The sequence below is a fragment of the Lagopus leucura genome, unplaced genomic scaffold (assembly GCF_019238085.1).
Source record: "Lagopus leucura isolate 7727_CA_CO unplaced genomic scaffold, USGS_WTPT01 Super-Scaffold_760, whole genome shotgun sequence".
NCBI lineage: Eukaryota > Metazoa > Chordata > Aves > Galliformes > Phasianidae > Lagopus > Lagopus leucura.
In genome coordinates this window covers 1-143,368 of record NW_024962257.1, presented here as the reverse complement: position 1 = coordinate 143,368, position 143,368 = coordinate 1, and the positions used below count along the sequence as shown (strand labels likewise).

At 38.3% G+C, this 143,368-nt stretch overlaps 7 protein-coding genes across 13 annotated transcripts in view; 5 read left to right on the top strand and 2 right to left on the bottom strand.

Annotated features, from left to right (window-relative positions):
- SNX29 (sorting nexin 29) overlaps nt 1–30,121 on the bottom strand; it is a 79,321-nt gene extending 49,200 nt beyond the window's left edge. For 2 of the 3 annotated variants that reach the window (XM_042864369.1, XM_042864371.1), the window contains exons 1-14: nt 30,055–30,121; nt 23,993–24,057; nt 23,175–23,227; nt 21,152–21,276; nt 16,990–17,170; nt 15,069–15,139; nt 13,983–14,231; nt 12,340–12,709; nt 11,382–11,494; nt 9,125–9,206; nt 8,625–8,707; nt 5,560–5,623; nt 4,313–4,441; nt 2,764–2,846 (exon numbers count right to left, since the gene is read on the bottom strand). In XM_042864369.1, coding sequence (XP_042720303.1) covers nt 2,764–2,846; nt 4,313–4,441; nt 5,560–5,623; nt 8,625–8,707; nt 9,125–9,206; nt 11,382–11,494; nt 12,340–12,709; nt 13,983–14,231; nt 15,069–15,139; nt 16,990–17,170; nt 21,152–21,276; nt 23,175–23,227; nt 23,993–24,057; nt 30,055–30,061 — 1,675 coding nt within the window. In that variant the 5' untranslated portion in view covers nt 30,062–30,121. Of the gene's footprint in view, nt 1–2,763; nt 2,847–4,312; nt 4,442–5,559; nt 5,624–8,624; nt 8,708–9,124; nt 9,207–11,381; nt 11,495–12,339; nt 12,710–13,982; nt 14,232–15,068; nt 15,140–16,989; nt 17,171–21,151; nt 21,277–23,174; nt 23,228–23,992; nt 24,058–30,054 lie in introns of those variants that run through there. The other variant, XM_042864370.1, reaches the window with a different exon arrangement.
- An 8,602-nt stretch (nt 30,122–38,723) lies between these two features.
- Nucleotides 38,724–64,289, top strand: GSPT1 (G1 to S phase transition 1). Its single transcript, XM_042864530.1, has 15 exons — nt 38,724–39,157; nt 49,376–49,423; nt 49,772–49,813; nt 50,550–50,777; nt 51,807–51,840; nt 53,342–53,419; nt 55,567–55,747; nt 56,093–56,247; nt 57,161–57,301; nt 58,047–58,140; nt 58,436–58,516; nt 60,915–61,088; nt 61,475–61,564; nt 61,777–61,945; nt 62,572–64,289. Exons 1-15 carry the CDS (start codon nt 38,863–38,865, stop codon nt 62,622–62,624), a joined length of 1,863 nt encoding a protein of 620 aa, XP_042720464.1. The 5' UTR covers nt 38,724–38,862; the 3' UTR covers nt 62,625–64,289.
- A 5,050-nt stretch (nt 64,290–69,339) lies between these two features.
- Nucleotides 69,340–76,252, top strand: RSL1D1 (ribosomal L1 domain containing 1). The gene is made up of 9 exons (XM_042864791.1): nt 69,340–69,424; nt 69,521–69,660; nt 69,877–70,015; nt 70,605–70,753; nt 70,893–70,994; nt 71,567–71,660; nt 71,749–71,877; nt 72,635–72,838; nt 74,561–76,252. The coding sequence occupies exons 1-9, from the start codon at nt 69,389–69,391 to the stop codon at nt 74,891–74,893; spliced, it is 1,326 nt and encodes a 441-aa protein (XP_042720725.1). The 5' UTR covers nt 69,340–69,388; the 3' UTR covers nt 74,894–76,252.
- Nucleotides 76,253–77,994: 1,742 nt separating this feature from the next.
- Nucleotides 77,995–81,437, top strand: LOC122176165 (transmembrane protein 238-like). Its single transcript, XM_042864478.1, has 2 exons — nt 77,995–78,392; nt 80,686–81,437. Exons 1-2 carry the CDS (start codon nt 77,995–77,997, stop codon nt 80,693–80,695), a joined length of 408 nt encoding a protein of 135 aa, XP_042720412.1. The 3' UTR covers nt 80,696–81,437.
- A 2,605-nt stretch (nt 81,438–84,042) lies between these two features.
- RRN3 (RRN3 homolog, RNA polymerase I transcription factor) lies at nt 84,043–97,151 on the top strand. Its single transcript, XM_042864774.1, has 17 exons — nt 84,043–84,288; nt 84,697–84,753; nt 85,794–85,883; nt 85,969–86,098; nt 86,565–86,624; nt 87,964–88,027; nt 88,493–88,562; nt 89,237–89,335; nt 89,743–89,838; nt 90,686–90,821; nt 91,760–91,890; nt 92,869–92,999; nt 93,578–93,762; nt 94,310–94,418; nt 94,867–95,019; nt 95,449–95,536; nt 96,812–97,151. Exons 1-17 carry the CDS (start codon nt 84,196–84,198, stop codon nt 96,968–96,970), a joined length of 1,851 nt encoding a protein of 616 aa, XP_042720708.1. The 5' UTR covers nt 84,043–84,195; the 3' UTR covers nt 96,971–97,151.
- Nucleotides 97,152–100,387: 3,236 nt separating this feature from the next.
- Nucleotides 100,388–107,751, top strand: NTAN1 (N-terminal asparagine amidase). 2 transcript variants are annotated; one of them, XM_042864686.1, is made up of 10 exons: nt 100,388–100,535; nt 101,836–101,938; nt 102,020–102,085; nt 102,702–102,810; nt 103,971–104,044; nt 105,336–105,389; nt 106,157–106,210; nt 106,500–106,597; nt 107,170–107,283; nt 107,441–107,751. In XM_042864686.1, the coding sequence occupies exons 1-10, from the start codon at nt 100,455–100,457 to the stop codon at nt 107,618–107,620; spliced, it is 933 nt and encodes a 310-aa protein (XP_042720620.1). In that variant the 5' UTR covers nt 100,388–100,454; the 3' UTR covers nt 107,621–107,751. The 2 variants fall into 2 exon arrangements, with proteins under 2 accessions (XP_042720620.1, XP_042720619.1); XM_042864685.1 differs by having other exon boundaries at nt 106,497–106,597.
- A 249-nt stretch (nt 107,752–108,000) lies between these two features.
- Nucleotides 108,001–138,241, bottom strand: PDXDC1 (pyridoxal dependent decarboxylase domain containing 1). 4 transcript variants are annotated; one of them, XM_042864682.1, is made up of 23 exons: nt 138,205–138,241; nt 130,079–130,152; nt 129,362–129,424; nt 128,649–128,732; nt 127,630–127,776; nt 125,656–125,845; nt 123,096–123,164; nt 122,568–122,646; nt 121,743–121,827; nt 120,852–120,900; nt 120,646–120,747; nt 120,373–120,498; nt 118,755–118,805; nt 117,436–117,499; nt 116,178–116,266; nt 115,397–115,502; nt 114,113–114,284; nt 113,373–113,485; nt 112,731–112,852; nt 111,960–112,052; nt 111,785–111,881; nt 110,805–110,909; nt 108,001–109,898 (listed from the first exon to the last, which is right to left on the bottom strand). In XM_042864682.1, exons 2-23 carry the CDS (start codon nt 130,150–130,152, stop codon nt 109,639–109,641), a joined length of 2,340 nt encoding a protein of 779 aa, XP_042720616.1. In that variant the 5' UTR covers nt 138,205–138,241; the 3' UTR covers nt 108,001–109,638. The 4 variants fall into 4 exon arrangements, with proteins under 4 accessions (XP_042720616.1, XP_042720615.1, XP_042720617.1 ...); XM_042864681.1 differs by lacking the exon at nt 138,205–138,241 and adding an exon at nt 138,067–138,194; XM_042864683.1 differs by lacking the exon at nt 138,205–138,241 and adding an exon at nt 132,000–132,018.
- Between the last annotated feature and the right edge of the window lie 5,127 nt (nt 138,242–143,368).

Here is a 143,368-nt window from a genome sequence, read left to right as displayed (position 1 = left end):
ATTAAGTTACACATTGATGTATGTATTGGAAAGTATAAATAGCACTTTCTAGTAATGCAAACATTCTTAATTATCAAAGGAAATAGCTGACGAATTAATGCAAGAGATACTGCAAGGTAAGCATGTTGGATAAAACAGTTACTATACATCATTCTTGAAGGAGAGTATAACAAATCTGCTTTCACAAATAAAAATCCTACTATCTAGCTATTTTTAGATGGCAGTTTTTTAATCCATCTCACTTTAAGACAACGTAAATTGTTTCATTTTTGTTATTAGTTGGCAGCATTTTTTTTTTTTTACATAAATATTCACAGCCTAATCAACAAGCCCTGTTAATCAACTTCTTCATTAAGTGACAAGGGTCCACTGAAGAGTGATTAAAGCAGAAGAAAACAACTAAAAGATGCCTTCTGTTGTCCAGCAATAATCTGAGTACAGCATAAGGCCTAAGAGTTCAAGAAATCCACTGAACCTTAAAAAAATAAAATGGGACAGAAAGATTGCCAAAAGAGAGAGGACTTATGCATTGTTCCAAGCTGAAGTGAGAGATTCTCAAACTATATATAAGATCAAAGCAGTGTGTGCAGTTTCAAGATGGCTGACTGTCTCTGAGAAACAGTAATTATAAGATACATACTTTACATAAGTACTTCCTCCATTAAGCTTCAGAGTTACCATTTTACTGAGTTTCTAGATGCAATTCTGGTGCTGTAAAAATGTTTCCATATATTCAAATAAAATCTTGTTTTCTGCTGCCACAATTAAACGTTTGAACATTTATCACATCGGATGGCAAACAACAAAAACTTCTGGAAGTCTTCAAACTGTGAATGCCAAAAGACAAATATTTTGAAGAGGAAGCTGCAGATTAGACAGTAAGTTTTACCTGACCCAGAAGATGCTTTCCAGCCTGGATCCAATTTGCCAACTGTGTGTAAGTTTTTTTCAATATAACCAATTTTTAAAGATACAAAGATGATTCAGTAGTCCTGTGATCATGATCACTGAATAAAACATAACACACTAAATTTCTAACTAGTCTAATGATTTTTGTTCATATTTGTGTTTTGTTCAGACTATTATTTATTCAGATGATTGACTTAATACAGGATCTCTGGTCACAAAAACAAAAAAAACTTGTTTCTTACAGTAGTTTCTTAACACTTTTGTATCTCCACACTATTAAATGCACACTGTTTGCTACTTCTCACAAAGCAGAACTTGTGTTGACTATATTGTACTTCAACTATTAATATTTGTGTTTTTTTCTCGAAATATGTTAGTACTCAAGCATTATTTACATGTGCAAGTACTCTTCTGAGTTAGAAGCCCCAATACTACTAAAAAGTTCACATAAATCACCAGTGGCAGAAAAAAAATACTCAGTTACACAAAAAACAAATGTATGAAATTTAGAATGTAAGACAAATTATAATAAACAATGCACAAGTGACGTAGCTCAAATTTATTTTGGTCACTATTGATAAGTATTACAGGCAATTACTGTGGGTGGATTAAATATCCTTTGAGCATAAAGCATACATATATTCAGTCTTAGAAATGCTGGTAGTGTTCCACCTCCCTTCTTCAAGAAAAGCTGACCAACCTACTCAGTTTCTATTCTTATCATTCACTAATTTGCACAGTTTAAACAAGGCAGAGTATAGTTAGCCAAGGAATTTTAATCTTTTTTTTTCCTAGACTCATCATGCAAATTGTCAGTATTTAATGAAGGATAATTTCTGCTCTTATAAGAAGCTTAAGAGATGTTCTTTGTGAATAATTATTAACATAAACCACTACATTACAGCATTACAGCAGCATCAGAAGTAAAAATTCATTCTTACAAACAACAATCCTTTTAAAGATTAATGGAATTTTTCAAGTACAACTGTGGTTACAAGCCCTTAGGAACACAATTTATGTAGTATTCATTCATATAGTCAGTCATCTGTATGACCATCACACTGACAGGAAAAAAAAAAACCTGCCAGTTTCTGAAGAGCCACCTACTTCCTCTCTCAAAACATCTGTAGACGGCAGTCCTACCAGAAGATTACTCAGAATTACTACTGCAAGTCACTTTATCAGGGACTCTTCTGTTCCCAGTGATCACAAAAGAAGAAAGTAACACTGTCAATTACTTGACTCGTTACCTTTCATATAAAATACTTGCTTATTAGAGTCAATGCACCTTACAAAAAAAAAAAAAGTGAAGTATTTGGTCTATACAATCATAGAATTGTTTGGGTTGAAAGGGATCTTCAAGATCATCTAGGTCCTCCCCCTTCCCACCCTGCTGTAGACAGGGACACCTCCCTCTAGACCACATTGCTCAAAGTCCCATCCAACACGACCTGGAATGCTTCCAGGGAGGGACATTCACAACCTCACTGGACAACCTGTCCTTACCCTCTTCAAGTTTAAAGCCATTTACCCTTGTCCTGCCACTATTTGCCCTTATAAAAAGTCCCTCCACAGCTTTCCTGTAGGCCCCCTTACCTGCTGCTTATCGATCTGGACTCACACAGTACTGGGCAGCCCATTATGCACTGAGGTTCATTTCAAGATCAATCAGAAAAAAAATGCAGATGCATATAAAGAATACCTGTGGCTATTCACTGCCTATTCTTCCATTGCAGTTCTTTATACAAGTCCAGGAGCAACTTCCACCATTTGGTTATTAATTACGTCTCCCATAAATTCTGTCTCAATGGCAGAATTGTGGGCATAGATTTTTTTTTTTTTTTTAATCCTTACCTTCCACTGCTTGACCTTCTCTTCTGAGCATCTGGACAGCTCCTACATACTTCTTAAGTTGCACTTTTAGCACTTCATTTTCTCTGTTGATAAAAAGAACAGCATAAGAAAAGATAAGTGTTTTCTCAAAATAGAAAACCATTTCAGAGGAAACAAATATACCAGCTGTGATAATGAGCTTCACTTAGCTTGTCATCAGGATTAAAAAAAAAAAACCAAAACATTTACACATTAAATAATATGTCAACAGATAGAGTACCAGGCAAATTTGTTTTCTAGTATACCTGTAAGTAACTACAAAATTCTAGATAGATAACACACAGACTACAGAAAACTGAGAACAGTTTACACACAAAGGTGTACTTTTATTTATGGGAATTTAGTTAAGAAAGAGAGCTCTATTTGCACATGCAAATATGTTTGCTGGACCTTGTTATACATGTTGGCCCAATATATATGCTTAAGTTGCTGTTGTGTGCAGTATAATTAAGATTTGCAATCCAAAATTAAATTAAATATCACATTGCTTTCCAGATTATGCCATTGTTAGCAATTTCCAAAAACAAAAGAATAATCAACTTAACTGCCTTGATGCTTATATATTATTAACCATAATTAGGCAGCTGTCGGAAGTTCCATGAATGCATGCGGAAGAACTTCTTCAAGGTAAGGGCAATGGAACACTGGAACAGGTTGCCCAGAGAGGTTGAAAAACATTAATATTTATTCATAGCAGTGCTCTCAAGCCAATATAACAAACCCCAAAGACAATTAGCATATATTAGATTGCAGTAAGCAATCAACATAAACACAGGACAACAGAAATTCTTTTTTTTACCCCAATTCTGAAAAGGTAAATAATTGATTTATAATAGCACTATATATTGTATGTATGTATGTATGTATGTATGTATGTATACACACGTATAATTTTTAAGAAATTACACTATAATGTTGAAAAACGTCATAGAAAGTCATGCTTTTTGCCATAAATAATTAAAAACAATTATGACATTTTCACGCCTGATTTCAAAATTAAGCATCAAGGAAAACAGTAAATTATGGAAGATAACAAAAAGATTAATCTGCCTACCTGTATGACATCAATTTGCTAATAGGACAAAAATAAGAGAAAAAGATACTGGTTTTGTTTTAATAATGAGGACTGTTGGTTGCTGGTTTATTTTGTTAATGCTGGAAAACAAGGGATTGTACTAAATTGTATATGTCTTTGGAGGTTTTTTTTTTTTTCTGTATTATTACTTTTTTTTCAGTATTTCTTAAATTACACCCAGTGTACAAATTACTTGGAATATAAAAATTCTAAGGAGTACTTACATACTTCTTGCCTTGCAATTAAACAGCACAGATACTTCATCCTCTGTTGCCTTCTGAGATCCCTTAGCAGCACTGGCTAGACTCATTACTGAACCACTCAACCCAGCCACTATTTTTGCAGCTCTTATTTCTTACTATTAGTCTAATTGCTATTTTAGGATTACTTTCAAATTGTTGCTATTACTTTTATGACTGTTCTAATGTTTCTCACCGTGCCAAGGCTTGGACTTTCGTGGCATGTCGCTCTTCCTGTTCTGCTATCTTCCTTCTCCAATTGTCCATTTCCTGCCTCAGTGCTGCAGAATGCTCCATCTCACCATCAAGCAGATTTCTAAGGGACCTGGAATGGCAGCAGCATCTGTTAGGAAACTGGACAGTTACTAATTAGAGGATAATGTACTAACCACAGAGTAGATTGTTTGAATGATACCATTAATGTCATGTCACCCTAAAATTTCCTTATTCAGTGTAAAAAATTCATCCAGATTGATTACATAAAGATACGAAAAGCTGCAAGGAAAGAGTATCCAATCAAAACAAGTTATAAATGCTTATTATTAAATTTGTATTAATCCCATAAACATGCACAATTTATTACCATATCTACTGTACTACCACACACACAAAAATTCACTATAATAGAAAATGACTTAAACCTGGTTTCTGCGCTCCAGTGAAAGCTCCTACTTCCCAGAAATAATCTAAAATAAGTTTGTTTCTTAGCCACAGAAGGAGACAGGCAGGACACTGTCATGCACCTCTGTGTGAAAACCTTGATGAGCAAAGAAGGATCAACATTATGTGAAACCCAAAGCATATTGGTACTTCATACAAAACACCTAAAGTTGAATGGAGCAGAAGTTTGCAATTATGGTATAGAGTAATAAAGGACATCTCCAATATATTTTTATTTTCATTTATTTAACCACGTTTCAATATATTATTAAGTAAATTAGGTTTGTGAGTATGTTGAATGAACAACATACTATTTTTACATTTACACAATCATTTTGCCCCAACAGAACATACAGACATTCATGCATGAAAGTCATTTCCAATGCAACATTGTTAGTGGTCCTATATCATTTCTGCACTGCAAGGGGAAAAAAACCAACAACTTTGAATATTTGCATAAATATAAACTTTAACTCATTCAGAATGTCTTATAAGATCATAAGACTCTTTTGCCTATAAATTTTGATTTCAGAAACCTACAACTGGCAAAACCTCCCAAAGATACCTATATGTGATTTGAATTCAAAGGAAAAAAAAACTGCGAACAGTTGAATATTGATTCCACAGTTGAATGGTGAAGTACTAAGCTTAACTTTCAAATACAATTTACATCATAAAGATGACAGATTACATACAGCTTTATATAACAGACATCCTACATTAAAGAAACTGAATGACAACAAGTTTTTGAAATTATATAGCACTTCTTGACTGGAAAATTACCTATTCTGTTCTTCCAGTTCATCTTTTCTATTCACCATGGCCAGAATAGCTTGACGAAGTTCATCTAAAAACAAAAATGGGGAAAAGGGGAAGGGGAATGGGAATGAATTTTTGCACATTTAAGATCTAACAGTCATTTATGCAGAGGTGCTATTTCAGCAGCACACTTAGGATGATGTCAAAATCACTTGCTACTCAACAAAGCACCTAACAATTCTCTTGATCTCATCAACCATTTGAAAACTGTATTATTTAACATAGTTCCAGAAGTATCAATCAAATCAATCTCTATTTAGTTTTAATATAAACATAAGTTTGTCTGTAGTAGAGGCTGTTTTAATCACAGCCAAATGAGGCATCTTAAGATATAATGCATCACCTTTTCACTGTATTAATGAAATACATTATTACTTGCTAATCTTCTTGAAATTGCTTACTTTCTTTGCTACAAAACCTGACACAGTCATCTAAGTACTATGAGACCATAGTAGAGATGACATCATCGCTTTCTCATGGCATTTCTTCTCAAGTTCAGTCTACTGTTTTAAAGATGATAGAATTTCTGATTCTATTTCCTATTAGAGAAACCTTACTTCATATAAATAACTTCAAAAATAATTTAATTTCAATATCAAGACAAAAAAATTAAGACAATTTCTTTGAACTTGTAAGAAATATCTTCAGCTGCACTACCATTTCAAGGGAGATCTTCTGTTTCAGTGTGGGGATAACTTAAGAATCAACTTTCTGTACACAAGTCAGTATTTCACTTGCATTCTTCTGAGTTATGTTTAATGTTGTTACCAGAGTACCTTTTCTGAACTGTAAAGAAAAGTGTCAGCTCAAAGCCATGCACTTGGAATCCTGCTGTTATCATAAAGGTTTTGCAATCTAACTGCACAGCTGTACTACTACTAATTCCTATAAATCTACAGAAAGAAATATTATGGCTTAATCATCTAACCTAAAAGAGATTTTGACTTTCAGATCTTGTACAAATCCACAAAATAGAGCAGCCCTTCAAAGATTTGAATGGCTTCTAGCAAACACCTGAATACATACACAGTTTCTCATAACTGTGTTTTGTTGCATTGTTGTTTTTCTGTCCTGCATATCAAAAGGAGTGATAAAAAGGCCAGTTCTATTCAAGTATATCTGAAAGGAAACTGGAAAAGAAGAAGAAAAAAAAGCAACTTATTTCAAGCTTTGTTTTCAAAATTAAGAAGTACAAAAACCCATAGTCACTGGAGACCTCCCAGCTTTGTTCATTGCACTACTGCAGTCAATTTTTCTTTATTGTTGTGTTAGAATTAGTTTCTATGCAACCAAGCTATACGCTTCACCATTTAATAAGGCTTCCACTAATTGAAATACAGAAAAAGAACCTCAGTGTCTGGGTTTGTAATAGCATGGAGTTGTTCCTGTATGGTAGATCCACATCCAGTAGCAACAAACTTGAAAAAAGTATTGTGTTCAACATATTTGGAAACAGCTCTTACAAAAGTATTAACTTGTAAGAACAAGCAGTTGAATTTTTATTATAATGATAATTATTTACAAATAATTCCACTGGCTTCGTAGATTGACATCCTTCTCCTGTTTGTTCCCTCAAAACCTTGTCTAGAATAAAAATTTAATGTTCCATCTATGTTTCTTCTGATACTATGGTTCATTTCATTTAGAAATTGCTAAATATCAAGAATTGAAAATCTCAAAGTCTACTGTGCATTTCATGGTTGTCTCAATTACACGTATGTACTGTCTAAGCAACTGAAGAGACCAACTGTGGCCTCTGCTGGTATCTATGAAGCAATAAAAGCAATGAAGTGCAATAAAAGCAGGAAGTTTCCCATTAAAACTCTATTACTGAGAGAAAAAAAATAAAAAAATAAAAAAAGCCAGCTAAAACAAATTAGAAAAGAAGGATTAGACTGTAAAAGTAACAAACATAAGTATACATTGACCAAAGCATCACAGTAACTATCAACAGTGATTCCACCTATATATACATCTTCCACTACGTGACTTCAAAGCCCCAAACTAGATTCCCACTTCAAAAAGCACATTGCAAGAAAGGATTTTTTGGCTTTCTAAATCTCACTAAAGCAGATCTATACTAAAGCACGAAACAAAATCCAATAAAAATGCATGGCCCACCTGCTTTAGCATATCAACATTAGATTGGAATGCGGCATTAAAATATCGTAGTGTTCATTCATTTTGATTAAATCAATTTCACACATGAATGTTGCCTGTGTCACTTCTGTATTCCTAAATGTTATCATTTAAAATTTGGACACAGTTTTAAAAAAAAAAACAAACATACACACAGCCCAGAGCTTCAGGAACAAAGCTATATCCACCAGTTCAGTCACAAAACTTTCTGTACAGAGAGAAAAAATAAAACTATTCTTGTGCATGTCTTTAGACAGTAGGACAGTTTAAGAACTATTCTTCATTCTGCAAGTTTATGTGAAGGTTTAAAGGTTTAAAGATGGGGTAAATAGACAGCCAATGCTTCTCCAAGTCTCTTTCTTACAGCAAAGGCTACTTTATCCCATCAAGCACAATTCTTAACACTACTGAAAATAAGTCCTCAATCATAAATAAAATTTCCATTTATTAAATACATATTTCATGAATACATGTTTGGAACAGATTTTCCATATTAAAACCATGTACTGAGTATAAAAGGAGTTCAGGATTTGTTTTTTTTTGCCCTATTAGGCCTTACAAAAAACACGCCAAACAAGATCGTATCAGAAAGAACCATTAGCACTTGTGCAACTTGCAGAAAATTTAAGGATACTGATCAAATCATTACCATTCTTTTAACAATCCATAGCTAGGGTACTTATAGCAGTTCTGTGGAAAGAGAGGCTAATGTATGCATCTGCAATGGACCTTGTATTGCCAAATAAACTATTTTAGAGCAGCTGTTGTGGCCAGCATATAAGAAATGAATCCTCTATAAACAGATGTTACTGAAATGAAAATAGAAATCAAGAATTACAGGACTTGAAATATTAATTCCTTTAATCTAGATCCATCAAGGAAGTACTTACTAATTGTCATCGATTCGGGCATAGTGGCTGAAGGCAACATATTGCTTAAAGTATTCACTTGAGCTGGAGGACTGACTTCCACTCTAGTTAAAGAAGTACAATGTCATCAATAAATGTAAACAAAATCCGGAATCCAAAACTTAAGAAAAAAGAAACTGGAATTCTCATCAACTATTCAAAACATAATCATGCACATAAAACAACACATATTCAACTACTTTGTGTTCAATTCTTGTTTAAGATATGTTTCATCTGATTTAAGAGCAGAAGCAAAAAACGCTCAATCAACAAGTCACAAAAAGCTTGGCTAAGATACTCGAACAACATAAAACCTACTTTGTCCTTCCAAACATTTCCAAGATTAGCCTAACAGTTTGTTTTCCAGTGCTGAATGCTATCTGTTAGACAACCATAGTAAGCTGGCAGCTATCTATAAGCTGCAAGTGGCTTTTTCGTGGGTCTTTCTTTTCCTAACAAGACATATTTGTCCTGTCACATACCTGTAGGAAAGATCAGATCTTCTTGGAAACAGTTCTACTGCATCAAGAACATCTTCGTGCCCCCCTCCATTCTCCAATTTATCTAAAGCAGAATGCATATATAAGCTTTCTTGAGTTCACAGTATTTTAAAAATAAAAACAAAACCAAAAAGAAAATAATCGCATTTTCACCCAGATAAAACTTAACTTTACTAAAGAATTTTAACTGCTTAAAAACCTTCTCCAAATGTGCCTTCTGCACATTCACCCCTCACACAGGTAGGATTGTAACACAATCATCTGCTTGGAAAATTTTTCCTATAGCAAAACTACTTATTATAGTATAGATGTTGATATTTAACATCGATAACAACGCAGTAAAGTTATGAAGAAATTTTTTATTGAACTTATTTTTACAAGTCCCAGGAATTCAATTAACATTTGACATCTGATACTCATTACAAATCTGCTTTGTGACTAGCAGGAATGGAATTTGTAGTTAGTCCCCAGTATCTCAAATCCTGAAAAGGTGCCATTCCTTCATATGTTCCCAACAGAGTATCATGGCTTTTCGTCAACTTTTTTCTCTTTTTTTTTTTTTTTTTTTTTTTTTTTTTTTTGACATTTGGTACACACACCCTATAAACCAAATATCAGAAATAAGGTATTTCTCAGAAAAGCATGGAAAATACACATCTGTCCACAGATCCACAACTTTCAGTATCAAAACATATACATCATTGGGCCTGCCACGATGGTAGGGTCACTTGAAAGGAAACAAACAACACCATCCTCCTCCTAGGAATGTATTAAGAAAAACATAAATAAATAAATAAACAAATACATGTATGTATGTTTTTGCACCTCAGTGTGTAAGGTTTACAAAGATACCGTAAAACAATCCTGAAATCACAAGCTAAAAAAATAAGCATAGAATATAAAAATCAGGAAGTACGAAATAATAATAATAATAATAATAAAAATGACGGGAAATTGTTGTTGTTGTTTTGTTTTGTTTTTTAAGTTCCTAACTATATATTCCATTTTCCTTCCAGGAAACTGATTTTTGACTCTGGCTCTCTCATTTCTATGTATGTGGAAATACCATATGTCCTGACACATCCCTGAGGCATAACAGCAGACTCTGAAAACTCATTTGAGCAAATAACACTCTGTGTTATATATTTGAAATATATATATACATATATTACGGGAAAACTGGAAAAAAATGAAACACTTTCTATTTTTTTTTTCTGAGCCTCTGGCACCTTTTAAGAGGTACAAATACTAGAACACAGCAGAGGGCAGTAGAGCATTATTTTATGAGTCATGTTATTTTTATCTCTTAACATACAGAAGAAAACCATGCTTTTTCACAGCTGTTTATTTAACGGTCTCTTTAAACTCTCAGAACAAATGATGGATATCCAAAAAGCGTTCAATATTTTACCGTTAAAATAGATTATCTGAATGCCACTGGGAAGTGATAATTGGTTTCTGAAATACTCAAAGGCAATGTTTTATAAACAGCTAGCAAATATCAACTCCATACATTTCTGAGGAAGTTTTTTGACACTAGAACAGATACTGAAAACGTAGTGAGCGCTGTTATCCATACCTCTACCCGTTCTCATTGCTTTCTTCAAGGTATGGACCACACCATTCTTTAAGTACAGTACCCAAAAGTGTAGAGGCCACCAGTGCATAAACTTACAAGTGACTCTTTCATTTAAGCATCTCAGTGTGAAACGTGCTTTCAGTGTAGAAGCACAATACTGCTAATTCATTATGGACTTGTAACCCCGTATAACTCCCATAACTTTTTCCAACTATTTCCTAGCCAATCACTCCTCATCCTGTTTATACAGAGATAACAACTTCTATTGAATTACATTCAATAGTTAGTAGTTTCTCTGATCTCCAAGGTCAAATTAAACTACCAAACAACCTTTTAGCTTCTTCCAGCTCACTGGCATCTACCAATTGGATAAGGACACTTCTTATTCAACCATTCAAATAATTAGCAAAACACCACGCATACAAGACTACAGCTTAATGACAATAGATCTCTAGTCTATTTTCACATGGATAAATCCTCTTCAACTAACCAGCTTAGAAATGAGCTATAAGACTACTACAAAGAACTTTGTTACTGTCTAGAAAAAAAAAATTCGAACATCTTGTTCAGTCTGTACAATGCCATGCTTGCTCACCACTGCTGCACGTTAGAAATTTCATTACAAAGCTTGTTGGTATTACATACAATTAAAATATTTACCAGTTTGGGAGTCAACAGCACTGACAGGAAACAGGACATCTGAGTCATAATTCAAAACTTGCAGAGGAGTCCAGCTGCATATCTGAGAATTGCATGTGACAATTTCATGAGGCCTATACAGAAAAACAAAAGCAAATATTACATAGTCAAAGATTTCCACAATGCTCATAATTCTTTCAGAGATATGACTGCATGAAAAGCCTTTATTTCAATCTCCCTGCCAATTTCTTAGTTCAGATGTACATAAAGTCACAGAAGACACACACAAATTTCTTTTAGCAGCCTTCCAGAACTTAAAAGGGGCTTACAGAAAAGATGAGGGATTCTTCATCAGGGAGTAGCAACAGAACAAAGGGTAACAGTTTTTAAACTAAAAGAGGATAGTTTTAGATTAGACATTAGGAAGAAATTCTTTTCCATTATGATGATGAGACACTGCAACAGGTGGTCCAGTGGAAGGTGCTCCTGTCCAAGGCAGGAGGCAGAGCTCAATGATTTTAAGGTCAATTAAACTATTCTATAACTCCATGATTCGAAGATCAGATTATTTCAAACTATCAGTTTTATGATTCTGTCTTGGTAAACATTACTCTGATACTAGCAGGCTCTGCTTAAAATACATGGGTTTTCTGTGAAGCCAAACTAAAGCCGGTATCACACTAAGAATAAGTAAATGTCAAAGAAGTCAGAACTGCAGCTTTGCAAAAATTTTGGAAACTGAGAATGTCATGGAGAATAAATCTGAAATCTCAAGATTCTGATTTTAGGTGAAACATAAATGCAAAATATCCCAAAACTAGTCCAAATAGTTTAAACAGAGAACTAACCAAAAAAAAAAAAAAAAAAAAAAAAACTCTACCAGGATTTTTGTGAGTTAGGCAAATTTGCCAGTGACCATGAAAGTAGAAGGAAAAAAAGAGAAAAATTTACCACTGGTTTCTTCAATAAAGTTACTTACTTTTCAGAAGGTTCAGTTTCTGCTTCTGTGCCTTTATTTCCTGATGTTTTTCCACATAGTTCATCTTCATCTGCATCTTCATCATCAATACTTTTCACATCTAGTTTCTGGTATTCATACTCTCCATTCATAAAAACAGAATTACTTTTCCACGAGTGGTTACTTTCATTCTCATTAGAATTTTTTCCATGATTGGTTTCAGATGAGGGTAATATAAAAACTGAAGATCTATCTAAACTCTCCTCTGAACTTTGTCCCATAATAGGGGTCTTTGTGGCTTCTCCCACATTTAGTTCATCATTTTCTTCATCAAATGATATTATATTTGTCACCCTCTTCTTCTTTTTTCGATCTTTCTTATATTTCAATTCTATTAGCAACATAAAAGTTTACATATTTTAAAAAAGAAAAAAAGGATGTATTACATTAACAGAACTCATGTACTGAATGAGTTTATAAAAGAAGAAAGAATCCATTTAATTAGGCATTTCATTATCTTTCCATACACATCGAAGTAACTCAAATTTCAAGAATTATTTTTGAGGTGCATATATAATAGTATTTAATTGGAAGTGGAAAAAAATATTTCAACAAACAACAAAATGAAATCCAAGAGAAAAAGCCTCTCAGGCACCTACTTTTATAAGTGTGTATTTCAGAGCATATCTAACAAAAGGAAAAAAACCATGAAATATTCCTGGGAAATAATGACGATAAAGATAATAAAATACACCTTCGTTACTTTTGAAACTGACAATTATAGAGTCCTTAGAGTTTTAAGAGACTTTTAGAGGTCATCTTAGTCCAACTCCCCTGGAATGAACAGGGACATGCACAGCTAGATCAGGCTTGCCTTTCAAGTCTCCAGAGATGGAACATCAGCCACAAAACTATGCAACCTGTTCCAGTGCCTCACCACCCTCACAGTAAAAGACTTTTTCCTTATACCTAACCTAAATCTGTCCTCTTTGAAGTTCAAGCCATTTCCTGTTCCATCACCACAGACCCTGCAAAAGAGTCTACAGACTCTGCTTAAGACTCTAATGTATAATAAATATCACATTTTAATTGATTAATTTTAAATTACAAGGCACTAAAATATCAGGCCCTTGTCAGTGATGGTGCCCTGCAAAGTGGTTACACCACTAACATATTTAAAGTCCAAGAAAAGCAATGACTAATTTTTTATTTGTGGTAATTACCTGTTTCATATAGGAGTTTAGACTATAAATTTAGTTGCTGTTTGAAGACTACAGGCTTAATTTTTTTTTTTTATCTGGTATATAACAACAGTTTAGATGGCTAATGAAATGCCAAAAGTAAACATACTAAAAGTGAAAAATCATTACATCAGACACTTCAAAGCATAATTTTATGAGTAAGAAGTTGAAATTCAGGTCACAATTACAGCACCAACACGACAGTCTAGCTTCCCTCTTGCACTGATAAAAGGAAGCCAAAATAACTATTAGCTTCCCATTATCCACACCTGTAGTTTTGAAAACAAAATTAAAGAAGAATGAACCACACCTAACATTTCACATTCAACTGTTTTGTACGCACAGCACATGCATTTTTTAGATTTTTTTTTCTATGACAGTACATAAGTTTTTGAATGACATCAGTACAGCAAAAATGCTTACCAGCATTTACATTCTTTGAGAGAACAGGAAGCGGATCAGTGTCTTGATCAGGTTTTATGAGAATGGAGACAGCAGAGGATGCAGTTATCTCTCTAAGAAGACTACTAACACCCTGAGTGGATTCTTTCAATAATGAAGTTACATTTTGTGTTGATTCTTTTAACAGATCAGACACTGTGGGTGTGCATTTGCTTTGTCCATTTAAATCTCTATTATCAATGTTGATTGCAAACAGAATGGAGTTCAGACCTTCAGATAAAAGAAGGGAAAAAAGTAAGACCAAAACCCCACTTTACAAAAAAGTTACAGAAATAGAACCTAGGTATATAACAACGCTGACAGGTAAAACATTTTTCCCCCAGATTTTCCTGCCATTCTCTATGCATGAATTCTTTCTTTTCTACATATCATTCACTCTTTCTAAAATACTACTCAAGTGTTTTCAAGTTCTGAATTTATCTTTACTTATGCAGTTCACAGTACTTTTTGAGTATGTAATGTGCAGCTGAACTGGTTTATTTACAGTCTTTTAAATCTTCACTGCAGCTTTAAAATTTGTTGCATCCCATACTTCATGAATAAAAACCTGTGAATTCTATCTTGCATAGAGAAGCATGTGATAGTGTACCTCAGAAAAACGATGTATACAATAACAATACGCAGCTTCTGAGACTTCATTCCAGAAAATTAAGCTATATGTAGCCAGGTCTTACACTTTCTTCCAGTACATTTATCTGCATTCTGGGTCTGACTAAAAAAATCCTACCTCTATTATTCTTTTCAGGTCAAGAGCAACCCATTTTTTCTTCAAATCAAGATAGTTTTAGAGGAAGAAAAGAATTATCCTTAGTAGCAAAGGGTCAGAAAATCTATCTGAAACACTTTGGAACCTATAGAAAAGCTAGACTCAGGATTTAGAAAATTCATAACGTAAACTGGCATAAGACCTTTACCGTTTACCCGAATGTGTATCTGATGCATATTCTCCGCAGAAGCTAACAGAGAAAATCCTTACAAGTGAAACAGAAATGACATCTCAAAATGAAGCAGTTTTCCCAAAATAGTAGTATATAAGAGAGGTGTTACCAGCTGCCATTGTAGGAATCATACTAGAACGTTCTTCATCCATCATAAAAGACCAGTCTTCATATAAGACACTATGATGTGAAAAGAAAAAGAAAATAATATTGAGTTGAACATTTACAATACATTCCACTTTCAAAACTCTGAAAAATAAGTACGACTACATCAACAGATCAAACGTACATCACAGTAACTCGATGAACATCTGAAATATTTAGACTGTCTAAACAATCACAATAAATAAACATGCATTTCCTTAGCTGAAAACTATGAGATTCATTGAAATTGTATTTTATCTGTGGTTGTAGCTCCACATCTTTTTTACCAGGTAAGAAAAAAACACTTAGGACAAGGATGTTCATGCTACAATAGTAATCACAATTGTTTGTCAATGTCTATTGCTGCTATTCAACATACATAAGTTTTAAAATAATTACAGTTGACTTTATGGTCACCGGACATTTACAAAGCATGCATACAAATGCATGAACACAACCTAAATATCTTACTAACTTTGACAGGCTGTTTCAACACCCGAAACCACATCAATTACCCTAAATTGTTAGGGTCAACTAGGAATTTGATGCAAGGAAAAGAAACTTCACAGTGAACAAAATGTTAGTTGTTCTAAATCCAGTCCTTTTTAGTAGCAGGATGCTGTGTTTCAACTGTCAGCTTTCAGATTTAAAAGAAAACATAAAAACAGACAGCAAAAAAGACCTCAATCTACATTAAACAGAATAGAATATAGAATAGAACAGAATCTACATAACATAATAGATTCATTTAAGTTTTCAAAACTGATAAGAGTCAAGAACGTAAACTGATTCTGGAAATTCCACTTAAATTTAAATAACATATCTTAAGTATTCTACAACAAGCATTTTTGGAAACAAGAGTTCACTTACAGTGCTCAGAGTGCTGACAGTCTTGCTACAGCACATACACCATTACAGGCATCAGAGTACTAAACCAAGTAATCTAAACCACAAATCTCTCCGACAATAAAAATCTGAAAACTGTTGTAAATCTTGCTTTGTCTCTATTTGACTTCATTTAAAATCTATCTTGCAAGAAAGCTACAGAGGGCTGGAACAGACTGAAAGTTACTAAAGAGATCAGTTCTGAAAGTATATTCATTAGTTGATGCAAATGGAAATAGAGCTTTTCTGCTGAATTCACTAAGTAGCTCAAGCTCAACAATTAGAATAATAAATGCCACAGATTAAAAAGAAAACAAAAAAAGGATTGTAATATGTGTAACAGAAAAGGTAAGACTCAGGCAAGAATGAACATTTTTGTGTATTTTGCACATCCAAAGTATATTTTGTATTGTGAAAACCTAAGAAATCATTCATGTGGTAATTCTGTAAAAGGAAGTTCATAAAATATTTCCAAGTAACCTACAGAAGTAGCTACCCACTGCTTGACTGGCAGAGCTTGTAAACTACAGGGTAAGCACCTGCAAGCGGGCTACAGGCAACTACTACTCTGAAATAACAAAATCAAGGCTGAAATACTATGTGATTTCATTAGAGAGAGGGAGGCACTCAAAGTCTCTTTCATAACAGTATTAAGGTATCAGAGAGAACAACTGCTCAAAGAGCAGGAAAGAGGGTCAGGAAAGAGGATGGAAATAAATATAGAAGCGTATATTCTCACATGCAAAAATGAAGCCAGCTTCAGGTCACACACAAATTTGGGCACAAGCCACTATCTCAGTGACTGAAAATTTCAAAAATGAACAAAATAAACACATGTGAGGTCAAAGTAGGAAAACTAGACTAGAAATAACACTATACATTATTACAGTTGTATTTCTTGGGGAGTTTTTCTGTTGGTATTTTGATGACTTTTCAGTCTCAATATTTCATTTCTCACTACATGCACAATTCCTGCATTACAGTGACATCAAATACAGTACCTAAGCCGATTCTTGTCTGCAAGTAGCATATGAACATATCTTTCTAGGGAATGTTCATTCAATGCACAGCGCAACCAAGCCCGACCTCTGCCGATATCTGTAGTAATTGTCTTCAGAGAGTAAAAGCGCTGTAGTTCATGTTTATTCAGAAATTCTTTCACATAGTACCAAAACACTGGCTCTGCAGAAAAACAAAACAAAAGCATCACAGTAAGCTCTTGCTTTATCTACATTGGTAGCTTGGAAAGTAATGCCTCCTATCTGTCTCAGTGAAAACTACAACAGATTCAAAGAGCAAATAACACTGTTTGGTAAAGCAAATTCTCAAAACAGTGTTTTTCAACAGTCACCACCGTTATCTGATTCACACAGATGAGGAAATTGAGATGCTTTTAATTTCATGCTGTGGCAGCTGTACATGGCTGTCTGGAACATTGCTTTCCTTTCATGCCGCCGTTACCACTGCTGAAATGCAACACCTACAGCCACTATGCTCACATTCATTGTATGGTGAACAGAAACATTCACACACACCCATGAATGTCAATGTGTGCAATTTTTCCCCATATGTAGAACGGAATTCTACACTCTCCCTTCATATACACCTCCATGTCAGACACCAGTTTGTCAGACTGCCCCTCTGCTACCATCTGTTGCACAGCAACAAGACATAGTGGGAAGGTTCAGCCTCTGCTGCCATCCCACCAACATCCATCTCTAATGCCTTGAGCCAGTATCATACAACAAGAGGCATTACTTTATGAGCAACCCACATATTTTACTTTCTCCTATCAAAGCAAGTTTCATTACATATTATTTCAAAACAAGGACTGATTCACACAGTAAATTATCTCCAATATTCCCAATTGAATAAATCCCAACAAAATAAATTTACCATGCAATTTTATATATTGTTCCCTGACTGTTTTATAACTTGAAAAAAAGTGAACGATTTACTATCTACATATAACTCTCCAGTTAACTCTCACATTATTTCTACAGAATTTTGGCCACTTAAGCACTTAGAACTTGTCACTTTACTGAAGACACCAAACACATTGAAGGATTTGTGCCTACATTCTAAAATAATCATATTCAAGTTGCAGAGTGTATTTAAACTAGTATTTCACTCAAGAAACAGATTCACATCTGGGAATATGCTATGCAAAGAAAGAAATGCGTCTAGAACACTTTTTTACTGTTCTCTGCGAAATGATAAAATCGAAATGATAGAATTTAAGTAAAAAGGAATGGGTTGATCCATAATTTGCAGACATGCAAAGGATAAAGTCAAGTGTTAAATATAAAAGGCAACACCTGTTCCCACAACAATACTTCCCTTGCACTGCCCAAACACTGATAAAACTTTTTTTTTTACATTCACATAAGTATTTGAAAGCTGAAAATTTATATTGTCAGTAATGTACTAAGAAACTGAATTTAGGGTAGACAGGCCTTTAAGAAAAAAAAATATATATATAGATATATATAGATATAGATATGAAAGAGAAAATGGACAGATTCTGTCACTCCTTATCACATTTCTAAATCATTTTAATGTAGTTGCAGTACCAGGAAGAGGTCATCCATGATGTTCCCCTTTTTCTCTGCTAAATAAACAGCACACAGTCAGGTTTCAAAGAGGTTTTTACTACAGGTTGTGATTTCTGGTGAAATGCACTCATTTGGGGGTACAATTTTATTTATTAATCTCTACTGAAAGCCATTAGATTAGTAAAGCTGTCAACAGTGCCATAGTTTTTGAAAACTGAACAAATAGGTTAGACTCATTTACTAGAAGTTTTGCTAATAAGATTTGATATCTGTGCAAGAATAACTCAGAATTGTTCTAAGTGAGACAATGTGAACAATGAAATACAGGAAAGATGGAACTGCCAATCACAAAAACACTGAATTTGGAAGAGGCCTCTGGACGTCACCTGGCCCAAAACCCTGCTCAAGCAGAGTCACCTACAGCAGGTTGCCCAGGACTACATGGCATGCAAACTATGGGCATACTTGGCTAAACTAGAACTTAATAGACAGATTAACACATAAAACAGTAAGTCCACAGCATATATCAGAGTGTTAAAACATCCTATGCCATATCCCTTTGACTACAGCTTATTTGATCTGCATTAAAAGTCAAATACATATATATCCCAAAAAAGAAAGTAGACCATACAATGTTGGATTTGTATCAAGTGAACAATGATTTAATGATTTTATTTTTTCATATTAACAACAGAATTTTTCTGTCTTGCTAAAAGTCAGAACAATGCAAAAGAAGGAAGTGAAATTATTGCAGGAACAGAAAAAAATAAGCAGGTTTCCTCTTGTGCCAAGAGCAAAACTTAGTGTTTCTTGGTATCCTATTTATTTACAGATACCAAGGATTCTGACAATCAGTTTTTAATCAAAATCTATTCAGTGGAAATTAAGTAGAGGCATGTACCCAAAGTCTTCCCATGACATCCTTGAAAAAAGATGATGCAAGTGGCATTTTCAAATGAACACATTCTTTTCAAAAGTAAAATTAAACGAAAATTCATGTCCTAACAGCTGATGCTAAATTTCATAGCAAGCAATTGTATACATACTATTTAGATGCAAGATTTTAATTTCCGTAAAAAACAATTTGTATAATTTTACTATAGGCTACGTAGTTTTTCTTCTATCACAGTTGCAATAGCTATGACATTGCACAATGAATCATTAATCAGCACCAATGAGCAACAATGTCCAAAATTTAGAGCACAGAAATCAGTTTGAAGCCAAGCTCATCAACTTCTTAGACAAAGAAAAGAAAAAAATTCACATCATTCAGCAATTGTGCATTTCAATTTCAATCAATTAAAGAATGGTTTCTTATTTGAGCGCATCAAGTTAGAAGATGATTTGAGATTATTTACACAATTGGAAATACTAGTTTCCTGATGGATAACACTCCAAACAATCTCACTTAACTTCATAGATGTTTACTGGACTGCAGACCTCCTGAGGACAATTCCAACCTTAATTAGCCTATGAACCTCTGAATCTGTGCAGTAAAAAAATGCTAAAAAAGTATCACTGGCAGAAAGGTTTCAGTAAGTCCAGTATCTTTAATAAGGCAGAGGCAATGGAAAAGTTGAGCTATTTAGAATCTTTTAGCAATACTGCCCTAATATGTTTTAAAGTGAATTCTCCAGGGAATGCAACCACGTTTTGATATCAGCTACAGCATTCATTCTCACATAAACTTAACCTATGAAGACAAACAAAGAGTATAAAAAGAGAATAAACAGTTAAATGAAGAGATACACAAGAGAATAAAAGCATACAGAATAAATGAGAAAATCTGTAAAGATTCTATAAACCTCTGAATTGTTTTACTTGTTACCTAGAATCTGCCCATTATTAAGTAAAAGAAATGCAGATTTCTCTAAAAGCATAACTACTTTAGTTCCTCAGAAAGCTAAGCCTGTAGGCTCTAACTTATTAGAAAAAAGGTCAGCACACAAACACCCATCAGTTCACCCTATCATCAACAGGAGATGCTGTCAGAGAAAATTAAGGCAACACTGTAACACCTTATGCATAAAGCATTAAGGTAACACCTATTAAAAGCAATTGCATAGTGCAATGGGAAGTTACATTTGGAGACTAAAGCATATAGTTACATAGAGTATTGAATACAAACAAAAAAAAAAACCACCATGTGTTACATATTTCAAATTCAAAAAATAAACACTTTATCATAAGATGTGGATACTGGTTAAGAAATTATAGAAGATTAATTGTAAGTCAAATTTCACTACAAAATTAGTGATGAGGAATATCTGTATATACTTTTGATAAAAAAGCAAGGTAAGCCTCAAAATGAAGGCACAAAAATAAAGGAAGCTTTTTTTTTTTTTAAAGTAATAAAAAACAACTGCCCTGGCTGACTGCCCAATAAAAGCAACAAAAGTTTTGCAGTTCTGAAACTCCTACAGAAACTTAGTATGAAAGTTAAATACTAGATTAAGAAAGCAATAACCACTTTCACCCCTTAATGAGATTCCAATTACTCTGCAGTCTGCAGCTTGGTTCACCACCCAAAACGTTTATTTGAAATCATTCTGCTTCCTTGCACTTTTTTTTTTTTTTTTTAATAGAATAGTTATGATTAATGAGTTACCTGTTTCAGTTTTACTAGAGAAACCTGCTGCCTGTTTGATTGCTGCTGCTGTTAATGCTAATCCTCGGCTCCTCCTCAGGCCGTGCTGTAACACAGCTTCAAACTGAGCGCACAAGCAAGTGACTCTGCAACAAAATTTTTATGCAAATCACGTGAAAAGAACAGTCAACTACATTTCTCTAGAGCAGGTTTTCTCCAAATCTCTAAGCAGAGTATGTACAGGAGAACCTTTATTTTACATACAATGAAAGATTCTCTGGATGAATCAATTTTATTATTCACAAAACAGTACAAGATAGCTGAACCCACAGTCTCATCATGGCTATTAAAGCTAAAATACAAATTACACTCAGTAGAACTAGCGATATGAAGTTACCTGCAACTGCTATAGTGTTTTTTTAGCCACGGTAATTCAGCTTTGGATTACCTAATTTCCATGCAAAGCAACTATATATTCATACATACACTACACATGCAATAAATTTTCTGAAAATATACTAAATTGTCCTATACAATTAGTTGACAATTTTGATGCTTGCATTAGTGCATTATAATTCAAGTTCAGGAAAACAAATTAACATTGTAATGCCCCCCAGAAACTTCAGGCATTGGAAAATAAGCACAATATTCCAGCGATGTTGTTCTTTATGATAATATTTTTAAAAATAATCCATTTAATCAGTTTTCATACAAGTAGTAACACTAACAAGAGTAGTTTTAAAGCTCAGTCTGCCAAAACAAGGATTACTACTGTAACCTACAGAATACAGTAAGGCCTAAGATATAAAGGAAATTAGATCTCCAACAGAGTTTGCACTGATTTTCTCCAAGTTTTATTTTTGCCAGTGAATAAACAATACTTAAAACCTAAGTTTTAAGAAAGATGTCACCTGGCTGCAAAAACTGCTTTCAAAAAGGAAGGAAAGATACTTGAACTAAAATTAAGCGATTAAATAAGAATAGCTAATGAGGTGGCTCAGAACTCTGAACATTCTAAAACAACGGAGTTTCATTCAAGGATACAAAAAAGCAGTGGATCTTAGGAAGGGCACTAAAAGAGAACAGAAGTCACATATCTACCTTAATCAGCAGAGCAGTAGAGCTTTTAAACCTGTACTGCTTCACAGTACACATGTTATGAAAACTTTACGTTGCAATATTAATAAAGCAGAATAAGATTTAAACAATTCTCAAGAAGAATTTTGGGTAGGTACGACTGATTTTTGCTAAACATAAATAGTGCTGTTGAAAATAGAAATGCTAGCAGACACATAATCAAAAAAAAAAAAAACAACAAAGTCTACTTGACTTTCCAATTCTGAAAAAGCAGAACAGAAATGAGACTCTGGGAAAGAGTTCATATTATTGAAAATTGACATGCACTGAGAACAAAAGCAAGAAAACCATGCAGCACTTTTTAAATTTAAGAATTTAGCCGCTAGTGGAATGGAGTAAAAAAAAAAAAAAAAAAAAGTCAAGTATTCTGCAATGCCCAATATACATGTACATAAATCTCACACATCTAGAGTATTTACTACGTAGTGGGATACAGGTGTGTTAAATAAATACAGAAAAACATGGAGAAGTCCTAGATTTCTAGACAAAGAACTCTAAGAAATTGTAACTTCAAAGATGAAAAAAGGCTATGAGAACAAAATGCTGAGAACTGTGGATTTTACTGGATTTTGATCTAAATTCTCATACTATCTTCATTTCCAAAATTTTCTCACAAATAATATATTACAGTAATAACCCAAACACGTTACAGACACACCTATCTATCAATGCAATTTGCTCTTCCTTTTAATTGTGAAACAGAACACCTGTACTACATCGTGGTAGAGGGCAGGTGTTTATTTGGAAGTTGGTTTGGCTTTTTTTAGTAGCTTATTATTTTGCTGTTTTTGTTTTTCTGTTTGTTTTGGGGAGTGGAGTTTGAGTGTATGAAGTATATTGAGCCCTATATTTTAGGTAATTATGATGCATAATTTAAGTACATTAAGAATTTCTCGGAATACTTTACCTGCTATCAGAATCTGAAGCTATTTCTTTTCTTCCTCCAAACCGTATTTGACACTGCAATAAAGAGACTTTAAAAATGCTTTGTTACAGCAAGACACACAATACACTGAAATCTTTTCATTTAAGAAATAAAAGCTCATGACAAAAAGAAAACAGCACAAGATGGACTATTGGAAAATACACTCTGCAACCAAAATTGCTTTTTAGCATCATATTCCACTAACAGACTACCCTAGCAGTTCTTGCTAGACACAACATCATACCTGCATTATCTGAAGAAAAAAAATAAGTAAAAATTATTACTTTTGAGTTTTAAATGTATACCCATAGAAACAAAAAAATGCTCCCTCTCAGCTCAGTGCTACATTTATAGAACTATTTTCTATAAAACATACGATTATCTCACTTTCAAGGCATTCTTTTACCTTCCACGCTCTTTTAAGTTGAATCAAATCTATTATAATCTATATGCTGAACTTCCTGTACCCTCAGTCCCATTTTTACCCCTCACTGAAACCCCAGCGTGAAGAAATAAAGTTGATACTGTATGATGCTATCCAATTTAGCCCTCACAGAAAACAATTTATCTCAGACATATAAGCACTACAAATATAACTTGTCTATACAACAAATTTAAATAAGATCTGCAGAACACTCATCTGCTAGCAGACACAAAAATTCAGCAGTACTATACAAAAGACAAGGTTTCTTCTTTGTCTGGTAAAAATAAAAACAAAATAAAGGCAATAACATATCCGGTCAGTATTGAAGACACAGAATATTGTACAATACTGTAGAAACATTGATTGGATTTCTCACCTGCTTAACTGCATCCAGTAACCGTTCTAGAAGAAACTGCCTTTTCACGTCATTGTTTTGTGAACCTGAAAATCCAACGAAGTTCTATTATTTGAAAATAAATAAAATTTTAAGAGAAGTATATTGTGGTCAACACTGGTGCCCTGAAAAACATTCTTCATATGCCAGTTATTCCATTAAATTTATGGATTAATTTTCTCCAAGTAAAATGATGTAGTATAAGTCTGTATTTTGATGTTTCAGATAACCTTTCACTGATATACAGGAGTACTGTTTGAAAAATAATCTAAATTCTTATTAAAATAAGAGTGGTTTCATGATACAGGGTATACTGCAGCTGCACCAAGTATAATGTAACAGTGTACAGGCAGTAAAACCAGCTCCTGGTGTCTTAGCACAGCTACCTGTGGGGCCATACTGAAAGGCTTGAAATAAATTAAAGATTTTGCCATTGTTGTTGAATTACATGTACGATGCAGTCAAAACTGCAATCCCATAAATTCTCATATGGGGACAACTACCAGTACAGCATATCACTAGAGCACAAGAAAAGAGAAAACAGGAAAGAGAGGAATTACTACTGAACAGTTGTTAAAAAAAATCCCTTAACACTTAACTGCCAGCGTAGTCTTCTTCCTGATTAATACCTATAAAATTCAGTTTGTTACTATACCAGAAAATCTTTAACTTTTCCACCATTTCAACAACAAGTAGCATTGTACTTTGCTTGTCTAAACATGCTTTATAAGCTCACATGAATATATACAAAATTTGTGGTTTAATTAATCTACATCACCTCCAATATTTCTTCATTCAGAGCTTAGGCTCAAAAAACATCTCTGACCTGCCAGTAGTTAATTCTTTTCTCCTTTTTCTCCCAAAGAACATTTAACTAATGTATGCATAGACTGAAAGCCAATTATTAAAATTCTGCATGAGTGAGCTTCTCCAGTTACCACATACTAAGCCACAGAATCACAAGGTTGGAAACGACCTGCAAGATCATCTAGTCCAACCACCCTCCCATTCCTATCAGTGCCACAAGCTACTAAACCATCTCTCATAGCTCCTCATCCAGGCGCCTCTTGAACACTGCCAGGGATGGCGACTCCACCACCTCCCTGGGCAGGCCATTCCAGTGCCTGACCACCCTTTGAGAGAAAAAGTTTCTCCTAATATCCAACCTAAACCTCCTCTGGTATAACTTCTGGCCATTTCCTTGGGTCCTACTATTTACCTGGGAGAAGAGGCCAGACCCTTTTGCACCACAACCTCCCTTCAGGAAGCCCTCCAGTAAAGAGGAATATCAAAGACACTGGACCCTTCCTCTTGCTGTCCAGCATTGCAAGGTGCCAACCCCAGAATTTCCTATTTTCAGAACAATATTAAAAGCAGTTCACTCCTTCCCCAGCAGGAGGAAGCATCTTAAATGTGGGAGATTGGGAGTAGGGATGAAAAAAGCTGTGTCTGTGATGCACATGATGCCAAAATTTAAAAAAGTAATAGGAAAAACATGTAAATCTAGCTCCTAAGCTTCAGAATGCTTACAGATATTTTTAAGAAATCACACTTAAGATTCTGAATTGCTTCCCACTGTGTAGACATATGACGTCTGAGGTTTGGTTCTGTTAGTCAAATAACATACACAAACTCAGCTGAAGATGTAAATAACTCTCAACCCTAGCAGATGACACTAGAGACAGGCCTGGCACCAAGTGTGTTCTAACTTCCAAACAATTATACCATTACAAAGATAAAGCTTAATTCATATAAACCTTACTACTTTACACTGTGCTACAACAGAGATTAGTTTCACAAACTTGTACTTGATATATCAAGCATCTAATGACAAAAACAGCAACACATGTCTACTTATCTAATGGCTTATAATCAATCTGACAACTGTAAAACAAGGGAAACAATTAAACCTCAAGCTTTACTACAAGATTCCATAAACAGCAATGCCAAACATAAGCAAAACGGAAGATACACTGTACTGCTTCAAGCTCATGTCCTCTACAGCCTTATGCTTTCGATGGGAGAGCAGACATAACGAGACATTTTTCTTGGTATTGAGTTTTAAATTGCATTACAACAAATGCATGCAATTAATAATTTCCCAACATAAAAACACTTTTCAAATGAAATAGTAAGTATGTGGGTTAAGTTTGTCTTACAACTGCAATCCATGTTAGTTTTTAAACTGATGCTTCTTCTGACACTTCTTTTATCTATTTGATAACATGGAAATGGTTTGCAACTAGATACCAGAATCTGAACACAGAATACAGAAAACCTACACGAAATGATCAGCATGCTAATTAATGTTCCAAAAGACTCAAACAGCCTTAAGTTTACACAGATTCAGAGCATTGTAATGTCTATTTTGTCCTTACTGAACTTAAATTTGTACTAACAACAATTATGACAGCACATCATTATGACCAGCGATTTCCATACTAGCTCAGGTCACCTTTACTATTAACAAGGCTAGTACCCTACATAACATAACATCCATACTGAGGACAGCTGGGGTTTCTGATAAGTGCAAGTCTGCAGAACTCAACTATTGCCATGTTTAACATTCCAAGTTCATTCTAGACAAAAATAATTTTTACAGTCTGATTTTTTTTTAGAAATTGAGAAATGTGCCTTTTTTTTTTTTTTCAAGCAAAGCATAGATTCTTATTCTTTGTAATAAGCCTAGAAAATGTAGTACGCCAACAATTTTTTGAAGATTTTAGAAATTAATTCTGACTCAAGGTAGATGGAAGGTAAAAACGAGTCTCTACCAACTCTATTAAAGATTCTGTTCTTTTGCAGTCTTAATGACTTTCTAAATAAAGCCTTTAAGCAGACACGCATACATTCAGAAAAAAAAACCAAGTGTGATCAGTTCTATACTGTTTAAATAACAAGTGCATTACAAAGTGACCAAAATACCCTTCTATAGATTAAGGAGAGCAAAAATCCAACTCCAGTAAAACACATACAAAAAAAAAAGTGAATACATAAGTATAAAGAGCAAAAACAAAGTCTTCTCTCATCTCCAACTACTCAGTAAGAAAGTTCAAAATATCCTCAGGTCTCCCTCAGGTCAGAGGAAGGTACTGCACCTCCCTCTTAACAGAAATATCTGCACACAACGCAGACGTTCATTACGCAAGTAAGGAAAACAGGCTTTCCAGCAAATTATTTGCAAGTACGGCTGTCTTCATTTATAAAACACAGATTAAAAACAAAAATTCAGAATTCTCTTACATACCTCTTGAAGTCCTGTACATAAAATCTCAGGCTGAAATTGCTCTTGCTTGCTCTAGTACCAGTTCAGAGGCCAACCCAGACCTGATCTGCATGCTACCCTGTAGTACTACACTACAACCCTACTGCCTCATCCTCAACAAGCCTTATTTTCACGTGCTTTGAAACTATCATAAAACTGACATAAAACATGCCTAATTTTTGACAAGTACATAAATCTAGGATCCTTATGTTATTTCCCTTTAAAGTTCAGTTTTTTCAACGCTGCCAATGAAACAATAGTAAGTAATTAGCAAGTAGAATTAGCAGTATTAAGTAATGCTAAAATCTACAGGAAGTTGCCTTCACATCCACTAGAAATACACTACAGCTAAAAATACATGTTATATATAGAGGTAGCCATCAGGAAAGGAGGTCAAACATCAAGGAGCAGCTCTTTTAAGTTTAAGGGCTAAAATTGGGTAGGGAGATAAGTATAGACCATGGTGTTATTCCCTCCCTATGTAACAATTCCCTCCATAAATCTTATGCTATGTTACTGTCAGATAAAGGAAACAAAGACCTTAACTCTTCTACTTATGTTATTCTGGAAAAAAGGAAAAAAAAAAAAAAACCCACAACCACCACCACCACCACAAAAACCTGCATAGTATTTCATAACTTTGATGTTTCACAAAGAGCAAAATTAGTATTATTTTTTTTAGCTTGACATCTAATCAAAATGGAAAACTCATAGGTCATGAGCTACACAGGTAGATTAGCCAAGCAATTGGATTAGTAGCTTTAATGTCACATCAAGCATTATTACTTTTAAGCAATTAATACTTTTTTGTTCTTTAATTCTGAATCCATTATTAAATGTATATATATATTAATAAAATAAGGCTTTTAGTAACAACATTACAAGGCTTTACACCACAAGAGATACCACCTTGTCTTTGAGTCAAAGAACATAATTCAAATGGAGCTCCCAAAGATGCATCTCTTAGAAAGACTTTGCTCTGATTTATACTAAGACTGACTTGCAGAAGGCTACTTGAAGCCTGAACTGAAGGGCTGAGGCTTTCCATGAGAAAACAGGCTCCTAACGACTTCAGAATTAGGTTTTAGTCGATACAGTGTCAAGCTCTGAAACATTTGAGGAATTCTTTTTTCCCCACAGTTTGAAAGGTTTAACAGTTGCTTGCATTTTTCACAACACCAATTAACAGTTCTCCTCAAAACCTTTTTTTTTTTTTTTTTTTCCTCTTTATATCTGTACAGATGTTTTCATTTTCAGTTTCATTTTAAGTAATGGCTACTGACCCTAAAAAGTACAGCATTTAGTTATCCCAGTTAGCTCTTCCATTTTTTTCCTAGCACATTTGGCAAGCAATCTCCCCATACCTTAAATCAGGATGGAAGAAAAATCTACAACAGATAAGACAACACTCAAGTTTGGAAAAGATATCTATTATCAAAGTTGTATAAATAAATATATTACTGAATTTATTATTGTTTAAACAGAGCCATGAAAAGTATCTTTGGTGCACCTTCCTTCTTTAGTAAAAAGAAACTAACTAACTAACAATAAAACACTTATAAATGTGCTTCAAGATATACAAGGTGCCAGTTATCTTGTCATATTTACAGCAAAATATCTGTTGACTACCAGGATCCTTCCGTCCAACAACTCATGCTGGCCCAGTCAAGTGGCTTAAATTCCTCCAACTCTTAGGGACTCAAAAGTCAGGTAAAGAACACAGGGGCTGGAAGTGAATACCACCACACACAAGGCTTCCTTGTCACATCTGAGTTTGGCAAACAGACATAATAGAATCAATAAGGTTGGAAGAGATCACCAAGATCACCTAGTCCAGTCATCAACCATCACCACCATGACCACTACACCACATCACTCAGTGCCACATCTTCCCTTTTCTTGAACACCTCCAGAGATGGTGACTCCACTACCCTCCTGCACAGCCTGTTCCAGTGCATTACCACTCCTTCTGAGAAGAAACTTTACTTAATATGCAATCTGAACCTTCCCATAGTAATTTAGCTAAATCCATTGCCTCCTGTCACCTTGTTGCTAAATGGAAGAAGAGGCTGATCCCCACCTCGCTAAAACCTCCTTTCAGGGAGGTGCAGAGAGCCATGTCTCCCAAGTCTCTCCAAACTGAACAATCCCAGTTACCTCAGCTGCTCCCCATAAGACTTGCGTTCCAGGCCCTCCACAGCTCCACTGCCCTTCTCTGGACACACTCCAGGGCCTTGATGTCCTCCTCCTGTAGTGAGGGGCCCAGAACTGAACGCCATACTCAAGCTGCAGATAGACTTTAAATACTTTAAGGTACCAGTTTTTCTACCTATCACGTTTCTCATCTGTTTCATCAATTGCACATGAATAAGTTTTTCGTTTGTTTAATTTATTCTTGGCCATTTATTTTCTCTGAATATTTATTTTCTGTGGCCTTGCACAGCCAAGGCAACGGAAAGCTATGAGATCAGCATCACTTGTGCCCTGAGCTCGCCGAGGGCGGGTCACAACGCGACGCAACACAATCTCCACGGAGCCGCATCTCCACGGAGCCGCACCTCGCTCTGCGTGGCCCGGCAGATACTCGTGCCCACTAGCAGCCCCCAGCCCTACCACACAGAGGCGGGGAAGAGAGAGACACCTCGGCCCTCGGTGCAGGTCCACGCCTCGCTGGGCGGGGGTCCCCGCGTCCACCTCAGCCCACAGAGCGCGCCGCGGACCCGGCAGCCATCAGGGACCCCGGGCAGCGGAGCGGGCCCCGCAGGAGCCCCATACTTACTGCTCATGGCGGCCGCCAGGCTCGCACCGTCCCTCCTCCAGACGCGCTCCCTCAGCCTGCGCAGCCCCAATCCGGACCGAGCACCGCACACGCACCGCCCCGGAAAGCCGCCCTGTCGCCCCGGAAAGTAAATACGGCTCCGCGCCGATAGCCTCCTCCCCCGCAGGGCCTCCTCAGCCCTCGCGGCCGCTGCGTTCCCGCCCTCCGATGAGGTGGCGGCAGCCCTTGAGGACACGAAGTCGCAGCGCGCGCGGCACCAAAAAGCGGGAGAGCTGAGGTCGAGCGTTACGGCGTGCTGTGATCCCGGAGAGGATCGTGTTTCAGAAACCGTGCGGCAATTGTGCAACCCCCACTATCAACGTATTGAAGTCATTTTCTTAAATTTTGTGATTCACTTCTCGGCACTGTCTCACTACTTACACAGTGCTGTGCGTTCACCATGTTGCAGCAGGTCATAGTCTTTTTGTCAAGGGCTCCTAGGTACAATAATAATAAAAACTGTAGTAGTGCTGTAGGCCTATTTCAGAGTTGTTGGCTCTGTGTGGCCAGATGTATGCAGCTACAAATTTTGTATAGAACACGTTCTAAAAAATGGCTGGCAATTCAATGAAATTTATCCACCATCAGGAAACACACTGTGATCTCATGTATGATATTTCACAGAACCACAGCCTGCTTTAGCATGACCCAGAGATACTATCTGAACTAGGAGTAAAGACACACCATTCTTAATTCAAGCATCACAGGTTTATTTGAAACTATGCTTTACAGGACTGGGGATACTATGTAGACTTCATGTCTGCCTCAAGTAATTTTCAGCATAAGATCTGATTTTTATCATGAAACATATAATTTCAAATTTATTTAAATATCTCACATAAGCAGATGGAATCTCAAGAAGCTGGAAGAGCCATTCTACACAGAGACTTCCAGAAATTAAAAATTCCAATAAATGGTGTTTCTAAATAATGTAGAAATACTTGACCTAAAACACACTAGAATTAGAAATAATGTAACAGTGACTGTTCAAGGCTGAGTATAACTGGAAGATGCACTAGCCTTCCCCACTGACTGCAAGTATTAATAGCTTTACTGGGACAATTGATGTATTATTATGCAGTAAAAATGTACCACTGTCATAGGCACCTAGCACCCAGAATATATCTGCAGTAATCAAAAGATTTTGCAGTAACTAGAACAACAACTCCTTCTTCTGTAGCTGCTAATAGAAATCGAGTTTCACAGCCAGACTGTTTTACCAAGCCAGTCACTACGAGTGCATTCTTCCACTGAATACGTTAATGCTTCACTTTGAAGTGAGTGTGTAATTCCATCTGTATGCACACTGCTTTCAGTATTAGCCGTGAGAATATCATTCTACTCCTTAGAGGAGTCTGTAATTATAAAAATGTTAATCTAGTACATATGTCACACTGTATCTGACATACAGTTTTTAAGGATCCAAGTTTCATTATGTTTCAACTATACTCCTAGCCTTAATGAAAGTTTTAAGATGAGATGCAGGGAAAGTTGTAAGATGTAATTATATACAATAATATTTTGTTACAGTAAGACCTAGAGTTACATGTTTCCTTGGCAGAATGTAGGCATACCAAGCACTGAACGTCCAGCTAGAGCATTTCCTGCCATGAACTCAAATTGGACTGCTGGTTTATTTTGACATCTGGAGAAGCCTAATACTTCCAGAAATCCCCATCAGTGCCAATTTCACGTCATTGCATGTGCTCAAATTGTAATACTTAGGTGGCAGGAATTAGTTGCCTGAAAAAATTTAAGGGGAATTTTGTCTTTCCCTTTGGGACAAATACACAAATAAATTAAATAAAAGCACTTATTTTAAGCATCAACATTAAAATAACAAAATGAAATCTCTGGATAGAATACTCAATTAAGTATTATTATGTCAATAATTATGTGTATGATGACTGAAATTCATCCCTCAGACCATTAGCCTAAGGTCTATGTAACCAAAAATTACTTCAACAAGGCTTTGTTTAGATTGCTTTGGGGTTCTTCTGCTAATGCTTCTCGAAGCTTTTTTGCCTGACTGTACTTCAGAAATTCTGTTGGCACAATTACATAGTACTTAACAAGAGAAAGAGAGTTCTCTGCAAAGGCTGTTGCATTCGCTTCACAAACAACATTAGCTAAGACTCACAGAGGAATTCTTCTGGCTGTAGAGTTGCTCTTACACTGGTCACTTTGTGCTGATACAGATCTCCCGGGTAGTATATGTAATTTTTTCCCCCACCCACTAAGGCAGCTAGCTGACTTACAGTTTTCAGTCTTTGTCTCAGTCCTCTCTAGTTCTCTAAAGATATTTGCTGAAAAAGTCCAAAGATAAAAGTCCTTTGTAAGTGGCCTCAGTACAACAGTCCTGAAGATCTGTGAGATGAATTTACCTATAAAAAAAGCACATCAGTTTTTCTTCAAAAAAATTACTGAACTTCAAGGAACAGCAGTCTTGCAGACAATTATCTTCTGAAAAAGCATTGAAATTATCTGAAACAGTTATTTTCAGAAATCCACATCTTGTTAATTGCATGCTTTAACTCTATGGCTGGAAGCAGATAAGCTATTCTAGAAATTGGGTACATACAGTTAATAAAAAAAAAAACAAAAACAAAGAGGTTATTAAACAATTTATTGTGTTCATTAACTTTTACATTCAGCAAAGAACAACGCTGTCTTTATCCACAATAATTTTAACTTTTTTCCAGCACAGTACAAAATCAAGAACACTGTAGATATTTCTTGTTTGGTACAGCACACTTTAATTAGGCCACTGCCTTGAAGAGTGATGATGGATCTAGTGTCTCTGAAGAAGATTTAAAACCGAAAAACTTAAGGGAGAAATATTCCTTAAAAAACAGTAATTAAAATAGCAATCATTACAGAAAAGACTAAGTATATAGGAAATAAAAGCAATGATAATAGAACTTTCCCTCTGGGAAGGAAGATGCTCTTTTCATTTGTCTGATATTCCACACGTGCCAAAACAGTTATGTAACTACTAAGGACAATATGTAAAGCAGTAATTGTGCAAGGAAGGTTGGAACACACTAATACTCGTTAGAACGCTGTCATGTTAAGGCTATGAGTCTGACAGGCGGCCGATTGGTGAAGCCTTCCTGTTGAGTCATGTGGTTCAAGAAAGGACCAGATTGAAGTGAAATTTTGGAGTATTAAGGAGGGGAGTGGGGGAAACATATGAAAATCCCGCATTGTGAACTAATTTTCTATTCCCACTTCCCAGGAGATAGCATGTAAAGTTTCTATATGAAACACAAGTGTAATAAAACTCTTGTATATTGCAGAAGATCTAGCCTAGAAATGCTACAGAGCACAACAGTAGGCATGGTAACTGGACCTCTTCATGTCATATAATCAGTGCAATAAGAAAAGGTATGAATAAGCACATTCTAAGCACCCTGCATTAGCACAGTATATGAATATTTTCAAAACTAAGATCAAGATTTTCATTGTCTCACAAAAACATTCTTTACTAACAAACTGGAAAAACTGTATCAGCTGCAGCTGAACTCTTTGATATTAGGGACTTGCCTTGTGTATCTGTATTAGATAAGCCCCACTTTCAATGCTAGCTATTTCTTAAAACTTATACATCAAGGTAAAAGCCTGAAAATTTCATGGTAATCAAAGTTGTAAATTTTCTCCATTATTTCATTCGCACTAGAACAACACAACTTATAAATAGTGGAGGAAAATCTTCTGAAGGACTGATACTTAAAAGTTACCATTGTTGTTCAGTTCAACTCAGCCCCTGAGATTCTCAGACATGTCTCAGGGGAGCCAAAACATGCTGTTTCAATTTGTTGCTTCCAGAGAATCTAAACATACTATGCTAATTAACTTATTATGTTCATAATGTTTATTCTCCACATCCAACAAACTCATCAGCAAAAGCAAATTTCTTTTGATGAAGCAGAAGTCCTAATCATGATGTTGCTAACAAAGTAACAAAAGCATAAGATGAAAGCATAAGAATGGGTGAACACAGACCTGGACTGTATTTAACAAGATTTATTTCCAGCTGCTTCAGTACTTTAACTGATTGTTATATGTTTTTTGTTGTTGTTTTGTTTTTGTTGTTGTTGTTTTTCTTTCTAAAGTAAAAACAAAGGATTTTATACTCTTTGTGAGGCCTCCAGTTTGTGCTTCGACTATTCCAAAAGAAAGGCTTTAACTCTAGATTAGAGGCTTTGAAAAGAGGAGTACAGATCAGAAGTACTCTTCACCAAACAACAATGAAATGCCTAAGATTTAATTTGCTGAATTCCATTGAGTTTACCCATTTGTGAGCTTAGAGTAATTCTATGACTGGACTGTGGAAGAGAATTCATGGTGCTACAGTGCCACAATAAGAAAGCCAAAGAAGAATTTTATTTATAGCTCTTCCAGTCTAACAGCTTAAAAGAAAGACTTCGTGTAAGACAAAACAAAGTACAGACATCGTGTGGGTGTCCAACAGAGGCAGAGTAATAGGTCTGAAACTGCATTTGTTAAAAATAGCAGGGTTATAACAAATTAATCATTGAAAATACATTTCCAGGTCAAGATATCTCAGTCTGGATTATACATGCTCTTGTGCAAACATAAAAGCTTATTTGTAGCTCATTTAACCCTTTCAAGAACACCAGCAAAACTTAGGACAGACTCAGATCTTGAAAAAGTCATAATGCCAAAACATAACGTGGCTATGTCTTCTCTGGTTCCCAGCTACATCTCCAGGGACTACCTGGAAAGAGAATTGGCAGAGTTTTGAAGTACTGGTTTCTAGCACCTAATCAAACTGAAGATAGTTCAGTATTTTTAATTCCATGACAGGCCTAGTGAATATATGAAAGTTATTTAGAGGAAAAAAAAATCTTACACAGTTTTCCCTCAAGGAGAGTGTATCGTTTGAATTCAGATACATCCACATATAATCCACAAGATAATCCACATCTTCCACAAAAACTTTGACGCATCTAACTCCTCTTGCTTCTTTTAAATAATGCTCAATTTAATTTACAGAATACCTCTGGAGACTGTCTTTTCACATGTGCTTCACATAAACAGCCATGTTTCTACAATGGCAGTTCCAAAGCCGAGCACTGCATCTTATGTTCTTCCTCTTTTAGTACTAGTAATTTAGCTTGCAAATTTTGTCTTTTCTTCTTCTTAGGTAAATAACTTATTCCTTTGACTTTATTTTTAAAGATTCAAGATTACTTCGAAGCAATTCTAAATAGCAGGCTGCACATTTAAGTACATAACTAATGTACATATTTAAATACCTTTTTAGTTTCAGGGCATGGCGTCACAGTGCGTCAGTTGCATTTCAGCTTGCAGCCACACCAGAAAGGGAGGTCTTGTTCCTTTCATACTCCTCCCATTCTCGGCCAAATGCTTTCCTTTCCCATTTTACAACAGTTCAGTAGTTGATCTGATCTTAAGGTAAACTGAATCAATTTAGCCAGCACCCTAAAACCACTCTTCTTCCCCCTTTGACTGCTGTTATGGCCTTACTGTTAGTGGTGAGCAGTTAACTGTTTGAAACTGTTAACCTATGTGAAGTCTTCTAGCAACAAAAATATTTTTATTTTCTCCTTCAGTCTACCTGCAGGGTATGAAGTGTTTGTAAGAACCTTGGATGAGCAGCACTTTGATAATGTAAGCCAATTGTGATGTGATGATGAATACATATGTATATAGATGATTCTCACTGAGAAAAGTTTTTTTGGTATTTGTTAAATGAAGAGCTAGCACATTTACTCTAATCATTTTAATGCAGAGAGATTTAAACAAGCAAAGATTTTGTAATACTTTACATGCTTTAAAACCTAAAGAGAATAGCAATCACCATTTACATTCCGATATACATTTTGCCACTAGAATGTTCATGATTCCATTTTTGTTCTGTTTTGCTTATCAGCTGTTCCTAAGTGGAAAAACAAACTAGTAGCTCTGTTAAAAATGTAATGTTTGAGTTTACGTAATTCCTATGAGTGACACAGCCTGCAAAACAGGTTTGTACACTCTGAAGGACGTCTGATGTCTTCTGAAACTCTGTAGACAAATAGCTCATATTCTAGCAAGTACCCAGGGAACTAGTATCAGACAAGGAAGGAATAAATGTTGGACATCACAAGTAATTCTTTTCCTTTGAAATCAGTGGTAATACATACATCAATGCCTCTGACTAAAATGTATTTGTGACACTCCTTTAAAAAAAAAATGCTAAGGGAAGAGTGAATAACACAACTGAGTACTTTGGGAGCTGTCATTAAGAAAGTGTTCTTAATGAACTCCAAAGTGTTCATAAGAACTGCTGCCTACATGTTCTGTGTGCTAGTAATCTTAATTACTCTGAAAAAGTATTACCTGCCTCCAGTTAAGTTTTGCCTGACTTGCAGGATTTATCAAGGCTCAAAGAGAAAACACAAGCTTGCAGTGCAGCACTGTAGTCACTATAAAATTGACTTATTAAATGCTCGCTACAAGGGGAAAAGCAAACAATAAGAATCCACTGTGTCAGCAGAATTCACTTCGCTTGGTTCCCAGTAGAATTCACTTTGCTTGTTTCCCAACAGAATTCACTTGGTTCTCACTATTTTTTATCTCTTATTCAACAGAGGTAACTAATAAGCTTCTCTTTTTTTGCTATACATGTTGTTACCACTAGGGAAAAGGATTTTATTTCTATCTCAGCTTCAGTAAAATTACAAATGTAAATCTTGTTCCTTTATCCATCTCTTTCTTTCCACAAAAACCAAAGGAATTTAGTTCACTTTCATCTCTTGTGAAATTTGCTAAAGCCGAGCAATGCTTTCAAAAGTTAATAAAAGGCTTGCAGGCAGGAAAGAAATAAAATAAAATTGTAGAATGTATTTCTTACTTCTCTAACTTTCCTTTTAACCACTTCTTCTAATCTCCTGAGAAAATCATACCATTCCTGCTTCTCATCCTGCCCTTCATAGAACTGTGTGTTGTTCTCTAAAAAGAAAGAGAAAAAAACAAACAGATACTCAATTTCTGCACCTTGAAGTGAATTCTTCTTCTTCTTCTTCTTTTTTTAAAGCAATGAAGTAACTGGGTCTTAAAAAAATCCTTTACCAGATGCTGGTATGGATCTTCCCCAATTTGCTCTCTTTTGAAATGGCAGCTCAGAAACTTGCTTGTAGTTTTATTAAACTCTCACCTATGTTACTATTGTACTATGTGCTATTTCGAATCTTTCTAATTACACTCCACAATGAATAACAGAAGCCCCAGCAACATACGCCTGAAAACTACAAATGAGCTCTGCACCAGGGAGTAATCAGACTACCTTTCACAGGGTCTCCAGTCCTGGTGATGGTACGCTAGTAGTGCTTGAAGACTTCCACTGGGCAGAGGTGTAGTCTCTAATTGTGAATGATGTTATTTATTTATTTTAAAGAGTATTATCTGCAGCATCGATGGGGAATTTTTAGCTTTCCTAAGTGTAGTCCTGCACAGCAGCATCATTCCTGGATATGACATGTCAGCATAGCTGTGAATCAACACCTATGTTACCTGTGGGTTAGAATTTTTCATCTCACGGGCTACACATGCTGCTGCTGTACAGCCAGAAATCACCTTGCTCTTCAGTGAGGATAAAGTTACACAAATGCCGCTCAGGAGAATTTGTGCCATTCTGCAACCAAAACTGCAGTGGATTTTGCACTGAATTGAAATTCTCACACTTTAGTTTTAAGCCTCAGTACTATAAATGTCTGCAGCCTGCCCTTGTTGAACCTTTCCTTCATTTTCAAAGATACTTCCTTCTAGGGTGCCTTTTTTTTGTTGCTGGTTTGGTTTTCTTCTTGTTTTGTATAAAAGCAGTTCTTCTTATCAGACCTTAACAGTCACAAGTCTCATTACCTGGCACTTCCCAGCTAATCCAGCCTAACCAGAGCTTTCTTATGACAGATCACTGAATTAGTCTGCTATAGGAATGTCAGATTCACAACTTCATAGTGCATCCTGTCGCTGAGGTGTGCCTTCACCTGCCGCAGAAGCCAGCTTTGTGGGGCCGGAGCTCAGACAGAAACAGAGCGCAGCCAGACCGAGAGCTGCTCTGCACGCAGCCCCTGGGAGCGCCCATGACTCTCTGCTCTCCCCTACAACATAGCGCCCTGCGACTGCTGCCCGAGCCGCTCCTAACCGCCCGCCACGCGGCGTAAGGGAAGCAGAGCAGCCCGCTACTTCCCAGAGCATCTCCGAACTGCCTTTCCCAGAGTTCCGCGGAGCAGCCACAAGCACCTCCGGAGAGAACGCTGGCACCAGGGCTGCTGGGGCACATACAGACCTCCCGCCCTGCCAAGGCCTTGGCGCCAACTGCCCCTTTCGTCTCTCCAGAAACTGTAGGCGGAGACTGCACGAGCGAAAGGCGAGCGCAAAGACTGACGGGAAGTGTGGTTTCTGGGTGCACAGAAGACGCAGATGACTACATTTCCCATCTCTTCCGGGGAGGTCGTGCTGGCGCAATGCACGACGGGCATTGCAGTTCCCGCACCCCTCCTGGTCCGTACTGTGGGACGAGGCCCCGGGCACCTAAAAACTACTAAAATGGCGGGCGGGGAGGGCGGAAGAAGGGGGTACGGCAACTCCGGGAGGCCATACTAAGCTGCGCGTCGGGGCGGCGGAGTGCACGCGGAATCGGCGGAGCGAGTGCTGAGTCGGTGCTGCCGCCGGCTTCTCTCTTACCCCGGACGCTGGGAGACGCTTCACGGCCGCAGAGGCTTGTGGGGCAGCCACAAAATGGAGGCGAACGGGAGCGGCAGCGGGAGCAGCAGCGACTCGGCCCCTGACTGCTGGGATCAGGCGGACATCGAGACGGGCAGCGGCGCCAGCCCGGGTTCCGCCCCGCCGGCCGCGGAGGCCGAGGCCCAGCAGGAGCTGCTTGGAGCGGCGTTCAGCCGGCAGCTGAACGTCAACGCTAAACCCTTCGTGCCCAATGTCCACGCTGCCGAGTTCGTGCCGTCCTTCCTCAGAGGGGCACCGGCGCCCGGCCTGCCGCCACCGTCGCCCCCGCCCGGCCTGCCGCCGCCCCACGGTGAGTGGGACGGGGTGGGCACCGGGATGGGGCCACGTTGGAAGAGCGCGGGGTGACGGCTGCCGGGCCCGGTGCGGGGGAAGAAGGAAAGGGCTGCGCGGGGCCGGGGGGTGGCGCGGGGCCTCCGGAGCGTGGGGGAGCCGGGCTGCGCTGCGCTGGCCTGCGAGGTGGCTCGCAGCCTGGCGGGGGTCAGAAGGCAGCGCTAGGCCCGGAGTGCCCGGGGGTGGGGAAGTCTCGCGCGGGAGAGGGGCTTCGCGAGGGGCGTCACGCGGCTCTGTCTGTCCGGAGGGGCGATAGCATTGCTGTAGGTAGGTTGGTGGTGGCCGCTTGCCCGTCCCCAAAGCCTGTGGGGCCTTAGGGAGGCTTTCGCAGGACCCGGTGGTACGGCAGAGGCGACCTTGTGGGAGGCAGAGCCCTGGTGCGGGTGCTGCGCTCTGTGCGCGGGGGCCCCCCCCTTGCCTCATCCTGCCTGCCTTCGCTTGCGAAGGGTCACCCGTGGGGAGAATGAGCCACACAGCGGTCGTTTTCCTCGACCTCTAGAGACAGTGATTGATGATTTTGGTGGTGATATGCGTAGTGTTAGTGGGGGAATGGCACTGCTTCTGCCACCAGTGTTTCAGGCATATTTTAAATGTCTTTCTGAAGATCACATCAAGTAGCTAACTTTATTCTAACATGAAGCTGATAAACAGCTCGGAAGGAATGGAGATTAGCCTGTCTGGCCTATGTCAGTGGACGGACTTGTGATTTGCCCAGCTTTTAATTTTGAAGGGCTGTGCAGGCAGCATTAATACTAGGTTTACTTTGCATATGGGATATTTAAGGAGAGCCTCTTTTCAATTTCCAGCTCCAAACTGAAGGTTCTTCCAGAAGTCAGACATATTGGTTAGTTTTGTGGCAATATATCAGTGTCACACTTGCAGCTAAGGAGTTTGTGACCTGGTAGAGACACTTTCCTGTGTTCTTTTGTGGTTTTTTTGTTGTTGTTTTTTTTTTTTTCTCCGTAGAATCTTTCTGTATCCTTCCTGATACAGTTTGGAATAAGCTCGTATTTCAGATATTGATTGCAGTAGTTTTATTTCACTAAAGCTGCTACTTGTTAAACTGTGTTTATTATGATTTTGTGTTAATCATGGCTTGTTATCCATTGTGTGCTGATTTAGTACGTAAGTTAGTCTGGCACTTACTGGGATCTACACTCAGCTGATGTTGATAGCTGAATCTGTAACTTTCACATATGATCCTTTAAAATTTACATTACATTAACCCCTTTTCTGTTTTAGAGAAAACATTGATTGTGGGTGTTATTTTTACAGCTGTTAAGCATTCCTGATCTTTATTGAGAAATGTAGCTTATGTTCTATGTGGGGCAGACAGTATGTCAGTGCGCTGAAACATGCTTCAAAGAAGCGCCTTGGACGGACTGTTGGATCTTGTTGAGATTAAATGTGTGTGTTAAGTTTCACTGGTGTGTAAGGCTCACTGTAGAGGTAGAGGAGGAAGTTCGAGGCTGTTCTAAACATGTCATTCAGCTTTAAGTAATATTTAATTCTTCTGTGGTTTTTTTAGCCAACCTTGTACCTAAGTCTTTTTAACTTTGTAATCAGTGCTTTGACTGAAAACTTTTTGGGTTTTTTTAATGTTAGGAGAACTTTTTTTTTTCCCTTCAGCCACTCTGTAAAGCTTTTTTTCCCCAAGACTTCCAGTATTTTAATAGGATTTGAACTACTTTTCCTTACCTGTTCATTGTATTTATTTCTTCATGCTTTAATTTTCTCCCCTCTTTTGCTACCTAAAGGGCTTATGGTAAGTTTCTGTCTTTCCAGATACTAAGGGTGACTTTACTGAAAGCTTGTTGTTAATCTGGAGTGATCAGAATAGCCTTTCTTTTTATCTTAGTTGAAGAGTACATTTCCTATATAGTGCTGTGATCTACCTGATTTGAATTCGACTTGCTTCTATATCTTCTTTGAGGTTCATAATTTCATTTTTCTATAATTAGACTTGAGTGTCCTTGAAGTTAAGTAGACAAAAATCTGCTGTTCTTTTCTACTCTTATTAATAAATAAGATAAATTATTTTTTCTTAACTGGAGGACTCTATTTGGTGTGGGTTGTTTTTTTTTGTTTTGGTTTTTTTTTTTTTTTCCTTTCCAGCTATGATGTACTCAGTTAAAGTAATTGACAGTCTTGTCCTGGCAGGTGTTTTGTATAAAGTGACAACAACTACTTTCCTGAGTAGGAGAACTAGGTGGAGCTGGCTCTGGAAAGAAATCGGGACAACATATTCAGCACCACTGTATAATCATAGGTTACTTTTCAGCAATCAAGTTTGCTTTTGCTTCTGTAGGCAATTAGGTGTTCCATGACATACATTCTCTATTATCCTATGGGGTACGAAAATATTTATTACCTGTACTGAGGACTGTGCAGATACTTCTTTGAATTAAGTAGGACCCATATCTGAACTCTTAAGAAGAGTCTAGATAATTGTTTGTCAGCTTAAGTGGCCTGAACCTAAGTTTTAGTAACTCTTTTCTCCTTAGAACTTTCTCTTACTGAGATTTTGAGTTGTGTTGAGATGTCGTCTTTCTTTTGTAATTCAAAGAGTGTTGTAGATTAAGATCAATGTGTAGTATTAGCATTGGGTATAGAGAAATTCCACAGAACTGATTTCACTTATCTGGCAGTTGTATGTCATAGTGTTTCTTTTTACACACAGTAACTCATATTTTTAGTAATTTATCTAAAAATCCTGTTGTGTGTTTAGAGCACTGAAATGATGTTCAGAGGAAAACCATTCAGGGGGTGAAATGCTGCTTTCCTAAAAGTTATGAAGCTTCTGATACCTTCATTCCAAATCATGGTTGTTTTTTTTTTTTTCTGCTTTCTTTTGATAGCAAATTGTGTGCTAGTGCTTACTGCTAATGAAATTTCTGCTTGCAGATAGTTTAAGAATCAGTTTAGAATTACTGTTTGATTATAAGCAAAAAGAGTATATTGTTTAAATTTCTGAATCTAAGAAGTGTATCTTTAAAAAAATGTTGTATTTGTGAGGACCTGCTTTTATCAAGTTGTGTCAAAACTCATTTGCTCGAAATCTTTCTGGGAGTTCCATCAGAAGTGTGAAATAGAGGCTTCCAAATTTTCTTTGCGACAGATAGCACAGACTGCCTTCCAATGAATCGCGTCAAGAACATCTAGAGCGAATTATGCTTCTAGGGGGAAGCTTCTTTTAGGAAAGCTTCTGCTGGACTAGCAAGCTCAACTAAATTAAGGCAAGGTGTGATAGTTAAAATGACAGTATGGTTGTGCTAATGCCTCTAAACGTTCTTGATCATAGATGCCCCTCGCAGCTTTGCTGTTCTGTGACTTATTCTTAGTAAATTTTATTAATGTTGTAAATCAATACTATTGCATTTTTGTTTGTTTCTGTATTAATGCACAAAGGAGCAGTTGCAACACTTTTTTTTTCTCTTGAGAAAATTGAAGTGTTAATAATTCATACCTGAAATCCAAACAAAGTTTATCCAAATGCAACATCAGCAAATGCAGCATCAATTTACATTATTATGGTTATGTTTTTGTCATAGTACTTGAATGTATGTGGGGTTTCTGGTAAAATCTATTGCAGCTCCCTTGCATGGGCTTTACATTGTTAATTTTTACATGTCATTTTTCTGCTCTTCACTGCTGATTTTGCTTGAACCAGGTGACCGAACTAGAAGATTTCCCAGAGTCCCTTCCCACCTGAATTGTTCAGTGCAGTATGCAGTGCTTGTGCTAAGGAAAAGGTGACAGTGATAAAACAATAAGAGGAGCAAATAGGTATATAATGTAACAGCTGGCGTAGAGAAGGATAACATTGAGCCTTTTGGTAGCACTAGTGCTACTGCTTCTTCTAACACATGTTATGTTGAACACTTCAAGCAGATTTCTGAATGTACTCAGCAATGACTAATTTAGGCAACTTGCACCTACCTACTGTCTCGAGCAAAGCAGGCACCTGGTTAAAGATTCAATGCCCCTTAGAATGTTTCACACCCTAAATATCCTCAGACTTGTAAATATTGATTTGCAAAGCTTACTCTTGAAATAGTTACGTTCAAGCAGCTGGGCATTCGCAGTCTGTGTATAGGTAGTAATATCTATCATTTTGGTTTTTCCTGCTCTCATTTTTATTTACTTTGTAGCTGGCTGGGAACATTCACTTTTTTTTTTTTTTTCTTTTTCTTTTTTTTTTCCCCTCTTTAAAACCAGAAACAAAGGGTCTGTAGTATCTACTGCGTCTGTTCTGAAGCCTGTAATTTCCAGAGTTGGGTGGAATTACTTCCAAATTGGTGATGTCTTGCTTTGCCCCATTCTGTGTTCTGGGAGGAGGTTCCCCACTGAGAAGGTGGTCAGGTGCTGGAACAGGGACCGCGTTCCTGGCATGAAGCTGCCATAGCTCAGGGAACATTTGGACAGTGCTCTCGGACATAAGGGTTTGATTTTTGAGAGGTCCTGTATGGAGGCAGGAGTTGGACTAAAAGTTTTTTTTCTTTGTCTAAAACTTATAGTTCACTGAGCTAGCATTAAATGGGTTACAAGTTTATGTGGCTTACTCATAACAACTTCTAAGTAGCTACATGATGATAATTTCCACACATAGGGAACTGGTGACACTAGTGCTCGTAATTATTAAATAGCTCATAATTGTGACCTTAACTGTTTATATGAATGAAATTTAGTGCTATCATGTGAATACTAAGACATGGCATAAGTTACATATTAAAAAAAAATCTTGAGTTACGTTACCACTTGACTGTTTGGAGCATTGGTGTCCTTTATCAGCTACTCTTGATGGCTGACCTGCATAGCCTCTTTCACAGTGGTCAGCGTGGAGAAAGGCTGTATGTCTTGGCACTGCCTTGCAAGATCACCAGCTATAGCGTACGCATGTGCTGCAGTTAGGGTGCCACTCTGGTGTTGGTTGTCAACATCTCAGTTGTCTGCAGGCAGGTAGCCAGCATTGCGTTGTTCCTGTTGGAATAACTCATCAGGCTTGTGGCCTTTGCATGACTCCAGTAAAAGGCAAACTGCTAGGAGCCAGGCTGTGAATTAGATGAACTGTCCTGGAGTCTGTGCATGGTCTGCTGACCATGTCTCTGGCACCCTGAGCTAGCTTACTGATTTACCATATTGAAAAGCATCGTGTTATCTTAAGACTTAGCTGTTTTATCAAAGTGCACACAGAAATAATTTGGAATAATTTTTGCATTCTAGTAGAAGTTCAATTTTAATAAGTCTTGTGTTTTTCTCCAGTTTTATGATGCAACACGTACAAGCAAGAGATGCGTGTAGTTGTCCGAAGCTAAGGTGGAAAGGTGGTTTTGTTGTGAAGGAATAAAACTGACAGTGTTTGATCAGTGATGTGTATGATGAAGAGGTTTGTATGAAAGTGGAATTCATACAGTTTCAGTACAAAAGTTTGCTTAGGACAGGTGACTCAATATTGAAATGTGCTATTTGTATGCATAAATCTTAAGACCTGAGTTTAATTTGGTAAAAATCCATGGGGTATGCAGGATTTTTGTCCTATTTGTTCTATTCCTACAGATTTTGAGATATATTTATGAAAGAGTGGAAATGTTAAGTAGTTGAATTGAGAGCTTGATTTTTTTTTTTTTTTTTCCTGATTGTCTGAGAAATCAGTATGTCGTTTCAGCACAGACATTTGGCTGTAAAGAAACTCTTATTTTTCACTGTTTTTCTTGAAAATCACTATAAGTTTTCTTAGACTCAGTTGCGAAGAAGCATGTTGGTTTTTTTATAAGATAAACTTAAGGTGTGTGTCCTCACTGAGGAAGGAAAAAAGGTGGGTCTTACTAAGCTAGTGTGTAATAAAATCCTGTGAACACAAAGCAACTGGTATTTTTAAATTTTTTTGTGAATGAATATTTTAAATGAATATTACTAAGTCATATTAAAACTGCTCATATATTGGTTCATTTTAAAAGCTAGACAAAACTGTCTCTTCCTCAAGCTGGGTCTTACCATATGAAGCAAGTCAGAGAAGAGAAGAAAGTAATTTTGGATGTAAATGAACTTAGAAAATGACTGCCTGAATTACTTATAGTGAACTCTTGGAGATCTGTGTATTTTAAAATATTGAATATGAAACATTTCATTTAGCTCTAAACTTGTGCTTACAGTATCTTTTGGGTTTTTTTGTTGTTTGGTTTGTTTGTTTTTTTTTTTAGAACTAAGAATCTCATTCTGATTCTTCTGCTCTGTAGGTTTGATTTGGACATTTAAGTTTTACTTTGGTGTAATATCCTTTTTTTTTTTTTTTTTTTTTCTCTTTTAAGTGGGGAACAAACATCATGTAATTCATGGAAGTTTTCATAGTGGTATGACTATTTTGTAAATACATATTGAACTAACTCAGGTATTCAAATCACAAGTACGGAAGATGATGGGATTCATAAGGTGGGTGTATTTCTTATCTCTAGCCTTCCAGGAATTCCTGGGAAGGAACTTGTTGTTCCAGTTCCAAGGCAACAACAAAACTGCTGTATAGTCTCAGACTTGTGGATAAGACTTCTTTCAAACTTAATTTGTCTCTTTGTGGTTTTTTTTCTGCATTTGTTTTGTTTTTCCACTCTTCATTCTGTTGTACAAACCATTTAATTGACCCCGTATTGGAAGTACCAGCCTGGGTTCTTAACTCTCTCTGCAACAGAGAAGTCTGAGTTCTGCTATACGTGGAAGCAGGTTATAGCTTCGCTTTGAGCCATGATAGCAGATTCTATGAAGGTGTTTGCACTGTGGCTCAGGTAACTGCTTCTGAGGATTTACCAGTTACCGTGGAACGGTATCTGCTTATGAGGAGATATTTGCTGTTTGTTTATTCTGTGCTTCTGGTAAATGTTCCAGTTCAGATAAAGATGGAGCTCTCATTACTGCTTAGCATGTAAATTTGCCTATAGGACTGTATTTGAACTGTAGTTATGATCATAGAATCATCTGTGTCGGAAAGGATCTTCAAAGTAAGTCCCATTGTCAGCTGGACCTGCCACGTCCCATCTCTAAATCATGCCTTTAGCACCTCATATCCTCCCAGACCAGTTAATTAGTTTTTGTGCTTTGGCAAATAGGAAGCAGAAATTCCCAGTGTTGTTCACTTCCTGGTTTAGATAGAGCTTTAAAAAATATTTTCAAAGGTTGAATGACAACTTTATTGGATCTGCTTGTGCAACTTTACCTACTGTACAACAAAAATGCTTCCAAGTACACCACTTGATGTAGTACGTAACAAATGCATCTGTTGTAGTAGGATACAATATAAATTAAGTAGGCAAAGTGAATTCTAGCACAGGTTTTTTTGTTTGTTTTTGTTTTTTGGAGGTCATCAGCAGTATTTAAAGAGACAAATCATCCTGTTTTTAAAATAGAGCAATTTTTAACTCATTTTTGGGATCGTGCGTACTGCTTCAGTGAACATTGTTAAAACTTCTTTATTTCTTTCTCTCTCTTTTTTTTTTTTTATAAACCTTTTTCTGACTAGACTGTGAATTACATGAAGTCTAATGGTCTACCTATAGATAAATGCAACTTTGTACTACCAGTGGATAACTACAACACTTTTACTTTCTTCACTGATTTAATCAGAACCCTAGTAGTTTGTCTTTTCAAGAGGACTAAAGATAAACTGCACACCTCCTGTAACATGGTGAACAAGAAATGCAGCTGTTCCTGATTTAGAGTTCGAGGAGGGATGGAGTATAAAGGTGCTGCATAAAACTGAAGTGTTGTTAGCCATACATAAATCCAAGAATTTGAAGCATTACTTAACATTACAATTTCATATCATTTAAGACATGTAATGACTTTGAAGCCACTTTTCACACAAACTGCATTTTGAATCTAACTAATGTGATGAGAATCCTACCTGAGTTATGCTCACAGGAGAGAATTAAGAATTGTTAAGCTCCATGAAAAAGTGTTAGATTTTCTTTGTGTTCCATTTGCTGTATAGAATATTTTTATAACAGTAGCAAACTGTATTAACCTTAGTTGTTACTTCACTGACTTCCAGAAAATCCAAAAATTGGAAACTTTGTATATCTGCTTGAGTGTATTGGAGAGGTTGGGGTAAGTTCAAAGGGCTGCTTGGAACTTTCCTCAGTTTCCCTCACCTTTAAAGATATTGTGTTACAATGTCTTTTACTGCCCAGGGGAAATGAGCAAGGTTACTTCAGTCTTCTGAATTTGTTCAAAAACATTTTGCTACAGGGACTGTGTGGGGTTTGTTGTCTGCTCGTGCTGTAAATCAGCATCGACTCCTAGGTAGTAAGCCTGTTTCAGCTAGATCCAAATTATTCGCTGTCCCCTCCCTCCCTCATAATCTAAATGTTGCTTAGACTGTTTCAGAACTTAAAGGTCAAGTGTTTTTCCTTGAATTACTGAGAGAGCTATTGTGTCTGCTCTGTAGTGGCAACTGCAGTGCTCATTTACTGGCTGATAAATTGCTTTGGAGAGCAGATACAGCCAAAAGGTGCCGGGTAGTTCAGTTTTTGATCAGCCCAGCTGCTTCTTTGCCTCAGTAGTTACAGATGCAGTACTGCTGATGCGAAGATGAAGAGTGCAGTGTGGCAACGCAGCTGTTTAAGAAGTAGAATTGCATCCCTTCTTTGGGGGGGGTGATTTGTCTTAAAGTATACTTCAGGGCATTTGGTCATTTCCACATAGAGCAAATGACAAATCTGAAACTTTAGACTCAGATTTTTCTTTTCTCATCTTGTTTGTGAGGTACCAGTGCCTAGAATAACCTGCCTTAACCTGAAATTCTTTAGCAGAAGAAAGAAATTACTGAAGGGTGTTTCTTTTCATCACTTAGTGCCTGTTCTTTTTGAAATTGATAAGTCCTATTTTACTTGATTCCTTCACAATGAACTCTCTTAGAGCAGTTTGTATTCCTTTCCTGTCTTGAAGGAGCAGTATGTCTTATGTAAGTCTGAGTCCTCTTGTAAAACATCTACTACTTTGTATATCAAAGTGACCAGAGTTTAATCAGTGGCTATGGCAATGAAGAATAGGTCTTGTCCCTGCTGCTGTGTGGTGTTAGTGCTGTATGGCATCCATACACAAAATGTATTCATTTTTCTAGTTTGCTTAGATTATGAAAATTAACAGATGGACCTGCTTTCGGGAGTGCTACTCCTCAAGAGAATGAACTCTGTTCCCATCCTTTTTAAACTACTTGTAGGTCTTCTCTTTGTGAACAAGTACACAAACACTGTCATGTAACAAGTTTTTCACTGTGGAGAAACTTTGGGAGTAAAATCAGGGGCTTGCTCAAATGACATTGGATTGAAACTAATTCTGCACGTGTAAAATTAGCCTTGTGTTCATATTTAAATTCTGTGCCACCTGCTTACCATGCTTAAGTGGGACGCTTGATTTTTCCCGGTTCTCAAATGGCAATAATAATTCTTGCAAAGAATCTCAAAATAGTCTACTCTTCTGCTTTTACTTACTGTATCAAAGCTTTAAAAGAATGATTTGACCCTGTGGCACTGGGACTCTGGCATGCAGATCAGAAATGATATGATACAGAAGTGTAGGGAACCTTGCTCTGAATGCTTTCTTCTATGTTGCTGTGCCCTTTCTGCTGCTGCTGCTCATGGGGTGTTGTGCTCTGACCCACATTCACCCTGCCTGCAAGCTTTGTCATCTGGATCTCTTCCAGCTTTTCAGCATTGCTCCAGTTTATAGAAGTCTGCAGCAAATGCACAAACAGTGCTAAAGCAAAGAGGCTTAGAATCAGGTCCTTTTCTGCATGTTTTTGTTCTATTAAAGAACGAAAGAAAAACGGTCAAGCTGGTTTTCGTGTTTCTAAACATCAGTTAGATACTAACAGTTAAACCAGCAAGTGTTTCCAAAAAAGATGGATGGGGTATAATACTGTGAATAGAGAAATTGCTTCCTTTAAAATAAGATCTTATTCTAGTGTATCTTTGAGGGATAAGGAACTATTTTCTGAACTGGTATATTATTTTTACAACTTAGAAGGAGCACTCTTTGGAAGTATTCATGCCTGGAGACTATATTTAATGCTGCTGGGTGGTGGGTGGAAGTAGTCTTTTAAATACACTTTTTGAAAGAACGGTCCTTTGTATAAAAGTGTGGAAATTGGTTACAACAGTGTTCTTTGATAAACTTTTTTTCAATGCAGGTTTACCTGTAGAGACTTCTCCAGAAGAGCAGACAGCCTCCTGTGAAGGTAGTTTTTATGTTCTGACAACACAGTACAGCTCCATTAAATACAACTTAATGTGAATATTACAGAGAATCTCACTTCTTAATGTATGTATGATCTTTTTCTAAAATTCATTCAGTGATTATTTAGTGTTAGAGCAGGCTCTGCAAATTACATAAGGTCCAATTGGTTTTTTGAAGGCCATAAAGGTCGCGTGAAGCAGAACTTTTAAAACTGAATAAGGTTGTGTTAAATAGCATAGGGAAGTGCCCGAGCATCTGAACTACACATTTATTAGTTTACTCTATTATTCTGTGTTCTTGATATTGTTGTGATAATCACACATACTTAATGATTCCTTTTTCCCCCTAGGTTCAAATGCTGCTGTTAACATGGAAATTTCAGAATCTGTTGGTAAGATGAAAGTAGTTCCATTTCACTATAATAGGTTTATAAAATAACCACAACTGTTTTGTTGTTGTGTTCTGTTGTTGTTTTTTGCTGAATCATTGCGAACAAAATTGAAGAGTACTTTACTGAGCCTTTGTGCCTTGGTCCTTTCTAATATTCATCAAGTCTTTATGCTTAGATTAGCAAACTGACCACAAGTATGCACTGACAGATGCAGTTGGATTACACTGGAAAAAGCAGCAACATTTTATTCAGAAGTCATTTTCCATATATGAAATGCAACATACGAAATGGCGATTAATGAAAAATGTTAGTAATATGAATAATCAGAACATGAAAATAGTCTCTTTCTCCTTTTATTTGTATGGCTTTTCAGGAAACTTAAACCATTATCCCTCCCTTTTTCTTTCTAAACATATTTTTCTATGGATTCAGACCAGCATGAATATGTGTTGATTTTCAGAAAATTTTTTCCCCCAATAAAATTTTTGCTTTATTAAAACAGAAATCTTTTAATTGCCTGTGAAACAGTTTTCTGATATTAGCATATAAGATTGTCCAAAAACTCCTAGTAATAACTATTTCAGAAATGAGCATCTGCCTTTTCAACATAAAAAGATGTTATCAGACTTGATAATCAGTATCTTTTGATTGCATCTTGAGGATAGGGGCTGTTCTCAGTAGTCATTCCTTTTAGTTTCTTGATCTGGTTTAGTATATTTATTTGGTTAACTTTTAGTGGAAAATGGAGAGACGGAGATGTCCCCAGAAGAGTCATGGGATCATAAAGAAGAAACAAGTGAAGCAGAACAAGGAAGTGGTCCAGTAGTGGATGCAGGACCTTCAGAAGAAGGCACTCAGGAAATGATGGAAGAGGAGGAGGAAATACCAAAACCGAAATCTGTGGTAGCACCACCAGGTGCTCCTAAAAAAGAGCATGTAAATGTAGTATTCATTGGGCATGTCGGTAAGTTGTAAGGATGGGAAGTAATGTATTGTATTGTGTATTATCTGGGAAGATTAGAAATTAATTCTGTTTTTCTGTTACAGCTATTCATCCTCCCTTGAGGTTAATAGGCGCATTCATCCTAATAAGGATGTTTTAGAAAAAGTAATTTGAAGCAGGTCTTTCAGGGGAAGACTGGCAAGGATGGACTTGTCTGAGTTCTCTTGGACACAGTGGCGTTTGTGTTGATGATTTCTCAACTACTTGCTCTTCTGAATGCCGAAGTTACAAATCTGTGATAGTGACTCAAAGGACAGAATCAGAAAATGATGATTCTCTTCTGTTTGTTATAAATGTTCTCAGGAGGTTCTTACTATTAATAATTGTTAATGAATTTAGAAATTATTTTTCAGCAAATAAAAAATTATGTAACTATAAACAACAGATCAACTTAATACAAGCCTGAAACCTGTAGCATAACATCCTATTTGAATAGTTTCAACAAGCTCCAGAAAAATCTTGTGATATCAGAAGTACAAAAGGACTATTGAATCATGGGTCCTATATTTTTACATGTGGAATCTCTTAGCACTTTAAGTGTTGTAACTTAGTCCTCAGGTAAATTCAGAGCAGAGTTGCACAAAAGTAAGGCAGTGGTCAGAGGTACATCCCTATTTTAAGGGCAGCCTCTAGAAATTAGTAGAAGAGTGAAGGGTAGCAAGGAAAGTGGTTTTGCAAGAGCTTCATACGCAAGTTTACCCCATGCTGTTGCTGGTCCCTTTTGTTGAGTTTTCGTTAGTTACAAATGATGCTATGTTGATATGTATTAAAGCATTATTTTTTTATTTATTGTGAATGAATTGACGGTTAACTCATGGAAAAAAGGGAAACAGAGATGCTTCAAAAAATCAGTTGGATTAAATCTAGGAATTGTATCTTTGGAAGCAAGTTAGATGACTTTGATCATAATTGCTTTCTCTTTTCCCCTAGGATTTTATTTTAAATTGTGAATGACTTAACATTTTTATGTTTTTTTTTTTTTTGTTTAAGATGCTGGCAAGTCAACTATTGGAGGACAAATAATGTAAGGAAACTCAAATGAAATTTTTAGATTTGCTGTTCTGTTTTGTGAATTATAATGCATTAAGTAAAATAAGTTATGTTCTTTCTGAAGTTAATCAGCAGACTAATATTTTTTTATGATGAAGCATCACTCTGTTTATTGTCTTTGAAGGTTTTTAATTTCAGCTGATCTAACCTTAAGAGTTTCAATTTATGGAAACAACTGCAAAAGCATGCATTATTAAATGGGGGAAAGACCCTCAATGCATTTTTTTTTTTTTTTTTTTTTTTTCAGAATGAGACTATTTTCCATTATGCTTCTTAAATTATTTGTGCTTGTTAACTTCATCCTTTTCATGAGAATTTAAAAAAAAAAAATTGCTTATTCCCTGTGTTAACATTGGCAGGCTTAACTTGATTTAATTTGATTTTAATCAGATTTAATTGGATTTAAAATGTAAAATTAAAATGGTAATTTTAAAAGTCTATTTTAAAAATAGTGCATAGAAAATGCAGTATTTTATGGTATATAAGTAAATAAGTGCAGCTTGATCTTTATGGTTTGTCAGAAACAAGAAATGGAATGTGGTGCATGAAGAAATAAATGCTATCCTGCTGATGTGAAGTATTCCTAGGATTTTAAAGTAATTTTCTCAGCATAAGAGAGAGGTCTTTGTCTTGGCATTTTCATCTTGTTTTGTTTTAACAAAATTGGAATGTTGGAGCTGTCATGCTGCATTTAACCTTGTAGTTCGTACAAGAGCAAATTAGCGTTTTGTTGTCTGACTGTCTGTTCTCCATTTACGAGAAAATTTCTGTTCTTAATGCTCCTACCGGTGTGCTGGGCTCCTGAACGGCTTGTTGGGCTTTGTTTTGTTAGATTTTTTGGTAGGAATTTTTCTGTGGTCTTTCATTTTTATAGAACATCACTTTGTTATAGGGGGCTGGGAAGGAAAAGGGTGCATGCCAAGATTGTCATTAATGTTCTATTTACTGTTGCTGATTTTTCCATTGTAAACTAAGCAGATTACCATTATTAGAAGATAAGTTGGAAGTATGTGAGTGAAAAAGCTGAATGTTGTGATGTTTTAAAACTGTACGCTCCTCATCAACCTGTTTTGGTAACTGAAAGATCTCTGCTAAAATAATAGATTACTTTCTATGTGTAGAAAGAACGAGACAAAAAAGTATTTTCCTTTAAATTTTAGAGATGTTTCATTTCATTCTTTTTCTTAGTTTCTCCTATCTCCAATATGTAAATATCAGATGTATTTTCTTTTCAAGACTTGTTACTGCAGAGCATTATACATGTAAGCTTACAAAAGATATTTATCTGTCATAAAGCAGTGATGGTGTACTTCCTACAAATAACTGTGTGGCCTCTTCTGGAGAAAAAAATCCACTGCTATTCACATCAGATTGATCCAATTCTTCAAAATAATCTGTAGGAATAGTATAACTAACTATTTGGAACTACATTCCTGTTTATGTAAAATTACTTTTTTTTTTCCCTCCCTCTTTAGGTATTTGACAGGAATGGTTGATAAAAGAACACTTGAAAAATATGAAAGAGAAGCTAAAGAAAAAAACAGAGAAACCTGGTATGAAACTGATTGAAGATAATAGCATCCTGTTTTCTTTGCATTGTGATGAAAATGAGAGTTTTTTCATCTCTGTTCCTATTGGATTTGCTTCTTGCTGAAATGGGTTTGGATTGGGAGGGGAGGAACCTCTTGTTTTCTTCCAGTACTGCTTTATCCAGGGCTATGTTGAACAGTGCAATTCACATTGAAACAGGTTTTATTGCTTTTTATTTTCCCTTTTCATCTTTTTTTTTTTTTTTTTTTTTAATCTTAGAACCATGCCTAGTTGTCTGGTAAAAGGAATACAAAGCAGATGCTTTTTTCAAACATCTCTTGTGTTTATTCAATTTGTGTCTTTCACCTGTAAACAGCAGAGAGGGACCTAAAAGATTGAGATCAAAATTGTCAGTGTAGAAGGTACAAGAAAAGATCAAGTGGATAGTTATGGCATTAACATTTACTTGTATGAAAAATGAGAGAGCACATGGAGTCTAGTGTTCTTAAGTTTCTACCAGGCAAGACGATGCTGTCATGTATAGATTTTGGGGTCTTGTTTGTAGTGTGTTTTTTCTTCGTTTGTTTATTGTATACACACACGGAGCATGTATGGCAGCCTGTGTTCTCTGTCAAACAGCTCCTGGAAAATTGATTTTACTTTGAACCTTTTCATTTTTAGCTGTCACAGGGAAATGGGGAGTTGGAACAGCAGCAGCCAAAAACTTTCTTAGCAAGAGAACAGCAGTGGAACTCTCTAGGAGTGGGCATTGACCTGAATTAACTGTATTATATGTGAGAGGTAGAGGGGTAGAAAGGGTGACGTGTGTTACTTTTTTATCAAGCAAGCATAATTTCCCCTGTTGGAATTTGGCCATGATAATGAGTATTTAGGAACATTTCTAAATATTGATGGCCAACTTGGACACAGATTTTCTCTTTTTTTTTTTTTTTTTTTTTTTTTTTTTTTTTTTTTTTTTTTTTTAAAGAGAGTAGCAATTGAACACTATTTTTTTTCCTTAAAGTACATCCTGATATACAACAGAAAATACTGCGCGTCTGTCATTACTGGAGATCTTGTTTCGCATGTTGAGAGTCTTGAAACTTGAACAATCTCACTTTATGATTTAAAAAATAAATACACTTCAGTGCAGTTCAAATTTCAAAGATACATTTCCTTTCTTAAAAACCAAAGTGCAAAAGAAGCTTTGTTATCCAGTTACCATGCATTGGTTTCCTGTTTGACTTCTGTAAGCTGAGAAAAACTTGACCTGTAACTTGACTGAAATCTTCCAGCCATGGTTTACAACAGCATAAGATCATGTGCACTGTTGCTATCTAGCTCACTATCTAGACTTCAGTGAGTAACAAAAAACCTAGCTTCTCCCTAGGGAAGAGTGTGATTGTGTAACTGTAATTCCCAGTATTTAGTGCATCCTCTGACTCCATTGAGCTGAACATAATGTCTGTGAGTTACATGGTCCCTGAAGTTCCATCTCTTGATTACTGCTCAGCTGAGTTAGCAACTATCTCTTTAGAAATCATCAAGACAATAGAAAAGTTAAACTAAGCTGCAGTTAACACTTAAAAATAACTGTTTTTAAGCCAGTTCAATTATTACTACTTATTGAGTGTTACTTGGATTCTCTCTCTTCTGTTCATCGATTTTTTTTATTTTTTTTTAAATATTTTTATTTTTAAATCCTGAAATAAAAATCTTTTTTTGACAGTTTATTCTTCACTTCGTTTGTCTAAACTTAACTCCAACATCTATTTCAGCCAACTTCTGCTTAATTTTGAAGCAAAAAAATACTTGCAAATCAGAACTGTTAATCATGTTCAAGAAGGGAATGGTTTTGTGTTCGATCCACACAAGTTTGTTTTTCAAACTTGAGGGAAGCTCAGTGCTGTAGTATTTGAGGTTAGATCATACCTGGAGAACTTAGGAATTGAAAACTGTTGTTCAGAATTGCACAGGTTTATGTGTAGGACAGCTAGCACTGGGCAGTAAAACTCAAATAACATTCTAAAAAGTCACTATTGGTGTTGAAAATGCTTTAGTTTGGTAGTGTTTATGTGATTAAGAATTGTTAAGGGAAAAAGAAATTTTATGATAACCAAATGTTCATACTTAAGTAAAAATTAATATAAAAACAATGTGTTTTTTGTAGGTACCTTTCATGGGCCCTAGACACAAACCAAGAAGAACGTGACAAAGGTAAAACAGTGGAAGTAGGTCGTGCCTACTTTGAAACTGAGAAGAAACACTTCACTATTCTAGATGCTCCTGGGCATAAGAGCTTTGTTCCAAATATGATTGGTGGAGCTTCTCAAGCTGATCTTGCAGTGCTGGTAAGGTCAAATTAGGCTGTTCTGTTTTGGATGTATTGTGGAATTATGCTTTTGACTTACTTTATTTACTCATTTGATTGGCTAAAGTAGCCAAAATTTAAAAATCTGAAGTATCTTTTGGAGTAACTGAAGAGCTTTTTAAAATAGTTCACAATTACTGTGTGGTTTTTATATACATTAGTGCAGAAACTGATGGATAATATTCAGGCTATACCAGTATATTTTCCAAGCTTTTATCAATTTTGACTACCAAAGTTATTTTGGATTAAGGTAATATTGTCCATTGTCTGTTGTTCTACTGAGAGAACTGTAGAGCTTATTATTAAAATATGCACTCTTAACTAGGTTATTTCTGCAAGAAAAGGAGAGTTTGAAACTGGATTTGAAAAAGGTGGACAGACGAGAGAACATGCCATGTTAGCAAAAACAGCAGGTGTAAAACATTTAATAGTTCTTATTAATAAAATGGATGATCCAACTGTAAACTGGAGTAATGAAAGGTGAGTTTAACATAACAATGAAAATGTCATCAAAAGATATCAAAATAAGCTATTTTTTAACTTATTTTGTGTCTTTTTTTTTTTTTTTCTGGAAACCTTGAAACTTTATACTGAACTTGAGAGGAAATTTTGCTTTCTGTAGTTTAATTTGCCAGTTCTTGATTGCTTGGCCATGTGTCTGTTAAACTCCTAGCTTAGGTTTGGTGAGAACAGCATTTCCCTAGAGATGTTTTTGTAGTGATGGGTTACAGTTCTTCCTGCAATAAGAGTCAGAGCACCTTGCTTATGCTTATGCTTATTTTGATATCTTAAGAATGTCAGAGTACCTGTCATGCTGTCAAGAATCATGAAAGTTTTTGAGGAAAGCTATCAGGGATTATGCAACCTTACATCAGTTTGGTGTGCTACTTGAATAAGGCAAGGCCAATTGTTCTCTCTTGGTTGTGCCCCAACCTTCCTAGAATTTTTGACGTTACTGAATTCAGCAGAAACCAAAGGGAACAAGCATAATAGAAACAGCATTGTCTTGTGAAATGATACAGAATATGGGAAGAAACAAAGACATCAGTAGCATGAAAGCCTGCAGAATGATCTCAGTAGCTATCTGCTTTGTCTGTCCTGGTATCTTGCCCTGTGCCTCTTGCTTAAAAGTTTATCTGGTATGTGCTGCTGTTTATCCATCCATTAATTGGTCAGTGGGAGAAAACTAGTTGTGCTCTATGGAGCAGAGGAATAAGGGAAATAGGCACTACTCAGTTGTACTGAAAGACTGGGGAGAAAATGCAGTTAGCCCACTGAGATTTATTAGTTTTGCTGTTTACAAAATAACTGCTGAGAATTTAAATAAGGCTGATTTTGTTGTTATGTCATGTTTGAAAAATTCAAGTTTTGATGTACTGCTCATTTCAAATAGATACGAGGAATGTAAAGAGAAACTGGTTCCATTTTTGAAGAAAGTTGGCTTTAATCCCAAGAAAGATATTCATTTCATGCCCTGCTCAGGACTCACTGGAGCAAATCTTAAGGAACAGTCTGAATTCTGTCCTTGGTATATGTATGTATCTTAAATTCAATGGCTTGCATATTAGTTACATTTCAATAGGAATAAATGCTACAGTGAAAGTTGGAAGTATAGCTTGGCATATTATATCTGTGTTTAAGAATTATTGGCTGAAGTACTTGAGGAAGTATGAGTATGGCAGGAAGAACACGGAGCCCATGTAATTAACTGAACATGAAAGCCATAAAAGGTTGGAGTTAGCAGATTCTGTAAAAGTATTAGTATTTATTAAATTTTGCCTTTGTGGAATTAAATGCCTTACTACCATTTCAGATTATCAGTGATTGCATACGTTGCTAGGATGAGTAACTTTTGATGTGAAGTTTGCTTGAAACTGTATTATAATTAGTGACAAGCCACAAATAGGAGTACTAGACATCATATTTTCCAGTATTCTTGATAGCAGTTAAAACATTAACAAAAATCATATTTGAAACTATCTGATGGGTTTTGACTATTCAAAACGTACTAAGTGTATTGAGCAGGATTGTCAAGGGAATAATGTGTAAAATATACCTAAAATGTTACATAACCATGTGCACTTCCTAGGTATAAAGTGTTAGCTTGGGTGATGTGAACACTAATGATGGGATGTTATGATGGATACAGCTATCTATTAGAGGGCACAGTGATCAACAATAACATATGAAAATATTTCCCTTTGCATTTATTCACTCTGAGTATTTTTTTAAAATAGATGGGTGCTTGTATAATTAAAATTAATGCCTTCTGCTTTTAGTGGATTACCATTTATTCCATATCTGGATAACTTGCCAAACTTCAACCGTTCAGCTGACGGACCAATCAGGCTGCCAATTGTGGATAAATATAAGGTACAAATTAAAATGATAGTATTGAAAAGATAAGTGGTTTATTTTCAGAAAGCAGTAAATTGACTATTGTTTTTCTAGAGGGTATTGTTTTGTCTTTCCAACTGTGGAATAATGACAGAGACATTAAGACTTCTAATCTGTAATGTTTTGTGAGAACAGTTTCCAAAACATCAAGTATTGCTGTGCTCTATAACTTCATAGGGTTAAGTAATTACACTTTTCTAAGTATTATAAAGCAGACTCTTGAGGAAAAAAATGTTTTTAATTTTTAATGTACCAATTTATTTTCATGAAGGATATGGGCACTGTGGTCCTTGGAAAGCTGGAATCAGGCTCAATTTGCAAAGGACAACAGCTTGTGATGATGCCAAACAAGGTATGGTAAGGTTTAGATATTTAGAAAATATTTCTACTCTGAAAACAGGTTGATTCTTAAATGTATTCATTTACTACTTTAAATCAGAACAATTTCTAAATTAAAGACTCAAGTAACAACTGACGTTCCTAGGTGTACACATACATGTATGTGTGTCATTCATTTCCTTAGCATTCATAACTCACATTATATCTTTTTTTGTAAACTAAATCACTAGTGCTACAAACAAACAGTTTATTTAAAGTGTTTTGTGTTGTATTTATTAGAGGGCCCACAAAAAACCTAAGGATGGCTCTAGTTAAGAGTAGGTTATGTAGGTAGGCTGCTGTTACTTAATGTAAAATTGTTATTTGAAATAATTGTGTTGACCTGAAGAGAATATAAAAATGAAGAATTTGAAAATATAGTTTGGGAGATAGAGAAGACTAGTGTACTAAAATAATGGTTGTGTTCGCTTCCCTTACTGAACCTTACCTCCCTTCCCTTTCCTTCCCTTCTTACAAAAAAAGCGAAAAGGAAATTTTGCTAACTATTTGTCATCTTGTTTAACCTGGCACTTTTTCCAGTTCTATACACTGAGGCAGTTTGCTATAAAATATCTTGATACTCAAATGTACAACACATCTATAGCTAACTGAAAGCTGGTATTTCTTAATCAAAGTATCACAGAATCACAGAATCACCCGGGTTGGAAGGGACCTCAAGGATCATGTAGTTCCAACCCTCCTGCCTAGCAGGGCCACCAAACATACACATTCAGATCAGGTTGCCCAGGACCCCGTCCAACCTGGCCTTGAACACGTCCAAGGACAGGGCATCCACAACCTCCCTGGGCAGCCCGTTCCAGGGCCTAACCGCTCTCCTAGTAAAGAACTTCCCCCTAACATCCAACCTAAATCTTCCCTCCCTCAACTTGGATCCATTTCCCCTAGTCCTGCTGTTGTCAGCCCTTTTGAAGAGTTTACTCCCCTCCTGGGTGTAGGTTCCCTTCAGGTATTGATAGGCTGCAATGAGGTCACCCCGCAGCCTTCTTTTCTCCAGGCTGAACAAGCCCAACTCCCTCAGCCTGTCCTCATAGGGGAGGTGCTCCAGCCCCCTGATCATCTTAGTCGCCCTCCTCTGGACCCTTTCCAAAATCTCTATGTCTTTCTTGTACTGAGGGCTCCACACCTGGACACAGTACTCCAGATGGGACCTCACAAGAGCCAAGTAGAGAGGGACAATCACCTCTCTGTCCCTGCTGACCACCCCTCTCCTGATGGAGCCCAGGATCCCATTTGCCTTTCGAGCTGCCAGAGCGCACTGCTGGCTCATGTTCAGTCTCTTGTCCATCAGGACCCCCACCCAGGTCCTTCTCTGCCGAGCTGCTCTCCAGGCCCACTCCTCCCAGCCTGTACAGGTGCCTGGGGTTCTTCCGGCCCAAATGCAAAACCTTGCACTTTGCCGTGTTGAACCTCATTAGGTTCACCCGAGCCCAGCCCTCCAGCCTGTTGAGGTCCCTCTGAAAGTATGTCAGCTTCAGTAAGATTACTTAAGATCACTTAAGCTTTCTTAAGGTCATTTAACAGACAACAGCATTTTATAAAACTACTGCTTGTTATTTTGGGGTTGAGTGGAGAAAATAAGAGATTCTAAATGTGTTTAACCAAACTATTACAGAATTTTTATTCAGGAAATATCCAGTGTTTTTAATGACATTCTTCTTTTATTAGTTGCTTTTGCAGTTAATGAGTATTTAACCTAAGCTTCAGGAACTTTTTCTGAAAAAGCTCCTATGTTTTATATTGGCTAGTAACGCACACGCGCACACACACACACACACACACACACACACACATATATATACACACACACAAAATTAGAAGAGACATTACAGCATATAGAAAGATCAAGGAAATAAGTTTTTATTTCTTCTTAGAGCGTTCGTGAATCTGTTTTTTGGAGAAGATGATAAAAATAGATCCTGTAGAATTCTGATACTGAAGGATTTCATGGATCACATTTGTATTCAAGCTATTTCATTTGGAATGTAATGACTGCACAACAATATAGGTTGCATTCTCCTTAGTTAGCAGTTTGCATCTATTGTCCCTCTCATATCTTAGTAAATTTTTTGAACTAATTTTATTTTGAGACATAGTGGATATATTTTGAAATCTGCTTTCTTTCTATTAAACATATGATATAGAATTATATGAAATAAAATCTTTTTGAATAAATACACTGCTTTGAATTCTAATGACTCATCACTCAAATGTTTTGTTTTTTGAAGCTTACAAAACTGAATATAATGGAATTAAATGATAATGAGTTTATTTATTGAAATCCTGTTATACTGAAGTGATTTTGTACCAGACTAAACTATTCATAACAGAAAACTGCATTTTTTTGCCTAAAGCACAACGTGGAAGTTCTTGGAATCCTTTCTGATGATGTAGAAACTGATTCAGTAGCCCCAGGTGAAAATTTAAAGATCAGACTGAAGGGAATTGAAGAGGAAGAGATCCTGCCAGGATTTATTCTCTGTGATTCCAACAACCTGTGTCATTCTGGACGCACGTTTGATGCCCAGGTAGAATAATTAACATTTGATTGCTGTGTAAGTGGATAAAAAGCATCAAAATATTTTGCCTGTTCCACCAAACCTAATTTTTAGCAGTTTCATTTGAGACCTCTCATTTGTTATTGTATCTCTAAACTAACTGACAATAATATACAAAGCTATTCTGACCTCATCAGTCTGAGTTTAAAAAATGTTGTTTGTTTTGAATGTAACTTAGTTAAGTTTTATACACCTATAACGTGGAGAACAGGATCTTGTCAAATCAATTCTTCAGTTAGAAACAACTTAGTCATCTCCAAGTCTTCATCTAACAAAGAAGTTATGCTTGTGTGTTGAATTACATTTTAATAGTTAATAGAAGAAAAGGAGAAATGAACTTTTTTTTTTTCTTACAGATAGTGATAATTGAGCACAAATCCATTATCTGCCCAGGTTACAATGCTGTGCTGCACATCCACACCTGTATTGAAGAAGTTGAGATAACAGTAAGTTGTGATATGAATCTAGTCAATGTACTTACTGGGGTGAAGAGTTCTCTAGAGTGACTAATGAAACAAAGTTCCAAAAATGGCTGTAGCTGTTAGCACAGATCTTCAGTGAAGATGGATTATTTTATGCAGTAAGTCTTAAAAGAAATAACCACTGCTTTAGCATTCACAGCTATTAATAATACTAAATATTATTTCCTCTTTTACAGGCCTTAATCTGCTTGGTGGACAAAAAAACAGGAGAAAAAAGTAAGACACGGCCTCGCTTTGTGAAACAAGATCAAGTATGCATTGCTCGTTTAAGGACAGCAGGAACTATCTGCCTTGAGACATTCAAAGATTTCCCTCAGATGGGTCGCTTTACCTTAAGAGATGAGGGTAAGAGTGCTGCAAAAATACAGTTATTACAAATAGATTGTGCGTGACAATGAAGCATTGCCAACATCTAGTTGAAATTACTGTGTCTGTGTAACAGCAGAAAGTAAATAAAAATTATTGTTGGTTGAAGTGCTAGAATTTAGTATGTTTTATGTTAGAGGAATAATTTACAGAAAGGTACGCTGTTGAGATAAAGGGCTGAATTTGAAGAACTATGAGCACTGTTCTCCTAATGCATCCTGGAATGTCTACCCAGGATACAAATACCATAGTATCTCTATTGAGAGACCAAAAAGATACAACTGTTATCTTTAAAAGAAATAAACAGATCTGGCAGAAGGATTCAGCTTTGCATTCTGCTTAACTGGATACAGAGCACACTTTCCGTGATCTGTAATGTATGTTCTAACATGAAAACAACAGGTTTTACTATTTCTATTTACTCTTTTATAGTACTTCTAAAATATATTGGTGCTTTCATCATGCAACACAGAAATTTATTATCTGTATTATTTCTGGTACACTGGACAGCCTGTGTTTCTGGCGAAAGCTTTTGTGCTCGTAAGAGATTGCGCATATTTTTTTCCACAATGTATGTAACTGTGGTGTTTGTCTCCTTGGTTTAGGTAAGACCATTGCAATTGGAAAAGTTCTGAAACTGGTTCCAGAGAAGGACTAAGCATTTTTCTCAATGACCCCCGCGTAATACTGTGAGGAAAACCGACTCTGCAGAAGCCTACTTCACTCCGCCTTCTTATTTTCTGCCCATTAATTAACTTCTCCCCATATTTTGCAAAGACAAATTTCACAGCAAAGGTCCACATTATGTCAGCTTTCTCATATTGAGAGCTCTGCTATGCCACTGAATTTCCCCCCCAAATTTGTTTTCTCCCAAATTCTGCTTCCTTGGAAAGATTTGGCAATAGCTTTGTAGTCATGTGGACATAATTGCCTATAATTACGAAATTCTAATGGATTTTTAACGTTTAATTTCCCCTGACATATAAAGACTTTTTTTTTTCAAGGCAGATAATTCAGAGTGTGCGAGTGTGTGTGCACATGTTACAAAGATGACTACCATGTTAATAAAAACTATTCAATTTGAAATCTTTTTCAGTATTTGAATTGCTTTTGAATAATGTTTTTTATCCAAACAATTGCATTAGCTTTTTAACTGTCCAGTAACCAGATATTTGGATACTTGGATTTTTCTAAACTTCTCAGCCTCCCCACATGCACAGTTTTAAATGAGGCAATTAGGCACTCAACCAAGTTTGTAATTAGATAATTCCTTTTGCCCCTTTCCTTCACTCAGTGCATCTTTAAAATTAAAAACATTTGTGCTAATGTGGCACTTTCACTAGTTTTACATTTATTAATATTTTCAGCAAATTTAGGTTGACTTAACATCACTATTAGACACAGTCAATTTTGCAGACTAGAACTACATATTGTCTTTATAAAAATCCAGCATTTTAAAATTCTTATCTGCAGAGAATTCCAACAACCGGTAAATCAGTGAAATTGCAAAAACAAAAATTGGTGGCAGTAGTGCCTACTAGTATTTGTAAGAGCTGCATTTTGTGGGAGAACTGGGTCGATTAAAATGTGCCAGTTATGTAAGTTATTCAGTTTGTCCTGTCTTTAATTTACAGGGCTTGGATAATCCTTGCTGTTTGAAAGTTCTGAGGGAGAAAGACTATTTAAATCCCCAAGAGTTTGCACATATTGACATATAGGAGGGTCAGAATCAATCATAGACTGTAAACTTGCATATCAAAAAGCAATGTAAGGACAGGTGACCTTTTTCTTGGGAAGTGAGAAGTGAAACTGGTTCAGCGTAAATCTTACTCTCAGTACAACCTGAAGGAGCTGCAGAATTAAACCCTATTTAGCTGCACTTTTAAGGTGGACTGTCTACAATTGCGATCCTGATTCTAATGATCAGGATGAAGGCTTTTTTTTTTTTTTTTTTTTTTTTTTTAATTTTCCAGAGTATTAGTAGGAAGTAGTAAAAGGTATATTCAGAGCTTCTTCAGAAGGCCTTGAACACTTTCAGTTGTATAATTGTGGCAAGGCCGCCCCTTCTCCCAAAAGTTCACAATCAAGTGACTGTATCTGAATTTACAGAACTCAGAACTGAAACAGATTTACCCTTTTGGGGTTTTTTTGGTTTGGGTTTTTTTTTTTTTGTTTTGTTTCTTTGTAACTGTGGAATTCCCATTCATTTCACTTACAGCTACATTGTATGGACAGAAGAAGTTATTGTCCTTCAGTTTCATTTGAGTACACTTGTAGCTACCGTAATGCATGGAATTGAAATAAATTTTATTATGTCTGCAAATCTCTGGGCTTTTTTTTTTTTTTTTGTAGATCAGAGTTTAAAAGTACCTTCCCCCCCCTCCCCCCCCTTAAGTTAACAAAAACCATAATTCCTTATTTCTTAAACTAATGAAGAAATTAAAAGCCAAGGAAAATTACTCTTTTTCTTATTCTAGATTAATTTAAGATTTCTACAAGTCTTGTATTTCTTTCTCGAAGCAAGCTCATGAATTTAAAATTTACTACTAGTAGTGGAGAATATGTAATTCCTAAATTGCTAGAACTCTTAATTTTTTTGTTGTTGTTGTTCAAATGCATTTCAAGACTATGTGGTGCTCCAGTGGAATTTTTCTCTTTACTGTAAACTTAATGAGGATTTGTAAAACTTCACTACATTGAGGCAGGAGTTAGTATTTATTAGCAAAATGAGAAATTATCTGGTGGGTTGAAGTGCTAGTAGATAGCGTCTCTTAGCATTTCCATAACTCATCTCGAGCATTTGATTACCACTCCCATAAATGCAGTTAACTGTCACCTCACCCAGAAAGGGAAACTAAATTGTTTCAAGTTCATTAACAGAATTTACATATTGCAATTAGGTTTACTAAGTTGTGTTAAGTTTATACTTGAGAATAAAGTACTTACACTCTATACCATAATGATATGAAAATGTATAGATGTACAAAAATTGCCTGCATTTTAAATAGAGGATATGAGAGTACATTATATTTGAGTAATTACAGACTCAGATTTTTTTCATTACACCTCCATTCTACATTTTATAGACTCATTTTTTACAATTAGCAAGTTCAGCTAGATCTAGAGGAAAGGGGGAAAGTGCAGCTTTGCTTGAAATAATTGTTAGCTGCTGCTTCCCTAATGTAATTTTTTTTTTTTTTTTTAACTACCGTTTTGAGCACTTCCTTTTATCAAAATCTGGTATGCTGCTTTGAAGATTGAAAAAAAAAAAAAATGAACTCCCCCCCCCGTGCAAAAAAAAAAAAAAAAAAAAAAAAAAAGTAAGCAAGCAAACAAGAAAAATTGGACTGAAGCTACAGGCAACCCTAGGACTACTGCCACTGCAGCTTTGCTATTATCTGTGATACCAGCAGAGTATTCCTGGGTTCTGGGCTGTAACTTATACCAGCAAAACTGTGATGGAGTTTCGGAAGGAAGGAAGGAAGGATTCTAGTTTTTTCCCCCAGTACAATTGCATTTACACAGCACCTTTCTGTGCGGTGCTCATCAGGATTGCAGCAATTTTCCCTGATTATTGGCCAAAGTTTATAGTATAGATATGGCTTCAATGTACAGCCATGATGTAAATTACAAAAACAAATGACAACAATGTAAATTAAGACCCTGTATGTCATTTAAATTAAAGTCTTGATATATGTAACAATTATTAAATGTTAAAGTGTGCAGCTGTACTAATTAATTTGCAACACAAAAATTACTTGTTTCTGTATCTTGCAAGAAGTAAAGGACACTAAATGGAGTGATGAGCACAGCCATCAGTTGATGAGCATAACCATTACCCATCTACCTGAAATCATTCTGGTTACCTTGGTCATCTTTGCGGACAGTTGGGAACTAATACACAAACACGTGATGGAACTGATTTCCTGAGACACTTGTTCTGGGAGTAAACTGTATTCTTAAATAGTAAGCAATTGATGATGGTATAATAGTGTTGTAAGAAAAATGGCTGCTCTAAAGAAGCTTGTCCGTGGAGATACTTGCTGATTGTGAACTTTATCCCCTTATACAAATGTTTTTCATGGCATAAAGGCCCAGCAAAGATTGCTCAATGAAGAATCTCTGGTTTAGACCAATTATGGTGCCAGTCCATACAAACTTTTAATTATGAGAAATGTGTCTTTATAAGTGTTTATTAATGAATATTACTTAAGAAAAAAGATTGTTTCCATTGTCCCAAGTATTTGATTCTGTATTACTCTGGCCTTTTTGTTCTTAATGCAGAGTGTTTAAATGATGATGTTAAAGCAGACGAAATGTACTCCAGAAGACTGTCTTCTTCCTGAACTGAAACTTAAAGGCTCTTACTTTTTCTGCTGTTTTTGTATGCCCTACAGAGGATTTGCTAAAGGAAAATATACCAACAAAACTGGAGTTACTACTGAAGATTTTATATTGTGTACCTGTTTATTTCCTTGTGTTTATTTTAACACACTACAACTGTAACAAAATCTTTCTTTTCCTCTGAAGAAATGCTAGAAAGTAGTCTAGTCTTAATATAAAATGGAAACTTATGTTAACAAAAGTGAAATCTGTTGTGCATATATGTAACTTCTAATAACAGGCTTTCATCAAAGTCTCAACTTCCAATGTAAACTGGATTTTTCTACATCTCACTTCAGTTAACTACAGAGATACAAAAAATTCTTCTGAATAAGAAAAGTAATAGATGATAGACAAACTTGGATGAAAAGAATGTACTTGAGACTGAGTTCTTGTCATTTGTTAAGCCTGTAGAACTGATAATAGGCAAAGGATTTTAACAAAAAAAACTGTACAGCTTGTGTCACGAAGACAGGTGCCTCTGTTCTCCTGAAACAGTAGTTCTTTAATAAATTGGCACGTAAGCACCCATCTAGCTGGCAGTTAATTAAATTATAGCTAGATGCTTACACAGAAGAACTCAATCTAAAGAACACTGTTTGAACTCCAGAAGTAGCAGGGGGATCCTCTTTTGAAGTCTCTTTAAGTGTACTTGTTCTTTTATTGTTTTTTTTCCTTAATTTCTGTATTCTTTGTGCTGCTTTTGTTGCAAGAAGTATACTTTATCAAGTGAGATTTAGGAATTTTACATCTGCCATCTGATAAGTTGGAGGAATACAAGTCTGGTATTGGAACTTTTGGAATGCACAGTAGAAGAACCAATCTTAAACCTCAAAGATCTGTTAGCAGCAGAAATAATTGCTGCTTGTACATCACCTTTGCCAGGACAAAGTATAAAATTAGGGTGATATAGAAATACTGTCTTATTTAGCAACATTTAAGTAATAATGTGGAATGGCTGGCAAGTAAGTAATTTTAAATCATCACATTTACATAAGTGTGACATGACTTAGAGAAAAATGCACACATTTGTAAGCAGAGACCTAAACTGACCACTACAGCAGAGCATGTTTGGTGTGCAGGGACAACATATGCAAAAGTAATATTTAATTTCCTTTAGAAATTGAATAACTGTGAATTTGCCAAACTAAAAGTGTGCCGTTCATAGTTTATACCCATTGCATGCAACTCATGTACTAAGCTGAAATTGTTCTTATCCAGGGATTAATTTATTTTTCCATGACAGCTCTGTGAACTATATTAAACACCTCTCAAGAGAAAATGGTCCTATTAAGTTGGTTAAACTGTATCTTCTGAAATTCAGTCACATCAAACTTCAAAAGTTGTGGGAAAAAATGTGTTTGGTTGACACTGAAATGTGAGAATTTTTAATTTGAGTCATTAATAATAGTAACTCAAAATAACAGTCCCTTTATCTTAATAATGCTGTACTGACTTAGTACAGTCAGGCTTCAAACACACTTCTTTCACCTCTTACAACAGCAGTCTAGCTTATTTTCAAAGAGTTACCTTTTTATGTTTTATTTTAACATCATACAAAAATATGTTGATGTTTTATTAAAACATCAGCTAAAAAAATTGCAAGGCCTGTGCAAAGATAGGAGAAAGGGTAATATAATTATCAGATTATAAAACACCACTGCCAGCATCACAGTACACATAAATCCTAGCAATGCTAAAAAGATTTTAATGTCTGCCTGATTACGTACTCTTCAAGAACTTCATACAACAACTACACAGCAACCATTTAAGGTACTTGTCCAAAAATCACACAATAGAAAGGTGAAACTTCCATTTTCAAGGATTTTTTTTCACTAGTATCAATCAGTACATGACTTATCAACAGCAACTTACGTTAAGTCAAATAGTGTGCAATCTTCTACTTCCCGTACGCCTGTGACATTACAAACCGTGAAGATGCAACTAAGCAATGCTAAAGCTGCTACCAAAGGTTGTCACCAATGCTGGAGAAGCCTCGAAGCCACTGTGAATACTACCAGCAGAGTGAAAACATTATTACGTAAAGGTGATTTTCCTGAGGAGGGTATTTTAATTCCTTTCTCTGTATACCAGCACGCTGAGCATGTAGAAAATTATGCTGATACGTGAAGAAAAAAAGCCACTAGGTGGCACAAGCATTTCACGGCTAAGCTGTTTCCAATTAGTACATTTCTAAACTGGAACAGAGATGCAGTAATTCTACTTTTACGGTTCACAGATAAGGAATAAGTGGTTTTATGTGTGATAGTCAATGGTGGCCTCAGCTGCAGTGACAAAGAAATAGTGGAATTTGAGATGCTGAGGGGTGTGAAGAAGATGAGTAGCAGAGAACAGACCCTGGACTTTAGGAGGGAGATTTTGGCAACCAGGAGGTGGGGTCTCATTAGAGGCAGCTCTGAAAGGCAAAGGTGCTCAGAAAGGCTGGCAGCAGAGCTGTGAAGACAACCCCTGCAAATTGTAATGGAAGCACTCTCTCACACTGGAAAACAAGCAAATCTATCAAGAGATTGGCTTGGCTAAATAGAGACCTTATAGCTGCATTCCAGTGCAAAACGTCAGTAATACAGGTAAAACCAGATAAAACCAAGGACAGGCTGCAAAGAAGGAACCTAGAAACGTTGCTCGGGCATGTAGGCATTGCCACAGGAGAAAAGCTCACTTAGAATTGAGGGTATCTGGGGCCATCAAGGTCAACAGCTTCTAATGCTGTGAAAGGAAATTGAGGAAGGTTCCAAGGGCTGGAGAGCAGCAAGCGTTCCACCCACTCTCAAAGATATACCAGGAGAGCAATCTAAGAGCAACAGAGCAGTGGGGTCTGAAGTAAAGATTACGCTCCGTACTCCGTCTGAAGCAGCACACCACTCCTCCTCGGACCAGCAGCGGAAAGAACCTCCCCACACCCGCCCCGCCCCTACGCGACAGAAGGCCATTGCCTGCGGAAGGGGCGGGCAGGCCGCATCGTGCCCGGAAAGAAGCAGTGCGCAGGCGCGGCGACTGCACGTGTGTGCGGGTGGAGCCATGGCGAAGGGGCAGCAGAAGCTGGAGCGTGGGCAGGTACTGAGGGGTGGCGGCTCGGCTCGGCTCGGCTCGGCTCGGCTCGGCTCGGCTCCGCTCCGCTCCGCTCCGCTCCAGCTGTTATTGTTGTTGCAGGTGAGGAAGGCGGTGGAGGCCCTTCTGGCTTTCGCGAGAAGCAAGGCTAAGGGAGACGAGCTGCTCCTCAACGAGAACGAGAGCGTGCACCTCCTGGTGACGGTCTGGAAGATCCCACGCGTGGCTCAAGTAATCAAAATGTAAGAAACGTGCCTTTGGCTCGGAAGCTGCGGGAGTTCTCGTGTTCTTTGACTAGGGAAGGAGCGCTGTGCAGGCTGTGGGCTTGGAGAGTCGGAGCGCCGCGGCCCCATTGTGGCACCTCCCGGGCTGGCTCTGAGCGCTGCCCGCCTGCAGTAGTGTAGACCTAGTTCTGTAACGCATTTTTTGCCTCCTTTCCATCTATGTTCTTATTGTAGACCGCTGCCCCACGGCATTCGAGCAGAAACAGCTGAGGTGTGCTTGTTCACAAAGGACGAACCAGATCTGTCTGCAGAACAGACAGAAAGTCTTTACAGGAAACTTCTAACCCAGAATGGAATCACGACTGTTAGCCAGGTAAGGGAGATTGATGATGCAGTGCAGTATCACTGTGTTTTTCTTGTACCAGTGAAAAGGGAAACTGCTACTTAATATTCTAAATTCAGTGGTTCCAGGTAAATCTCGCAGAAGATTTTTCTGAGTATTCAAACTGTTCGTTTTTCAAATTACAGAATTTATTCAGAATAACTTAAAATTATATCTGTAGCATTCAGGTGTAGTTGTTAGGTAAATGTTGAGTTTTGGATTCGGTATAATTGTTAGATAAATGTTAAGTATTGGATTTGAACTTTTTTAGTTACAGTGCAGAATATTCAAGCCCTTTGCAGCTGGATTGAATCACTTATACAACTCACAATAAAACAGGAAAATATTTTCTATTGCTGTATTTATCTAAGTTTAGATGTTGCTGTGTGTTCTGGTTCTGTTTGGTGATACTGTGCAAGGGATCTGTGTTGTCTGATTCTTAAAATTGAAAACCAGTGTCTTTTTTTCTATTGATTTAACGTTCTAAAACATAACTGTTAGTTAAGACAAGTTAATTATGTGCAGTTATAAGAAGTACTCACTGCTGTGTTTGCTGTGTTTTCAACTACTTTTGTTGTAGGTCATCTCCTACAAAACTCTCAAAAAAGAGTATAAACCTTTTGAAGCAAAGCGTCGCCTCCTGAACAGATTTGATCTCTTTCTATCTGATGACCGAATCAGAAGGCTCTTGCCCTCCCATCTAGGAAAACACTTCTATGAAAAGAAAAAGTTGGTCCTAAAATTTTGTCTATCCGTTTTGAATTATTATTTTTTAAAGATTTGATTGTTCTACTGAAGGTTTGCTAGTTTGCTTGATGTTTTGTTTTGTTTTTTAACTCTTATTCCCTTCACTTTTTTTTTTTTTTAGGGCACCTTTATCTGTAAACTTGAAAGCCAAAAATCTTGCTAAGGAGCTAGAAAAGCATATTCAGGGTACTGTACTACCAGTTACCAACAAAGGGTGCTGTTAGTAAGTATGAACAGCTTAATACTGTGCATGAAGAGCTATTATACCTTAACTGTAGGAATTCTGAGTTATTTCACCCATTAACTTCAACAGTGGGTCAAGGGTGATCGTTCTAGGTATGGGTCTTTTTGAACCTTAAGTTGTATAAAGAGAATCATAATTCTATTTACTAAGAAGTCATAAAGTTGGGGTTTTTTTTCTGAATAGGTAAGGAATTTCTAGGCAAGTATCACTGACAAATAGCATGTATGGTCCTAAAAAATAATTACTGTTTAATTAGCTAAAAACTCCTCCCAAAATATTGTACAAGAATTTTTTCATTTATAGTGCGTCTAAATGATCTAAACCTATCTCGGCAGTATAAGGCAGAATTGCATTTCATAATGTAGAAAACTCAGTATGTGCAACTGTTGTGACTTTTATGACAAAAGAATTCTTTAGTAGTCAGCCATCCTGTGTGAAGACCAAGATAGCTGCAGATAAGTGGGCTTTTTTCATTTTTGGGTATATTTAAGAACAAATAACTTAGTGTTTTTACTTGTCTACCTATAAATATTACTCTTTCGTACTTCCAGTACAACGCGTATAGGCCACACTGGAATGAAAGCTGATGAGATACTAGACAACATCATTGCAGCAGCTGAGGTGATTGCTAAGAAGTTACCAAAGGTACTGCGGATTCATTGGATCGAATTATGAACAACGTAGCTGAGGCCACGACAGTTCTTACATAATAGATGTTGTTTTGTGTTTGCAGAATTGGAAAAACGTGAAAGTTCTTCACCTCAAGACACTTAAATCAGTATCACTTCCAATTTTTACTGCACGAATATCCAACTTAGATGAGCTTGATAAAGAGCCGAATGTCGATAAAAAGCAAGGAGAGGTAACAATTTAAAAAAATGTAAAACTTTCCATAAAACTGTACTGGAGCCACTAGTTGTTTGGCTTCTTTTTATGCAGTATAAATCTAACTTGTTGGGTTTACAAATCTGATCAGTGGATTGAAGGCAAGTATGGCTACAAATGGGTGAGGCACTCCTGACTATGAGCACTTCCAATACACGGTAGCAAGAAATCATTGAAACTCCCCCAGGAGGTTACAAACCAAGCTGGAAATAAGCTGGTTTCTAGTCAACTCAACTGAGATTACTTCTCAGAACTTCTGCTTGAATTCATATTTGTTTATTCATATTCACTTACTGAAACTGCATTCATTAACATATACATGGATTTAGACCGTGTCGATTGTGGCATGTGAATAATTCCCACTCTTAGATATTTGTATCTTATTTTGCAGAGGATTGGTGGGGAGAACTTCATCTACATTAAAAAGTAAAAACAGCTATCCCTTTATTTTGTGTTCTGTCTGTTACATCTGTTTCTAAAACAAATTGGTAGCACATACATACATCTTGAAAACTTTAATCTTTACAGTTATATCATTTATTTATGAGTTTCCCCTATGCTGAAAGTAACACATCTTTTTTTCATATTTTACTTACGGTTGACCAGCCCAGTTCAATTGAAAAACATTTCAATTTGTTGCTAGACTTCGTTACTTTTAGACATATGAAAACAATTGTTTTATGTTTAGAAATGTTGTGGGGATTTCTCTGAATTGTACTTTAAATTAATTCTAGAAGGAAAAGAAAAAGAAACCAAAGAAGGCAGCTAAAAAGATGAATTCAAGACAAAGTACAGTGACAACTAAAAATAAGGGTGCTGCTGCTACCCAAGAGCTTGCGATAAAGGAAAAAGTAGTCCAAGAACCAGAGGAACATGCTGATGATGAAGAAATTCCACAACTGGTGCCTATGCAAATAAACGGCCTAGCTCAGCTAAAGGTAATTGTGAGTTTATTATTAAACACTCCAATTAAAACTAAATATTTTAAACCATGTAAATAATTTTTCACCATACTTTTTTAACATACTTCAAATGAACTATATTTTCTTAAAAAAATAACATGAAAGTGAGAGCTCAGTTAATGGGAGGGATGCTTTGTTTGGTTTTATTTCCTCCTGTAAAGAAAGCCAGTGTTTGTCTCTTTCTGTCTTTTCCTGAATAGCAGCCATTTAGCTTATCTAACAGGTCTGAAGTCAGAAGGAATATTAAAAATGATAGGAGCCTGATCCTTTAAAAAACTAAATAATTTATTTGATTAATTCAAAATTTCTTGTAAAAAAATAATAATAATTTATTGTCACCTACCTGTAGTGAAGAACTTGAAAAACAAATAACACCTACTCTAGAATAGTTATGTGCAACATTAATGATCACATAATATGCACTGAGAGCAGCTTGCAGTGAAACTGTACATATTTACTGCTGTCAATATTGGAGGTAATGAGGACTGCATCGCTAACATACTTGCAAAACAGCCAAACTTGCATTACTTGTGCCTAAGAAATACCCAGTGGAAAGACAATGGATGAATAAAACTGTAAGGCTTCTAAATTCAACTCAGTTAAATTATATTTGTGATTGGAGCATAGCCTTAATAGGTATCTGTTCAGAGATGTCTGAACGGATGTCTGTGCTACTGTGATTATGTACAGCCCAACATAAAAATAAAAAAATAAATCTGTTTCCTTCAAGCTGCTGTCATGCAGCTGGCCTACATCAGTTCATGTGATGCAATTGCCAGAGCCCTGGGATGCTTACAGCTGAAGCTGAGTTGGATGAATTGTTGTGAAAGCAGCTCTCTTTCATGAGGGTCGTTTGGGAATATCTCTAGGGAATACTATGCCTGATCCACACACAAAGCACAGTCACTCGGTGATATGGCTGGATTTTGAATAAGAGCTGTGCCTATCAAATCTAAGCCCTGACATGTAGCAAGCTTACTGTGATTTCAGCTCTGCCAGCAGAGTACTGACTTAGTTAGCCAAGAGGGTGAACATCCTTGTATCTGTTCCATCTATTTGCTTTGTAACTATTTTTATATTTTATGGTTTTTTTTATAAACACAGATCTAATTCTGTGTTTTGCCTTCTACTTATGGCAAGGTATGTGAGTAAATGGCTGCGGGGTGACCTCATTGCAGCCTTTCAGTACCTAAAGGGAGCCTACAAAGAGGAGGGGAATCAACTCTTTGAAAGCATTGATAACTGCAGGACAAGGGGAAATGGTTTTGAGGGAGGGAAGATTTCGGTTGCATGTCAGGGAGAGTGGTGAGGTGCTGGAACAGCTGCCCAGAGAGGTTGTGGATGCCCTGTCCCTGGAGGTGTTCAAGGCCATGTTGGATGGGGCCCTGGGCAGCCTGGTCTTGTATTAAATGTGGAGGTTGGTTGCCCTGTATGTGGCAAGGAGGTTGGAGATTCATGATCCTTGAGGTCCCTTCCAACCCTGGCCATTCTGTGACTCTGTAAATCATTTGGGCTAAGGAGTTGTGTAATTGATAGAAAGCATTTGTTCCTTATAATGGCTCTTTTAAATCTCTTCAATAACAGTAAAAATGTTTGTTATTTGTAAACGTAATGTTGCTTGGTTGTTTGCTTTTTTTTTTTTTTTTTTTTTTTTTTTTTTTTTTTTTTTTTTTTTTTTCCTGTATGTCTTAATTACAGAAAGAGGAACCAAGTCCAGAAAGAAGTGTCAATCTGGTCAATAAAACAAAAGCAACCCTTGGTAAGAGAAAGAAACAATTTCTTGCTCCAGAAACTTTGAAACAGAAAGTTACAGAAGAGCGGGCAGACTTGCAGATGTCACCAAAACAAAAAAAAACCATGCAGATCAGCACGGAAAAGGAAGAAATAAAACAGCTGGATAAGACTCCTAAAAAGCCTGAAGCAAAGTCTTTTGCTACACACAAAGCTGGCAAACTAGTACAGTCAGCCAAGAAATCTTCCAAAACACCCAAGCAAGCAGCCAAGAAAGTGTGCAGACCACAGTTGTCGTGAATGTTGCCTATCTACTGTAACGTTTTATGTAGTTGTTCAATGCTGTCTTTTCATGAATATAAAGTAACATGCCTTCTTAAGAAAAGCTGACCCTAGGAGCTTTTTCTCACTGGCTTAATGATTAATTTGTAGTTCCTTCTAATGGAAGAATAAACACATTATTTTAATTAGCTGTATTTGTTACCTTACATCTTTTCCATCTTTTTTTTAAAAAAAAAAAAAATGCAGCTGTATCTTTCAATTTAAATCTTTTGGTTTCTAAAGCTTGTTGCGTTTGAGCAACATTATTTTGGAAGGATGTCGAGCTGTATGCTTAAGTTCAGCTGCAGAACAGCTCAAAGTTATATTTTTGTTCTTACTGCACAGCCACAGTTTATGAGCTTTTTCCTCCCACCTGACTTCCACATTCTCTGTATGTTTTAGAGTTCATGCACAGGGATTTCCTTCTTCACTAAACTCCACGTTCATGTAGCAGATGTCAGTGCTTGTGATTTTCGTTAATATGGTCTTACCTGTTTAAACTACAAGCATGAATTTCTTAAAATACTGTATCTTCTTTAAACCTTATGGCTTGTCTCTCTTTACTATTTCCTACCAGTTTACAATCTTTCTTAGAATTCCTATATTCTGTTAAAGTGTTCTGTTCTACTTGGGTTTCTTCTATGCTGTTCTTCACATTTAAGAAGACAAACCTGTTTCTTTTCCCTAAACTTCATACAACAAGGATGTACTTGACTTGAAAGATCATCTTTGTTGTCACCACTGTATTTCCTTGCATTGCTTATATTCACTTTTCAAAGCTTAAAATCACTGAGGTAATTTCTAATATATTTGTGTATCAAGGGGAACAGAACTCTGGTCAATTTTAAGTTTCTAGACAGCACAGTAATGAAGTAATGGTAAACTGATTTGTTTCAATTTTTTCCATTTAAAATATGTTTTGGGCGTTATCTGTATATCTATAAAATATATTGCAAGGGCATTTGCATTTATTGTTTCTATAACTATATATATGGTAGACTTCAGTTCTTAGTCTTTTCGTTTCACCTTGTGGCTACTTGCTAGCTGTTAAATGGAGTATTAACTTTGCTTCGAGGATGTTAGACTGAAATTGAACCCCTGTTTAGGGAAATGCATTCTGTATCAGACTGCTATCTGTTGGTTGGGACAAAAAATAGTGTTCTTATATATATAATTGTAGTTCCTTCTTTAATCAACTGTTCTGTTAAGAATCTGTTAGGAAAACTTTTTTTTTTTTTTTCCAGGGAAAATGGCAAAAATAACAAATACTTATTCATTGAAAGTTCTAGACTTCAATAATCAATTACATTGTTAAAAATATATTAAATTTGAAGAGCAGAGAGAGTATACTCAGTTTGTTCTTTGTAGTACAAATTTTTGTATACATTTTTCACTTTCTAAAAGGAATTAAAGCTGGTGTAGTGGTAGCAGTGTATTGTTGCTTGTTAACAGGTACATGCTTTCACCTAAGACAGAGACTTAGGTACATTTTTTAGAACTCATTCACTATAAATGTATATATTTCTGTAGTACTGTTGTATGGGAACTACTGAGTCACGGCCTGAACCTCTGATTGATCACCTGAGGTGAGCCATGAGTCAGCCAGAGGAGCACAGGTGAAGGCAATTCACCTGTGCTGCCGGAAGGGGTGGAGCCAGGCTACCAGTGGGGAAGGATCTCACCAGATTCCTCCTGGTGTTTTGTGGTGAGCCCAGCATAAGGGTAAGCCTTTCATTTATTCTCTCTTGTTATCATAGTCCACTTCGCCTAACTCTCTTGTTTATTTTGTGATTGTAACATCTTGATATCCATTGATTATACAACTGTAGTAACTCTATTACATCTTTTGTCTCATTTACTTTGGATTGTACTTCAATATGGTGTATTTTGTTTGATGTTGCAAGAAATAACAACTGAGGCCTAGTAAACAGTACCTAGTTTAATCTTTTTTTCCTTTTGATTTCAGCTTGTCTTTCTACGGGTACCTTTTATTGAATACTGTTGGTAACACAGGCAATAAGTGAGCAAACTGCTATGATTGAAACAGAGAGTCTGGTCTTACTACAGTAAACCGATTGCAGTCTTCATCACTGTTATCCTCAGTGGCATCATTGCAACAAAGATGTAGAAGCTTCTCATGCTCTTAAGTGTGTGTCTTTCCCCTGGTCTGGTATTTGTGCTTACTAGTGGCTGCACACCATTAAGCAAGTGTTAGAAAAGCCTCCTGGGAGCATGTGCAGGAAAGCCTACACTTGCATGCAGTTATTGTGCTGTAGTGTTAGAAGGTGGAAAGATGTGTACCAGATCCTTCACTCTCACTAGGTGACCTACAACACAACGTTGCACCTTTTACAAACCAGTTTCATCTCTGTACTTGCATTCACTACTTGTTGCCTGCTTGTTACTCTGAAGCTATGTTCTGACTGCTCCTTCTAAGCCAATCTCCTCAAATGTGCTCTCTATGTGGCTTTGTCACATTTTATAACTGTTGTGAATATCCTATCCCCTATAGGCTGCTAAATCACTCACACAAGGCTGTCTGGAACGGTACAGCTACCTCCCAACAGCCTCCTTTGGGGCATGTCCATTCTGGGTAGAGGTGCTGGCACGTTTGGCTAACCAAGGCAAAACCCTTCACATCGGGTTGCATCTTGGTGCTGCCCATGCTCACCTGCACCAGGAAACGACAGCAATCAGGAAAGGTTCAAGACGCTTACAGCTGCTACCGACCATCTTCTCCAATGCCTGCACCAGCTATTCTGCCATTAAGCGAAGCGATGCTCGGGAGACCTCGCAACGGAGGTCCTTGGCAGGTGAGGGGCAGCGGCCTGAACGGGCGAAAGCCCGATTTAGGCAAAGGGCCTCCGCGAACGTGGGGCCAGCACTGTGCTGAGCGGTCAGTACCGGGGAGAAACGCCCGGCGTCTGCAGCGCCCTCGCCTCAGTGGCGGCGGGGCGCGACGCAGGCGGTTCAGGGAGGGGCGTGGCCCCGCGAGCACAGGTGAGGCCGGAGGGGGCGTGGCCTCGGCTTCCCCTTCAGGTGCGAGCGGCTCGAGGCGGCGGCGCCGTCGCTCTTCCACCATGGCAGCCCCCGGAGGTCTGGGCCGCTGCGTGGCCGCCTTCTGGCTGGCGCTGGCCTTCGACGCGGTGGGTTTGGCGGTGCTGCTGGCCGGGGTGTTCGCCGACGTGTTCTTCGCCGACTTACTAATCTACGCGGGCGGTATCGGCATCTTCCTCAGCCTCATCTGGTGGGTGTTCTGGTACGCGGGCAACCTAGAGGTGTCGCCAGAGGAGCTGCGCGACGACGTGGGGCTGGCACCGCCCAAGGGCCGTGGGGATAGCGTACTGCGGGGTTTGGTGCACGGCTTCAGCCTCCGCTTCTCTTCAGTTCTCGGCACCGCGTCTCGTTCCCGCCGCGCCGCCGACCTGGAGCTGCAGCGCCCCCGCGGCCCGCCGCGCCGCCCCGCCGACGGCAACAGGTGAGGGGGGGGGGGGGGGGGCGGTGCGGGAGGCCGGGTAGGGGCGTGTCCTGCTGGGGGCGGGCACGGCCGGAGAGAGCCGTGCAATAAAGCTGGCTTGGGTGGAAATCGGTCATTTGTGTCTGGGGACGCAGGAAATCTTCTCGCCTCGTGCTAAACTTATGGAAAGTAACAATAATGAAAACTTGTTATGTCAATCTCCATTGGTCCGTTAGGGAAAAAAAAAAAAAGGAAAAGTTGATTCTAACAATAAGGGAAATTGAAAAAGTGTCCTGAAATTGCTTACGTACAGAATCAAAGAATTGTAGGGGTTGGAAGGGACCTCTAGAGATCATTGAGTCCAACTCCCCTGCAAAGCAGGCTCCCTACAGCAGGCTAAGATGTCTCAAAATCAAACAGACCGGCACAAAGGACATCCGTGAGTCTATAGGTCCCTCTGAGATGCATCACAGAGTCTTGAGGGAATTGGCTGATGTAGTTGCCAAGCCGTTCTCAGTGATATTTGAGAAGCTGTAACAATCAGGTGAAGACCCTGATGACTGGAAAAAAGGCAGTGTCACACCTGTTTTTAAAAAGGGTGAAAAGAATAACCCTGGGAACTACTGACCTGTCAGTCTCACCTCTGTGCTAGGAAAGATCATGGAGCAGATCCTATGCTGTGGTGATAGAACGGGGGGAAATGGCTTGAAGCTTAAAGATGGTAGATTTATGTTGGCTGTAAGGAAAAAGACTTTTTTCTTACAGGAAAGTAGGATGGTGAGGCACTGGAACAGGTTGTCCAGTGTTGTGGTTGATGCCCCAGACTTTCAAGGTGAGGGTGGATCAGTGGGTGGGCAACTTGATCAAACTGCGCATTGCAGCTTGAGCCTTGTTCATTGCAGGGGAGTTGGATGAGATGACCCTTAAAGGTCCCTTTCCAACTCTAAGGATTCTATGAAATAAATCTGCATTCATGCGTGAGCATGAAGAATTTGGCATGTTGACCTTGGAAGATCTGTCATATGGCAGGGTACCAAGGCTGCAGTCTTGAACTGGTCCTGACTGCTGCTGAACTGCTGACAACAACTTGAAATGCGAGGTAACAAATAACCATAAAGCACTAGCACCCACTAGAACTCCTGTGAGGAAGGAAGCTCATGTTCTACCAACACAAAATACTCCTTTTATTGTGAACAGAAAAAAACATTGAAATGCCAGCTGGTATGCATCTTGGAGGCAGAGTTGCAACAGATAGTTCAAAACTCATAAAGAATTCATAGCTTAGCTACTTGTCACTGTGAACCTCAATCATCTGAAGAATATGGCTACTATTGAGTCTGCAGAAGCAATGTCAGAATCCAGCTTCAAGCATCATTTGAAGAATCACTAAAGCCTTGAAAACATTCCTGGTCTGTTTGTACGCATATCACATTTACTTAAGAATGAAAGTATGGAGGGGAAAGAAGTCAAATTGCTATACTTAATATACTGGCCATTACAAAAGCTTCCTGATTAATTAACTTGGAATTACATGTATAAAGAAGTCTGGACGTTAAGGGGGAGTGCAGTGAATTGCTGTTGCTTGAATAAGGAAGCTTGTTCTTTATAGAAACTCATTTAAGCGTTTTTTGTCACTTGGTTCTTGTGATTATTAGTTTTGCTGTGTTGTTTTGTTTTTTTCTTGTTCAAGGTAAGCAAAATATGCTGTTTTGATTTTGTTTCTAAAAGATATGTAGTAGAAATGGGTGAGAAATCTCAAGGTATGAAGTGAGTTATATTGAATAATGAGTAGGGTTCTTGAGTCTGAAAGGAGAAGCAGAGAATAAAATATACAAGTCCATCTGCACAGTCATAAATGGTACCAAAATGTGCATAAGGAACAATTATTTATTACCCCTCCAATGACAAAGAATGTATCAAAGAGTTGTTGCATGTTTGACATAGTGTAAAGTAACAGATAAAAAATTTACAAACTCAAAAAGCTGCAAGGAAAACAGAAGTGACATGAAGATGTTATGTTCCATCTGGACAAAACCTGGGGCAGTAATTGGAATTTGAGATAATATCTTGAGGAGACAATGTTTGCATTCTATGATCTTATGCTTTTAACATCCGTACTTGGTCACTGTTGGAGATGAGCTGTTGATATTTTTTTTGTTTGTTTGTTTTTGTATTTTTTCATGTGTGGGATCCAACTGGCTGTTAAACATGCAGAAAAGTACTTTTAAGACTGATTTCAAGGTATGATTTAGAGTTTTATATGGCTGTTTTAAGACTACTTTGGAGTAACCATTTCTTAATGTATTATTTTCAGGATCTGCTGAAGACAAGCCTGTTGAAGTTATTGCCTCTAAAAGAGGTGAAACTGCTACAATTCATGGAAGGAGAAATCTGTATTCCATGCAGTAAGATTCTTTCATATGGAATAATTTCTGCAATCACAGTGGACTTTATATGAAGTGGATGCATAGACCTATATCTCTGCCAAATGCACCTATTTCAGCGTTGGATTGGATCACATCTGGTTGTTATTTGTTTTTTTGTTTGTTTGTTTCATCATTTCAAAACTTAAAATTGACTTTCCAAGAAGTGAGAACTAAAAAGGAAACCAACCCAATCCACAGAAAAAAATAACTGCAGCATGTTATACATAATTACCTTTCATAATGACCCAGGAATGTTTGGATAAAAAGCTCTTGCACAGTGAAAAGCTTTTGCACTGTTTTTCTAAGGTCTGGAAGTTAAACTCACTGTGAATTTTATATGATGTCAGTGCAATACTTTTATTTGTAAGGGTGCTTTTAAAATAGCTGTGTAAAACTACTGGTGCAGTTATGAATGCAGAAGTTGTTGATAGTGTAAATACAAGATTTACAGTGACTCCTATGAAGTTTCATCATTATTTGGGAATAGCTTGGAATTTGAGGTTTTATAAGTACACAAGTAAAAATAGTGATGTTGGCATTCCAATTCTTTCTTCATAGTTACATGTAATGTAATATGATAAGAGGAGGCTTTTGAATTCAGTTATGATACAATAACTTTTTCTAACGCTGAAGCATTAAAAAAACTGTAGACTAAAAAGCACTCTGATGCTTTACAAAATTCTACCAAATTTATATGTAGATGCAATTGAAATTAGAAGAAGCCTGTATAAAAGATTAATATTAAAGTTAATGATACCTAAAACTCATGTATGTGATAAATTTTTGTGTTCCTCTGTTTCTGCAGTAACACAAAGAGTTTGAGACCACCATTGGCAGTTATGGTAGGCCTTGCACTTTTAATGCATGATTGTTTTTATGCTGTACCTTACTGAATACAAGAGGTGGATTTAACAAGAGTTTTTACTCAGAATACTGTGGCTGCATTTCCTCGTGAGCCCATTAAATATCTTTAAATGCTCTCTTGAAAATTACTGGACTAACTTCTACATGCATTCTATTTCTTTAAATATTTTCCAAATGCTCTCAGTCTTTTGTAAGACTGACACATAGACACTAGATGTGGGAATCTATAATTTCTTTACTAAATGCAGATGTTAGGAGTTAGAGCTGTATCCTCCTTTTAGAGAACTGCAGTGTGACACCACTATTTTTATTACAGTGGTCTGATTAAAAAACAAACAAAACCCACCTCCCTAAAACCTACATATTATGATTTCAATGTCTTTTCCAAGGCAATTTTTCATTTCTCTGTGCTGAAAAGTTATTTTTCCTGACTTACCTGTAGCTTCAATTGTTAAACTAAGTTTTGAGACGTAAAATGTCTAGTGAGTAGAGTAGCAGTTATAAATTAACCCAAAATTTGTGCAGCCATTTGTGTACTAGCTCTGATGACAGTTTTCTCTAATGTAGTGTTGCAGTTATAAATATCAAAGGAAACTGAGTAGGGCTTTAAATTTACTGCACGTTACGATTGATCTTCTATCCAGTATCAGATAGTGATTGTGATGGATGGTTGTTAGAATGTCATTTGGCTGCAGAGGGTGTTGCTCTAATTATATGAGATTCAAATGTTTACAATTATTAATAGTATGTACAATTTAATTTTAAATATAGGAGCTGGCACATAAAAAAAATAAAAATTATGTGTTCTTCATAGAGGAGTACCATGATGTTACTAATGATGTATATCTAAACAAGGAGGTAAAAAGTACTTGCTGTGGAGCAGTGGCATTATAAGCTATGATTTGAGTTTGTTGGGATTTTTTTGTTTGTTTTTATTTTTTAATATAAAATAGTTACTCTGTCATGCAGCCTATTGTTTGCATTCTGCATAACAAAGATTAATACTAAATAGAAGCTGGCAACTTGATTGTTAGCAGTTAAACATTAACAGATGTTTAGTGTTATCTTAATTTCCTGGTGTCCTTGTCAGTTGTAGCTCAATGCAGCACAAAGTCCATGCAAGGAACATTTACACTGTTGATTGCAAAGAACTTGCACACACATAGGAGTGTGTGTAATTGCATGCTTTACACAGCTTTATGTCTAGATTCCCTCAGACCTAAAGGCCAGTCTCTGGCTGTTCAAATACAGCCAAGGTTTCCTGTAACTAAGTTTCAGCTTCTTGTTGCTTATGCACCAGTCTTTTGTAGCTGGCTAAGCCTTAATGCTAGCTTAAAAGAATACTTCCTGATGTGACTACTAAAGGATCATGTAACCCTCTAATGTATGAGCACACAGCAGGGTTAAATGCTTGCTGTTAGGCTCTTTAGATATGTGCTGTATGCATGGCTTATTTTCCTTCAATAGGAACATCTTATCCATGGAGAAACTAAATGAAAGTTACTAACGAATTTTCTAACAATCTCTGATGGGACTGATGGGTTTTCTAGGGAGGAAAATTGTTGAGGATGAGCTACTTGTTACAGAGGTGGCCAACCCAGAGGATCAGCGGATGCTACAGCTGGAGAAGGGCTGAGATTAGTCATTTTGTTGCTGTAGCTGGTCTGTGTGAGCTACAGAACAGTGAAGTGTTTGGCTGAATTGATGAAGGTTGAGAGCACTCTGAACATTATGAACTATAAAGGAATATATGTGTTTTCATTTGTACTTTTCCAGGGTGTTCTGTGAAAGTTAATCAACGTTTTCATCTTTTTTAGTTCCTTTTGAATTATGGGTATATCCTTCAACTGAATATGTTTGAGAGCATTGAGGAATGGGACTCCATCTATGCATGCAGTGCTTAGTGGTGGGAGAGGAGAAGCTGTTCCTGCACTGAGACAGGAATGTCGATGGGGTGTTTTGTTGAGCGTGTTTGGAGAACGATGGCAAAGATGAAAAGTTTCTGGAAGATGCAACCATCTCTTGGTCCTATCAGGTGCCTGCTAGCTTCCCAGGATCAAATTCTGTTCTGTTCAGATGGCATTCAGCTCTTCTTCAGCGTGACTCCATTGTTAGGATCGTCAGGGTTCCACTGCATTTTGTTTGCTTGTTTCCCCCTCTCAGTAAAATGACTGCTCCAGAGTGACACTGCGCTCAAATCTGGACCTTTGCTTTACGAGGAAGCCCTACGTTGTAGCAGCAACCGCGCCTCTGTACGCAGCGCCGCACCTCCCTCGGTCCTCCCGCGCTACCTCCGCCGGAGTCGTTCCCGCCCTTCCAGCCTCGCCTCTCTATGGCGCGAGGGGAGGAGCGGTCCCCGCTTCCGGTGGGGCGCGGGCGCCCTTCTGCCGGTTGCGCCGTGTGGTAGCGTGGCGCGGAGGGCCGCCTGGGCCGCTAGCGGAGCACGTCGCCGTCCGCGAGACGAGGTGAAGTGCAGTGCGAGGGCTGGAGGGGCTGAGCCGGTTTCGCTTTTCTTCACGCGTGGAGCCGTGACCATGCTGGCGGGGGACGAGTTCATCAGTTCCCCGCCCAAGAAGACAGTGCGGTTCGGGGGTACGCTGACGGACATCCTGCTGAAGTACGAACGGGTGAGTGCGCGGCACGGGGCTAGGGCCCTCCGCGCGGGCGGCGTGTCCCGGTGAAAGCTCGTGCTGACCTGGCTCTGCCGCCTCGGAGGCTGCGGGCTGGTGCCGGGTGGTTCTGCTGTGCCAGTGGAAACTCTTCGCGAGCTCGGGCTTGTGTGGAGCAGCTGGGACGCAAATGTCTGCGGGGGGGCTGTTCCGCCTCTCGGGGGCGCATTCTGCTGGCGCTGCCTCTCGTGCTTTGCCACTCGGTTTCTTTGCGTTGTGATTAAATGCTCTTAGGTTGTTGAGATATGTTAATGAAGCATGGTGTTTTTTTTTGTTTTTGTTTTTTTTTAATTTATGTATGTTTTTTGTATGTTTTTTTTTTCTAGAAGAATAATGAGCATAATTTATTTTTCTTTCCCGTGCCAGGGTGAAACCACTGACTTCGAGCTGTTAAAGCATCAGCTGTCAGATCCTGACATAAAGGTAAGTTGCCGGCCTGGGGCCGATGGTTTAACACTCAGCTGTCTGAGTGTCACCACACAAGCCGTTCTGGTGCTTAAAAGCAAATCCTTTGTTTTAAGCATTGGTTAACATATAACTGCTTTTTGCTTCATAGAAACTGTCAGAAGTAATGAAAAGCAGCTATTGTGTGTTTATGAGCAGACACATATCTCGTATGCAGAAACCTAATAAATGCTGTCTCATGCTTACTGACTTTGCTTTAGAGTGAGAAACTGTGCTTTTTGGTGAGATTTTTCTTCCAGATGCCACCTTTCTAGGTCTGTCTCTACGGATTCCGTAATGTAGATAAAACCATAACTGCTGACTGTCAATGCCTTTATGTTGTGAGTTACTGCCTCCCTCAGCTCTCACTAAGAACTTAGTTAATTAAGCATTAAGATTCATATGTATCTAGTAGTTAGAGGAGTAGTTTCAGGGCTGTTTCTTACAGCTTTGGGTATCGATGGTGTTTTTGTATTTTTTTTTTTCCTTTTTTTATCTTTTAATTAAGTCACACAGTTGTCAGAAGAATGCTGCAGGAAGGATAATGTTATATGGATTTCCTTTTCTTTCTAAATAGAGTGTTCTGTAAAATACATCTTTTTTAGCAGAACTTCTGGGGAGTATGACCAAAATCAGTTTAAAAATTTCTCTGTGGAATTGGTTCTTACTTCAATACTTGACTATTCCTCTGCTTAAACTAAGAGCAAATACAAAAGGAAAGTAGGGTTCTAGGTGCCACAGGTACGTTCTTTGTTAATGAGGTTTGCATACCTTACTCAGTTTGTCACTTAAACTTCCCTGCTGGTTGGCGAGTGTGTATTGTTGTGTTAAAGAATTTTCATTGGTGAAGGTGCGAGTTCAAGAAATTCCTTCTATGATTGTGTGAAAATAATTTCAATTTAGTGTCTTAATCTTTGACTTGTGATTCTATGGGCTTTGGTATTCAAAAAAATCTTATCGTTTTTGGTCCTGTTGTTTACTAAAATAGGCTTGTTATTTTTTTCCCTACTTATATTAAGGATGCACAGATCATTAACTGGCTGCATGAATTTCGATCTTCTGTCACATATCTGACCAAGGACTTTGAGCAACTGGTCAGCATTTTGCTGGTAAATACTCATTTATTATATAGGCAGGTTAAGAGTGTAGTACTCAAAACATCTGTTTGGCACCTTGGTCTTTATTTACTTTCAGAAACTACCATGGTTGAGAAGAAGCCAAGAGGTAGTGGAAGAATATCTGGGTTTTCTTGGCAATCTGGTGTCAGCACAAACTGTCCATCTTAGGCCATGCCTGAGCATGATTGTATCCCAGTTCGTTCCTCGTAAGTTACTTTCCTCTTAATATTCTTACTTGTTTATCAAAATAATTATTTTGCATATAAATTCTGTATAATACATCACAATCTAATTGTTTTCTGTTGATTAACTTGAATGACTGAATTGCAATACAGACCATTTTATGTACCTAGACTTCAGAAGATCTAGTCTAAAGGGTTATTAAAACTCTTAACGGAGCCTGTTTATTGAAGAGGTTTAGGAAGGAAAAGAACTGTGTAATGTTACTACTGAAAAACAGAAGCTCTAATGATGATCATATCAGATGATCAAGAATCTCCTGGTTCTCTGATTAAAGCAATGTTTTTGACTGTTCTTAGAGAAACTCTTGTGGATAATTTTGATGTTTTAGTCACACTGAAGACTGTTGTCCAGTGCACTTTGATTTAGTATTGGAGTTGTTACCTCATAAATTCCTCATGAGTATTCCAGTAATGATCTCATTTTTGGTAGCTCGAATAACCATCAGAGAAGATGATGTGGACATTTCAGATTCTGATGATGATGAAGAAAGTGAGTATAGAAGAAAATATGGCTTATGTATGCTTTTGTAATACTTCTACTAAAGAAATATATAATGCATATTTCTTTATTTTTGCAAAATTACTTTACAGGATTCAATACAAAACTTTAGGAAGCAGTACATACTTAAATTACCTAGTAAGGAATTTTTTTTATATTTGAATCAATGGTGTTGTGACTCAATCCTTGTTACTTGCAAAATACTGGTATTTGCTGCTGCAGTATTTTGAAGATTCAGGCTGAGCATTTGGGAGTACATTCTTAGTCCTAGATTGTTTCAAAGCCAAAGGATAGTGAGGAGTGGTCTGCTTTCATTTTATTTACACAATGAAACTGGCTTGTTTAGGAAATTCTTAAGGCCTTTTGTTGTTGTCTGCTTGTAGTAAACTCAAATACAATTGATATAAATAATGAAAATGATTTGTGTATTGATTAGACAAATTGAATTCTTAAAAGATATTTAGCTATCTGTGTCTTTGTATCTTGAATGCTGTAATAAATTTCTCTTCAGCTTGGGTTGACGCAACTACTCTTCTGGTGTTCACTTGTGACACTGTTAGGATTTAAAGGAAAAAAAAAATCATAGAATCATAGAACAGTTTGGGTTGGAAGGGACCTTTAAGATCATCTAGTTCCAAACCCTCTGCTGTAGGAAGGGGCCCCTCCCTCTAGACCAGCTTGCTCAAAGCCTGTCCAGCCTGGCCTTGAGTGCTTCCAGGAAGAGGGCATTCACAACCTCACTGGGTAACCTATTCCAGTGTCACACCACCCTCACAGTCAAGAATTTCTTCCTAATAGCTAGTCTAAATCTGCTCTCTTCCAGTTTAAAACCATCTCCCAAAATAAAGGCACATTATTGCTAGAAAAGCCTAATTATTTGTGTTTTTGTTTTAACTCTTGCAAATAAGGCATAATTTTTTATTTTATCTAGTTTTCCACTTGTTTTTAACATGTTTTCTAATTTTTTTTTTGGGGGGGGGGGGCGGGGTATAAATTTAGATTTCCAAGTTAGGCATTCAGTGTAAGTAGTATGGCAACAATACCTGGCTTTGGTGATGGTGGCAAATTAAGACTTTGTTGGGATAACTTGAATTGTATTTGGAGTTAATTTTCATGGTAACTTTAGTAGTTGGGCAGTTCAACTTCAAATCAAAAACAATGCCAAAAAAAAAAAAAAAAAAAAAAGGAAAAAAAAGCCAACAACAAAATCTCAGTGAATACAGTCTCCTTGGGGATCTTTAAAATGTTTAATTGACATGAACTGTTTTAATTGATTCCTGAGTTAGCTTTCTGCAACCAAATGGATAATAGCACCTTCTTCTTTCTCTAGACCTTTCTGAAAATTTTGATACATGTCACAGAGCATTGCAGACTGTTGCAAAATATGTTCCTTCGTGAGTATTTAATTCTTTGGTTTCATCTGCTTTTTTTTTTTCTTATACAGCTATTAAGCTTGGTTATAAAGATAGTAAACAGATCTTTTTTTTTCCCCTCCATATTGGAAATACAGTGCTTAATTTAATTGTGTGACATTTCGTAACATTCTGTAACTGATAGAATGTTATATCCAATCGTGAAATGTTAATAGACAGCAGCAGCTGAGAGTCCTGTTAATAATAATATCAAACACAAGGAAAGTCCTGCTTATAGCAGCACGCTTGAAGTAGCTTTTAACAAAGCCACAGTAAAAGTTTATTATCTGTGCAATAATAGAAAAAATTATATATAATTATTTATCTTAAAATAAGATTACTGTGAAATAATAAACTGATTCCAGTCTGTTTTTATAGTGCTGGAGCTTGCTCTCATGATAACAACCTATATATATATATTTATTTTTTTTTTCTCCCCCCACGCAGAACACTGCAGTTTCTTATGCCAATACTTGTGGAAAAATTTCCTTTCATTAATAAATCAGAAAGAACTCTGGTAAGAACTGTGAATATTACATTTATTTGTTCACTCACTTTTTAATATAGGAAAACATTCTACGGTGTAACAATCAATTTGGTGGTATTTTATGCAGATTTTTGAATGTGGTGTTTAAAAATCTTGGGTTTTTACAAGAATTTTTTACCTATAGAGACATACATGTCCATGTGTGCCTGTTTGTTGAAAGGTTGTCCAAACATGCCTAAGTTCCCTGTGCATAAGCATTATGCAGCTCTTTAATGAGATAATTGCATATCTTTTTCCACATGATTGTTTCCTTAATCAGTGCACAAGATGAACTTCTTTGACAATTAAGTCTCAGAGTTGTATAGTAAGGAGAATGTAGGATACCTGTCTCGGTGTAAAAATTGGAAAGTATTCTTTGGAAGAACAAGGAATTTGATAAGCAGACAGAAAGATGGATGATACAGATGAAATCCAGTAGGGGTAGGGTACTACATTGTTGTATTACATCTCTGTTATAATGCTCCTGTGTGGTGGAAAGCAAGCTGGAAATAGTCATTCTGTTGGAGATACTTGGAAAAAAATTAGTTTTGACCTGTATCTGTCTCTTTAAATGACAAGTTACGAAATGTATTTTGTAAAAATCCTTGAGAGAATGAAACTTTCACTTAACATTCTTATAGATATCTCTTAATTTTGTGTTACAGGAATGTTATGTTCATAACCTACTACGAGTTACAGTGTACCTTCCAACATTAAGGCTTCAGATTCTGGAACTCATTGTTGAAAAGCTATTAAAGTTGGATGTAAGTTTGTTTTGTATCATCTTTCAAGGAGGAATGGTGTTAAAATACTCTTCAGCGTTAAGCTTAACGAAAATACGTTCCAGTAGTACTCGCAAACTCAGGATCATCAGTATAGGGCTATTGTGGTTTAACATGGCAGACAGCTAAGCAGCACACAGCAGTTTGCTCACAGCCCTTGACTTTCTTATGGAATAGAGGAGAGAATCGTGGGCTGGGAGGGGTTGGGGAGTAAAAATCTCAGGAACTTTGAGTAATCTGGTCTAGAGGAAGGTGTCCCTGCCTATAGTAGGGGGCTTGGAACTAGTTGATCTTAAAGAACCATTCCAATCCAGACCATTGTATGATTCTAAACAGGAATGTTTCATATTGCTGTCATGGTCTTATAAAAATTAATTTCTTGTTTGTAGGTTAGTACACCCCAGCAAGATATTGAAGATGCTGAAGAAGCTGCTAATAACTCTGATAGTGAGGAAAAATCTATGGAGAAGGGACTTTTTGACATGGTTGGTTATTTTTTTTAGTAGAATTTTCACCTTTGAGGCAAAAATTTTCTTAGTTACACCTTATGCTTCTGAAACTGAAGTGTAATAATACATTGCTGCTTTGTTGATGCTGCTCTGTAAACAGGAAAAATTAAACAGTTTCAAGCCTAAGTAGCTGACAAATGATCAAGCATGCCATATGAGGAGAGGCTGAAGGAGCTGGGAATGTTCAGCCTGGAGAAGAGGAGGCTCAGGGGAGACCTTATTGCTCTCTATAACTTCCTGAAGGGAGGTTGTAGTGAGCTGGGGGTTGGCCTCTTCTCTCGTGTCATTAGTGATAGGACCAGGGGGAATGGTTTCAAGCTACGGCAGGGGAGATTCAGGCTGGACATGAGGAAGTATTACTTTTCAGAAAGGGTGGTCAGGCACTGGAATGGACTGCCCAGGGAGGTGGTGGAGTCACCGACCCTGGGGGTGTTCAAGGAAAGACTGGATGTTGTGTTGAGGGACATGGTTTAGTGGGAGCTATTGGGAATAGGTGAACGGTTGGACTGGGTGATCTTTTAGGTCTTTTCCAACCTTAGTGATTCTATGATTCTATGATTAATGTCTTTTCCATGTGCTGAATTTAATGATATAAATATCCAGAATATGTACAGTACATCAGTTTCCCTACAAAAAAAATACAAGCAGTTGTATGTAAAGCTTATTAATTGTAATTGACTTAGTTTATAAAAATTTGCTTAGACTGAACTGTATAGGTACTGCTTTTAAGAACAACAACAAAAACTTCACCGTGAACGTACAGATTTAGTTTCATTTTTCTCTATATAATTGTAATTAAGTTATCATTTATGACATCTTCCAGGAGGAAGATGAGGAAAGAAAAGAAAACAAAGTTGTCTCTCCCAGTAGTGAGAGAATGGCCCATCCACTTGCAGAGCGACTGGATATTTTGATGACCATTCTGTTTGCCTATATTAAAGACATTTGCCATGTGGATGGTAAGAATACAGGAACAATAAATTTGTTTTGCTAGCAAATAAGAAAAACAGAGGAGGAATTCTCTTGAATTGCAGCAGGAGAAAGCAAGCCTTTATCCTTTAGTGGTAGAGTTCTGCTATTAGCACATTCCTGGCTTTGGCCAGTGTTTATTGGCTGAAGGTGCACAGGTTCGTTTATGACATTAACAGCCTGATCTTCAGTTGGAGACATTTTGAAAGTGTAAATATGGCACTGTACCCAAAATGTAATGTGTCAGGGTATAAGAGTAAATAGTTTTCTTTTCTCATCGTGGTACTAAACTTCTCTGTGGGTCAGAAATACTTGCTAATTAACCAAAGTATTTTATCATTTTTTCTGCTGTACTGTTTTGAGAATTAGAACTGTGGATTCTTTGAACAGCATAAACACAAGGAGTAAGTTAGAAGAACCAGTTGAAATTGGTAAAGGACTTGTACTAAAGGAAAAACCTGATTTATTTATTTATTTATTTATTAGAAACACAAATCTTACAGTGGCACTTACTAAGGGGGGCTGAATGTTGGACTTATTTAGAATAGAGTATTTAGAAAATTGCTTTATCATATTAGCGAGGCAGTTTTGTTTCTTAGTGTTTTCTTTTGTCTGTTCTGAAGTAGCACATTATTTCAAATTTTGCAGTCTATCAGTATTGCACATGCTTACATTCATGGATTTACTTCTTTTTACATTAGTTTATATGAAGAATAACTGAAGTTCTGGAAGGTCTTAATACAAACATTTTATTTTAGTTGACAGGTAAACTTACAAGTTAGCTTGCCAGTGGCTTTTTTTTTTTTTTTTTTTTTTTTTTTAACATATTTCTTCCTGATTCAGAAAGATAGAAATACCATTTTCACAACATGAGGGCAGGAAAAAACCTGATATGACTCATTTTTGTTTTCTTTTTGTTGCTGTGTAGGCAAGCTTGATATCAACAAGACAAAGGATTTGTATCGGGATCTCGTTTCTGTTTTTGATAAGCTCATTTTACCAACCCATGCTTCTTGTCATGTACAGTATTTCATATTTCACATCTGTAGCTTAAAATTGGTGAGTAGAAACTGTTCTTAAAATGATGTGTCTTTATACTTTGGCTTTTCTACAAAAGTTAGTTGCTTTTTTCCTTATAGTTCTACTATTACTGTACGTTTTTCTGAAGATTATACATCAGGATTTATTAGTATCCTTTTTCTCCTCCCCTTCTGTTATTCCTTTATTCAAATCCTGCTATATTTTCAGCCTTCCCCATGCTGTTCATAAATATGAAGCAGCTCAAAACCAGCCCATTGTGAAGGAATGCAGTAATAGAGGTCTTTTGCAGAAGTCAGTTGGACTTTTAAACCTAAGGCATAGTGCTCTTGCAAATTTGATTGGCATCCAAAAACTGAGTGCATTGTTAGCTCTTCAATTTGGAATTTGTATTTACTGTTCAGCACCCTCCATTTTCCCATCTCTTAGGCAAAATGCTGTTCTTTCTCTAACATTCTAAAACAAAAACATCCGTACTTTTGGCATAAGATTAGCTGGAGATCCATTTAGCATTGTCCTTGAACTCTGACAGTGAATAGCAGATGCATTGCAAAGAATACTTGAGTATAGCGAGCATTGTCAGAATAGCATCTCAGCCTCTAACAATAGTTCAGTAACTTCCTGAACAGAAGTGACATTCCATCGCAAAGCATTGTGTGATGGGCAAATTCAAGGGGAAGATATCATATTGCTTTTTAAATTTTTTAGTGATACAGATTTTCATATTGTGATCTTCCTGTGCCAACAAGTCCCAGAATGTAACTGTTTACAATGAAGAACCACTTTCTGTATTTCTCAGAGTTCAACTTCCTGCTGTTTTCATTGGATAACCCCTATTCCTTCTGTTACAAAGGCAGTTAACAGTTGCTTCCTGTTACCCTTGTTAATGTTTTTAAAGACTTCTATGGTTTGACTGTGGAAATTGTTGGAACTGAATATTAGAAATATATTATTGTCATTGCTATAACAACTCATGTTTTCTGTATATCTTCATTTCAGGGATTGGCTGAGGCATTTTTAGACCATCTCTGGAAAAAACTGCAAGATCCAAATAATCCTTCGGTGATCAGGCAAACTGCTGGGAGTTACATTGGCAGCTTCTTAGCAAGAGCTAAATTTATTCCAGTTGTGTATGTTGTTTTGATATAGGAGCATGGATAGGTTATGTTGACTTTGGGCTGAGTTACAGATACTCAGTATATTTGATATTCATAAATATATTTTTAATGATCTGTGTTAAGTATTTTATACGGATTCTGAGACAGGAAACTCAAGTGTTCAGCTGTTTTTGTGCAAGTTGAAAATATTTCAGCAAAAGGATGAAAATCTTTGTATTTATGTATTCTGTATTTTTATGCTGTTAAAGGTGTGGGCTCAGTGACTTTAATGGTAAATTTAATTTGATATTGGAATTACTTGTTGGACATTGCTTATAGCTCAGCATTTATATTGTTTGTTGCACATGTCCGTGCAGTGTGCACTCTTGGATTCATCTTTTGGCATCTTGTGCTTTCACTGGGCTTTTCAGTACTGATATGTTGATTTGTTTCTTGCTGATATAAAGAAGAAAGCTCGTAACAGAATCTATTTTTTCTAGTGATAATTTTCTTAATTACAGTTTTGTGACTGAGATCTTTGAATACTTGTTCAACATCTTTTCTATGCCATTTTAGAATCTATTTTTACACATTATTTTTCTTCATTATAGCACAGTAAAAGCATGCCTGGATCTGCTGGTTAATTGGATGCATAAATACATTGATAATCAGGATACAGGGGCTAATGCTTACTGTGATGTAGCTCTCCATGGGCCATTTTATTCCGCATGTCAGGCAGCATTCTATACGCTAATTTTCCGTCATAAGCAACTTTTGGATGGAAACTTAAGGAAAGGTGAGTATAACAGGTTTGAAAGGTGTTGGGATTCATTTGCAAGATTTACTGTGGATTTGTTTTTGATGGTTAATTCAGTCAAGTATTTGACAGATTTACATTGTACTCTAAATGGAGTAAGATAGCTTACACACTTGGGCTATCAACCTAAATAATCTTTTTTTTCTTCAGCATTGAAAGCAGTGCAGATAACTCTTTAACTTAGATTTCTGGCCCCAGTTGCTTGCTGAGCATGTTTGAATTCCAGCTGTGTTGAACTAGTGTGGTCTTCACTTGGTAACAGTCCATGAAGTGTCTGTCCTTCTCAGTTCCCATGTAAATGTAGTGTCTTTGGAAGGGTCTCTCAGCTGTGGCAATCTGCCGTAAATTGGAATAGCTTTTCTATTCAACAAGCTGTGGGCTAGATCACTAATAGAGAGATGTAGAATTTGCTTATCTGATCTTGTGCATGGTGATAAGACTGGAAATTCTTAAAAATTCAGCTAAGCTTATATGATGTATAACCTCTATATAATAGGTTTATTTGATAATTGTTCTTATTTTGAAGGTCTGTCATATCTGCAGAGTTTGAATTTTGAGCGCATTGTCATGTGTCAGCTAAACCCTCTGAAGATATGTATACCTTCTGTTGTAAACTTGTTTGCTGCCATTACAAGGTACCTTTTTTGTTTACTTTGTTTTCATCTAGATACCAGTTTATGGATGTGTGTGTATAATAACAGCAGTTATTTAGAACTTAAGATACATAACACAAAGTATTCATTGTTATCCAAGAGAACGCAGAATTTTGCCCATGTTCTACGTGGGATAAGTTCGTTTCTGGTTCAGTTTCAGTTGAATCCTACAATACTGTAAAACTGTTTCACTGTTCAAGTATTGGTGCCAGTATGGTTCTAATTGGAGTAAAACTTGCAGGAGTGCAGAGAAAGAGAATAGATTCTAACGTACATCCCCTGTGGCTGTCTTGGAAACACCTAATACCAGTTCCAAAATGAAAGGTAGAAATGATGTTATTTAAAAATGACTTTTGTATGTGAATGTCTTCTGAAACATTTGCAATCTCTGTGCTAGAAATGCTTATCTTTCCCTTATTATCTTTTAAAGGAAGTACCAGCTGGTGTTCTGCTACACAATTATTGAGAGAAACAATCGGCAGTTTATACCAGTTGTTCGGAGTGGCACTGGGGGTGACTTTGTGCAGATGTGCACTAACCCACTTGACAGTTTCTTCCCCTTTGATCCCTATATGCTCAAAAGGTATAGTTGATAAATGGACAGTTCATATTTGTCTTGTAGCAAATAATAAGCTAAAATCTGGAAGAAACAAAACTGATTTTCTTACCTGAGCTTTAGTACTTCTTATGTTGTGTATCTTAATCTGTGATTATCTTTTAAAAATTTGGAAAGGAATTTGAGACAAGTGTAGTTGTTGAAAATGTCTAACTAGGGATTAGAAGACCTAATTGTATCAGAACTCCTTAAGCAAACAATTTTAATTTATGTTTATCAGCAAAGCTGATAAAGAGTAATCTTTCATGGAATTAATTGGAGATTATATAGGGACAGAGTTGTTTGTGAAATCCTGAAGATGGCTATCAGAATTCCAACCATTTATATTGGATTGTTAAAATCAAATCCATTTTACTGAATAAAATAACTCGCACTGTCTTTTAATTCCACTTTCAGATCAAAGAAGACCATTGATCCATTTTATCAGTTTTGGGAAGAACTGAGTGCTGAAGATTTAGAGAATCTGAAGAAGCCAATTAAAAGGGTAATCTGTTAAAAAATGCAATTCAGTAGCCACTCTGTCAGCTGCTTTCATTTGCTTAATTGGTTAGCTAGTGACTATAAGCATAGAAAACATGATAGACAGTGACTGGAATCAGAAAACTTAAAAAATTGATCCAACCTTAATTTTCCTCTCTATGGAAGAGTGTGTATGGACACAACTGTTAGGAGCATCCACGTGGTGTATGTGCAGTCTTGTTGCAGGGATCAATCTGCTTTGTAGATAGTTGCTTCACAATGAGTGTACATATAATTCTCTTGTCGTCCTAACTAATCATGACAGTTGTAGTACACCCCACGTTCTTCCACTGCTTCTACATAGTCTGTTTACCTTCTTGCAGAATGTCTATCCTTTTTCAACTTTTTGGTCAACTGTGTATTTCACAGAAGTGTAGAATGGCTTGAGTTGAAAGGGACCTCAAGGATCATGAAGCTCTAACCGCCTGCCATATGCGAGGCCATCAACCTCCATATCTAATACTAGACCAGGCTGTCTAGGGCCCCATCCAGTCTGGCCTTGAACACTTCCAGGGACAGGGCATTCACAACCTCTCTGGACAGTCTGTTCCTGCACCTCACCACTCTCTTGGTAAAGAACTTGGCCCTGATAACCAACCTCAGTCTTCCCTCCTTCAACTTAAAGCCTTTTCCCCTTTTCCTGCCTTATCAACCCTTTCAAAGAGTGGACTCCCCTCCTGTTAGTAGGCTCCCTTTAGGTACTGAAAGGCTGCAATGAGGTCACCCTGCAGCCTTCTCTTCTCCAGGTTGAACAAGCTCAGCTTCCTCAGCCTGTCTTCATAGGGTAGGTGCTCCAACCCTCTGATGATCTTCGTGGCCCTCCTCTAGTACCCTGTCTTTCTTGTAGTGGGGGCCCCAGACCTGGATGCAGTACTCCAGCTGGGGCATCATGAGAGCAGAGTAGAGAGGGACAGTCAGCTCCCTGTCTCTGCTGGCCACTCCTGAGAGCCCAGGATACCATTTGCTTTCCAAGCTGCAAGAGCACACAACTGGCTCACATTAAGTTTTTCATTTCTTCCCTTTCTATGATAACATGGAAAAATATGGTGTTGTAGATTTGTAGGTGCCTTTTGTTAACTGGTAAGTTTATTGATTTTTACTCCAGTGTTTTGATAGGAGGTTTGATGAATTTCAGAATTTATTTTGGAAATACCCTTTTTGGTTTTAGCAGTTTTTACTTCTGTCAAACAGAGACCTGGAATGTATTTTTGCTCTCACTGATCCTTTTCAATTCATGCAGGGTACTCCTGAAGATGAAGATGATGACTTTTTGAAAGGAGAAACCCCTCAAAATGAGGGTGTGGTTGAAATTACTCCAAATTCTTATGAGTCAAATACCCGGAGCCCAGTGAGCAGCACTAGCTCTCCTTCAGACTGTCATGCGCAATATCCACACTGACCTGGAGAACTAGAAGTGGAAGAGAAAATTGCGTGCTATTTTTTGCTCGCAAAGAGACTTTAGCTCGACTTTCTGAAATGGCAAATGCTTCATCATCAGTTTTCTGTGGATATATTAAGATAAATTCAAATGCTGCTAGAAAAGTCTAGAGAATAAATAGGGTAATATTTTACAAATTTTATATTGAAATGTTTTTTATGACTTCTGGGTTGTTTTTTTTTAATAGTTTTTCTTGACCTTTAAAGACTTTTGTTTATTAACATTTCTCTATGAAGTTTTACATATTGGGTGAAATTCTGATCTTCCTAATTTTTGATTTGTGTGACCAGAAATCCATTATCAGTATTTATAGATTCACAGGGTTGGAAGGGATCTCAAGGATCATGAATTTCCAACCCCCCTGCCATGTGCAGGGCCATCAATCTCCACATTCAATACTAGACCAGGCTGCCCAGGGCCCCATCCAATCTGGCCTTCAACACCTCCAGGGACAGGGCATCCACAACCTCTCTGGGCAGCTGTAGGCTCCCTTTAGGTACTGAAAGGCTGCAATGAGGGTATGAGTACCTCTCTACTCTCTCTGAAAAGAATTTCCCTCTGACATCCAACCTAAATCTTCCCTTCCTCAAAACCATTTCCCCTTGTCCTGCAGTTATCGATGCTTTCAAAGAGTTGATTCCCCTCCTTTTTGTAGGCTCCCTTTAGGTATTGAAAGGCTGCAATGAGGTCACCTTGCAGCCTTCTCCAGGTTGAACAAGCCCAGCTCCCTCAGCCTGTCTTCATAGGTAGGTGCGCCAATCCCCTGATTGTCTTTGTGGCCCTCCTCTGGGCCCTCTACAAGAGTTCCCTGTCTTTTTTGTACTGGGGGCTCCACACTTGGATGCAGTATTCCAGATGGGGCCTCAAAAGAGCAGAGTAGACAGGGACAATCACCTCTCTATCCCTGCTGGCTGCCCCTCTTTTGGTGGAGCCCAGGATACCATTTGCTTTCTGAGCTGCAAAGGCACACTGCTGGTTCATGATAAGTTTTTCATCTATCAAGATCCCCAGGTCCCTCTCCACAGGGCTGCTCTCAAGGACCGCTCCTTCCAGTCTGTATGGATGCCTGGGATTCCTCTGGCCCAAGTGCAAAACTCTGCACTTTGCTGTGTTGAACCTCGTCATGTTTACCCGGGCCCACCTTTCCAGCCTCTTGAGGTCCCTCTGAATGGCATCCCTTCCTTCTGCTGTGTCAACCGCATCACTCAGCTTGGTGTTGCCAGCAGATTTGCCGAGGGTGCACTCGATTCTGTCATCGATGTCATTGATAAAGATGTTGAAGAGCACTGGTCCCAAGACAGACCCCTGGGGGATGCCGCTTGTTACCAGCCTCCACCTGGACTTAGAGCCATTGATTACCACCCTTTGTCTGCGGCCTTTCAACCAGTTTCTTATCCATCGAGTGGTCCAATTTGGAGATAAGGATGTGGTGAGGGACCGTGTCAAATGCCTTGCTCAAGTCCAGGTAAATTACATTGGTCACTTTTCCCTTGTCCATTGATGCTGTCACTCCATCATAGAAGTCTACCAGATTGGTCAAGCATGACCGGTGAACTGTTCCCTGATGACCTTTTTTAGTTGGTTTCAAGTAATGCTGTGATCTCATGATAGGGAAGCCCCTCTGACAGTCGTTCTGCTGCACGCATCTCTGAGCTTGTCCTATCTGGAGAACAGTGCTTGATAAAGGCCCTTGGTAGTGGTGAGTGTATTCAGATGGTAAGCGTTATTGCTGCTTAAACGTGTGGATGACACACAGCTTTTCCAGCTATGAAAGTTCTGATACGTGAAGTGGTGATTGTTGGAAGTGTTGAAAATGAGTAGCTGAAAGTATGATTTGTAGATAGTTTTATTTGAGGTGCTTGTGAAGCACTCTGAAAAGGTATTTATTTTCAGGATTTGAACTTCTGTGTGAATGCTGAAAATATAAACAAACAAACCCCACATCCCTTGTGAAAAGGGATTGATGTCTGTTATTATTGTATTGTTTGTGTGTCAGTAAAGAGTTTCTCCATAGATTTTTCATTTTTTAACTATTATTATTTTCTTTCTTGATTCTAAACAGTGCAAAAAATGTTATTTGTGTAACATATAGTTGAAAATTTAATGCATGTGGGACTCCGTTAATCTGCCCTTTTTTAGTCTGAGCTTGTAGGCTTTCAAGACAATGCGTTTATTCACAGCCAATAAAAACTGATGCAAAGAGTGCCAATTTTGTGCTTTGTGTGTAACTGAGGATCTCTCTATAGTATATTCTCTGGAGAATATATTTTCCACAGGTAGAATGTTTATTCTAGCAGACTGAAAAGTAGTTTCAGGGATGATACTGCAAAATTTGTTAGTGGGATCTGTTAATCACTGTATAAATTGAAACTTAGCTTTTGTTTTTAATTTTAGTTCTCTTTACTGTTGTTCTTGTGCACTGAACAGTAATTTCCATCTGAAATAGTTGTCTCTCTCCTGACACAGAAGTACCCTTCTCACAACCATGGCAAAGAAAATGCTTTCTGGAAGCTGCGTTTTTCTGCTCTTTCACTTTTGTGTCCTCAGCAACACAGTCACTTACAAAATGAGGCTCTATAAAACTTGACAAGATGTAGCATCAGGTATGTGATGCAGGAGCTTCCGTGTCATATTAAAACTGGGTGGGAGAGGGGGAGGAAGGGGAAAAGATTTTTGACACGAGGTGTCACATTAAAAATGTGCAGGCATGTCTGTTCTGAGGGGCAGAGTCAACTTTAGTATGCTAAAGGGACTTGTTTAAAAAAAAAAAAAAATCAGGCAGGAGCTCCTTAGTGTTTCCTTGACTCTTCTGAGTTGCTAGCCTTAGCATGGCTGCAACCAGCAGTGCTAGAAGGTCCTGGCAATTTGCTGCATGGACTGTTCTGTAAGTGCTGCTTGAACTCTAGAGTAGTGCTGCTTCAGAGGTGGAGATTTTGTTGAGATTTGAACCTGGTGAGGTTCTGAGGTTCCCTGTGAAATATGAAGCATCTTTTGAAGAAAGTATCTGCTGTAACTTTATTTTGTGAAAATGATATTAGAAAAGTAGAGTGTGTGGTCTGTTTTCCTCACTGTTGAGAGTCCCCTTTGCTCTGGCTGTCCTCTCCCACTTGGAATTGTTTTGGGTGAAGGCTTCATAGAGCTGGGGGACGGTTTATTGGTAAATTGGAGAGCTGCTGGTAGACATTTCCAACAGTTTCTTACAGTTCCTGAATAATTATGCAAGGGAAGGAGGAGGGGGTTACAGAGCGTTAAGAGCCGTAAAAGCACCATGAGCGGCCCGCTGCTGTCGGAACGAGCGCAGACCGCCGCTTGCTGCCGCCGCCCCGCCCTCAGCGGCTTCTGCCGCGGTTTCCCAGCGCTCCGCGCGGCGGCGCCCGACTTGGCCCAGCGCGGCCCCGGGGAGGAAGAGCGGAGCGGCCGCCTCCCGCCCTGGGCGTTCTCCGCGATGCCACTGCTGATTAACGGGGAGCGGATTGATCTGACTCGGCTCACGGGAGGCGTGATCCGCACCCACCCGCACCTGGAGGTGAGCAGGTGGCCGAGCCCTCGCCGCGGGGTCTGCCCGCTCTTGCCCCGAGGCCGCCTCGCTGAGGGCCGCCTTAGGGCGGGCCGGCCCGACAGCGACGTGAGCGCTGCGGCGGCTCTGGGCGGGCCTGCGGAGGTAGCAGGTCTGGGGCGGCTCTGCGCGGCCCCGGCGCGTGAAAGAGGCGCGAGGTGGCTGAAGGGAAGCGTGTCCGCATCGTGGAGGCGGTAGCTGCCCTGCGGTGAGAGATTGGCGTGGGGCGGCGGGGGCGGTCGGTGCCCTCGGGTCGATGAACCGGCGGCTAGGGATGGACGTCGGGATCGCGGTATCGGAGAGGTGTTAACTTCGTTCTAATACTGTAAACGTTTTAATCAGAACGGCAGCTCGTGGGTTAGGAACTGCCTAACAGAGCTGGTTGGAGAGCTGTTTTTCATAAGAAAGTGCCGTTTTGTGGAAACTGAGTTCTTGTAGAGGGGGGGAAAATTTTAAAAATAAAAATAAAAATGAGTGCAGATTTGATAAAAACTGAAATAGTTTTGGGTTTTTTTCAGCTCTAGTGTAGAAATGTGCACAGTAGCTAGCCAGCAGTGCAGTCAGAGCCCAGGAAGTCAGTTTTCCATCGGTTAAGCATGATGATTAATTGCTACAATTTGCTAGTAATTAATAAGTATATTGGATTGTGGCCATGAAAAGCTGAAAGTTTCACGTTTTGGAGAAGAAGGAAATTTTCTGGTAGGTAGTGATAGGATGAGGGGGAATGGCCTCAAGTTGCACCAGGAAGGTTCACTTTGGATGTCAGGTCAGAATTCCCTGAGAGGGTGGTTGGTTAGGGGAACGGGCTGCTCGTGGAGAGTGGGGAGTCACCGTCCCAAATGGTGTTCAAGAAATATGTAGATGTGGTGCTTAGGGACATGGTTTAGTGGCCAGTGGTAGTGGTAGGTGGACTGTTGGACTGGATGATCTTAGAGGCCTTTTTCGACCTTAACGAGTGTATGATTTTGTGCTGTGTAAAATTGCAAGATCTGCTCTGGCATTGTCTGATGTCAGCTTGGCCCTGTCCTGTTGTTCCTCCATTTACCTTTTATAAAGCAGGGAAAGAGTATTTTCTGTGTGGGGAATGATGGGATTTAACAGCTAGCCAATGTGTGGCAGGAAGATGAAAAACTAGAAATTCAGAATCCTCCAAAATACAAAATATGCCATGTTTGCCGCTAACCTGGGTACCTTTGCTTTTTGGAGGTGATGTTTCTATCAAGTGGCTGAGAATTCAGCCTCTGTAGTCTTTATTATCATTTATCTTTAGGAAAAGGCAAAACTTCTAAGAAGTCAGCCTACTCAAATTGTGGAACCCAAAGGGCTTCTGTATGTCCAGCAGAGAGAGTTTGCAGTGACCACCCCTAATGATGGTATGTACGAGTGTAAGCACTTCTGCTAAAGCAATTACTACGACAGCAAAGTTCATACACAACCTCTCTCCTTTAAAACAGGTTCTGTGTCTATTCTTGGGTCGGATGATGCAACTACCTGCCACTTAATTGTGCTCCGACACACAGGTATCTTAATGGGTGTTCTGCACACAGCCTGTACCTCTGAAGTAGTACAGCTCAGATCATCACTGGTTTATGCTGCATTAATGAAATAAACTGCAATTTCATTTATATAAACTGACGTCTCAAAAAGTTACAAGGTGCTTTAACTGTGATAAATTCAGAGAGTTTGTGTGTTCAGTACCAGTTCCATGTTCACTTTGCTAAATGAGCAAATCGTAAACTTGATCTGCTTTAGTGGCCACTTTTGCAGCGTCTCACAGGCTGGGTGTGAATGCCAGAGAGTTCAGCCAGCTGGATCAGCAGGGTTTGGCAATAACAACAACATGTAGAATTTATGGGAAAGGCTTCCTGTATTTCTGATAGCAAGGGTGTTTCTTGGTCCTTACTGGGAAGGTGTTTGCACCAGTCATTGTCCAGCTGATTTTTATAATGGGACGTACATAGAGGTTATTGTCTCATGCAGTCAGCCCATCTCTTATGCTAGAGGCTACTGAACTAATAGAAATGAGTAGGTGGGGCGTAGTTCTTGCACTACTGTAATAGTGCAGACTGTTGTTGACCTGAATTATGGTAGTGAACAATGTCCACCAGTGTCACTGTCTTCTCACATCTTCCTCAGGCAGTGGAGCCACATGCTTGACACACTGTGATGGATCAGACACAGAAGCGGAGGTGTCGCTCATCATGAGTTCAGTAAAATCTTTCTCTAACACCACAGGTTATGGAAGGTCAGCTTTGCTTTGTTAATTGTTACATACTGTTTTTCACAAGAGTAGCTGCAGTTTGTAAGTTGTGGAACTGTTATCTGATTTTATGGGGTTCAGACAAGGTAACCGTGCAAGAAATATTTCTATAACGGGCTGTATGGAAAATGATAACTATTTTATTGATTTATTGATGATGATGTTGTGGGTATTTTCTATCAGTGATCTAAAGCATGGTTCTATTCTGAATAGTGGCTTTGTAAAAATGCCATTGAGTGGTTTGGTGTTTACTGTTTCTCAGTAACTTTTATTTCAGATGTACTAAACTTTCCAAATAACTGTTTTTAGTTGTTCTGTTTTTCCATGAGAAATGTTGGTCTTGTGAATTCCTTTTGGATCTGAGAATCTGTCTGGGATTTTTCAAGGACCCATACTGGGGAAAAAACAACAACAACAACAACAACAACAACAACAAATTCTGAGATAGATTTTGGCTAGCAAGGCTTTTCTTTAGTGTGGAGATTTTTTGCCTGTGTAGTTTGATAAGAACAAAAACTCCATGGACTTGGAAAATGTGGTCTCTAGAACTCATGATCTACCTTGCCCAGTTTTGAAAGATGAATGTTGGCCTTGCTAGGTGATTGATGATGCTTCCTCTCACTTTTTTATTGTTTCTGAGACCTTGCACCCAAAACCCAAAAATTGTCACTAGTTGTCTTTGTTGTTGTTTTTTGTTTGGTCAAAAAACCTCACAAACAACGCCTGTCTTTATATAGACACTTCTTGGAGAAAAATGCTGCTGTATGGCCTAGAGTAGTTCTGGAGACCATGGGAGTAAACTCCTTCACATTTAGCTCACTGTTTTTTTGGGAACTGAGAGGTAGTTACTGAGTTATGTCCAAAACTGAGGCACTGACCATCACAGATACCTTGGGTTTCGATAGAATTGCATGTGTGTAATGCTTGCTGAGGCATTTTTTTTTTTTTAATATTGTGCTGTTTCTTGAATGATTCCTAAGTGTTCAAAATAAAATTACCAACCACAGTTTGCTACACATACAACCATTAACAAGTGAGACTCCTCTAATGATTGCATTGTAGTTTGGACTGGAGATTATTTTGTAAAGGTATTCACTTTGGGATGTCATCTTAACTGCTGTTTCCTGTTATTCCATCTCTGTTAGGCTGGAAGTGCACCTAGTTGGAGGTTTCAATGATGATAGGCAGTTATCACAAAAACTTACTAATCAGCTTCTTAGTAAGTTCACATTTTTTCCACTCTCATGTAGAAAAAAATAGTTCTGACTGGATTTGGGTAAAATCTGCTTGTAATCTGAGCACCATCATTTAATAGGAACAAGTGGGGATTAATTTTGGAGGGTGTTTTCTCTACTTGCAAACTTGCTGAAGAGGAGGGGTTGGACTTCTGAGGCTTGCCTGTGGCCAGGTGTGGAGCAGGGAATTGTCATTTGTTCCTGACATGCATTGCAGGGGGTAGAATGGGAGTGCTGTTCAGCTGGACCTAATTCCTAGCTCTGCTGCTGACAAGCTGATGTGTGATCTTGCCCAGGTGTTGTCACCTGTCCAAATCAGTACATGATGATGTCTTGATCAGTTACTATTCCTTTTTCACTTTAATGTGATGAGGTAAATCTTAATTTGTTTGCAATTGCCTGATGAAAGATGTTATTTCTGTTCCATGAAATCTGTACAGAGAAGTGGTTATGGTACTTTACAAACAAATTGGGAAACATGAAGTACCAACTTAGATGTTTCAAGTGCCCTGGCTTATGCTAAGCACTTCCCAAACGTAGAGAGGCATTGAGCTCACTGGAGTTTGGAAGAGACGGGCATGTATTGAGGGAGGTGGCTATGGGACGAGGAATTTGGTCTGGCAGATGTCCTGTGGGATGTGCCCCTCTTGCCCTCTCACATGTTATGATGCGATTCCTGTTACGTATGGTACATATTGCATGAGAGCTCAGCACAAAATGTTTTGGTTAACGTATTTTTTCAGCTTCATGGTTTTCATGTATCCAGTTACAATTTAAAACATTATATTTCTATTAGAACTATGGGAAAAAAGGTGAACTTTTCAGGGGAAAAAAAAAAAGTGTGGGATGGGGAAAGGGAGAATTGAAGTACATACAATGAAAGGCTGGGTTTGCTCAATATATATATAACAATTTAGGAAAGTACTTAAATATGTGCAATTAACTAAAGCAGAGTTGATGTGATGCCAGAGCTACTTTAAACAATGTCAGTAAAAGGAGCAAGTGGCACAACTTCTTAACATGCTTTTGACATCTTAAATGGCTACTCTCTGTAAATTACTGGTATGTTTAGGAGCTGTGGCTTTTTCTAAAAGTTGGTTTGATGCAAACCTGAAAAACACTCTTTGTTCTGTTGTGTTATCTATGAACAGTGTATTAAGTCCCTTCTGCCCATCTATTCTGCAGTGTGCAGCACTGATAATCCCCCTGTCTATATTCAGCACCTGCTTTGCCACCAGTCAGTCTTATATATTGCTGCTATTGTTTTTGCTGTAGGAGCGTTTGATCTCCAACCAGATGATGTTCATTTAGTGACTTTCTGTGTATCAGGTAAGAAATGTCTTCTTGTGTTTTTTTTGTTTTATTTTTGAAGAAATTTTAGCTACTGAAATCGAAGTACAGATATTTCCATCCATAGCCTTTTTAAATCTGTCCTGTAATAATGGTACGCATCCTCCCATTTGACTTGTATGTTTAAATTTTATTATTTACAGTGTGTTAATGTCAGACAGCCTGCTCAGCAAAGATTCCCTCAGTTAAGATTGGGGAGGACCTGTGAATGTTACCAGGCCATTTCCTGTCTCTGTATAGCTTTGAGTATTTAGAGAGGCAACTGAGAAAGGAACTTAATGACCTTTGATGTTGTTAGACTGTTTATAGACTCCTCCAGTTAATTTGTAACATGTGATGTCACATAAATAATTATTTCCTTTTCTTTGTATTGTATTCAAGTCATATATAACCTTTGTATTTAAATGTTACTGGTGACTTGCATTTTTGAAAATCGACATCACAGCAGTTTTACTTTTTTTTCCTGGGACTTTTAAGCTGATTTTGGCTTGCGCAGAAAATGGAATGACTAGAGCTGGACCTAGTGATATGAGAGTTCTCCTGTAGGCCCCAACATGTTAATGTTGACCTTATCATCTTTTCCATATTCATTTTAGGCTTTGTCCTGTGTTGATTTTGTTCATTTGTTTTTCCTTCTGTCTTTTTAAGCACTGTTAGCTCAGTTCTTCTCTGGTAATGCACAACTGAGTGAATTCTGTACAGAAAAAAGTCTGGTGCCCTACACATTTGACCTTTCTTTCTTACAGAACTAAATGACAGAGAAGAGAAGGATATTCATTTGCCAATCATTTATGGAATAGGTGAGTTAAAATAGAATTGTTTGGGGCTTTTTTGGTAACTGGATATCTTTTCAGATTCTAGTAGTAAATGCACTGCCTTTAGTGTTTACATAATGCCTGTTGTAGAGTGCTGTTGGAGGTGTGGCAGAAAATAGATGTTCTAAGATAATGGGGCCTGGGGCAAAGAGAATAGTAATTGGCAGCTTCTAAAATTCCTGCTACAATAGCAGTGTTGTGGAGGTAGTTGTTTTAACCAATGTTTGGTAAGAATTAAAATTGTGTCTTAAGTTTAAACTCTATTTCTCAGCAGCTGTGAATGTAAAAACAGCAGAGATTTTCCCTGCAACTTTTCCAGAAAAAGGGCCAGATGAGGATTTGCGTTCAGCCCATGTTTTAACAGGAGCAAGAGTGAGTATAAATAAAAGTGGGCAATGAAATTCCAAATCAGGTATCATTGCTAGAAAGTAAGACCACTTAGGGGCAATGAGTTATCATAATATAGGGGAAAAAAAGCCAAACAGGTTGGTAGCTGTAGTGGAAATGCTGAGTCATGGCTTGAAGCAGTGATGGAGCACCTGGTAGGAAGGCAGGGCAGCCCAGGGAGCTCAGGTGCATGCAATGCAATGCACTGAGTGATGGAAGGGTGGAACCAGGATCCAACCCCCTTTCCAGCCCTCATGTAAGGCTGGCAGTGGAGGCAGAGGGATCTATCTGGAGATTCCTGTTGTACCTGAGGCATTCCAAAGGTAAGCAGTTTTCTTCCCTTGTTTCTTCACCTGCTGCTGCAGTATTTGTGCTTGTTCTCATATGCTGAAGCCTAGGATTTTGCTACTCCACTATTACTGCTGTACTTTCCATCACATTATAGCATTACAGCAGTACAAATGCTTTCCAGCTTAAAGCATTTCTTTGTCTCTTTCATTTGTTTAAGTGCTGTCTAACTTCTAAGGCTCCCTGTAAACAGTTCTGTGTTACTGCAGCTGACAAACATTTATGATGCAAAGACTGAACAACTACACATTGGACCTTATTTCTGGAGGCCTTTCCCACATGTGGATTTCTGGTTAGAACAAGATGATCAACAGATTCTACAGGTACTCTTTAGCTGAGAACAGAAGGGGTAGGGCCTGTCAAAGCTCTCCTCTGCCTATAGTAGGGGAGGGGGAAAAATAATTGTATTAGAAGGGAGAGTAATTGAGAGCTTTTGTATTCTGAATTTCAAGCAGCTCTTGCTGTCATCTTGTTTTTCAGAATCTTTCCACATCGCCTTTGGCTGAGCCACCCCACTTTGTTTCCCACATTCGTTCTACGTTAACATTTTTAAAAGCACATCCATTTCCATCTCATTCCCTGTTTCCTGATAGAAAACCTCGCATATACAAAAAAAATGAAGAAGGGTTGTGGGAACTGGTTTGTTCTGACAAGGCCTAACTTGGAACCCAACTTCAGCTACTTTAGGGAAGCATAGCAGTACCAGAAGAACAGCAAGTTGTTGTAAAAGCATGGTGCGGGTCATGGATAGTAGGATTCCTATGCTTTTCAAATAAAATATTTCAACAGAAGTAACGTTTCTTCTGCATTACTTAAGTAGGAACCTCAATTACTTTGAAGTAATTGTTTTTTGTTTCAATGCGTATCTGTGCTGATCAGACTGCTATAATACAGACAGATGGCAGTGTTGCAACCCAGAGGCTAGAAGTCACCATATGAACATGGAGTTGAGAAACTCTTTTTCTATGTAAAGTGAAAGAAAGTTGCTTATGCTGAAAATCTACTGCAGCTTCTACAGGAACTTCATTCAAAAATATATCTTAAGACTAATAATTTGAAGATTCTTTATTGAAACAATCAAAGAAGAGCTGAAGAATGAAGCTCATTCCACCAAAACTACCGGTTTAACAATTCCAAATATAAAAACATTAGAAAATAATCACTGTGGTGATAACGTTATTCCCCACAAATTACTCTTGTTAACTTATTCATTGCACCAAAGAAATCGCTGAGGAAGACTAGTCAACTTAACTGTTTTTGCACTTCAGAAAAATTGCACTCTAATTTACATAAGTTACTGCAAGAGCAAAACCTACCCACGGGATTTAGATGCTGAAAGTCAAATGAGGTGACGTTACTAAAAAAAAAAAAAAAAAAAAAGCCCTTCATTTTTCAGATCAAAGTTAATCCTACCCCCATTATAGCCATTAAATTGACACCCTTTGCAAAAAAGCCCAAAGCAAACTATAGTACTTCTGTGTCTAGCTCTGTAGGGATTGAAAGATTTTCTCCAAAAACCTTGTTGCAGAGCAAGCTTTCCAAAAGATGTTGCTTCCACAAGGGGCTCTGGAAACTTCCAGAAAAGCAACTGCACTAAATCATGTGAGGGCAGGGGGGAAGATCTGTACACTGTAGCTTTTGGTGTATCCAAAGCTTAACTTGTGCCTCACATAGTCCTGGACACTATGAACTTGCACTGTAGAGTAAATAAACTATAGATTTTCATTGAATCTATACAACTCCTGCCCTAGGAAAGTTAAAGTTATTCAAAAGTAAGTGTTGAAATCAGCACAAATATAGTGGGTTTTTTTTTTTTTTTAAGCTTTGCTCTAACTACCTTTAAAAATACATAACAAGGAAAAGTCCAGTTAATGATACTACATGTGTTACCAGTGCCATGCAAAGGAAAAAAATGTATTGGTGATTCTTTTTAGTGGTAGAAGCAAGAGGCCATTTAGGCATGCAGAGGCACTATTTCTTTCTGAACCGCTTAAAACTCAGTAACTTACTTTAGTCCTCTTACACTCAGGGCCTCACCTGAACAGAAAAAAAATAGGTGATGACAAAGTACAATTCAGTGACTGCTATATATACACACATGCACCCATCCCTAACACTGACTGCACCACCGCTGCTTGGCAATGTTCTTCATAAAAGTGCTGAAAGAAAAAAAAAGCAAAAGTAGAACTGGCATGACTAGGCTGTTTTACTGAAGAGGTTAAACTGAATATTTAATATAAAAATGTTTTAAAAAAAAGCAGTTTCTTAAAAATATACACATAAGATCAATTTACAATTGTTGGGTGCAGCTGTATTCTTAATCTTATACATGGCTGCTGAGTCAGTATCTACTGTCAAGCCTGAAATCTTATTGGAACTGTAACTGCCTATTTTCTTGACAAATGTTTACAAGCAGTCAGGCAGTTAATAAATCTCACTGCAACTTTGTTGACACCAACATGTACAGGATTAAAGCAACTGTACTAAGTATACACAAAGACAAGTCTTTCCTGCTTGGGGAAAATTTCTATGTGTGCAAAATCCCAGTTAGTAAGTTACAGTACTTATATTACTGTATTAGTGTGTGGCACTGTTCACATTTTAAATGCATCATTAAAATATCCTGCCCTTTGAGGCTTGTGATTTATGCAGACAGTCTTAAATCCAGAGTCTGGTTTTTATCTTTGATTTCCTTGTTCTACATTTGTGCAGTCATTTGGTGATTTGCTGCTTTGAATGTCCTCGGTATCTTTACTTGTTGCCTGTAGCACCTCCTTGGGCAGCTCTGTTTTTAATGTCTCCAGTGGTCTTTGCTCTTGGCCAGGTGATAGAGTTGGGGGTCTCTGAGCCAGCTTTTCCAGATCATCACAGTGGCCAACTGAACTGGTCTCATTAAATGCACCAGAATTTCTGAGACCCCTTTTAAAAATTTTCTGACCTGTAAAATGTTTGAAGAGTACAGTACCAGTGATGCCATCAAATGTGAAGTGTAGTACACAGAAGGCAAGTTTCAAAGAAAGCATCTGAATTTTACAACTACAAAGAAATAGATTTTATTCAGGTGCTAATCTGTACCCTAACCATATAAATACTTCCTTCCACTTACACATACATGTGCAAGGCAACAAGCGCCAGTTATTTTATCCTCTGTACACAGAAACTGTTATAATTCAGCTGAGAAACCCATTCCAAAGTCATTGTAAGGTGTAGAGTTTCACTGAAAATCACAGGCTAGAAGCCAGCCAGAAGTTAAAGAGGGGTGTAGAACTATGGCTTCCCTGAGAGTCAAATCTACATTAATTACTAATATATCTAAACGGAAAATGCCATGCATTTAATAGTTACTCACTCTAGAATGGCTTTGTCAACACAGTATTAGGTAGTAACAGACAGGTGCTCAAATACACAGTAACATATTACTTACGCTTTAACTTCAAACACAACTACTAAACCTACTATTTTTTATTTTTTTTTTTTAAACTCACCCTCAGTACTCATAGAATTACTTGGGTTGAAAGGGATCTTAAAGATCACCTGGTTCCAACCTCCTAAGATAGGCAGGGCTGCCACCAACTATTCCAGAGAAGGACCCAAGACTTCACACACACTTTGGGGGGGATAAAAAAATCTTACATTCCTAGAAGAATGTTTTAGAAAATTTACTGTGGTAGTATTCTGTGCTATGTTTAAACTACATTATTTAGGGAGGACTTAAGATCTAATTCCAGGTATTTTAACAGAAAGGAAAATCATGCAGGTCCTCTAGCATCACTCAAGTCAGATGCGTGCTGAGGCCAGGGTGTTTCAGCAAGTTTTAGAATAAAATCGCAAAGCAGAAACTTACCAGAATGTCTTTGCTTTGCGAGGCTGGAAGTTGGAGTTGGTGGTGGAGTAGTACCTGTACCTTGGGCTTTTGATACATATGTAGATTCTGTGGATTCTAGTGAACCTGCAAGTCAAAAGGAAGTAGCAAGCTGCAAGTTGAATATAGACAAGTTCTCTTTTCGTCAGTTTTTTTTTTTTTTTTTAATAATATATATATATATAATTTAATGTATTATTATATATTAAACTTGCTTTTATATATATATATATATATATATATATATATATATATATATATATATAACAATCTTGTTTTTAGTGCAGGTTTCTGAAACTGCCTGTCTGCAGTTAATCTGAAACTGCCACTCGACTGTAGCTGGTTTCTGAGTAACTGGGGACAGAGTTGCTGAGTCTTAAAAAGATGAATAAAGTTCCCCTCACACTCACTTTGCAACAATGGTAGACACCCAGTACTCAGTTTTCCCTTTTCTTCGAGGCTTGACACATCCCCAGCTGCAAGCCATCAATCACTGCACTTTGAAAACATATCTAGTTATAAATGGTATAAGCATTCCCAAGGAAGCCTTACTGTTCTCTTCACTAAGGATCTTGAAGACAATGTATTGAGAATAAGATTCCAAATGCAGCAGAAAGTCTTCCCCACTAGCTCATCTATTTATACATGTAGCATTTGTTGCAAGAATAGGCACTTCCATAGCATGTCTGGCCAGCAATTGTTCCTCTTTTTTTTTTTTTTTGCCAGTATCTAATAGAGCTTTTTTTAGCATGATACAATATACAACAACAAGATGTAAACTATATAAGGGATGAGATTTTCTCATCAAAGTGTTACAGAAATAGTGAAGAACATGTTGTTCCTTTACATCCCAAGGGTGCATTATATCACTCAATTAGCACAAGAAAGTGTTGCTGTTTCAGTATAAAATTGGAAACATTTAGAACACAGCATAACATGGCTGCAGATGCACGGAGTCCTACCTGCTGTTAGATTAAATGTTCTTCCTTTTGGTGAGGCTTGGAATGGAGAAAACCAGTTCAGCACAGAACCTACTACGGGTATTTGTCGTAGCAGCCCCTGTGAAGTCCACAATTAAAGACCAGTGAGCCAGGTAACCACATCATGACAAGCTGTTACATAACTTCATAACCTTACCTCTTCAAGAAGTCGTTCTTCATTTGCTTTCTGAAGCTGAAGTTGTGCTTCCTGTATCCCTTTTCTAACAACTTCAGTCATGTTCTCCAACAACTAATGAAAACAGAAATTACATCATCCTTATGTATATTATGTGTATTTGAAATTATATTTTTAATTCAGGCTTTGAGGATGTAAACTAAACAGTCAGATTTTTTTTCTAATTTAAATCTGCATTTTATGAGAACTCTTTCATTACTACTGTAAATTAAAAGCCATACAGACCGACCATAGGATTTTTAAAACTATATATATATATACACCCAGAAGGCAGAAGTCACATTTGATACTGCAAAGGCCTAACAGCTTACTGAGGAAACAAAAGATGAAAAAACAAAGATACAGTTTTGTTATGTGCAAGACAAATGCCAATTTGCCTAATATAATATGAGCTTTAACATCAGAGTCCTTGGTGACAGGCACTTCCTCCAAAATGCCAACAGTTTGTGACTGCATGCTAATAAAAACAAAATGAAAAACTGAAAAGATGATTTGGTCATCACAGCAAGCTAAATAACCCAGTGTAACAGGGGGATATATTGTTTGCAGAAGGGGGTTGAACAACAGTTTTGAAAACAAACAAACAAAACCAAATAACATACACACACACACAAAAAACAAAACAAAACAAAACACCAACCAACCACCAAAAACCAAACACCACAAGCTGCCCTGAGGGTAGTACAGAAAAACAAAATATGCTGAAATGCTCTTTGATTTATTAACACATACTCTTGAATTTTCTTCAATTTCTCTGCCTGTTGCTGCAATAGTTTCAACTAACTCCGACACATCCAGATCCTCAGTTACCATGCCAATGTAAATGCAGTTCTTCTGTCCTCCAAATTCTGGGCCTGTGAGCATTGGGAGAATCAAGTGATGGTAATATATTGAGAAGTGTTACCACAATACATTCTATGCCCATACTTACAAATCTAGAAAGCCTTATATATGCATACAACGCGTGCCCACTTCAGTAATTAAGTGCAATATCTGCAACAGGTTACACTGCATTTCACTACATACAAAATTCCTTGACAGCCTTAAGTTTACAGAGAGGTGCACCTGCAGTTTTCATTCTTTCTGGCAAGAAACCGTTTTTAGGTCTAGTTGCTCATAGGTTAGTTTTCACATATTTTGGTGAAAACAGTGCAACTTGCTCGAGCTCTGCTGAACATTTATCAACTGAAATAGGGAGCGAGGGGAACAGTTACAGATGTTGGTTATAAATTAACTACATATACAGCAGTGTAATTTTGCATTTTAATGAACTATGTACGTGTGACCTGCTGAAAGATCATAATGCAGCCAGGAAGACATCTTGAAGCTGATAGTGATTTTTTTTTTTTTTTTTTTTTTTTTAAGTGCAGTTACCCAGAGAAAAAGTGAGATCCGACTCCAGCTCATTTAATTTTTTCAGAAGTTCTGTGTTAATTTTTTCCAATTCTTTTTCTTGATTGTCGTCATTCTTCCCATCACTGTGATAGCTGTATGTTCAAATCAAGCCAAGAGATAGTAATTTCACTTTAGAGTACATAAACAAACCCCACTGATCTAGCTTGTTTCTACAAAATTCTGCATTTTACAAACCAAAAGCTGAAAGCAACTTTACAGATTATGAGATTAAGGGTTGGGAGCAAGGGGAAGGCTGTCCAATGCAAACTTAATCGAATACAACATTTCTAGGTAACATATTGATTACTTCCAGTGTTTTGATTTTACAGAATCCTTCCCAGTAGACTGTATCAGATGACTGGAATAGACACTCAAAGGGCTCTATTCACTATGGAAGTGAAGGATATGAATGTATATTATGCTTAGTATAATTAAGCAGCATTGCACATTACATTCTTGCTTAACAGACCAATACGCTGCCTCCCATATTAAAAATCCTTCTATAATTTGCTTAAAAAGCAATTCACCTTTTCTTAAAATAAACAATATAAAAAACTTGTTTAATTGAAAACAAAACATGCAAACACTTCAGCGGGGGCAAAGCCAGATAATCGCAAGCGACACACATCCAAATCACTACCAGAGATATACTTTATTCCTTCCTTTCCAATAGTGCGCTGCCTATCCACCCATAAGGAAGAAAATACTGAAAGATATACCTTACAATACCTAATCCTGGCCAGCTGAGATCTTCAATATACAACAGGCCTACTGTTCTTCTCACTTCTTGCTCAAACTCCTCTCTCAGTTGCAGTGTACTTGTCAATACCGGTATCTTCATTTTTAAGCAGTCTACTAACTGATCAACATCTTGTATTTCAGTTCCTAAAACTAAAGAGCCTGTGGTATTAGCATGCAGTGAAAGTGAATGGACACGCACAGATGTCTGAATTAAACAAATACTCTGTAAATAAGCCACTGTAAGTCAATCACAATTTTCAGATAGTACTGAGATACCTTGATCTGTATGTACCGAAGTCTTTTCTTCGTTTATCTATGCACTGTTAAATCGAAACAATCTGAGCTAAGGATTTCACAACAATGAGATAGTAAGAAAAATTACTGATGTTACAAACTAAAAAGGACAATACATTTTTTCATTACATCAGTAGCCTCCATCAGAAAAAAAATCCTTTTAACATAGCTAAACAGATAACAAATTAGTTCCTGTAGATTCCTTTTAAAACTGTAAAAATCTCAGCATCATCAAGCAATTTTATTCTACAGATCTAGTTTCCCTGTGTACGTTATGGATCCTCTCACATCAACATCATGCTTTCTGATAGCCTAAACCATCCTACAAAAGCTAGAAGCAGCTACTGTTCATCATCTGATCCTGATGCTCTCTTTTACGTTACTCTATGCAGCTGCTAAGTCTAAACAAACTATGTATTTGGTGCTACCTTAAGCAAATTCTCAGCAGTTTCCAAAACACAGATTTGTTTCTCTGACATCAGTAATTACAAAAATAATCTAGAGGTTTAGAAAATATTTAGTCTACTTAGTTGTATTTTGAACACAAGCACCACTTCAGTGCAGAATCACCTGTGTAGAAACATCAAGCATCTTTTTCCTTACGATAAGCAGCTGTGAGAAGGAAAGGCTGGGATGATTTATCCTTTGTATTTCTTGTATGACTCTCAGAAACAAAGTGTTTATCTCCCTTGCTTTTCCTAATAAGTTTACAAATGTAATTCACAAAAATCTGTCTTTGCAGACATAGTGAGGACACGTACAGTATTTGAGCCATGTCTAATGCACCCACTACAGAGGCACACCTGAAGTGATAAAGCCAGTATACTTTATTGAAAATATAAATAATCCTCATAATCGGACAATACTGTAAAGTTTCTTGAATGTATCTGATTTTATACCAGGAGACTGACGTACAATTTTATAGCAAACTCCAGTGTTTACAACTGGCTGAGTAATGTGAATGTTACCTGCAGAAGTCATTAATGGGCTGAAACGCACACATGTGCCTTCATCTTCCAATTCTACCACATCAATCCCACTGGCAGGAACGAGCTGTGCCAACTGCTCTCCTAGCTGAAGAGGTGAGACACAGTTAAAGGAATGTACAGATATGACCTCACAGTCACCGACTTTGCACAGGAGAACTACTTGCTAAACAGTTTTCCGTATTTGTTAAAATCACCGCTGGTAAAAAAACAACAACAACAAAAAAAAAAAAAAAAAAAAAAATTCACCTTGCCAGTAAAAACAGATAAATTGGACATATACTTAAAATCATGAAAACTCAGCATAAGCTGTAAGTCTGAAACTTCTGCAAATTCGTTGAGTATGCCATGATCATTATGTAATTGTTCTAGAATAGTTATGTGCTCAGCTCTGTGAGCACAGGTTTCCCCCCAAAAATCCTAAAAGCTAGGAAAAAAAGCCTGTCTGCTCACAACTAAACAAGCACTGTCAATGGAGTACCTTGCCAACTAAAAAGAATTCTGCAGTTTTCACATTTTCACCCAAGCAAAACAAAACACTACCAAATGTTTAAGATGCAGTAATAACATTAGTAAGAATTACATGTTAAAGAAAAAAAAAAAAAGCAGCATGAAAACAACTGCTTCAGAGTAAATCTTTCTTCGTAATCCAAAATGTCCAGCTGATTTTGCTAAGAACATCAGATCAGGAATAATTACTAAGCTTATCTACCAAAAGCTTTATTATTACTGATGAACCCCTGGAAGAATTAAAATCTCTTACCCACTGATTGAAAGTGTCATAAATGTGTCCTTCATTACTTATTACACGGTGCTGAATAGCTGAGGTCTGTGCAGCATGTGGTGTTTGATCTGAATCCAAAAACACAAGAATTACAGAAGGGGATTTGTATTTTCTTAACTAACCAAAAAGACAACCTGAAATTTAGACAAAAGGTGATTACATTTCCTAGGTAACATAACACATCTAAACTCTGTACTGAACATGAAGCAGACTAATGAGGAATTATTAAACAAAAAAATATTAGAAATCAGTTGTCATAGCACGCAGTAAGGTTTAGTTTTAACATTTTAAAATTCATTTTTAACAATTTATTTTTGTTTTAAACTATACAAACATAATAGTAAGAATTTAAAAGCCCATATTACACACAAAATATCGAGAAGGCAGCCAAACATTTTACATCCTTATATTTCAGGTGGGCGACTTCTGCCTATGTAAAGCTATTCAAACAAAATGCATCAATGTAAAAATAAGTCATTTTACTGGTCCAAAATGAATGTTTCTTTTGCAAGTAATGCCACTAAGTAGATGAAAAGCGAAAACCTTCCCCCACGTGAATCACAAAAAAATCCACAGTATTAAAATCAACGCTCACAGCAAAACTGTAAAGTTTTCTAGTAGTCAGTTGCCTCACCCAACCAGGTATCTTCTCACTCTCCACAAACAGCACAAAATCCTCTGCTGTAGCCAAGAGGACATAAAAATTCTCTTTTGGGAGAGCACATCCAAGGATGTTCTCTGCCCTGAGCTACGTTTAGTGTGGCTTCTGTACCCATGACAGTACTTAAGAGACCTGTTCCTAATGGAAAAACCTGCTATTTTTTAAACTATGCAACAGAAAACAGCAGTAAAAGAGAGAAATGCAGTTCTTGCAACTAGCCACTAAACATTTAAAGGAAAAAGGGAAGCCTCAACAAAAACCAGTAGAACATCTTCCTTCATCAGTACCTTCAAACACAGCTTGCAGTTTATGGGAGATGATTAATAATCTGCTCTCATGATCAAAATCACATACAAATTTCAGTCAAGATAGTAGAAATTACCCACTATGAAAATACTGAACCCATAAAAAAAAAGCTGTGTGGTTTTATCACTAGATAAAGGTATACCTTTTTAAGGATAAGTTAGACAAGAGAAGTGCAATAACTTACCTAATAATTTATCTATTAAAAAGACCCCAAAGAAATAAAAATACAGATCACCACCAAACAAAGTAATCCAGCAGCAAGTCATGTACCTCTATTTAAATGCTTCTGGAAGAATTTGAAAACCACCACTGGTGAACTCAGTTCATCTTCAACCTTAACAAAAATAAAATACTAAATATATTTTCAAATATATTTTTTTAAACATTTACCAGTGAACAATTTTTTAGACTGCTGAGCAAAGCAAATAATTTTGTTCTAACTGCAGTAACATTGTTCATACTATCTCAGAGATAGAAGTTAACTCTTCAGGAATGCGAGTAAGCATTTCAGCACAGACAGTGGAGAATAAATCATGACTTAAAACATGCACAACTAAACTTTGATCATCATAAAGCAGGAGAACCACGCACATTCACTAAGAAATGTATTTCAGTAAAGAATGTTGATTTAGCTTTAGGTATGCTCAGATATTAATATTTAAAGAAAATTTTCTTCAAAATCACGCCAGAATCATTGTGAGACATCAAGAAAGTTCCACCAGGAATAACAAGAAGATAACTGATTCTCATTTTTGGGTAGGAGAGATGCACTAGGCAACCTCTGTAAGCAACTAAAAGCATAATCCTACAAATGCAAGGTTTATTCAGGCAGAAGGGGCAAGTGCCACAGTAACTTCAACTCTCAAAGCCACTAACACTCCTAGAAAAAACACCTTTGCAATAAAAGGATTATTGTCACTTGGAATGATCCTAAAAAAAAAAAAAGCGCGTGTTAAATAGAACATTCAGAAAAACTGAATTTGGAATTAGTACATTAGATGTAATTTCCAAAACAAATTCTGTTGCAAGACTGTCAGCTAGGATAACTTTTACATGTAACTTCCCAGGTTTTACAGCATTATCTCATGGGCAAGATGCAGTCAGAATCTATGAGCTTTAAAAAAAAATGATTTATTAAACCTATTATCAGTTTCATAAATGTATTACCAAGAAGATAAAAAAGGTGTTTTAAACAGAAATCAAATTGAAGTCTGGAGACAATTTCTGGATGCCAGCTCCACTGAGTGCAAGCGTTTACAACGAAGGAACAAGTACAATCTTGAGGTCGCACACAAATGAGCTACATAATTTCACTGAATACTTGAATTTAATCAAAAAAGATTCCAAACATTTTCAAAGTAATTACTACTTATATATAAATAGTATTTTTAGATAGTAAAATAAATGGTATAATAGTATACATATTTTATATATATATATATATATATAGTATATATAAAAAGTATATATATAGTATATATAAATAGTACTTTTAGATGATGTCTTTTGAGTCAAAAGTTGTTTGTATCTTTTAATAGGTCAAGACCTATTAAAAACTATTCAACCAAAGTATTAAATGCAGACTGTACCGAAGTTTTAATGAAATCCAGGTTTTTCAAGTTTTCCAGCAACCTTTGACTCTACAAGAGAACAGCAGAAGGGAAACAAAATAAGGGCAAAACACGTAAATTATTCTGACAAACTAAGTAGTCACCAACATAATTTCTATTTGCAAACAAAAGCCAATGAAGTGTGGGAGATCCATTCAGTTCTTCTTTATAAATTTAAGTTGTAACAGGAAAACGTTTTCTATCTCTAGTAAAACAACTAACACAAAATGCTTTTCATTACCTTAATGTGTTCGTTGACGAAATCCTAGGGGTACTACAACTCAGTTGACTAACTAAAGCACAGTATGTAGGTGTGAGAAAACTGTTTTGCTACAATAGCATCTGTTTATAATAGCTTTCTAAATTATTTTCATTACCAAAAAAGACATTCTTACAGTGTGGTTTTAGACTATCAACAGGCTAGTACAAAAGCTAAGATCACTCTTAGATGCCACAAAAAAAAAAAAAAAAACAAAACAAAACAAAACAAAAAAAAACCCCAACACAATTTGATGACTAATTATATTTTGTCACTCTGGTCTTTCATGCCAGTAGTTTCTTCACTAACCTTTACAGCAACTTTCCACTTTCCACATCCTTTTAGTCCCTCTCTCAATCTTAAATTTCTTTAAAAACTTTAAAGCTACAAATGTTTTGTATATAAACGAGGCATTTCCTGACACATGTTGTATTGGACTATATATATTTTTAAAAAAAATATATATATATTTTACTTTAGTAATGATCTTACTTTGAAAACAGTGCAGTTGCTATTGTATTTGAAGAAATGAGTTGAGATTCTTTTTTGTTCAGCTTTATAAATTTACTGTTACTTGAATTCATGGCATGACCTGGGTTGAAAAGGACCTCCAAGATCATTTAATTTCAACCCTCTAGCTGTGTGCAGGGTCGCCAACCAGCAATCAGGCTGCCCAGAGCCACATGCCTCCAGGGATGGGGCATTCCAGTGTATCACCACCCTGTGTGTGGAAAATTTCCTCCTAGTATCCAACCTAAACCTCTCAGTTTAAAACCATTCCCCCTTGTCCTATCACTATCAGCCCATGTAAACAGTTGTTTCCCGTTCTGTTTATACATTCCCTTTCAAGTACTGAAAAGAATTGGTATCATGCCAAATAGAGAAAGAAAATTAAGTCTTTCTCTGAGCAGTTTTCAGGCAAAATGTTTAATATAGAAGAGTGACAGCTGGTTACAGTTTTACAATTTAGGAATAACAAAGATTAAGAATTTTACACATGAAAACTAATGAAATATACAAAGTAACAGCACATCCTTCCCTTGAACATTGCTATTCTGCTTTCATTACTTATTCATATGTTAGGTTTAGGGTTGTAGCCGATTCCACTACAATACAGTGATAAAAAATATGTATTAACATCTTATTATTGAAATACTTCTGAGTGTAACAGTGTTCTGTGATAGCTGTCTGGACATTACTTGTACTGCTTATTGAACTTTGTTTCTGCTTGGAGGCTGATTGTTAAATCAGACCATAAGGATAATCAGGAACATTCTTCAGGCCATACACAGAGAAGCCAAGTGGCCATAATCAATGTATTAACAAGCTGCTGCTTACTAGCTGTGAAGCATGCTTTATCCTCTCCACAATCCCATCATGGCCTAAGTACTGCAGAGAGAGCCACAGTGGCAGGGCACGAAGTTTTTCTACAGGCTGACTTGATGTCAGCCCAGCTGCTAAGGACTAAAAAGGAAAAAAAAAAAAAAAAACAAAAAAAAAACAAAAAAAAACTGATTAACATTTTTCAGTTACTCAATTTTTGCCAGATTACTGGCGATTGCAACTAAAGTCTCAACATCTTGAGAATGGTGACTGAAAAGCTGAACGTACCAAAGAAGGATCCTCATGTCTGTAGAGTGTCACTGCAGGTACAGCCGGCAGACCCAGCCAGGAACCCAGAGTAAGAGTCATGCTGTCACATTTTGTGGCCGCCTAAATTTTATTACAATAGGCAGAATATAAACTATATGCATTTTGATTAGATCATGACTTAAAGTCTACAGTGTTATAAGGTTTCTAGATGTGGTACAACATACCAGTACAGAAGAGGAGACATAACCCAAAGCCAAAGTTGCCAAATTCACACTAGAAAAATAAAGCAGTATTAGCACATATTAAGTGTGTATTAAGGCAGTTTTAATATTCAGTTCAAATACGCCACGTTAATGCCAAAATGGAGGTCATTTTTATTCATACACATGAAATAAAGTTTTAATGAATTGTGCAGTAGGTGTTGCTATTTGGAATTCCAAGGTTTTAAACCCAAAAACAAAAATCTGTTTCATCCTAAAAATGTGGCCAACCTTCAGGGAAATCATCCCCCCCAAAATTACATCTGTAATTCAGCAGCAATTTGGAATCAGAGGCATACAAATATGATGCTATATAATGAAATACTGAGAGAAACTGAATCTCTACTCCATGCTCAAAAAAATATAAGAACACTGGAGTGCTCAATAACATTGCCTGAGTTCTTCCAACTTCTTTTCCTTTTGGTTTAAACTTTCTCCCAGTTATGCTGCATAATGCACTTGTGGCACCCTTCTTGACGTTCATGGAAGTAATGACACTTCTACCTCCTTTCTCATTCTCAGTAACCACTGTATAATGTCTCCCATTAATTGTCTCATAAAGTTCTCTTCTGTTTGCATTTCAAGCTCTTCAAAGCAAGGGCAGGTAAGATTACCTTCTGAGTAAAAGTAGCCCATAACCTATGCTGAAGTAATCACTCCAATTAATTATTCTTGTATACGTAAAACAATCTCATACAATGGCAAAATTACAACCATGTTAAATTCTTAATGTGGCAAAAATAAAGGTAGCCTTTTGGTCTTCCACTAGCTGGTTAGCCATAAAGCTATGTGTTGTTCATCAATTGGACTTTTACATGAATATAGTTTTATAAATATACATCTCAAGTTTCATACCCTTCTACATGGAGCCACATTTTATACTGCTCACAAAGTTCCTTCAGCCGCCCAAGTTTATCTGTGTGCCCAGCACCTGGCGTCCCTTTGTTGGAAAGGAAAAAATGCAACAACAAAGGATAAGCATGCAAATTAGGACTCTACATAAGACAACCTCTTGTACTGTTGCCAGAAAAGTCACAAACAAGAATAGGAAGGAAGATATTTAAGAACAGTCAACCACACAATATTCATATCATTGTGATATGAACAACTGATATTCTGGATAAAATTGAAGATGCTAGCTGTGTTTGCCAGTGCACGTTAGAAATACTGTGAAAACTAAATTACCAAGGCACCCATACAAAAAGTTTTTTTTCTTAATTTAATATTTTCAAGGTATTACTTCAACTGGAAGAATGGGAGCCAAGATTAATGTCTTACATATGTGTATTTATGTTTAAGTCCAAAGCAAGTAAGCCATTTCCTTCTGGGCAGTTTTGTTTAATTAACAAGAGAAAAATGCAGATTTTAAAAGTAAAGTTGATGGCACATCTATCAAAAATTATTACTTGCTAACATGAAACTGACTCTCAACAAGATTTGCACACATTAAGATCAGTTTTAGTTATATTAGTACACCACCTGATATAGACAGAATTGTAGCAGTATCATCCAATTTTGAATTAGGTAAATAAAACTCCCTCTGGACAGATTGTCATCAAGATACTTCCTGATATTTCTTGATATGCAGCCACTAAACTATTTAAGACAATGTCCTTTTATTTTGGATTTTATATATGAAATAGTATGCCTTTTTTGTTATTGTCTGTCCACAGCACTTACCAGCATTAGCCACAAGCAACAAAGGCAGTTTTCCACACTCAACATCATCTTTAATCAATCTGTCCAACAAAGCAACATCCTATTACCGATAAGAAAAATATATATAAGTATATGTATCAGACAACAGAGATTTGTTTTCACTGAACTAGAAAGTGTGTTATGAGTGAAAAGGGACAACATACTAAAGTTATGAAAGGCGTTCTCAATGTCTTTGTCGTGACTTGCAGTTTCTTCTCAAAAGGTTAAAAAAAGGAAGGTCAAAAAAGCCTTTGTGAAAAATACAACATAAGTACATAGTGGACTTTGTAAGCATACTACTATGTGTGTTCTAGAAATCCTGGATTAAAATGTGTATTACTACATATCAAAAAAATACTCAGCATATTACAAGGCCAACACACAAGCTGCTGGCATTTTAGAAAATTTGGTTTATGGTAGAGTTACAGGCTGGAAAATGGAGTGAACATCAATGAAGTTGTCAGGAAAAAGCTTATTAATGAAAAAAGTTCTTAGGGAAGACAAACTCACCATTTGATGCTGAGATCCAAACATAGTGTTACAAGGCACATGGCACATGCAAGAGAGGGGTAACCCTAGCTGCAATAAAAATGATGGAAATTGAGCAACTCAGACATGCTTCAGGAGAATCATTTCAAATGTTTGCAGAAGTGTACATATTAAGTGACAAAAAATAATAAACTTTATAGTACAAATCTGGGTATTACACGCTGGAAAAGGATCTTACTAAAATTTATGATTAAATTATTAGTAGAGGAAAGAAAGCATATGGAGAATTGAAAACAAACAGCCCCATACAGTCAACATCTGTTTGGTTCTTGAAATGCATGCAGCATTTCTAATTAGATACCTGTGACCTGTAGAAGAGCTTAAACTCAAGCCTCTCTTTCTTGGACAGCCTTGCATGTCTGCTTTCTGGAGGGACCAAACTCCACTGGAACTTCACAGACACCTCACTTCAAAGCAAAGAACAAGCTGCCTACTTTGAGCACACTGCTTAATTCACATTATTAAGTTTGAAGTTATTCCTTTGCTAAGGAGGTAAATTTCAGATAACTTTTCATGATTAATGTGGCAGAAGAAGAATGAAAGTCTCTTATACATTTTAATCTGTAACCTGGAAGATGACAGTTGAAATCTAGTCGATCACACTCATATCACTTTGTACAGAAGATCTAGCAAACTAAGAGAACTACAGTTACAGACAAATTTGTACTTATACTTTCACACTTTACAGAAACAGAATTAATGTCTAATTACTCAATTGTAATCAAAATTCCAATTGTGTACCCTACAACTGTAGCGGAAATGCTAACTCACAGACTGAAGTGGTGACTGAGCACCTGGTAGGAAGACAGGGCCAATCCAGGGGAGCTCAGGTGCATGTAAGACCAGACTTCATTTAAGGGTTGTCACTGGAAGCAAGGGTATCTTGCTGGAGATCCCTGCATACCTGAGGCCTTCTGAAGGTAAGCAGCTTCTTTCCTTTACTTCTCTGCCCACAACCTTTGAGCTCAAATTTGCATTTGAGCAAATCCCCACTTGCTGCTTGGCTAGGACCTTGCTCCTCTGCTGTCGTTTTCTTCCCATTGTGTTACAACCCCATACACCACTTATCACAGTCTAAGCTTAAACAGCATCACTTAAGTTTAGTGATCACCCGATAAGGATGCATTACCATACCAGAGATGAGGCACTAGTGTTATTAGCAATCTCTGGTCCATATTCAGAAGCAAAAGGTTCGCAAAATACCAGTTCTTAGCAGCATTTTTTGCATCAATTTCAATCAATAACTACACCAACATTTTGCTTGAAAAGATAACAACCTTTACCACTTAATTCTCAAGTTATTTTTGTCTGCTTCCTTCTTTGGTACCAACTTTATTTCTCTGCAGTCAACATCTTTCATAACTGAAGTTGACCTTTGCCTATGTTTTATAAGTTTGAAAAGCAGAATTACTAAAGCAATGCTAACACAATGTATATTCTCACATTACAAGCTTGCAGATATTCCACTAACATCAAAGTATAGCCTCATCTGAAACTCCTTTCTCCTCTCCTTCACATTGCTACTGTTTTTACCATGGGAGAAAATTAAATAAATTCATAAAAATCACTGAAGTTATGCTTTTCCTAGAATCAAAATTGAACTCTGACACCAGACTTCACTGTTCAAAATGTCTCTCTTCATACCCTCTTTTAACAGGCACATAAATCACTGTTAAGTGTCCTGGTTTTACCAGTCTTCCTTATCATGACATTACATGGCAGGCCATCTGATGCTTAAGCCCAATGTTGACTGTATTTCCTGCATGCTTGCTTTCTAGCAGCCTCAGCTATTTCACAAGTGTCAGCTCTGGGAGACGTGATCTCCCGACGCAATCTCCCGATTTCAGATTAGGGGGAAGTTCTCTCATCTTTTCTGGAAGGCTAGCTATGGAGGGCCTGCTGATAAGGACTCGGCCTCTCTCTCCCCGTCAGTTAATTTTTTGGTTCAACTGATTTATTATTCCGAATCATTCTGTATTACCTCACATTCCTTGTAATAAATCAGTTTCTCCTATCTCAATCAGATTTCTTCCTCTTCCTTGCTCTTCTTTCTCTCAAGGGGAGAGAGAGGTGTTGCATCATTAACTCTTCAAACTGGGACAGTAAGTCTCAGAAATATACAATAATTTAATAAAGGTACAAAAACCTATTATGTTCATTGAAAGACAACGCAGAGATGAGACAGTAATCTCATATGAAATACCAATCTGACAACAGCTATCAAATGCATGGAAGAAACAGGAGAACTGCAGAAACTGCTCAGCTTGTCTGGGGAAACATGCATTCACACAACAGAGTAGCACTGGGAAAAAAATCTCGAAGAAGCTCCAGCGTATATCCCAGGCAGACACACAGATTTAGAGGAAACTTTCACTGATCCCAACAAATTTACAAGACTGCTGACAATAAAAAGCACCAGTTTCTTGCAGGAAGTCTGCATATATTTGTTAAAAATCTAGATTTCAAATAGGCAATGTGAAGATAGCTAAGGTTTTTTGGAGTCCCACCTGATTTACTTTACCTGATTGCAGAGAGCTTGGCCCAAGCCTGTTCTAGCTGCAGAGCTAATGTATATAACAGGCTGCTTAGTACATAGCACATTAAATCCTTCTACTGTATAGTCTTCATAGCATGTGTGAATAACAAGTCGGCAGATTTTTAGGAGACCTTCGCGATCATCTTCATGATAATAAGCTGACCCATTTTCATACCTGTAAGAAAAGTTGAGTATGACCAAAAAAAAAAAAAACAAAACAACAAAACACCCACAAACCAATAGCCAGTTTAGTAACTAAAGTAATACTGATCAGTGAAAGAGTCACAAAAGACAAAAGGTACAACTACCATCTGAGCAGGATAAAGCACAGTAGAAGGAAATTGAAATTTTGTTGAGACAGGCTGAGATTACTAAGAAACAAGCAAAATATCGAGAAGATAAGACAGACAATTGAGGACAATCCCTCAACTGTCATCAATCACAGCAAACAGCAACAGTGGAAACAGTAGATATGTAAATTTAATGAACAACTTACACATGAGATCCTTCCTTTAGCATTTGTTGGTGGGACAAGTAAATATGTAGTATTGTAAAATTTAAGAGTGGCATTTGTTCACAAATGCTTTTTTTTTTTTAAACCATTTTATCTTACACGCACAACACACTACAGTAACACACTTGTCAGCAGTATTGGCATGACTTTTTGAAAGCTACAGTATCATGAGTGATAAAATGGGATTCTTATTTATTTGTTTTTGCTTCAGGAAGAAAAAAAGCATTTCTAATCAGCAAGTCCCTTCCTACTCTAACAACCCCACACAGATGATTTCCATATTCTTCTCTTGTGGAACATTATATTTACACCATATGAGGAAACAAGCATTTATCAAAGATCACATTGCATTCTAAGTTTCAGTAGTATTACCTGCCACACCAAGAAAACCGAATTAGATCCAGGAACAGTAAAGGAGAAGTTTATTGAATACATGTTTCAAAGGCATAAAGTACCTCAGACCTCACAAACATATGCCTTAAGAAACAAGAATTCAACTAAATGATCAACCACATATGTCTACAACTGTACTGTGGTCCTTAACTGCCATACAGCCATCTTAACCGGATTTTTATGGCAACTATATATACAAACTAGTTCCTGCCATTCAGCATCTGAAAAAAGGAGACGCACTGTCCTTGAGAGCAGCCCTGTGGAGAAGGACCTGAGGGTCTTGACGGATGAAAAGCTTAACACGAGCCAACAGTGTGCTCTTGCAGCTCAGAAGGCAAATGGTATCCTGGGCTCCATCAAAAGAGTGTGGCCAGTAGGCCCAAGGAGGTGATTGTCCCTCTCTACTCTGCCCTCACGAGGACCCATTGGAGTACTGCGTCCAGGTCTGGAGCCCCCAGACAGGGAGCTGTTGGAGAGGGTCCAGAGGAGGGCCACGAAGATGATCAGAGGACTGGAGCACCTACCCTATGAAGACAGGCTGAGGGAGCTGGGCTTGTTCAGCCTTGAGAAAAGACGACCTCATTGCAGCCTGCAGTACCTAAAGGGAGCCTACAAACAGGAATGGAGTCAACTCTTTGAAAGGGTCAATAACTGCAGGACAAGGGGAAATGGTTTTGAGGAAGGGAAGATTTAGGTTGGATGTCAGAGGGAAATTCTTTTCAGAGAGAGTAGAGAGGTACTTGAACAGCTGCCCAGAGAGGTTGTGGATGCCCTGTCCCTGGAGGTGTTGAAGGCCAGATTGGATGGGGCCCTGGGCAGCCTGGTCTAGTATTGAATGTGGAGGTTGGTGGCCCTGTATGTGGCAAGAGGGTTGGAGATTCATGATCCTTGAGGTCTCTTCAACCCTGGCCATTCTGTGATTCTGTGTTTTAAGACCTTTCAAAGATTAGTTACAAGGTCAGGACAGGGACTTCTTTTGCTGAAAAAGCAAAGAATTTGCACTAAAGAATTACTACTGCCTAGTCATGCGTAAGTTTTTCAAAGAAACTCACCTGAAAAGCCTGCAGAGCCAGAGAGTAGTATCAGAAAGGATCCTTGTTGTGAGCTTCCTCAGTCTTTCCTTGTCCAACACTGATATATAGGCAGCCAAACTATGTCCCAGTAGAGCCATGTGACCCTGCTCACCAACATTTTGAAGTCTGCAAGCCACAACAGACATTGCCAACTAAATACTAGTTATGATATTATAGAAACTATATGTTTGTATTTTTTGCTGTAGTGGTAGAATTTGTTAACATGAAATACTTATCAGAGAGAAATACATTATATACCAGACACCCTTCCACTGTTGTGCATTAACACAGTGAAATGCTAGTACAGACAACACTTGTGCTTCACTTACCTTAACTGCTTATAACAACTCATCTTCTTGTTTTACCCATTCAAATAAAATCCTTATGCTAATTGAAGGTTTATTTTAATCAGCTGGAACTAAGCACCTTATCTGCACTGTGGCTTGAATGTTCATTAAACAAATACCTTTCTCTCCTTACGCTGAGAAAACTCAGAAAATTTATTATGAAGATTGTTAGAGGCAAGTTTTCATTAGTTCTGTTTTTTGTGTTTTTTCTTCTCCAACTGTTTTGAAATTGTTAACTTCAAATAATATTCTATATACAGCATAATTTCAATTATCCAGGAAAATGGAAACCTTAAAAACAATTACTATCTCTCCCTGTAGAGCTTGCTGGTATTCAAAGGTATGTAAGACTTTCAGACTTGATACAACTTTGAGAAGGGAAAAAGCTGAGTGAGCTGTCAAATCAGAAATCATTCCCTTTTATAATCCAGTTTAACAATAACCCTAACTCATTTAAGGCTTCGTAATTTTAAGAAAGCCAAGAACAGCACATTATACTACTTCACTATAGAATGTAATTAAGTAGCCGTTAAAAAGTCATGTTTGCATGCCATTGTTACACATTTAAGCATTTTAAAGTGTAAGTTCTATAATAATCACATAGCATAATATCAGGTATTTTTCTCATACAAATATTCATATTGACTTTACCGATAGGCCTGTGAAGACTCCTCTTCCTCTTCACCATGCATTAGGTTCTGAACTAACTGAAGTATGCTCACCATATCCTGGCCACTGGTATACCAGTGAGGGAAAACAAAAAACACCAGACATTAAAAACAACAAAGCTAGCACCATCGTCTTGCAAGGAGGCCATTTAAGACACACAGATATTTCAAACTACTTTTCATTTTTAGAAAAAACTCAGTAGCTCCAATCCAAAAGAAATTTGGTTTATGTACATAAAAAGTTCAATAAATTTTGCAGTGTTTTCTGAAGTAAATGTTTTCTAGAGTGAAGAATACAAAAAATATAAGTCTTAGTTTTCAGATGCAATTATCTTTTCTGCCATATGCACAAAAGTTCCATATGATTTTTTCAATGGATGTGCCAAATTGAATTTTTTTTGTTTTTAAATTTTTCTATCTTACTAGTTTCAGTTATTAATTTACCAGCTGTATGTTCTAGTGAATCTTTATTCTATGCACAGGTATATCTACATTTAACCTTAATCACAGCTATATACACCAATGTTCTTCAGTCAGGTGACTTCAGTTACCTGGTTACCTTTCTACCTTCATGACTATAGAAACTGTCACAAAAGTTGTTGCAGTACCTGAACTGGTAAACCTTCAGAGGTGTCACATATATTATACATATGATAACGGTTATAGAGCATTATCAAAAAAATACTTGTTGCTTACCTGCCTTGCAGAGGTCCAGGAATATCCTTCCGTGCATACTTCTTTACATTTTCCTCCTCTTTTCTAAAAGACATAAGAACAAACTACGTATTTACTTTGTGTTTTGTAACTGACCTTGACTTACAAAAATACATATTCATATGTTTGCAACCTATTTCACTGAAAACAGTTTAATAAATCAGGTGAGACCAAAAAAGAAACAGAGTGAAAGATTCGCAGGGAGCAGAAGGAACCTCTGTGGATCATCAATCCAACCAAACCCCTGCTAAAGCAAGTTACCCACAAGGTGGGTACAGGTGGGTCTTGAATATCTCCAGAGAAAGAGACTCCACACTATTCCAGCGCACTAAGTTTAGCCAAGACTAAGTTAAAGACCTACTACATTTTGCTTCTTGAGTTCTTTAACAGAAAACGTTGAACTCTCATAAATGAGCACATTAGAAGTTACTTGCACAGCAACAGGAAAGTATCTAATATACATGAAAAACAGACTCTGGATTTGCCCTAAATATTACAGAGCAAGCACAATATATATACAGATTTTAAAAAATTCTATTATTTGAAAAAAAGCAATTTTTGTAGGTGTAAGCTTCAGAACACAGTATGTCCTTAAAATACTAGAAAAATGAATTCCATCTTGCTTAATAACAATATCATCTATAATTAGAACTTGCACACAAATACTATTGTTTTGTGGTTGTTATTCTCTGTATATACCTTTGACTATCTTCTAGCATCTTCATGGCTTCATTCAGATTCTTTCCCATTTCTGCTAGAGTAGGGTCAACCATCTGCTAGGGAAAAGACCAGCACATTGTTTACCTTCTGTTCCCAAAACACCCTCATTACAAACTCATGTAATGTATATTTGCTTAAAAATGATATGTTGTATCAACATAGAAAATTCAGAACATAGAAAATTCAACAATTAAAAACATAGAAAATTAAAGCATACTACTAACCTAAAATAACCAACCCAAAACAGAAATTGATCCAAATTTTGTCTCCGATACAAGTTGCAGCTTCTTAAGTCCCTTAATGGACAGCCTTATAGTTTGTTTAGATAACAGGAAGGGTCAGTGTCTTCATATTGAACAGATAAGGGACATTCTGCCAGACCTTACATTGAATAGATATGGGAGGTACCAGGACTCTTTGTGTGGAATACGTATGTAGCTCTGGGAAGACCTCTGAATGTATATAAACTAACTTTTTGTGCAAGGTATGTGTGATAGGAATAGAGTATCCTCCATGCATCCAGGGCTGTTATTAAAGAACGCATACTGTCTAACAATTCAGCTTGAGTCTTTCCTGATAAACTTTACTGATACACTTTACAGTAACAACACAAGGAGTCAGAACTTTTTCAAAAATCCTCTGGAATCTCTACTTATCTCTTTTGGATTATGATGAAGAATGAAAGAGCAAGCACTAGAGGGGGAAAATAAATAAATAAATAAACACAAGGTGTTCAAGTAAGCCCTTGCTATAATGTTTTAACAACAAAAACCAAATACGTGCCATTTTAGCCCTACTGAATGATTTCTTTCCTTAACCATTCTTCATTATGAACAAAACCTCAGTTATTCCCTTAAATACAAAATCTCACATGCCATACTATTAAAAAACAAATGTGCTAAGGAATACCATAAAACCCTTCTACAGAGAATAGAAAACAGAATTGTATCTTAAATACAAGTCTTTCAGTGGCAGACCTAATTTAGAAATTCTCCTTCAACTTCACCTGAGAATTCACATCTCCACACCAAAGAAAAAAATAAAATTCCCATATTCTCAGTTGATTCAATTCTTTGAAGCCATGCTACACCCTGACAGTCAGCTCTCATAGTGCACAGATTCTCATAAAAACAACAAATGAAACCAAAAACTCTCTAGCCCTTCTGCCATATTAGTAACAAGAATAAGCAATGAAAAACAAAAAACAGACCAAGATCAGTAAATAAACTCAACACTATTATCTTTAAAAGACAGTTACCTTCTAGAAAAGCTGTATAGGAAAGCCAACACTGGAAAATATCACCAAGGCAGGTTTTAGATCACAGAGCATTCAGATGTAAATTCAGAGGAAACCTTGAATAGGCTGTCAGTTTGCTATATGTTATTGCTGTAGATGTTATTATTTAGATTATCAGTTAGAATCATAGAATCACTAAGGTTGGAAAAGACCTAAAAGATCACCCAGTCCAACTGTTCACCTATTCCCAATAGCTCCTACTAAACCATGTCCCTCAACACAACATCCAGTCTTTCCTTGAACACCCCCAGGGTCGGTGATTCCACCACCTCCCTGGGCAGTCCATTCCAGGACTAACTAAGAAATACTTAAACACTTCAGTAGTAAGTATTTGAGAGCTTTGTTTTGTTTTTTTATGAAAAGCAAGAAAGCATCATTTAAGACCACACTAGCAAACTTAAAAGTAAAAAGGCAGTTTTTCCAGCATTCCCTGTCATTTCCTCATTTGGGTTTCCCTGTCGAACTTTCACAACAATAGTTTGCAAAGTAGATGGGAAACCAGCTGTATAATCAATAGATATTAAGAGATTACAATCACAAAATAAACAAGAGAGTTCGGCGAAGTAGATTATGATAACAAAAGAGAATAAATGGAAGGCTTACCCTTATGCTGGGCTCACCACAAAACACCAGGAGGGATCTCCAGAAGAGACCCTTCCCCACTGGCAGCCAGCTCTTCAATAGCTCTAGGAGGGGTGCAGCCTGGCTCCACCCCTTCCGGCAGCACAGCTGAATTGCCTTCACCTGTGCTCCTCTGCCTGACTCATGGCTCACCTCAGGTGATCAATCAGAGGTTCAGGCCATGACTCAGTAGTTCCCAAACACCAGCTAAACCAAATGCTCTTGTGAACCTATTTTTTTTCCTACTTCTACTAACTTTAAATCGATTATTAATGTTATCAGAGAGAGGCCTTTTAACTAGACTACACATTAAAACTGAACGGCTGTTATCTAAAGAAATTTCAAGCTACAGAAAAGGCTCTTCAGCAGCTGCAACCCTCTAGCTGCACCAAACAGGCAAAAATAAAGAAATCATGAATCCCATGCTGAAAGCAGGTAACAGATTCTTGTTAAAGCACTTGTCAGAGACAGAAGAACTGGATGTGGTTCTGGGCAGCCTGGTCTGGTGGTTGGTGACCCTACACACAGCAGGGAGGTTGAAACTAGAGCCTTACAAAAGAGCCTTTGCACTGCTATTGTTTGTTACTAACACCAAAATTCAGCTGGAACTACAGTAGATGTTAAGAACTGCATACATTTGCCTTGTGACTTGCTCAGTCATGCACTAATTATCCATGCATTAAACCCCTGTAGTAATAAGCTAACAGAATAAAGATGGTAAAAAGTTTAAAAAGTAATGAGAAGCTATGCTAGGCTCCATAAAATACTATGAAATCAACAGTCCTCGAATTCAGATCGGGGCTTGATTGGAAATTAAATTCCTTCTGTATTTTTCCAATTGCTAAGTGGATACACAGCAATTCATATTCCTTGGAATTACAGGACACAAAAGAACCCTTTAACCATTCTGTAATGAACATTATATATGCTTCCTCCTCCATTCTCATCAGTAAGGGCATGGACATGCATAGTAGCAGACTATCTGCTTATTTTAAACAGTATGAAAAACAGGTGTGGCAAAGTTGCAACAGCAAACCATTCTGTTAAAGAATTCTGGATACGCTTTAATAGCATGCCATAGTAAAGTTGCACGCTAGTTCAGTTTAGTCTGTAAATAAGGTGATGTGTATATAAGCTCCAAGCAGCAAGAAACAGTATTTTTTGTATTTTTATAAGGAGACTAACAGACAAGCTCTTGAACATCACCTTTTGAAGGACACATTCATGCACACATTTGGGGCAGGCAGTGGGAGTGTACAACAGCTGCATTATATATAAAGACTTTTCCTAATGACTCTCCAACGCAGTAAGAATTACAAAGGCAATTTCAAAACCAACAGCCGTAAGATTTGAAGCACAGCAGAAGACGAACATACATACATGCAAGGAAAACAAAAAAGTGCATCTTTCTAACTACAGTAGCAGAAACTTTAAAACCATTTTTTATGGTCACCCTGCTGCACAAATCATTCATTTCTTCACAATGAACTGTAATCCTAATAACAAGACTGCAAAAAGCAACTCCGAAAACTTGAAAACTGAGAAAACTTGGAAAAATTTTGTACATAATGCTCTGAATCTAAGGACCTGTCTACACAACATGAAATTCTACACCTGACTTGCATGTAATTGCTGCCAGGCTGTCAAACTAATTAAAAGCTTTCCACCTGAGGCAGCTCAAAGGTCTTTTTGTCTTCCTAAATGAGAGTTTTAACACAGCATAACTGCATATATTTTCAGCTCTCATAAGCATTCTATAACACTTATTGCACAGCTAACTTTCATTTAAATGTATTTACAGATGTCTAAGTGACTTCTAATACGCTGCGGGTCAACTTCCTATGCTAGCAAACTCAGATTTCTTTACCATGCTTCAATTTATGCAGGACTATTTATTTTTTTTGTCCCTGACAAAAACTATACATTTCAAAGGCTTTTCCTTGCTTGTTTGTTTATGATGAAGTATGTCTTTTTTCTAGCTTCTTGATTACAATTGTTAAAGCATGCCTACACAATAATCTGCTGCTTCTGTTACTCAATGCCTTTTTTCTCCATGTGAGTACACAACCCCTCTTGGAAGAAATAAAAACTCCACTGGACAACAAAGTAAATACAATTCTAAAGCAGGATACACTAAAGTCCTATCTCAGGTCACTTCCTTTCACCAACATGCTTCAACTAGTTTTTTTTTTTTTTTTTTTTAACCTCCTGCAAGGTTTTCTCCTTCATGCGTATCATCCCAACAAAACTGTTTTCATCTCTGTGGTTCCTTCTGCCAAGTACTAAGATAACCCTCCACCCAGCACAGCAAAATTTTCACAGCCTTAAATTTTTCTTCATCCAATTAACTGTGTTAAATGCATTTTTGCTTTTTTTTTTCTGGTCAAGTCTGAGATGATTTATGTGATTGCTTAGGCTACAATTCATGCAGAACTGAATGACAGGGGAGTGGTGTGACTGCTTTCAATTTGTGTCCTTAGGCATCCAGAAGTAGTGGACTAGGTGACCCAGCAGAATGCAACAGTGCTCTCAGCTCTGATACTTTGTAGATTCCCAGTACCACTGGTAGTTCCAATCTCTACCATTAGTGAGCACATCCAGACATCACTGTCAAAATCCACTGCCACCACTGTTTGAGAAAATACTGTAAACATCTACTGGCTTATGGAGAAGAAGCAAAAGATACAGAAAAAGCGGGAAGGAAAGATATGAGAAAAGATAGTATTCAATCAGATAGAGAGCATTCTGTAATGAAGTGAAAAGTAACAATACAGAAGGACAGCAGCGATTGATAAACACAAACATCTGACAAAGCGACAAATTTGCTGAAAGTGTGTCTTCATACATTAATATGAAAACCTTTTTAGTATGTTTTTCCTTTGCTGACAAGGCATTAGAAATGCAAGCAGGGAAGCAACTACAAAAAACTAGGACACTACTTGCAGAAGCACCTCAGAAACTGAAACTGTTTACATAAGTCTTAGATTTTGCGCTCAGTCCCTTTCCTGGAATCAACAGGATCTGACTAATCACAGTAAGGTGATCCTTCAGCCATTTGCATTACAACATGCAACAGTACTTCAAGCCCTAAGGAGGCATCCACGGGCACTTCTACCTCCCATTCTTCCAAAATCCTGACACTGACCAGCCTATTCTGATTGTTGCTATTTACTGCCTTTGAGATGTACTAATCTAATTCACTAAGGTTAATTTTGGCAGAGGTCTGATTTGTGCTTACGCTTTTGTATCCTACAGCTCCAAATTTATTATTTTTAAGTACTTCGAGCAGTAAAGTATTTCAGATATGATGTTAGTATTTCATGGTTACTTGGCAACAGGGGAAGTATGGAGATAAGTACTCCAGTTTGCAATAAAACTGATCATTAATTACAAACTAAAAAATGAGAATACCAGTGTTTCACAACTTTTATTTTGAACTTTTGCTGGCTTTTCTGTACACAGAAAAGGAACATCAGAAAGGGATGCTTTTAAACGGACTACATAAATGTGTGCAAAGAGACTCTCAGATGTAGCACAGTATTCATCAGAAACGTGCCTCCTTTTCCCCTTACATTATTACATTTGCCCATTAAAAAGTTTTACTTCTGAAAAATAAATACTGTTCTCAACTATAAATTAGTCTCAAAGAACAATGAGTATTCTTTACCCACAAGAGTACTGTATTTATTCCACAGGTAAAGAAATACCTTGAAAAAGTTGCCGTTTCATGACTTGAATGAAAATGGCACCATACTAACACAAGGCTTCTGCTTACAGACATCTGTTCTTTTGAACTTTATCACTTCCTTAATGTGCAGCACAATTGCACGCACATCTGCTGCCTCGGGTTTTCCATAAAGTTACCAGGATGCCATGGTAATTAATGCAGTAACAGGAGTCAGAAATCACATGCTGAGCGACAAACCCTAACTGTTTTTTTCACGTTTAAGAAAAGCAGCATTGTGGAGTGGAATGCGATGGAAAGCGCAACAAGAGAGCAGAGCAACGAAGTCCCAGGCCACATCGAACGAGGATCCACTCAGACAAAACAGCAGAGGCTACAAAAATAAGAGCAAGAAACTGCTTACCTGTGGAAGGCCTGCAAGGTCTTCAGGTATGTAAGGATCTCCTGTGAGATCCCCTCATCTCCACTGCCAGCCCTTAAATGAGAGCTGGGAAGGGGTGCATCCTGGCCCAACCCTTACAGTCACCCAGTGGAACTGAGTGCATTGCATTGCATGCACCTGAGCTGCCCCGACTGGCCTTGCCTTCCCACCAGCAGCTCCATCATTGCTTCAGGCCATGACTTAGCATTTCCACTACATGGAGACAGCATGAAGTTGTAAAGGATTTTTATACAAAAATTTTAATACAAGGCGTAAAGTACTTATCAGTGATATTCCAGTAAGCTGTATGTTTAAGTTTATAAAAAGAAAAGAATCTGTGGTTCAAGTAAAAGGCACCCAGGTGCATTTTGATACTCCTTAAACAGGCACAAGGTAAGCGGTTACAAATTCCCTGAGTATAAACATATTCCAACTTGGATGAATTTCAAATTGATTTAGGAAGAATTCTTCTTACATATCACACACAAGACCAAATAAAATGCAGATTTTAGTGATTACTGCAACAACTATCACAAGAGGGTACTAACCACTAAGTGGCTAAAAGACAATAATTGTACTATGATATTTACTATACAGAGGACCACAGTTTTTATCATCCAAGGACAAAAAAGCCATGATAAAAAAAAAAAAAAGGTAAAACAAATGGCAACAAGTTTACACACTTATTTGTGTATACTGACTATCAAGCACATTAGTTCTCAGAGTCGTCACTGTTTACAAACTACAGCTTACCATAAACAATACAAATAACCAAAACATGGGCTTCATTACGAAATGTAAGCATTTAATGACAGTGACCTAGTCCAACAAAACTTTCAAGAAGTTTTTCAGTAAAGCATCAACATTTCTTTAAAGTCAATTGGACTTAAGTGCAACAAAGAGCATACCCTAAACTGCTATGCTCAGTTAGATGTTACTTCATTAAGCTTTTCTGAATAAGCAGCAGTCAGTGAGATTTTTGCTAGGGCCAGTAAAGATCTGAAGTTCTTAAAGCCTGCCAAAACCAAGTCTCAAGTATTGCATTTTTCATCTGCATTTAAAATAGCAAAATGGTTTGCTACCAACTCATTAACTACATCAGGAAGAGACTTTCCAAATTCCCTTTTTACTCACTGTACAACAGCTCATCCTATTCACACGTCTAGCTGCTTTCAAAGATTACATAGGACAAAGCATGCTGAATACAGTAAATGACCTAAAGGGGAAGGGATACAATAAGATCTCAACTGCATAAGAAATAAATTGTTTCAAATAAATACCATCTCAAAGACAGCAACAATGGTGCTGACAAGCAGTCACAACACGAGCAACCCATTCACTTTGAGGAAGCGCAGCAGGTGCAGTAAGAGCCAGCACAAGTTACAGGTCCTGGGTAACTGCTAGATTCTCACCGATTCACAGTAACTACAGCATAATAAATTTAGTCAGTGACTTATGCTATAACAGAATATTTGTTTTGTACACTGGACACGGGAGAGCAAACCTGGGGCTGCAAACACCTCCAGAATAAAATGAAAATTAAAAAAAAAAAAAAAAAGAGAGAGAGAGAGAGCGCGAGCAAAGAGGTCAAATATTCTCCTGCTGAAGCTTAACGTTCCCAGAAAATACCGTTCATCTTATTTTAAGGGACGAAAAGCGTTCCCAAAGAGGTTCACTGGGCACGGCCGGGCAGCAGCAGCAGGGCTCCGCCGGTGCTTCTAGTTCCTCAGGCTCGCTCGACACGAAGCAGGCGTTGAGCGCAAAATCAAGGTCCCGCCAACCGCCGGCCCCGGCTCTCTCCGCTCGGCCCCCACCCCATCGAGCGACGCGACCGCCGCTGCCCGCTCGCCCCTCTGGGCCGCTCGCCTCGCAGGCCCACCGCGCCTCAGCGCCCGGCCGCTCGCAGGTGTCCCGGCCCCGCCTCGGCAGCCGCCCGCACAGACCTCCAGAGTCGCGTCCATAGCCAGTGCAGCCACCGCTGCACGCCGCCTCCCCACCGGAAACTTCCGCCTCAGCACAGGCCGGCTCCACGCTGGCAGCGCTGACGAGGCCACGGCGGGAGGGACGACGAACGCACTCACCTAGGGAACGGCGCCGGCACGCCCCGTAGCCGGCCGCCCGTGCGCGGCACAGACCACCTCTGCGGCAAGGCGGGGAGGAGCTGAGGCAGCGGCGCTGCCATCGCAGCGCAGCGGACTGGGGAGAGCTCAGCAACCGCTGCAGCTTCTCCCCCTCTCCGGCTGGTGGAACTCTCCTGGCGAGGGGCCGGGGCGGTGACAAGTTCGGGCGCAGGCGCAGTGAACGCGACCCGAAAGCAACTTTTGGTTGAGTTACTGCCTTGTGCGGGGTGGCGTTATCGCCGCTCCGCACATAGTACTGAGCCTGCTGGCTGCCAGGACGGCGCGGGTTTCGGGCGGTACTCCGAGCGCTCCACAGCCGGTCCTCACCGGCAAAGAGCGTTAACGGTCCCGATGCGACCACAGATCCACCGGCAAAGCTCAAGTTCATCTCAGTAAATTCTTCGCACAGTGCACCTTTGCCAGTAACCCTTTCATAAGCCGAGGGCTCTGCCGGCCATGACGGCCCCACGGGGCGTGACGGCAGCGCGCTTTGTGCCCGCGCCGCCTTCCCGGGAAGGAAGGTCGCGCGCCGCACACATCGCCCAGGTCACGACCCGCTCAGCGGCGGGCGGTGGACGATGGCCGGGGCGCTGCTGCGCGGCGGATTGCTCCTCTTCCCCCGTCACAGCAATAATGCCTTCATTTCCTTATCGTTAAATTTGCTCAGTAGTTAGATTTTGGTGCTTGAATATTTTTGATCATTTTTTACTGATATTCACAAGCACTTAGCGCAGGCTTCCTGGATTTGGAGTTATTTTCCTTGTTTTTCATCGTTTTTTTTCTTTCCTCCCCTTCCTTTTTTAACTTTGTGTTCTTCCCATGTCATCACGAGAGAACGGATCGGCAAGCACTGCACTGCGGGTCCGCGTCAACAGCATCGGTTGTTCTTTCCGCGGTCTCTGCTGCCGCCGAGTGGACAATCTGTGGAACTGCGGTCGTCTCTGGTGCCGCAGGCAGCAAGGCTCATGCGCGTAGCCAGACGGAAGTGACATACATACGTGCGCGTCGCTCTGCGCACCTAATCCATCAATCTTTATCATACTTAGTTCTCCAGGCAACAGTGCGCATGCGCCCGGAATTCTCTGTGGAAGGACAGCTTGTACCCCCTTCTGGTGGAGGCAGCTTCTCAGCTGCCCTTCCCTGGTCTTCCTGCAGCTGGACAGATAGCCCAGAAGGGCACAGGGTACGCAGACCCTCCCCGGCCAGCTACAGCAGTCGCTCCTGCCAGCTCTCCCTTTCCCCCCGACCATTCCCATTTCGCAGGCTGGAGCCCTGTGTGGCAGCGGAGGAGAGCTGCAGGCAGAAGGAAAGTAGGGTGCTGGGATTCCTCCAGCTCGCTGCCAGATGTCTTCTCTGACATTTTGGGAGTGGGCAGGGGACTGTGGGAGCACCCTCAAGGCTCTGGGCAGGAGGGAAGGAAGCAAAGATGCAGCTGCAGGCAGCGGGCTCTGAGCTGGAGCAGTGGGGCCGGGCACGGCTGCACAGCTCACAGTCTGGGCACACGGAGCAAGTTTGTCCAGCTGAGAGCTGCACAGGACTGTCCTTATCAAGCACTCCCCCATCCCACAGGTCTGCAGCAACTGCACCAGTTGCTCGAGCTCTTCCCACTGCAGGAGCTCAGAACTGACAAGAACCCTGACCCTGATCCAAGGAGGTAATGACAACATATGCACACAAATACACACCTGATACAGAATCTGGCACTTGACAGTCCTCCCAGAGCTTCTTGCTGCTTTTTAGGCTGCTCTACAGCTATTCTGTCTTTTCTGCTGCTGTTCTCAGCTGATGATCCTTAAACTACAATTTTCAATGACATTGGATCAGACCGCATACTATCGCTGATTTAAAAAAAATCAACAAGTACAGTATTATGTGTGGATAACAAACTCCTACGTGCTTAAAGACCAATAGCAGCTCCTCATCCTGGAGCGTCACCATCACCCCCAGGTTGGGCTGACACTGCTCATCTGCCCTGCAGCGCTGCTCAAACTCCTGGCACAGCCTGCCACCTCCCTGTATCACATTCACGTGTCACCTCCTCTCGCCTCTGTAGTTCTGACCCCACACGTCAACCCAATGTTCCCCCATGTCCTTGTGCCCCCATATGCCCTCTCATATCCCCTGAAGTCTCCCCACGTCCCGTCTGGATGAGCGCATGCGCAGTGCCGCACCGCATGTAGAGAGGCGCACGCGCAGTGCAGTCACCGAGTAGGCGCATGCGCAGTGCGGACAAACTGGCGCATGCGCTGTGCGAACTCGGCCGAAGACGCATGCGCAGTGCAGAGCTGGGAACGGGCTGCCCCCGTGTGGCCGATATGCGGAACTGCAACGATGTGCTCTCCGCTCTCTGGGCTGCCCCCGTGTGGCCGATATGCGGAACTGCAACGAAATTTTTTCCGCTCTCTGGGCTGCCCCCGTGTGGCCGATATGCGGAACTGCAACGAAGTTTTTTCCGCCGTCTCTGCGCTGCCCTCGTGTGGCCGATATGCGGAACTGCGTCCAACTTTTTTCCGCGGTCTCTGGTGGCCCCGCGTAACCAATCCGTGCCCAACAACGCGCATGGGAAAGCAGATGTGAATTTTGCACGAAAGAGTCCTGTCTGGACTTGCCTCATGCGCGCTGCGGCGAGGAGAATTGCGCATGCGCTCTGCGGTGAGGAAACTGACGCATGCGCAGTGCGATGTCCAGGAAGGCCTGCACGAAGTCGGCGCATGCGGGCTGCACGCAATGACCGACGCATGCGCAGTGCTGTGCCAAGAAGCCGCATACGCTGTTCGGCGCTGAGCTGGCGCATGCGTATTACCATGCCGCGGCTGGCGTATGCGCCTCGCGTGGCAGAAACCGGCGCGTATATATAGCGTGTTACAGAGCCCGGGTTTGCTCAGATGTACTGCTTTCCCGAGACATGCTCGTGTCGGTGCTGCTGCACACCGGTAACGCGATCGAGAATCCCCGAGCCGCTGCAAGTCGCTCCGAGTCTCTCCGAGCCCTTCCGAGCAGCTCCGAGCCGCTGCGAATTGCTCCAAGCAGCTCCGAGCCCCTCCGAGCTGCTCCGAGCCCTTCCGAGTAACTCCGAGCTGCTGCGAGTCGTTCCGAGCCCCTCGGAGAAGCTCCGAGCCGCTCCGAGCCACTTTCGCGCCGCTCCGAGTCCCTCCAAGTAGCTCCGAGCCACTGCGAGTCGTTCCGAGCCCCTCCGAGGAGCTCCGAGCCCCACCGAGCCGCTCCGAGAACCTCGGAGAAGTTCCGCGCCGCTTTCGTGCCACTCCGAGTCCTTCCAAGCAGCTCCGAGCTCCTCTAAGTCGTTCCGAGCCCTTCCGAGCAGCTCCGAGCCGCTCGCTCCGAGCCGCTTTCGTGCCGCTCCGAGCCGCTCCGAGTCCTTCCGAGCAGCTCCGAGCCGCTCCGAGTCCTTCCGAGCAGCTCCGAGCAGCTCTGAGCAGCATTGCACTGCTGCTGCGGGGGCTTTTAAACGGCTGGGGGACGGTGCAGGGCTAGGGTTGGAAGGGGACGTTTGCTGGTTCACCGGGAGGCGAGCGAGTTGGATGCCACGAGGCGCTGAGGGGCAGCGGTGAGCCGAACCGGTCCGTTTCCGTTCCCGGGTAGGCTCGGGCATCAAACGGCGGAAATAGACGAGGGGCACCCCGGATTAGCGGGGGAGAATATATCGCTGAGCCGGCGGTCCGGAATCGGCTGCTTGCCCGTAGCCGTAGTGGTTTTTCGAGACAGTTGCTGTTTTGAAGGTGACGGGCGTATATTCGCTGTTAGCCGGAGGACTAATCACCATAGAGAGCGGCGGATGAGCTGCGCAGAGCGGTTAGATCGGCACTTCCGCATTTCTGGGCGCACGTGTTTTGCCGCTGGCGGGACTCGGCGGCAGGCAGCGGCAGTTCCGCGCGTTGGCCACGCGGTGGCAGCAGAGACCACGGCAAGAACTTTCCTGCCGGATCGATGCCGGGATTCGGCGGTAGGCGGCGGCAGTTCCGCGCATTGGGGGCTGCCCGTGGGATGCGTGGAGTCCTGGGACGAGTTGATGGCCGTGCGCAGGGGGGTGATGGTGCCCTCGGCGCACGGCTGTGACAGCGGGGTGGGGGTCGGTGCCCCCAAAATGGGGTGGTGGGCGAGTTGTATGGGGAGTGCGTGTGAAGCAGTGCTGGAGCAGCTTGTGAAGAGTGCAGCCCTGTGAGCACAGGTGGAAGCAAGGCAGCCGTGGGAGCAGATGTGGGGCCTGTGGGTCACTTATGCGTCGCTTGTGGGGCGCTGATGTGTCACTTTTGGGGCCCAGGCTGCTGTCAGTCATTTGTGGGTCCCTGCTGCCCCACTTGTGGGGGTACTTATGGGTCAATTCCTGGTCCCTTTGTCAGTTAACGGTCCCAGGCTGCTGTGGGGCTCTTCTGGGGCCGTGTGTCTCACTTGTGGGTCCATGCTGTGCCACTTGTGAGTCATTTGTGGGGCACTGGGGGGCACTTGTTGGTGACAGGACACTCGTGGGGCACTTATGGGACGCTGATGGGTCAATTATGGGAGACTTATGGGGCACTTGTAGTTCAGTTGTTTGTCCCTTGCGGGGCACTTGTGGGTCCCTGTGGGTCACTTGTGGGTCACAGGCTGCTGTGGGTCATTTGTGGGTCCCTGCAGTGCCACCTGCGGGGCCCTTGTGGCTCCCACGTCACTGAGGGGCTCTCTGGGTCCCTCCCTGTTTCTGCGGGGTTTGGATTGCTGTTGGAGCCAAAAGGCCACATGCTGCCATACAGGCAGGTGCCAGGTTCACCCCCTGAGGACACCAAACCCTCCAATAACGTCACAGCGGCCTTTAATTGCTGTGCGAGGAGATGACGCGCATTTCTCCCTGGGGAGCCGTAAGCTGAGCCTGGCAGCTGGGCAGCCAGCACTCGCTCCATTGACGCCGCTTATCTCAGTCCTTGTGCTGCACGTGCAGCTTCTCAGCACCTCGCTGTATCAGCACTGAAATCTGTGCTCCCCTATTTATTACAAATGTCACCAATTGCCATTCAGGACAGACTGGAAGCAAAGTACTCTACTCAAAGTACTAGCTCATCCATGGATAAACCTCCCCTTGCCAGACAGGCAGACCCAATTGGCTGCCGGTCATTACTTTTTTTTTTTTTTT

Bases quoted from the DNA above. Each gene is read 5' to 3' on its own strand.
- GSPT1 (XM_042864530.1), top strand. From the start codon at position 38,863: ATGGAGGCGAACGGGAGCGGCAGCGGGAGCAGCAGCGACTCGGCCCCT. The intron at 50,778-51,806 runs GTAAGTTGTAAG...TTTTTGTTTAAG, and splicing joins AGTATTCATTGGGCATGTCG to ATGCTGGCAAGTCAACTATT. The intron at 56,248-57,160 runs GTGAGTTTAACA...CATTTCAAATAG, and splicing joins GTAAACTGGAGTAATGAAAG to ATACGAGGAATGTAAAGAGA.
- RSL1D1 (XM_042864791.1), top strand. From the start codon at position 69,389: ATGGCGAAGGGGCAGCAGAAGCTGGAGCGTGGGCAG. The intron at 70,016-70,604 runs GTAAGGGAGATT...CTTTTGTTGTAG, and splicing joins GAATCACGACTGTTAGCCAG to GTCATCTCCTACAAAACTCT. The intron at 70,995-71,566 runs GTAAGTATGAAC...TCGTACTTCCAG, and splicing joins ACCAACAAAGGGTGCTGTTA to TACAACGCGTATAGGCCACA.
- LOC122176165 (XM_042864478.1), top strand. From the start codon at position 77,995: ATGGCAGCCCCCGGAGGTCTGGGCCGCTGCGTGGCCGCCTTCTGGCTG.
- RRN3 (XM_042864774.1), top strand. From the start codon at position 84,196: ATGCTGGCGGGGGACGAGTTCATCAGTTCCCCGCCCAAGAAGACAGTG. The intron at 93,763-94,309 runs GTGAGTATAACA...CTTATTTTGAAG, and splicing joins GGATGGAAACTTAAGGAAAG to GTCTGTCATATCTGCAGAGT. The intron at 94,419-94,866 runs GTACCTTTTTTG...TATCTTTTAAAG, and splicing joins TTGTTTGCTGCCATTACAAG to GAAGTACCAGCTGGTGTTCT.
- NTAN1 (XM_042864685.1), top strand. From the start codon at position 100,455: ATGCCACTGCTGATTAACGGGGAGCGGATTGATCTGACTCGGCTCACG. The intron at 101,939-102,019 runs GTATGTACGAGT...CCTTTAAAACAG, and splicing joins AGTGACCACCCCTAATGATG to GTTCTGTGTCTATTCTTGGG. The intron at 105,390-106,156 runs GTAAGAAATGTC...TCTTTCTTACAG, and splicing joins AGTGACTTTCTGTGTATCAG to AACTAAATGACAGAGAAGAG.
- PDXDC1 (XM_042864681.1), bottom strand. The intron at 120,748-120,851 runs GTATGTTGTACC...AATAAAATTTAG, and splicing joins ATGTCTCCTCTTCTGTACTG to GCGGCCACAAAATGTGACAG. The intron at 110,910-111,784 runs GTAGGACTCCGT...TTTGACTTGCAG, and splicing joins AACATTTAATCTAACAGCAG to GTTCACTAGAATCCACAGAA.